At 42.5% G+C, this 144,179-nt stretch overlaps 1 protein-coding gene across 1 annotated transcript; it reads left to right on the forward strand.

Annotated features, from left to right (window-relative positions):
- Positions 1-15,457: 15,457 nt before the first annotated feature.
- On the forward strand, positions 15,458-85,846 carry RNF144B (ring finger protein 144B; the record flags this gene model as incomplete). The annotated part of the gene is made up of 7 exons (XM_080710760.1): positions 15,458-15,651; positions 48,314-48,418; positions 61,889-61,949; positions 77,120-77,324; positions 80,090-80,234; positions 84,432-84,521; positions 85,706-85,846. The coding sequence occupies exons 1-7, from the start codon at positions 15,487-15,489 to the stop codon at positions 85,844-85,846; spliced, it is 912 nt and encodes a 303-aa protein (XP_080566886.1). The 5' UTR covers positions 15,458-15,486.
- Positions 85,847-144,179: the final 58,333 nt, after the last annotated feature.

Below are 144,179 nucleotides of genomic sequence, written 5' to 3' on the forward strand. Positions count from 1 at the left end.
CCAAAGATTCTTGGGTCAAGAGAAGGGACCTTTGAAATGGCACCATTCAACAGATCTGGCCCCGGGGCTTGACCTGTGCTGGTGTCCTGTCCAGAGTCAGGTCTGTCATCCATGACAAACGACACACAAATGAAGCGGGCAGAGTTCTGGAGGGAGGCAGGCACGGCACGGACCCTGCGGCCTCTGAACTACCTTGTTGCGTTTCTTGTTTTTCTTTTAATTGAGGACACAACTAAGTCACCACGCGATTCTGGAGTAATTGTTGGCAAAGCACTTGAAGAGAAATCATTGTAGATGGCTCTCCATTTTACAAGGCAAACCGAGACTGCTCCTGCCTCAATTTGCCTACATTCTAATTTTCCCAGTAAACGCCAAAGGGCAAATCGGGGGCAAGCTATTTTGGGGGTGGGGTGGGGAGGTTATGTAGGGGGAGCGTTTCCCTGCAAACCGTTCTCTGGTGAGGTCGGAAGGCAGGTCTGAGCTGCTGGAGTAAAGATTCAAGGGCTGCGAAGGAGGGCGGCCTGGGAGGTTCCCCGCAGAGAAAACAGCCCAGCCGTCTGGCTGAAACAGGTCTGAGCCAGATGAAGGGCGCAGAGCTGGGTGATTGGAGCTGGGTGATTGCACACCGCACTTGGGGTCCGGATCCCTGCAGCCCTCTTGGGAGAGCTCGCGGAGTCCTCCGGTCCAGCGCAGCGCAGGGCTGCAGGAGGCCTGGGCTGCCCGCGCGCCGGCAGTCGGGTTCGGACAGGGTTAAGGCCATCACCTGCCGTTGGAGTGCGACCCAGATGGGAAGTAGGAAGTGCGGCGCCTGAGCTTCCTGTATAAATAAACGCGGCTCCCAGCGCCTCCCAGCGCTGCCGCAGCCGCCGGCCGGCTGGCCCCAGGCTCGCCCTGCAAGGCTCCGGCTCCCAGCTGCCAGTCAAGGCCAGGGGGCGGGCCCGGGCTCCTCCTCCGCCCAGCCAGCCCTCTTGCAATCCTGCAAAGTGGAGAGCTGTCACCGCAGAGCGCAGCGCCAGGCAGAGCATGAGCGAGCGCCTCCGCCTCGGCGTGCGAGCAGCCCGGGCTGGCCGTGCGCGCAGGACCCGCTAGCCACCGAGCAGCCCGGCCCGCCTGCCAGGTAGGTCCAGAGGGCTCGCTAGCAGCCGCGGGCGGTGCAAGCCGGGATGGTGTTAGTCCAAGGGACAGAAAAGGACGGCAGGACGTGAGACTGACTGGCGGTGACACCATGGATCTCGGCTTTATTTTCTGCGTCCAGTGCTTAAACCGTACAGAATTGCATGCATGCGGAATGCCTTAAGCACCTGTTAACTTAAAAGAAAAAAAATAGGTCTTTGTAAAGGTAAAGAGAAATTAGTTTCATTTCTAATAAAAGGTCTCTCTAGAATGCATCATAAAATTGAAGATTAGACCAGACCTCCCTGGATCTTTGGGGGGGGGACCAAAAGTTGGCATGATCTTGCATGTCTATCTTGTGTTCTTTGGACATGCACAGCGAGGTGTGGACGCGTGTAGCCCTGAAAAAGATGTTGTGTTTACCAGGGAATCTTGGCCACGCGTTACGATGGCTATTTTATCACATGTTGACTGATAAAATAGAATTTAATTCTCATCCTGTTCTCAAGTGTAAGTTAAAATGAAACTGACTGATTTTGGTTTCAACAAGGAAAAAAAAAAGTATCTTTTGTTTAGCCCTTACAGGACCTCTTTGGCTTTTCGTCTTAGTTTCAGGCATTCTGCTGCCAATCTGTTCTTGACGCATCTACTTCTTACGTTCAGATTTCTCAGGACAAATTCCTCTCTCTGAGTAAATGTCTTCTTTCTTCTTGTTTCCACCGGGGATGGGCAGTTGTTTCTTGTTGCTTTCTGTCCAACATATCTTATCAGAACACAGGCTGGGGTTCCTACTAAGGACTATCAGTGTTTCTTCTCGTTTGGCATTTTTGGGTGTTTATTTGAACACTGAGAGGTATGAATTAAAGGATAATGTATGTAACATTTCTGAAGCGGCAGATTAGGGGTGTCTATACCCAGAAGCAAAATATAAATGAACTTTGGGATGACTCAGTTTTTAGGGTGTGGATAAGAGGCAGAGGAACCTGGCCAGTATTGACTGAGTAGCTGGCTAATTAAAGTATCTGCAGGAGCTTTCCCTGAGCTCAGCCTCTCTGTCCCTGGTCCCTCCCACGTCTTGTCTTACTTCTCTCTGGCTCCTGCTCCCTCTTCACTCCAACTGTTCAGGATAACAGCCCCTTAGGTATTTCTAAAACTCTCTTGAGGAGAAGAGAATAAAAAGAAAGAAACCTATACAGCAGAGGTACACAGCTACTCGGAAATAATTGTACTATGAAATCTGGAGCTAGGATTTTCCCCCTGTCCCCTGCTCTGCCCTTGGTTGTGTTTGGCTGCCGTTGCTTGTAGCGGGCATGAGCTTAGAAAAATGTCTGACCCCCCCACCCCATCCCCTGTTTCAAAAGTTACTTCTAACTAACTGACTGTCTTGAATAAAAACATACAAGTGATCATGCATAGGGAATGTGAAAAGGATCTAGCAGAGTTGGGCTGCTTGGCTTTTTATTTAAAACAAACAGAAAAAAACCCCAACCCCAAACACCCCATACCAATCACCCTAGATAACTTATTCTTACACTACTGTGCTGGAAAGAAGGGTTGGATGTGGTCAAGTACCATTCATTTACCCAGAGTTTTACAAATATTTGCAGTCACGATGCCAAATATCTTTGTGCTGAGCCCCGAAGGACATTTCCAGCATTCAGAAACCCTGTTCTCATGAATGGCTTCAGTTCATTGGCAACTTAAAGGCATCCAGGTTTTCCAAACTAGGTCCGTTTAAGACGTGTCTTTTTAAAATAATCAGTCTTAGATCGTGCACCAAGTTTTTGCTGCCAAATTCGACAGCAAAGAGAAAGTATGCTCTCTCTAGAAACAGGGTTTATTTTATCTACCTAGTGAGACCATTTCGCTTCCTGGAAAACATCTTTCTCTTCATCGGGATGAGTATTTTTAACCTGAGAAAGTGTATCTAAAACTCTCGTCTTGAAAATTTGCTTCAATATTTCAGGGGTTTAGGGACTTTATGTGTATGTCAGAATCATTTCCCTGAAGTACTTCAGCCAGTCCTGGCTTCTGTGTTTCCCTCGGCCTTGACGTGGCATTACTGTCCTCTCCAGGGAGATTCTGAGTATTCACTATCTCCAGCTTGAGGTAAGGTCAGGCAGGTATCACGCTGAACCCAGATGGTGGTGGAAGAACAAAGTCTGAACAGTTTTGGAACTAAATCGACTTTGTGCAACTGATTATTTTGGATGTAGGACAAGGACCTAGCGGCCATCCCAGTCATACTTCCCGCTCTGGGGAGTGGGTATCTTCAGCTAGTGCTCCCCAGTGTGGTATTCTTTCTTCCTTTCTTCCCTCCCCCTTTGTATGAGAATTGAATCCAGGGTCATTCTACCTCTGAGCTGTACCCCTAGCCCTTTTTTTATTTTCAAAGAGGGTCTTACTAAGTTGCTGAGGCTGACCATGAACCTACAGGCCTCCCGTCTCAGCCTTCCGAGGGTTGGGGTTACAGGCATGCGTCACCTTGCCCAGCTCTGCCTTAACTTGCAGAAGGAGCTCCTTTGCTATGCCAAACTATCAGTGTTTTAGCTTTGGAATTATTGGAAATGAACGCAGAACTAAGCCTTTGGTATTTTCTCTGCTTTATGTACTCTCAGAAAAGTTACCCACTGTTGAGTAACTACTGTTTGTCAGGCACTCTGCTAGATGTTAGAGATAATAAAGATATACAAGGTGTGACCTCTGTTCTGAAGGAATTCTCCTAATCTTGGCAAAGACTTTGGACGAGGATGGTAAATCTTAATTCATGTTGTTTTACTAGAGTGGGGAAACAACTTTGACATTTTCATCTGGATCATGTGTGTGTTGTTGTTGCTTTTAGTTTGTTGTAGTAATGTTTCTCTGATATCACTTAAGTAACTCAAAGAGGTATAACAGCACCTAAGGCCATTTAGGTAATGTTTTAATTTTACCTTTAGGTATATGTGGGAGGCTTTGGATGAACATTTTATTTATATTAACATGGCATTTGCTGTTTGCTTGGTTGTTGAGTGCTTCTAAACCCAACCCACCATACTGTAGGAGTTATTAAAAAAACGGAAAGCGATGTATTTCAGAGAGTAAAAGGGACCAGTGCCTTTTGCAACATGGATTAAGAAGCTTCTCATCTGTGATAGATCATCAAGATCTTAAATTGAAAACCTGACTTAAGTGAAATACACATCTGTTCCTCGCTGGAAATGCTTCTGGTTACATGGCTTTGTATCCATTAAGACCATATTTTGAAAGCCGAACCTCGCTGGTTTCTCATTCCTATGGAGTCATGAGTTTGAGTCCTACCCTTTAGTCAACTCATTCTTTGTTTTTCTCGGGAAGACAGAATAAGATAACTCATTTCTCTCCTTGATGGACTTGTGGCTGAAACCATAAACCCACCGGTTCTTCTGTGTGATTATATGAAGTCATCTGTTGACAACCTCCTCAACTAGTTCCCCCTTTGTAAGTAGGGACTGGGTTCAATTGCCTTTATATTCCTACCGCCTAAGATAAGTGGAATTCGGTTCTTTGTGGGTTGACTTTACTTCCTGCATTCTGGGTTCCTGTTATAAGAAATGTACTTGGCAAAGATGTGCAAAAATATACACCCAGATCCTTGCTCAGCAGGAGCAGGAGGAGAACCTGCTTCCAAACTGGTTTTAAACTTGTTTCTAAGGCCGGGCGTGGTGGCACACGCTTGTAATCCCCATGCTTGGGAGGCAGAGACAGGAGGATCGTGCAGGTTCGAAACCAGCCGCGTGCGCGCTGGCTTAGGAGACCCTGTTTCCAAATAAAAATGTGAAAATAGGTCTGGGAGTGTAGCCCGGAGGTAGAAGGGCTTCCAGGAACCCCAGTACCACTAAAAAACCAAAAAAAAAAAAAACAAAAAAAAAACTAGTTTCTAATTAAAATTTCTATATGAAGCTTTTAACCTTTGCAAAAGGGGTTGGGATTTACGTATGCTTTTATTCGTTTGGAGAAAAAAAATTTTGATTTAGATATTTATGCTTTAGTGACTATGGTTTCCCGGTAATGTCCTGACTGGAGAAATCAGCCCAAGTCCTGCTCTCAGGGCTTTCTGAAATACTCGCTCTCCTTGATCTGTTAATTACATCATTGTCTGACCTGCCCGTGAGTGAGTGACATTTCTTCCTGCTTCTGGCTTTGTTGTTATGCCAGGCAGGGGGAAGAAAATTATTCATTAGGGCTGTATAAATAATTGTGGGAGACAGGGGAACCTCTGATTAAAAAAGAGTGGGCAGGGCACCGTGGTGTTGAGGAGGGAGCTACCATGATGAATGTAAAATTACAATGCCAAAAATATCAGTCTCATATTCATTCACTCCAACCTTCTTTGATAAGTTTATATTGTTAGGCAGGCTGGGGATGGATTTCTACCTGCTTGGGCTTCATCCTAAAGTATAATGAGAGCATAGAAAAAAGACAGCAACAACAAAAAAGAACTGTGCTTTTTAGAAAAAGGAAGAACATCTTACAAATGTTCACACTTGGTGTCTCAGAGGCCCTGTACTTTATTGGGTTCGGAGTTCGCTTCTCACTGTATCTTGTATTTTGTTGGCCATATTCTCATATCCTCCAATATGTATTTTTTGGGAAAAAATAGATCTCAATAAAATAATTGTCATGGACTCTATTCATGTCCTAATTTTAAACAGCCAAGAGAGTTTTTTTTTTTAGAAAAGATTCTCATTAATATTTAAGATGCTCCTCCTTTCTAATGAAGTGTCTATTAGATTTTGCACAAAAATGGTTAATAGGGACACCCAGTCACGTGCCATGTGATGATGTTTCAACCAATGGTGAACTGTGTGATGGTGGTCCCACAGACGACAATGATGCTAACAGATTTGTATCGCCTAGGCATGGTATAGCTGCTAGTGAGATGCATTCCTCCTGTGTTGGTGGTGCTGCTGGTATAAACACACTTAATGCACTGCCAGTGCTGTAAAAAGTACAGGACATACAATTACGTACAGTGGGCAGCACTTGGTAATGATAAGATGTGACTGTGTTATGGCTTATGCATTTACTGTGTTATGCTTTTTATTGTTGTTTGAGAGGATACGCCTTCTACTTATTAAAGAAAAGGAAGTCTATGATAAAACAGGATGCCATTTTACACGGGCCACAGCTTCGCGTATCACGTGTTTCCCACCTCTCCTCATCACAGCAAGAGGCCACAGGGGATGACCCTGGCCATCTAGGCTTGTGTAGCAGACTCTGCGCTGTGCACACAACTGCGAAAGTGTCTAATGAGCAGTTCTCAGGCCCTGTCTCTGTTGTTAAGCGATGCATGACCCTGTTTGCATGTCAGTTCCATTTTATGAAGATCGTGGTCTGCAGAATTCAAAGTTATGACCTTCTGGTCCTCCCTGAAACTGTTGAGATGAAGATGTTAAAACTGAGGAATTGTGGTCGTAAGTGCTTTTGCACCTCTTGATTTCCTCTGAATGAAGCTGTGGTAGTAGAGAGAACAGGAGGTCTCCATCCTACCAAACGGCACACAGGGATGAGCAGATCTTACCACGCTGCCACCCACAGAGCCTGGGAAGAGAGCGCTTACTTCCAGGACATGGAAGAACCAAATCTTCCTTGGGTTTGCTTATGTTAGAGGATATTTTCAAATCTGTTGAAATAATGACAAAGCATGCTATGTGTGATGCCATATATGTACTTGCTGGCCTTAAAAGTATTCTTCTTTTAAAAATTAAATACAAGCTGGGCGTGGTGGCGCATGCTTGTAATCCCCGCGCTTGGGAGGCTGAAACAGGAGGATCGCACAGGTTCGAAGCCAGCCTTAGCTGGCTTAAGAGACCCTGTTTCCAAATAAAATATAAAATAGGTCTGGGAGTGTAGCCCAGAGGTAGAAGGCCCCTGGGTTCCATCCCCAGTACCACCAAAAGAAAAAAAAATTCCATAAAAATTAAATACAAAGATGTAAAATATACTTGAGCTGGGTACAGTGACACGCCCACACCCAGTAGTTGGGAGACTGAGACAGGAAAATCGCAATTTCCAGGCTAACCTCGGCAACTTAGAGAGACCTTGTCTCAAAATAAAATAAAATAAATAATAAAAATAGGGCTGGGGTGAAGCTCAGATGTAGAATGTTCCATCCCCATTACCAATATCTATTACACTTCTCTGACTACTAGGGAGGCTGCCTATGTTCTATTTCATTTTCTGATTTTGCTGATCTGTACCCATTCATCTTGCCCCTGAAGACTGGAGGACCATCAGAGACGTGAGCAGCAAGCAGAGCCAGGACCCTGGCTGGCACGGAGGCTGCTGCGAGCCTTTGCCTCACTGGCCACTGCCCTCCCTGCTGTGGCTCCCACTCTTGCTCCCAGCCAGTAGGTGCGTCCTCCAGCCCATGTCCTCGAGGGAGCGGGACGTCAGCACAGGGCTAGCTGCGGATGACGCCCAGCACTGTACTAGCCTCGGCTCGTACCATTCGAGTCACCAGTAGCTTCTGTTAAGAACACAAATGAGTAGCTAAATCAACAGCGCTGTTGGGCAGAAGCACAAGGTCCACATCCTCGGGCTCCGTATCTGTGGATTCAACCAACCGTGCATCGAAGGACTTCAGAGGAAAAGTCCCCGCGTCTGTGCTGAGCACGGACAAACTTTTTCCTTGTGCCTATTTCCTAATACAGTGCAATAGCTATTTAGAGGGCATTTACATTGTATTAGATATTATAAGTAATCTAAAGATGAATTAAACCTCATGGGAGGATGTGTGTAGGTTCTGGGCAAATACTGGACTATTTTATATAATAAACTTGAGCATCTGTTTTATATATTTTATATAATGAATTATAATGAAGCATATATTTTATATAATGGATTGTGGCACCTGAAGGGAACCAACAGATATTTCCTGGCCCTTGGAAAACAAGGGACATCTGTACTGATTTTTTTTTTTTTTTTTGGCTGTACTGAGGATGGAACCCAGGGGCATTCTACCTCCTAGCTACACCCCCAGCCCTATTTTTTATTCTTTATTTTGAAACAGGGACTCGCTGAGTTGCAAAGGACCTCACTAAGTAGCTCTAGCCATGAACTGCGATCCCACTGTCTCAGCCTCCCGAATGCTGGGATTGCAAGCGTGCGCCACCACACCTGGCTCAACTGGACTGATTTTTAGACCATTGAGTGGGAATTGGTTGCCTGGGGTGCCATTCTGACCTGGAATTGGAAGAGCTTTGCTAACAAGGGAGATACGGGTCTTTTAGGCTGCTGCCTCTTTCTTTTCCATGAGAGCAGGACTTTTTGCCCTTACACAAGGGTTGCAACCCTTCAGCCTTCCCACCCGCCACCTCCCTCTGCAGGTTTCTCCCTAGTGTGCATTTGCCTCTGTTCTTCCAGCTCCTTCAGTGCAGGGCTCTGCATCTTTCAAGGGCATATACACATTTTAAGAGAACTTTTCTGTCTTACCCCTTGTTCCTGAGTAATGCAGACTTTCACAGCATAGCCTGGAACGAGGGCCTCTGCCCAGATCAACTGGAGTTTCCCTTCTATTCGGTTCCAGCAGCGATATCCAGCTGATTCATTTGGGTAGCTTTCTGCTTCTCTTAGTCTCTTTAATTGTGCTTTACCAATTTATCTAACATTTTCAGGTTTTTGCAGAATGGCACAAACATTCCTAAATATGCAACCCCAATAAAACACTTTCCTTGCCAATTATATTATCTTTTTCTGGGCAGGGGGGAGCTGTTTTGATGTGGGGTAGTCGGACAGACGTAAACTACATTAGTTAAAAATACTCTCAATGTTGGCTCTCCCGCCCTCTGGGTTTTTGGAGCAGATTGCTTTTTCAGGCCGCCAGCAGAATATGAAAATTCCCCTTACATCCTGTGCTCCTAGCACAGCTTCTGAAGTATTCCTTTCTTTGGCAATTCTAATGAAAACACAGGAGGGAAAAAAAGTGACTCTCCTGTTTCCTTCCTATCAGATAGCACTCGCTTCTCATATAATAAACAGTTTATAGCACAAAAGACACTCTTGGAGCAGAAAGAGCGGCTGGGTCTCTCTCCCTGGTAGGTGATTGCAAAATGAGGTGGTTTAGAGTGACTGTTCTTCCTTGGGGAGCCTAGACAAGGCTGTCCTGCTGTAGGGCTAAGTACATGTGAGCTGGAGAAAACCGCCACCCATCTTAGAAAGTTTAAACCTAAAGGCCACTGCCAGGTTTCTTTCCAACACATTTTTAAAAAATATTTTCTTTTTCTATTTTTTATGTTTTCTGCCCAAACTCTTACCCCAGGTGGCTCTTGACACCCAACCAGAGGCACAGTTACATCTGTTAGTAACTGTACAAGTAATTATAAGTGTTGCCTTTTAACACGGAGCAGTTGGGTGGGTGATTCAAGTACTTGCTTATCTTAAATCACAATGTGAGGCATGAGGCAGAACAAGCTGAGCAAGTCAGCAGACCAGTAAGAGTGAGTTCCATCTCTCTGAAGACCTCTTGCAACCTGGGGAGGGATGGTGGGGCATTTCCTGTGCACCTGTGGAGGTGTGGCTGGTGGGAGGGTCAGGAGGAGCTGGGAGGGTGTCCCCAGTCCTCCTAGATTCATGTCTTACTAGGTAGTTTTGTTTGTTTATTTGTTTGTTTTTGAGGGGGAGATAAGTTCTGTGGTTGTGGTTTCAAGCAATAGAGGCTAATAAATTATTTGGGGAGGGGAGTTGGAAATTGAACCCAGGAGTGCTTTACCACTGAGCTACATCCCTGGCCCTTCTTATTTTTATTTTAAGACAGAGTTTTACTAAATTCCCCCAGCTGGCATTTAATTTGTGTGTGCTTCTCCTTCCTCAGCCTCCCAAGTAGCTGGGACTACAGAAAATCGGTGAATCTTAAGACATGAATAGCTGGGTATGATGGTTCATGCCTGTCATCCCAGTGTTTGGGAGGCTGAGACATAAGACATGAGGATCACAGGTTTGAGGCCAGCCTTAGCTGCTTAGCCAGGCCCTTGGGAACTTAGTGAGACCCTGTTTCAAAATAAAAAATAAAATTGGGCTTGGGATGTAGCTCAGAGGTAGAACACCCTTGGGTTCAATCCCCAGTGCCCTCCTCACCCCCTCATAAATGAGAAACCTAGGAATCTCTGAAATTCTTCATAAGCATCCCACACATGGGGAAATCCAGGATTTTCTTGTTTGCTGCTTGAAGAACTCAGTTTCTAATGAATCAATGGTGAAGGATTTTTTGGGATATATATATATATATATATATATATTTTATGAAGTGTCTGCTATGTGTCATTCATTTTTTAAACAGTAATTGTTGATTTTGCCCAAAGTAGAAAATCCAAAGTTCCATCTGTGCACGGTGTGGACTTGGGTTCCTGTGATAGTTCCAGGGTGGTAGTAAAGGAGTGGGGTGGAGGGTAAAGAGGGACTGGCCCTGGGCCCTAGTCTATCCTAACTTCTTTAATACAGTGGTAGTTTGTAGTGGTAAATATTTAGTTTTTATAAAATTGCACTGTTTGAGCCGGCTGTGGTGGCACATACTTGTAATCCCAGTACTTCGGAGGCTGAGACAGGAGGATGATGCAGGTTCGAAGCCAGCCTCAGCTACTCAGCAAGGCTCTCAGCACAACTCAGACCCTGTTTCCAAATAAAATATGAAATAGGTCTGGGAGTGTAGCTCGGAGGAAGAAAGCCCTGAGTTCCATCCCCAGTACCGCACACACAGAAAAAAAAATTGTATTTCTTGAAAAATGTTTGGATACCATCACTTCAGGGAATTGGCATTGCTGGAGCAGGAAAATAAATCACTGCTTTTTGAACAATCATTTTGGATTATTCATATCTCAGAGTGATGACATATGTGACTTCTTTCCTGTATCTCTCTGAGTCACAAGTACCCTGTTGGAATGCTTAGAATTATTACTTTATTTTTAAAGCCCAAACAAAATGGGTCTTTGCTGCAGAAAAGGTTTTTATATCAGAAAAATATTTTTAGAGCTTGCGGGTGTAGCTCGGTGGTACGGTGTGTGCTGAGCATGCTTGAAGCCCTGAATTCCATCCTCAGCACCAAAAAGAAAAAGAAAAAGAGCCAATTAAAAAAATATATAGTTTAATATTTTTAACTACTTTCATAGCCTGTAGGCATGCAACTCACAAACTAAGTAGTAGAAATTTGTGTAGATGCCAAGAGACACAATTACATTTCAGATGGCCTTGAGGAATGCAATTGCTAGTCCTGCCTTCCAAAGAAGATCGCTTCTAAGAGGTATCCTGTTATGTCTTTGTTATTTCAAGACCATGTTAAAAGATGGGTATGTTTCCTGTCTTCTTCTAACAAATAATCTCAGGTGAGACCAGGGGAGGCAGTTGACTGTCTCATAGGACACGGGAGCAGCGGCCAGGGATTGGCTGTTGGGGACACCGTGCTCCAGAGAGCTGTTGAACCTGGGGTTCAACTGGGGTGTGCGGTGGATCTGGGCTGTGTCGTTTTCTATCTTCCCTACTCTGGAGGCATTTACTCACTCCAGTTTCTTTTTCTTGTTGTTTCACTTGGGATCTCTCTTTCTGATGGAAAGATAATTCAGAATGTGTTGTATAAGCAGTGCTGAGAAAACAGAAGACAGCAGTTGGTGGAAGTCCTGACCCTAGGAGTGTGAGCTGGGCATCTTGGAGGAACAAGTCATAAGCATAGACTGAGAAGAGGGAAGAGGTATCATCATTGATGTTTACCTCGGCACTGACCTGAACAGAAGTTAGTCTTTCAAAAAATTTGATTGGACTTTACTTAGCTCTTGTGTGATGATATCTCCTCAGTAGTTTATGGAATAAGAATGATGTATCTTGAGCCTTATTGGACCTTCACCCAGAAATATGCCTTCCATATTGGAAGCGAATCATCGCTTAGCATCCTATTTATTTCAAGGCTCTCTCTTATTTCAAGTCAAATCTTCTCTTACTTTTAAGAGGGCAGGAAAAAAAAACACCTACTAGTAATATTTTCTGTTACGAGAGTCAGTAACTGTCGACTCTAGCAAACAAGCAAGCATCCCATTTTTTTCTTTTCATCCACCCAAGCCAGTGTATTTTCCTCCCTTGTTTTAGCACTTTTTTACCCATTTGTAAGTCATGCTTCTCATCACGATGTTTGATCAACGAGGAGCCACACATATGAAGGTGGTCCCGCAAGATTATAACGGAATTGAAAAATTCTGTCGCCTAGGGATGGCACAGTTGTCATGATGGTGTAGCTCAACACAGTACTCATGTGTCTGTGCGGTACTGTAAACAAGTCAACAGCAATGACAATCACATAAAAGTATAGCACATATAATTATTTACAGTACATGATAATGATGATAAGCAACTCTGTTAATGGTTTATGCTTTTATTTCATATTGCTATTTTGGAGTGTGCTCCTTTTACCGATAAAAATTTTACTGAGTCAAAGCCGGCGTTGATAGCAGCAGCCTCATACATCTTATGTTTACTGCGTCTCTTGGTTGCATTATTTTTTCTTGTGCTTGATCTAGTCTCACACTGTTTCATTCATCATAGTCCTAGGAGCAATAGGCTCGGTGTATAGTCGACTGTACCATCTAGGTTTGTGAAGTATCGTCACGATTGCTCATACAATGAAATTACCTGCTGGCACATTTCTCAGAACATATACCTGTTGTTAATCAACACATGACCATATTGGGTTTCAAATAATAGTGGGGCTAGGTAGCAGCTGCCACACTTAAGTAATTTCTCATGCTGGAATAGAGAAAGAGAGATAGAGTCTTGTGTGGGGGGAGGTATTTGCTATTGTTTCTGCAGCAGAATCTGTTAAAATTTGCCACACTCTTTTTTTTTTTTTTTTTTTGGTGGTACTGGGGTTCCTGGAAGCCCTTCTACCTCCGGGCTATACTCCCAGACCTATTTTATACTTTTTTATTTGGAAACAGGGTCTCTTAAGCCAGCGAGACTGGCTCTGAACTAGCGAGATCCTCCTGTCTCCGCCTCCCAAGCGCGGGGATTACAAGTGTGCGCCACCTCGCCCGGCTGCCACACTCTTTTAAAATAGCAAGAACCAGCCGGGCGTGGTGGCGCACGCTTGTAATCCCCGCGCTTGGGAGGCAGAGACAGGAGGATCGCGCAGGTTCGAAGCCAGCCGCGCGCGCTGGCTTAGGAGACCTTGTTTCCAAATAAAAATATAAAAATAGGTCTGGGAGTGTAGCCCAGAGGTAGAAGGGCTTCCAGGAACCCCAGTACCAAAAAAAAAAAAAAAGAAAAAAAAATAAAATAGCAAGAACCTTAGGATTTTATTTTTATTTAATCAGTAATTTTCTAATACGATATATAACATGCATATGTAGGAAGATTATGATCATATTGATTTCATCTCTTAATGATAAAGATTCTGAATGAAAACAATCCAGTCGTATTATGTTGGTTGTAGTTTTTCAGTACAAAGGTCTCTGTTCCTGTGCTCATACCATGTGTAGAGACAAATATTTCTGTATAACTTCAGGGGCTTTTAGGACAGCTGTAGTCACAGACTTCTTCTCTCTTCCCCCACTTCATTCCTCCTTGCAATATCCACTTAAGAGGCAGTTCTGACATAAGAGATCAGGCATTAGAAGTGGCCAAAAGATGGAGATCTGTGCTATGTGTCGCCACGTACAAACCCTGTATGACTTATCTTCTCTATGCCTCAATCTGCGAAACGAAGAAATCAAGCACTGCTGTTGCAAAGGTTTAGTGAAAGAATATATGTGGAGACACAGGAAACACTATAACACTATTTCAATTAAAAATTTTTTTTTACCGAAAAATTACCATTTAAATGTATAGTTCAGTAGTGTTAAATACAACTATCACCACTGTTCATGTCCCAAATGATTTTTTATTCCAAGCAGAATCTTTGTACCCATTAAACGATTCTTCGTTTCCCCCTTCCACCAGCCCCTGGTCATCTCTCACTTACTTCCTATCTCTGTAACTTTGATAACTCTAGGTATATCAGACGAGTAGAACGATAGCATTTAACATTTTATCTCTGGTTTATTTCACTTGGCATGATATTGTTGAGGTCCATCCATGCTGTATAGTATGTCCGAGTTTTGTCTCAGCAGAGTAATATTTTCTTGTGTGTAAATACTATAGTCTGTTCCTTTTAATGTTGATGGCTGTTGGAGCTGGTTTCACCTTTTGGCTGTTGGGAATAATAGTGCTATGAACATAGATGTATAGCTATTGCTTTTAGATCCTGGTTTTATTTCTTTTGGGCATGTACCCAGAAGTGGAATTCCCTTTTAGGTAAATCTTTAACTTTTTTGAGCGACAGCCCACTTTTTATGTATTTTTTCAATCTGTTGAATTGGTCTCAGCCATGCAACTCTTAAATGATGTGTTTGTTAGTAAATATAATTTTCTCCCTTCATTCTCAGCTTTATTAGGGTAAAATTGACAAAAACTGTACACTTGCAGTATATAATATAATGTTTTAATACTATATATACATGTGAAATGAATAAATCAAATAATAAATCATCATTTTACATATTTATTTTATGGTAGATATTGAGGGCTGGGCCCCAGGGGTATTCTACCTCTGAGTTACACCCCCAGCCCTATTGTGTTTTTCTTATTTTGAAACAGGGTCTCATTAAGTTGCTGAAGGCCTCACTAAGTTGCTGAGGCTGGCCTTAAACCTGCAATCCTTTTGTCTCAGCCTCACGTGTATTGGGAATATAGATGCCACCATGCCTGGCTGCTCTCAGCAATTTTGAAGTACATGATGTATTATTTGTTTGTTTGTTTTACGGTACTGGAGATTGAACCCAGGGACATTCTACCTTCAAGTTACGCCCGCAGCCCTATTTTTTATTCCTTATTATTGAAACAGGGTCTCACTAAGTTGTGGAGGGCATCACTAAATAGCAGAGACTGGCCATGAACCTGTGATCCTTCCTGTCTCAGCCTCCCAAGTACTGGGATTACAAGCATGGGCCACCATGCCCGGCACATGAAGTGTTATTGTTAACTGTGTTGTACAGTAGACCCCCAAGCCTTAAGTATCCTGTCCAGCTAACTATGCTTTCCTCCCCACCCCTGCCACAGTGGGCTTTTAATTCCCACATGATGTGCATCAGGACAGCGAGGTGAAGTCAGGCTAAATTCCAGAGCTCCAGGAACACTGTTCCTGGCCCTCAAGCTGTCCACGCCTGTGGTGCTCAGAAAGGCATTAGCTGTACTCTTAGCGATCGGCGAGGACCAGGATTCACTCAGCTGGTCCCCAAATGTGTTGGTTAAACGATGACCGTGTCGGTGGATGTCATATTTCCTGATTTGGATCTTTCCGTAGGGATTGAAGAGACTGAGGAAAGCTGAAGATAAGTGATGGACTCCGTTGGTGAGCTCCACTATCTCACCATGACTGCCGAAAACCCCACGCCCGGAGATCTTGCCCCGGCTCCCCTCATCACTTGCAAACTCTGCTTGTGCGAACAGTCTCTGGACAAGATGACCACACTCCAGGAATGCCGGTGCATCTTTTGCACAGCTGTAAGCTTTCCTTGATGCTTTTATTATGGGAAGGTACAAAGGAAAACATTATATGGGTGCAGGATACACACCTATGGCTGGAGAAGCCCGGGGTTGCTGCAGGATGCTTGTTTGTTGGGGAGCATGCTATCCCCCACATGGGTTGTTTTGTAAATAGCATCTTGAATGGTAAATCCAATGTTTACTGGTTTTTTAGTGAGTATAATGTATATGTAAAATTTCCACACTATGCCGAATGTTTCTTCTTCCACAGGATAAAGAGGAATTTGTAGATCTCCAGGGGAAAGCTTGTCTCTTTTAGAGACACCATGTCTCAATGGCTGTGACTTTGATTATGAGTTTCCTTGGAGTCTGGTCGGTTAAGGAAAAAAGATAGGAGGCAGACAGATGATTTCATATAGGATTGAAAGACGGTAAAGAGGAACATTGTTTTTTCATCCAACACATATATATTGAGCAGTGTCTGGATCTCAAGAGCTGTTCTAGACACCAGGAAGTCAGAATATTATAGTGATACATGCATGTCCATGTTGATAGCAGCACAATTCACAACAGTCAAATTATGGAACCAGCCCAGGCATTCATCAACAGAAGGATGAATGGATTATAAAGCTATAGTATGTCACACAATGGCATTTTACTTGGCCATGAAGAAGAATAGATTTATGTCACTGCAGAAAAATGGGTGGAACTGAAGAATATTATTTTAAGCAAGATTAACCAGTCCTAGAAAGTGAAGGGCCAGATGTTTTCACTCGTATGTAGAAACTAGAGAAAAATTGGAAATCAAAAGGGACTTCAGATAAATACGGGGAGATACTAGTAAAATAGTGGAAGGGGATTTGGGGAGGGGGGTGAGACAATGAAAGGGGAGGCTAGATGAGGGAAACGATTTAAATAATGCTATGTTGATTTATGGCAGTGTCGGTACCAATTTCAAGATTATGAATGAGGAGGGGGAGGGAACCAGGCGGGATTTGGAGGGAAACACACCAAAATGCTGTGCACATTTCTATCACTCTGAACCTTTTATGATGTATAATTATAGTGCACCAGTAAAAGAGTTTATTTATTTATTTATTTATTTATTTATTTATTTATTTATTTAGTGGTATCGGGGATGGAACCGGGGGCATTTTACCTCTGAGCCATACTCCCAGCCCTATATTTTAGTCTTTTTTTTTCGGGGGGATACTGGGGATGGAACCCAGGGGCATTTTACCTCCGAGCTACACCCCTAGCCCTCTTTATTAGTCTTTTCATTTCTAAAACAGGGTCTCACTGAGTTGCAAAGGGCCTCAATAAGTAGCCGAGGCTGTCCGTGAACCGCGGTCCTCCTGGTTTCAGCCTCCCGAATGCTGGGATTATAAGCATGCACCACCATGCCCGGCTCAGAGTTAGATTATTAAAAAAAAAAAAAAAAACATAAAGAACAAAACCCAGAATAAACTTTTGCTCTTAGGAGCTTATAATCTATCAAAGAATGTTACACAACAAATGAAAAACATTTCAAATAGATTAAGTTATATAATTTTGGGTAACAAGGGCTTAGGAAAAACTTAAGGGTCTGGTAGAGAGGCCTGGAGTGTGGGCCCGAGGGGCCCTCAGGAGCCGGCTTCACCGACAGTCCTGCTCACGGTGTTTCTTCTTCCTCGTGTGTGTTGCTTTATCAGAAATGAGGAAATGACTTTGTCATCTCAGAGCAACTGCAGTTCCCTTTGGTCTTGCTTTGTTTTTGAACGCTGTCCTTCAGAAATGACTATTTCTTGTCCTCAGACCTTCCTGACCCTTCTAGTCCCAGAAGCAGATGAGTTGGAAGCAACATTTGGTGAAAACCAATTGCTGGAAGTTTGCTCTGTGGGCTACTGGTGTTTGAAAGCAGGGTAGGGGATTCAGTTTCTGCTCTGAGATTTCATAGCGCACAACTGAAGTTTGTGCGTCAACACTGGGTAAAGAATACAGAGCCAAGGTTGTATTTCTTACTCACAAGACAGCTAAGGATGACATGTTATTGTTTCAATAGACTTTAGATCCTAATTAAAAACAGCATAACTACTTCTCTTTTCTCCTTCAGCAATTTGAGGGTAGGAGTTAATACAATTAGATTATTTTGTCATCTAGATTCCTACTTCCTCATTGTTAGCAGAAATCAAATGGCTTGATATTTTTGGTATCCTTCCAATTTAGGAATCTTTGTGCTTAAGAACATTAACCACCCCTGGCTCTCATTAAATCTATTACCTATGATCTACTAAAATAGTTAGCTATACATACAGCTTTCGGTGTCTGTGTGTAAGAGTTTACATTAGTGTCTGTAAATTTACAACTAGAATCAGACTACTTTTAACATTTTTAGTTAGAGATTTATTTCTTTTTTATTACCTAAAATATGTCTAATGCCTCCAGACTTTAATTTGCATTCACATTAAAGCTATAAAATGTCCTTTGAGTTTTCAAGGCTGAAAAGAAAGTTGTAACATTTTTGATATGCTGTGCACTCCTAATTTCTGTTTTTACGTAGGCTTGAATGACATCTCCCAAGTATTGGCTGGGAAAGACTTCTCATGCATACCATACATTTTTTTTATGTTTTAGTTTTTGGTACTGGGGATGGAACTCAGAGGCTTTCTATCTCCAAGCTACACCCTCAGCCTGATTTTATTTTTTCATTTGGAAACATGGTCTCACTAGGTTTCTGAGAACCCCACTATGTTGCTGAGGCTGGTTGAACCTGCGATCCTCCTGTCTCAACCTCTTGAGAACTGTGATTATAAGCGTGTACTACCATACCTGGCTCATGCATACCATACTTTTAAGATGGTTTCCTTGGTTTTGCTAAGAATTCCTCCAGCCCCACTCTCACCCCTATTCCTACTGAACTTCCCAGTGTAATGGTCCTGCTGCTAAATTTGGTGCTACACTGGGATGGTTCAAGGATGTAAAGAAGCTCTTTAAATATTCTATATTTGTCCTGTCCTTTCTAAGAGGCATCTCTGGCCATTTTTCTGGATGCTTAAAAACATTTTTTTTTTTTTTGCATCCAAGATCACTATACTTCAGGTCTAGCTCCACCTCTGCTCACTTGTAATCGGACAATCTCTTTGGCCTGTGCTTCCTCAGTTCTAAGACTGAAGGTGCTAGGACCTTTCACAGTGCTACAACTAGGGGAATGCAGATAAGCAGATGTGGAGATCTGAATTGACTATTCAGGGCCAACCAGTGCATCCCCGATTCTCAGGACCACCAGCTCTCTGAAGCTGAGATGCCACCAGCCAAGATAACCCTCGAGCAAAGCGTTCCACAGTTGGATGAGCTGGGAAATGGCCATGTCCCCTGTTCTTCTCTTGGAGGGAGGTAACGCCGATTTTCACGTTAGGACGCTCTGTGACATCTTACAGTGAAGAGGTGAGCGGGGGGCCAGGCTGAACTCTCACGGAGCCCTTCCATCTGACGGGCCATCTTTAAAGTGGAACACCTGATGATTTGTCTGCAGTGATGCTCTGAAGAGTGCGGCCTTAAGCTGTGTCATGTAGTTAATTGTTTAGTTAAATGACATCCAGAGAAAAGAATGTGATGGGCATTGCTTCAGATAAACCATCCAGATAGCTAGTTTCTTATTAAAGGATGTTCTATTTGTGAAGATGGTTTTCGTTGGACTATCTTCTTAGCTTTGATATACAGAAGAAAGTGTAGTATAAAGTAAGAGAAGTTGAATTTAGAAGTTAAAAACTGGGCGTGACTAAAGTCAAAGAGCATAGGTGTATCTCGGAGCCAAAGAATCTGACACTCCGGGGTTACAGAGAGGGGTGGTATAATTACTTACTCCGTTCTGGGGGATGTCAGTCTACTAATATAGTATGCAAAGAGTAGCTGTCTCTCTTTTCTTGCCTATTGATTCAAATAATTAGGATATCAAAGTTTAAGCTCTCCTTTTCTGACTTTGCAGACTCAAATTTCAGAAAGTGTCACACAGTTTTAATTCAAGTGCAAGAAAAAGCAGGCGTGGTGGCGCACACTTGTAATTTCAGTACTTGGGAGGCTGAGACAGGAGGATCACAGGTTTGAGGACAGCCTCAGCAAGTAATGAGATTCATCAAACTAGTGAGACTCTATTTCCAAATTAAAAAAAAAAAATCAGGCTGGGAGTGTAGCTCAAAGGGAGAATGTCTCTGAGTTCAATTCCCAGTACCCCTCCCCCCCCCACAAAAAAAGTAAAACACAATGTTGACCAAAGTCACTTAACAGTGTAGTGAAAATTTGTGGATTCGCTCTCTTGTGGTCAATATTTGCCTCTGATTTCCTCTGGACATTATTTCTGTCAGCTGTGAATTCAGGAATAATAACAGTTGTTGCACAGTTGTTGCTTGTTTTTATAACCCAGATAATTTCACCTGAAAAGAGTTGGTATGTTGGGCACAGCCTATTTACCTTTCAGATTAAGGCAGGATGTGCTGAGCGAGAAGAAAATAAAGTCCAGCCATATTCTTGCTTTTTTTCCATTACATTTTATTGGCTCTAGGTAGTTAGAACTCCTTTTCCTATTCATTTCTCTGGGCCAAATGGATTTTCCAATGTTTAAAAAGTGAGAGGAAATATAAAACTTTTTAGACCAAGCCCTTCTTTCCTTAGGGGCCTGTTGGGTGACCTTTAAGAAAATCCCACAAAATGGCCCGGGAGAAATTTACAGCTTGGGCAGGTTTGCGCTGTGTGTGCACGTAAGGGGGCAACTCAGAAGTGAAGCAGAGCCTGCACCAGCTCTTCCCTGCGGCCTGAGGTCTGCCTTAGGGCCAAGGAAGACCGATTTTCTATTCCCATCTGCATCTTCCTGTGCGAAATAGCCTCAAGGTTAAGAGCACAGCTGTAGACCCAGACTCAAGTTCAGGCTTTGCAGTTCAGTGGTGTTTGATTTTGGATGAGTGCTATGGTTTCTCCAATCCTTAGTTTCCTCACGTGGAAGACGGGGCAGGGAGATCTGTCTTGGTGTGTTACAGCAGGCATCAAACTAGAATCCCGGTAAAACATCAGCACAGGGCTGGCCCCATCGTGGGCTGCCATCTTTGCTTTTCCTTTTCTTGCTAAGTTCTGTTGTAGACTGAGCTGTTCTTTCACAAATATTCCAGAGGAAAGAAAAGCCTATAAATGTGACTTTATTTGATGGGCTTCCTCATTAGACTTTTATGAAATGGTGTTTTATATAAGTGATTCCAACCCCACAAACTATTCTAAGACAACCCCAGACCAGCAATTAGGAGAGAGAAAGAAAGAAATACTTCTCTATGGATTTGTCCAAAGCGTGGTTTACATCTGAGCTTTTAAACTGAATTTCCAAATGAATAGGTGAGGGGGTTAAAAAAAAACCCAAAATAAAACAATACAACTTTGAAAGTGAATTAGTCTAAGGGACGTGAAACATTTATTGGAAAAGTGTCCAAGCTCCCATGTGGTTAAGACCTGTTTGCCCCCGAGAAGAACATAATAATATAATTATTTTTTCTCTTGATATGTTAGCCTAATATGATCTTAGGTATCTTTTGTTGAGAAATCTCTGGGATGCAAGAAACAATGAAGCGTTTGATTGCAGGCTAACAGCACAGGACTGTTTTCTGTCTCCTTTTGATGGTCATGTGACCTGCCCGTCTTTTCTGAATTCTCTAGCCTGTCAGATCTTCTATTACTAGTAAATGGACAGAAGCAATTTCTGCCTGTTCAAAGCACTCTATTATCCGGTAAGGGTTTGGTCTAAGATATACTAGGTTGCAAAGTTAGTTTTATGCTTTTCCTTAACCTTGTTTTGGGTAGTCACCAGTAGTTTTTTGTTTTTTTTTTTGTCTTCACAAAATGACTTCAATATATAAACAAGATGACTTTTGTATTTATCAGTTACGTCACTCTTTTAAAATGAGTCTATATTTTTGATTCTATATTTGATCCTTTATTTTGAGTCTTTATTTTTCCACAGACAACTGAGCCGCTGCCCGGCATCTGAGAAATAAGAACAAATAGTAACAGTATGAGAAATGGCTTAGAGATGAGTCAAGGAGGAACTGGCTTCCTGGACCGGTGATCTCACCAACACCCAATGTCCCCACTTACTTACTCAAGGAAAGTAAAAAACCGGCAAGAGAGGAGAGAGCAGCATGAGGAAGCCACCTGTCCAGGCCCTGATGACTCCGCCATACACCACAGCCCAAGAACTGGAAGGGAGCTTAGGTCTTCCAAACCCTCTCCCCTCGTGAAACCACATGGGGTGCCAGTATGGTTTGGCGTTCAAGAGGCTGGGTCTCAACACTGGTTGTCTGGGATGCTTTTGTTCAATAACTACTGAATCCCTGCACAGTTCTGAGGGCCAGAATAGAGCGATGAACAATCAGATGGGGATCTCATTTTTAAATAAGTTAACATGAAAGTAAGATGGAGCTATGTGTTCTCAAAACATGAAGCAGGGATGCTGGGAGTAGCATGTGGGGGACTGGGTCTCTACTAAGTTAGCTATAGTATAAGGGACGTCTCACTGAGGAGGTGTTCTTTGGGCAAGAGACCTGAAATGAGGAGCAAGTGGTTGTGGGAGAGAAGAGGACATTAGGCAGAGGGGAGCGGTTGGAGGGCGGGACTGGGAGTGTGTTTGGCGAGTTCTGATATAGCAAGGAGGACCGGGGTAGAGAAGAGCTCATGTGTGTGCACACGTTCACGTGCACACGTGCAGAGGAAGCAGTAGGAGGGACCCAGAGGCTAATTCTTAATTGTAAATGTAATGCATGCTTTTTGTTGTTCTTGTTGTTCTAGGCATTGAACCTAGGGGCACTGTACCTCTGAGCTACACCCCCAGCCCTTTTTATTTTTTTTTACTTTGAAACAGGGTCTCGCTAGGTTGCTGAGGCTGACCTCAAACCTGTGATCCTCCTTTTTGAGCCTCCTAAGTACTGGGATGATAGGCCTGTACCCATGCTAGTTTTAAAACAAAATATTATTTATTTATTTATTTATTTATTTATTTATTTATTTATTTATTTATTTATTTTTTGTGGTGCTGGGGATGGAACCCAGAGGCTTTTTACCTTCGGGCTATACTCCCAGACCTATTTTCTATTTTATTTGGAAACAGGGTCTCACTAAGTTGCTGAGAGCCTCACTAAGTAGCTGAGGTTGGCTTCGAACCTGTGCGATCCTCCTGTCTCAGCCTCCCAAGAGCTGGGATTACAAGCATGTGCCACCATGCCTGGCTTTTTAAAACAAAATTTAAAAAGAACTCTGGGAAAGTTTTGTAGGTATGAGTGATTCAGCTGACCTCACTCCTAGACTCTTTTTCTTTGTAAAAGTCAATGTGTCTAGATATGTGATTTGTACACAGCACTTAATAGAGAAATGTGGTCTCTATCTGCAGAAGCTTTTCTCTAACTTGCATTTTACAAATATAACTTTGTATACTGTGGAAATATTTCTATATATGAACATACAGACCTACCTTTCTTTTTTATTTAATATATTTTTATTGGTGCATTGTAGTCAAACATCTCAATGGAATACAAGACTTGTGAGGATATACAAGCACACATCACCCAATTAGCCTTTATCCAATCCCCATCTCATTTCTTCCCCTTCTCTCGATCCCATGTTTGACTTAGTGATTGACTTTGATATATTTGTTTAAGTACATGATGTGCTTTAAAGAGTTTCCATCTTTTCCCCTCCCATCCCCTCAGATAGGTCACCTTAATTGCTCCCCTAAAGGGCCCTTTCTTCAACTAGATTTCCTCCTATTACCCATTTCTTTCTAGTTTTTGCAAATTAGGGAAAGCATCTAATTTTTTCTTTTCTTTTTTTTTTTTTGATAGTTGGGACTGAACCCAGAGGCATTCTGCCTCCAAGCTACAACCCCAGTTCTTTTCATTTCTTTTTTTTTAAATATATTTATTTATTTATTTTAATTGGTGCACTGTATTCATACATCATAGTGGGATACATACTTTTGTAGACATACATGCACACATTGCCCTGTCAGCCCCCACCCGATCCCCACCCCATTCTCTCCCTATCCCCCCCTCCCATGCTTGGTTTAGTGATTGACATCTAGTATTATAGCAAATTATCAAAAATTAAAAATGATAGTCTCACATAACAGTTTCATTTGTCTGATACCAAGCTTTTGATGACTTAAAGATAACATTTCAATATTTCTTTTTTGCTTTCTTTCTTACCAGGGAATCTATTTTTTCTATTTTTTAGGTGAAACTATCATATATTTATATATTTATTTTTCAGAAAAAAAAATCTATCCTAATATGGAATATGGACTCTAGGTACCCACAACGATCTTGAAAAAGAACAAAGCTAGAAGATATATATTTTCTGATTTCAAACCATATAAAGCTACAATAATTGAAACAGTGTAGTACTATTCTAAAGGCAGATATATAAACCATTGGAGTTAAATAAAAGCCTAGACCTAAATTCTTCCCTATATTGTCAATTTATTTTTTACAAGGTTTCCACGAACATTTGGTGGTAGAAATAATAATCTTTTAACTAAATATTGTTGAAAAATAATAATTACATGGAAAAGAATAAAATTGGACCCTTACCTAATCCCATATACAAATATTAACTCAAAATAGATAAAAGACCTAAATATAAATCTTAAGACTATAAACTTTTAGGAGAAAATCTGGGTCATAAACCCTCACAACATTGAAATTGGCAGTGATTTCTTGGTTATGACTTCAATGGCACAGGCAACAGAAGAGTATACAAACTCCCTAAAAAATAAAAAACATATTGTATATCCAAAGACAATGTAAACAGAGTTAACAGTTACTAATAGAATGGGATAAAATATTTCCAAATGCTATATCTGAAGGTATATTAATATTCCAACTAGAAATCCTAAAAATTAACAACAATAAAGGCAAACAATACCCTTTAGATATAGGTAAAAGACTAACATAAATAATGAATCTCCACAGATAACCAATCTTAGTTGTCTGTTGGATGGAAAATCTTGTTTCTCTAGTTCTGATGTGTGCTACCTATTTCTTCTTTGTAGTTAATCTCTTTGAGTATTTTCTCTAGTGCTGGTTTTGAAGACATAAATTCCTTCAGTTTCTGTTTGTCATGGAAGCTTCTTATTTTTCCATCTAATTTGATAGAAAGTTTTGCTGGGTAGGAAATTTTTGGCTGGAAGTTGTTTTCTTTCAAAATTGGGAATATGTTACTCCAAGCCCTTCTGGCTCTCATAACTTGGTTTGGGAAGTCTGGAGTGATTCTAATTGGTTTGCCTCTGAATGTCACTTGGCCCTTTGCTTTTGTTGCCTTTAAGATTCTCTGCTTGGCTTCCACATTGGTCATTTTGAAAATTATGTGGCGTGGGGATCCTCTTCTCTGATCCTGTCTAAAGGGAGTTCTATAACTTTCCTGGACCTGCGTATCGACCTCTTGCTCTATGTCTGGAAAATTTTCTGCTATTACTTCCTTGAAGAGATTGTTGATCCTTTTGGTTTCACTTTCTTTTCCCTCCTCTATTCCAATTATTCTTAGGTTAGCTCTCTTAAAATGGGCCCATATTTCTTCAATATCAGATTCCTGCTGTCGGATATTTTTTCCTAGATTAGAAACTATGCGTTCATTTTTGGAATGATCATCTTCTAAGAGCGAGATTCTGTTCTCCATGTGTTCTAATCGGTTGTTTGTGCTTTGAATTGAGGCCTTTACTTCATTAATTGCATCCTTTATCTCTTTTTGGCTCTCTCTGAGTTCTTTTCGAAGCACCTCTATTATTTCTACAGTTATTTTCCTGATTTGATCTTCTAGAAATCTCTGATTTTCTGTTTTATCGGGTTCTGATGTTGTGGGGTTGTGAGCATTCATTGCTCCATTGTTATTCCTCTTTCCCATGATTTCAGAAGTTTGTGCCTTCTCTGGGTTCTTCCCTTGGGTCACTATGACTTCACTTAAGGTGTTCTGGATCTCGAGTCAGTAGTATCTCAGATCCCACTGCTCCTTTACTGGGTTGTATCACAGAGTCTCCGACCCAGAGAGTCGATAGAGGCTGCTTTAGACTGTGGGGGGTGCCAGGTTGCACGTTCTCCTATGGTGTGATATCACTGCCACCGCCCCTCTCCCACTGTTTCAAGTCCCAGTGAGTACAGTACTGGGATTTCTCCGCTGTGGCCCGCAATTTGACTCACTGTTCTTGAGTACGCAGATGTAGCTGTACTGAATTCGGTGAATTCGGTGCTGCTGCCGCCGGTGGCAATATGGCGCCGCTGCTACGCCCTCGGCTGTTGGGCTGGCGTTTTTTTTTCTTGGTTTTGATTTCCACTCTGAATCCCTGCAGCGTGTGCTGAGCTCAGCCACTGGGAGCTTTAGATGTCCTCTGCGCCGAGAAATCCCTCCTGGCTGTTCCGCAGCGGCTCCCCTCGGCTTGCTGTGGCCGTCCCGTGAATTTGCTGGTGCCGCCAGCAGTATGGTGCTGCTGCTGCGTCTGCCGCGTCCTCGGGCGTGAGGATCTCCTCTGTGGCTCTGTTCTCAGTCCGCTTTCTCTCTGGAGCCTGGTGATTTTTTTTGTTTCTCTGGTGATGTTGTTTTCTGGCTTTGAAAGGCGCTGATTTTGTGGTAATGGAGATTTGTTGTTAGCGGGGCTCTTAAGCCCCGCTTTTCTCGGTCGCCATCTTCCCGGAAGTCCTAATTTTTTATTTTCTGTAATATTTCTCTGTGGATGCCGCATTGCAGACTCCGATTCCCCGGCACCGGCCTTGCCGCTTGGCAGGCTCCAATCCAGCCTCGGTGGCCCCAGCACCGGCCTTGCCTCATGGCAGGCTCTGATCCCAGCCTCGCTGGCCCCAGCACTGGCCTCAACACCCGGCAGACTCTGATCCCAGCCTTGCTGGCTCTAGCACTGGCCTTGTCTCATGGCAAGACTTACTTTTCTTTTTACATGTTATGCAGTGTTCTCTGGTATGACTGAGTTAAAATTTACTTAACTGAGCCCCTTCTAGTAGTGGATTTAAAAGTGTATTGTCAGTTTTTATTATTATATAAATGAAAATTTCTGTACTGATATAATTGTGAAAATCTCTCTGTCTCTAGGATGACGTTTTAGAAGGCAATTTATCTAACCAACAGATATGTACATTTAAGTCAATACATGTTACTAAACAACTTTCCCAACTCTCTTTTCTCCTCCTCCTCCTCCTCCTCCTCCTCCTCCTCCTCCTTCTCCTCCTCCTCCTCCTCCTCCGCCTCTTTCTCCTCCTCCTCCTTCTTTTTTTGTGGTCCTTGGGATTGAACTCAGAGAAATTTTTCCTCTGAGCTACATCTTCAGCCTCATTAAAAAAAAAAAATTTTTTAAGCCGGGCATGGTGGCACACACTTGTAATCCCAGCATTCGGGAGACTGAGACCTGAGGATCGTGGTTCGCGGACAGTCTCAGCTACTAAGTGAGGCCCTCTGCAACTCAGTGAGACCTGGTTTCAAAATAAAGAATAAAAAATAAGGCAGGGGGGTGTAGCTTGGAGGTTGAATGCCCCTGGGTTCCATCCCCAGACCTCCTCAAAACCAAAAAAAAAAAAAAAAACCAAAAACAAACAAAAAAAAAAGAAAAAATTTTTTCATTTTATTTTTAAAAATTTTTTGGTGGTACTACGGGTGGAGCCCAGGGGCTTTTCTAACTCCGGGATATACTCACAGACCTATTTTATACTTTATTTGGAAATAGGATCTCACTAAGTTGCTTAGAGCCTCACTAAATAGCTGAGGCTGGCTTTGAACCTGTGCGATCCTCCTGTCTCAGCCTCCCAAGCGCTGGGATTACAAGCGTGCAACCACCACGTCTGGCTTTTTCTTCATTTTAAAACAGAGTCTTGCTAGGTTGCTGAGAGTTTCACTAAATTGCTGAGGCTGGCCTTAAACATGCAATCCTCCTGTTTCAGCCTCTCAAGTACTGGGATTGATGGTGTGTGTGCCACCATGCCTGGCAACCTTCCTACCTTATGCACCAGTTTAGCAGCCTCACTCACAGTGTAAGAAATCCTCCCCCTTTGACAGTCTGGGTATTTTCAAACTTTTTACCCTCTCTAATCTTAGATGTGAAAAGAACATAGCTATGGTTTAACTCGTGTTTCCTCTTTTAAAGAGGAACCAAGTTGAAGAGAAAATAAGCTCATTTCATGAATCTGTCTATAAGAAAATATACAGTATGTTTAGAACCAGTACAGTTTGGGCTGGTATTATACCTTGGTTTGCACAAAATTTTCAGTTTGGGGGGAAAAAAGGGCTATATTCAGAAAAATATATAGACAAGACATGAAAGAATGAAAAAATAATGTATATAACAGTGGTCCAAAGGTGCTTTATCACACACAAAAAAAACTTTGTCTCAGACAGATGTCACTAAATGGGAAAGAAAACTAAAAAAATATAGGTAAGTTAGCCAGAATAGATGTGAGTTAACTAGAAAATTCAATGAATTCTAAAATCCCATTTTCTGGGCATTTCAGTCCATCAGAGATTGGCTCGTGTTGTAGATTCCAAATCTGTAATACGCTTGTTGGAATCAGGTGAGACAAAGCCAGAGCCTCGTTTCTCTGGAAATAAATCACAGTGTTAACTGAGGCACTGAACGGTTTGGACTCATTTCCCAGATTCCAACAAGCAGGCCCTTTTGGTTTGAGTCTTCTAGAAAGCGTGTGAGTTATTTACCACGTCAACCTAGGTGTTTACTCCTTGTCTTTGAATTCCAGTTTGTCTGTAAAAATGAAATCAAGGGAAGAGGGGAGACAAGGGCACTTGAATAGAGCCACATAACCAGGGTGACGCAAGGGCACTAGTTGTGTTTTAGTTTTTTTTTTTTTTTTTACTTTTTTGGAATCTACTCCTACCATTCAGCTTATAGATAAGGAAATCAATGCAGAGTTAGGTAACCTGCCTAAGATCCATGCTCGTAACACCTGGATCATAGCATTGTCGGATAAAATGAAAACTGCTTCTCTAAAAGTACACCTGCCTGGCACATAAGTATTTTCTCTAGATTTTGTTTGTTAGCATGAACAATTAATGAAGGCCCATGTCAGGTTTTGATGACTCTATCTGTGATTTCTAGTCTGAGAATTTACTTATAAAATGCAAACTGACAACTTGTTATGTTATATTATGTTATTTATTTATTTATTTATTTAACTCAGGGTTGTTCTGTCTCTGAGCTATACCCCCCAGCACTATGCTGGTTTTCATTTTGAAACTGGGTCTTACTGAGTTGCTGAGGGCCTCGCTAATTGGTGGAGGCTGATCTCAAACCTGGGATCTTCCTGTCTCAGCCTCCCAATACAGGGATTTCAGACATGCAGCAGCATGCCTAGCTGGTTATTGATTTTATATTCATGAAAATTTATCAGTACAACTCAGAGGGAAAAGGTAGCTGATTAAAAAAGGAAAATCCAAGCTGGGCGTGGTGGTGCACACTTGTAATCCCAGCATTTGGGAGGCTGAGACAGGAATATCCCGGTTTGCAGCCAACCTCAGCAATTTAGTGAAGCCCTTTGCAACTCAGTGAGACCCTGTTTCCAAATAAAGAATAAAAAATAGGGCTGGGGGTTTAGCTCAGAGGTAGAAAGCTCCTGGGTTCCATCCCCAGTACCTCAAAAAAAAAAAAAAAAAAAAAAAAAAAAAAAAAAAAAAGAAAAGAAAAGAAAAGGAAAATCCAGCTGGCCTTGGTGATACCTGTAATTCCAGTGCCTGGGAGGCTGACACAGGATGATTACAGATTTGAGAACAGCCTCTGTAATGTAGTGAGGCTCTCAGAAACCTAGCAAGACCTTGCTTCAAAACAAAATAAAAAATAAAATAAAATAAAGAGGGCTGGTTATGTAGCCCAGATGTAGAATGCCCCTAGTAGTTCCTAACACACACACACACACACACACACACACACACACACACACACGCGCGCGCGCGCGCGCACACACACGCACACGCGCGCGTGCACGCACACACACGCACACGCGCGCGTGCACACACACGATAAAGAGCTTTCCAGAGAAAAGAAAGTATGTAATTTCAATCTGATAGTGGCCATGGACTCAGGTGAAGGGAATTGAACAGGGGGCTGTGAACTTTCAACTGTGTCACTTTGGGCATTGTTTGAGGACACCAAGCCCAAGGGATTTCAAGGTCTTGTTTACACACCCGAGCTTCCCGTGTCTTTAGCAGATTTTCAGGCGCTGAGAGTGGAGTCAAGGTCAGGCCCAGGCCACCTGTGGTCTGGTGTTCTCCATGAACACGTCCAGCCTGTGGAAGGTACTGGCGTTCTGAGGAGGACCTTGGTCCCGTGGTTTTTAAGACCGTCCTGTCTGCTGAGGAAAAGTGGTGTCTGACCCCAGAGCGCAGAGGCCGTTTCTGCAACTAGGAAAACCCAGAAAACCTGAGAGCTGTAACATCGGCTTTCCCCTGAAGTGTGTCAGTCACAGGCCATTTTAATACGGGATGGTGGCTAGTCTCTGATTGTCTTACGTTGTATGATATTGATAACCTTCCGAAAGAAAAAAAAAAAAACCTGTATTTTAAACCTGGAAAAATTCCAGCATTTACTTTTTTTTTTCCTTTTAAAATAAGTTCTAATACCATGGAACTCATCCGTCACGTCATGGGAAACCAGCAAGGGCTGGGTCTGGATTAGACCTCGGGTTACACTTCAGCGCCTGTGTGTGTTAGTCATGGGAACCGAGGGCGAGTTAAGCGGCCGTTTTATGGGACACGGGGATAGTGCCAGTCTGGGCGTTGCCCTGAAGGTCAGGTGAGATAATTCTCAGAATACAGCCTGTATCAGTCAGTTTGCCGTCACTACCGCAGACACCAAGATCATCCACCTATGAGAGAAAAGGCTTATTCTGGCTCAGGGCTTGGGAGGCTTCTCCCTGCGATTGGTAAGTCTCACTCTTGGCCTGGGCTGGCCCAGGGCGCCTTGGGTACAGTGTAGCAGAAGCAAATGGCAGAGTAAAACCACTCACCTTGTGGCCAGGGAAGCCAACAAGAGAGGAAGAGGAAAAGATGGGGACCCACAGTTCCCTTCAATTGCATTATCCTCATGACCTCAAGCCTCTGACTAGGTCCCACATCTTAAGGTTAGAACACCTCTCAGTAGAGCCATGCTGGGATCCAAGCCTTTACCAGATGGGCCTTGCAGGGACATTCAAGATCCAAACTGACACATACCATCACCACCACAGGAGTCTGAGAAGTACTCTCCTTCCCGTCCACCTCCACCTTTCCCTGCTTCTCGTATAATGACTATTTTAGTTCTAGGCCATTGGTTCACAAAGCATAGCTCCCAACCCAGCACCATCCGTGAATTTGTTAGAAATATAAATTCTAGTATGGACATGGTGGCACATGCCTGTGTTACTGGTCCTGAGACAGGAGGATCATTGGTTCAAGGCCAGCCTCAGCAACATAGCGAGATGCTGTTTCAAAATGAAAAATGAAGCAGGGTTTGGTGGCGCATACTTGTATTTCCAGTACTTGGGAGGCTAGGATAGAAGGATCTGGGTTTGCGGCCAGCTGTGGCTACTTAGTGAGGTCCTCTGCAACTTTGCAAGACCCTGTTTCAAAATAGAGAAAAAAAAAATCAGGCTGAGGGTATAGCTTGGAGGTAGAATGCCTCTGGATTCAATCTCCAGTACCACAAAAAAAAAAAAAAAAAAAAAAAAGAAAAAAGAAAAAAGAAAAAAGAAGGAAAGAAAGAAACAAAAATGAAATAGGGCTGGGAGTCTAGCTCAGAGGTAGAATGGCTCTGGGTTCAAAAAAAAGAAAGAGAGAAAAGAATATATATTAGGCCTACTGAATCAGAAGCCAGGGCCCAACGATCTCTTTCTTAGATTGTCCCCTCTCAGGTGACACTGAGGAGGTCTCTAGAGTATTTGTGAAAGAAATACTTTGTTAGTGAAGCGTATATTAATTGCTCACAATCAGGTGTTTTGAAGTACATGGGCTCCCTTTTTTTTTGTGAACACCCACGCATATTTCTGAAACATCTGGTCATATGGCTTTGACTTACGACCTTTGCCTGGATAGCCAAATTTACTTGACTAAGGCGCTAACTGAAAACATTTAATTTAACTGAAAACATTTTGAACGTGGCAGTTCAAGGACAGCAGCAAGGTTACATTTTAACAAGAGTCAAAAGTAAGTAGTCTCAGATATGTAAGTGTGTAGATTTAACTAAAAAAAAAAAGGAAAAGGAGGGCTGGCTCAAATTATGGCAATTAAAAACAAAAACAAAAACTCAGTGCAAAGCCTCACGAGTTCTAGGAACTTGCCTTTAAGAAAATGTTTTAAACATTGAAGCGTTGTAGGATAAATTCTTGGAAGTATAGTATAAGGTAAGGAATAGTTGTAGTTTTGATGTCATTCAAATTATAATTAGAAAGATATTGAGGTTTGACTATTGAGTAATGGTATAAAATTGCTTCATATTAACTTTGGGAAAAATGAGTTTCCCGATAACCAACCTTGTTGTTGGCCAACCTTTCTTCTTTTCTCAGAATTCATGTTTCTTAAATTATGTAATAGATCCTCTTTCATAGTGTCGCCAAGGAGGAAGTTTGTTTAAGGCTCTGGTCCATCCTAAACTAATCGGCTTATTATACATTATTCCATGTAGAGAAACACTCTCTTGAGGAAACTGTAATGGCATCACCCCTGGGTCACTGATGGGAGCTACTTTGCCTATTGACTTCTTAGATTATATCTAAGAAAGAGATAGAGTAGTCAGTAAAAAGAGAAAGAGAGTAGTCAGTGAGTGAGCTTCCTTCTTTCACTTGTATTATATAATATTCTACTAAAATTTCAAAATGTTTAGACACTAATAATATCATTAGCTTTAGTTAATATAATTGACTTTACGAAACTCTAATCAAACTCTGCTTTAAATATTGAAGTCGATTAGAGTTTTATTTAAAAATCTAATAGGGATGATTTCTGCTTTAAGAAACACGATGAATGCTGTCTTTTTCTTTTAGCTTTTTTTTGTTTCAAAAAATGGTACAACTTGTTTTCATAAGAAGAAGGTGAAAAAATTTTATAATGAATACAATGAATATATATATGTGTGTATATATATATATTTTTTTTTCATTAGAGAGTTTGTTAGTCTGTTTGTGCTACTATAACAAAATACCCTAGACTGGGTAATTTATGAAGAACTGAAATGTATTTCTCACAGTTCTGGAGGCTAGAAGTCCAAGATCGAGGCACTGACTAGAAGGGTTGGTATTTGGTGAGGGGGCTCTTTGCTTCTCAGATGGCACCTCCAGTTGCATCTTTTGGAGGGAGGGACACCATGTCCCTACCAGGTGGAAGGAAAAAGGGGAAGAGAGCATTCCCTTCAACCTCCAGCCTTTTGATGAGAGAGCTTAAGGCCACTCAGGAGAGAGGAGGAGGCCTCGTGACTGAATCACTCCCCTGATATCTCACTTTTAATACTGTTGCATTGGAGATTAAATATAAGCATGGTTTTGGAAGGGGGCACCCATTATTCAAACCAAAGCAGATTCTTTTTTTTTTTTTTGTGGGTTAGAATAGTAGATATTTATTTATTTAGTTTTAAAATTTATTTTTATTGGTGCATTGTAATCATACGTCACATTGGAATACAAGACTTGAGAGGATATACAAGCACACATCATCCAATCAGCCCTCATCCAGTCCCCATCCCATTCCCTCCCCCTCCCTCGATCCCGTGCTTGTTTGGTGATTAACTTTGATACATATGTTTATGTACCTCCTGCTTTTTAAAGAGGCTCCATCCTCCCCTATTCCATACCCTCTGATTGGTCACCTTAATTGCTTCTATAGGGCCCTTTCTATAGCTCGACCACTTCCTGTTACCCCTTTCCTCCTAGTTATTGCTAATTAGGGGAAGCATCTGGTTTTAATTTTCTGCGATATTTCTCTGTGCATGCTGCGTTGCAAATACCCATCCTACTCTTGACGGCCCCAGTTGTGGTCTGGCTACCCGGTGGACTGATCCAGACCTCGCTGGCTCAAGCAGCGGCCTTGTCTCATGGGAGGCCCCGGTTCTGGCCTTGCTGGCCCTGACACTGGCCTAACCCCTCAGCTGGCTCCAATACTGGCCTCAGAGGCTCCAGCACCGGCCTTCCTCATGGCAGGCTCTGATGTTAGCAGATGGCCCCGGAATCGGCCTAACCCCTCGGCAGGCTCCGATCCAGGCCTCAGAGGCCTCAGTAGTGGCCTTGCCAAAGCAGATTCTAACATTAACATTTTACTTGCTTTCTCTTTCCATCTGTCCTGTTATCCCTCGCATGCGGTACTTTTAATATTCTCTGGTAGTCTATAAAATGAGTTTTGATTAGATTGGGTTGAATGATTATAATTCATTCAAAAAACTTGCAGAACCCTACATCGCGGCTGAAGGGATTTCTTAACCCTCCACTGATTTGGGTTCTATTTCTCCCTGCGTTGGCGAAACCTTATTGAGTGTTCTTGAAGATTCAGAGGCGCTTCCTTGGAGTTCAAGTTGGGACTCTCCCAGGAGGAGGAGGAAGAAAGAGACAAATGACTTCAGTGGAACCTGCCAGTGCCGAATCTGGGCCTGCTTATTGTCGCTGCCTGTGCCGGCCTGTCTACTGGGGCTTTGGTGCCAGCCAAGGGCTTGCAGCTCAGAGGGGTAATGTTTCTCTGGAGGAAATGGGAGGATGCAGACTTGGCAGGCCTTCTGTTTTCTTTCTCTTGGAGGCGTCGGTTGCTTTTCTGGGTATACGGTGTCATAAGGTAGCACCTTGCCCAGATGGTTCTCTTGGAGACTTGTGTAAGATTTGATGCCTCTCTCTTTTCAGAGAGGCAGCCCAGGTGGGACAAAAGGAGAGACCTCTGGAAGGTCAGTGGAAGGCTGACTGGACTGATCACTTATGCAGGAAGCAGATCTCTCCACTGCGCTGATTGGAATGCTCTTCCAGTTTAGCAGATTTAAATGCTTCAGTGTGAGGGCTGGCCCAGGCCTCCGCATTTCCACTGAATTTCTTCCTCAGAACTATTTCTGTCACCGAGTTTCGTGACTTACATGTTTCATGATTACTTGAGATCAAGATAAACGTGTTTGATCACTCTTGCTTAGTGGGAACTGGAGGTACTTTTGATTGGAGCCCAGATTTAATCTCCCTTCCGTGTTGAATGACCATCCTCAGATTTACCAGGCGGAACTTTGTGCCCTTTTTCTGAAAAAGTAGCAGCGCTATTTTGGGTTAAAGTATTTAAAGACTCTCAATCAGAGTTTTAAATTGTGTATATTATAATTTTCCCTTTAAGCTTCATTTGATACTTTTTTTTTTATTTCTGGAACTAGCTGAATGCATGTGGAGATGTTGGTTAGAAAGCACCCCTCCTTCCTCCGGGGGTCATCATTATCAAAGAACTTCTAAGTGGTGATGAGAGACAAAAATGTATCTTCCCTGATTAGAATTGAAGGCATGGATGGTACTGAACTTTTGGTTCTTGGACTTAGTTGCAGTAGAATCACTTCAAGAGTTTGAAAATATTGATGCTGGTTTAGCTAGGTTGCAGAATACAAGATTGACATACAAGAATCAGCAATCTTCTTATACACTACCAATGAATGATATAATGGAATTTAGAAAGCTTCCACTTATGATAACATCAAGGGGAATAAAACAGTAATAAAAATTTCCAAAAAGTACAAAACTTATGTTTTCAAAACTATACAGTATTATTAAAAGAAAATTAAAAGGACTAGATCCACATTCATGGATTGGGAGATAAGTTAAAACTGCAGTATTCCAATGAGCAATCTTTTAATGCTAAAAATAATTATATCTGGTTCATAATTAATTTTGTGAGCATCTAAATTATTTTTGCAGCTTCCTGCTTTATTGCAATTAAAACCTTCAGGCCTTCTCATAAGGTATTTAGCCTTCAACATGCTTTTCTAGAAAACTCTATGTCTGAAGGTTTATTTCTGTCTGCTGTATTTCTCTTCAGTACCTGCCAATTCTACAGGAATCCATGCCCTTTGCCTCTATTTCTACAAAGAAGAAATTTTTGTCCTATTTTAAATAAACATGTTGTGGTATTTGTCTGAGACCTTCAAATCAGCCTAGATCCACTCACTGCCCTATACTGATATCTTTCTGAACTCATCTTGACCTTCACTGATTTTGGTGACCCTGCCTCCAGACTGAGCTTTGAATTTAGGTATACATCCTGAATTTGTTATTCATCATAATTGTTAATTTCAATAATTTTTAAAAGGATAACTGGGTGGTGTCATATCATTCTACATTATGTAAGGCAAACAATATTATTATTTATAAAGCTTTCTTCTTTGGCTTTTAATAGTTGAATAAAATTTTGCTAAAAATAAAAATGTACTACTTTTAACAAATGTATCAAAATGTAATAATAAAATAAATAGGCAGTAAAAAAAAAAAAAAAAGACTGCAGTATTCCCCAAGCGGATCTACAGATTCTACATATTCCATATAAAAACCCCACCTGTCTTTGTAGAAATTAACAAACTGATTCCAAAATGCATATGAAAATTTGAGTAACTTAGAAGAGTACAAACAATCTTGAAAAAGAAAAAGTTGGAGAACTCAATTCCTGATTTCAAGACTTATAACAGAGCTGCAGCCATCAAAACAGGGTGATACGGCCACAATGATGGGTGGATAGATCAATGGAATAGAATTGAGGGTCCAGAAAGCCTTATATTTATTGTGAGTTGGTTTTCAAGAAGGGTGCCAAGACAGTTCAAGAGAGAAAAAAGATTTTTTTTCAATAAATGGTGCTTGGTCAATTGGATATTCATTTGCTAAAAAATGAAATTAGACTACTTCCTCACAACATAGACATTAACTAGAAATGAACCTAAATATGAATGAAAGCTATAAAACTCTTAGAAGAAAATATAGGAAAATGGAAAAAATTTCATAAACTTGGATTAGACAAGACATTCTTAGACACATCACCAAAAGCATGAGTAACAAAAGAAAAAGCAGAGAAATTATATCAAAATCAAAACCTTTATCCTTCTAGGGACATTATCAAGAAAGTTCAAAGATAACCCACAAGCTGGGAAAAATATTTGCAAATCATCTCACAAAAGACACATGAAGAATATATAAAGAACCTTTATAATTCAATAAAATATCCCAAACAACAAATAACCCACTTAAAATGGCAAAGGGATAGACAAGTTTGCGTAGACTTTCTCCAAAGGAGATGCACATTGCTACTAAGCAGGTGAGAAGATGCTCACAGTCGTTAGCAAGCAGAGAAATGCCAACTCAAAGTCACAGCGAGATACCGCATCACACACATTAGGATGGTTGTTATGAAGGTAAGTTTTGGTGAGGATCTGAATAAATCATACACTGGTGGTGGGAATGTAAGATGATGCAGCCGCTGCTTTGAAAAATAGCCTGGCAGCTCCTCAAAGGTAAATAAGGTAAATAGAATCGCCACAGCTAATATCCACACCTAGGTATGTACCTGAGATGAATGAAGAGGGGTCCACACAGAACTTATTCATAGCAGCATTATTCATAACAGCCCCTGAATGGAAACAACTCCAGTGTCCAAATGATGAATGCATAAAATAGAAGGTAGCATATCCATATAATACATTGTTATTCAGCAATAAAAATCAATAGAGTACTGATACTTGCTGTCATATCTGTATATGGACCTTGAAAATATTATACTCAGTAAAGTTGTATGATTTAGAGGAAATGTCTAGATAAGGCAAATCCATAAGCTCAGAAAGTAGTTTGGTGTTTGCCTAAGGGCTAGGGCATGGCGGATTTGTATAGGAGCTGTTAGTTAGCTTTCTGCTAGTATAAAAAAAAATACCCAAGGCAATTCATTTATAAAGAGAAAAAGTTTATTTAGCTCATAGTTCTGGATTTTCTAGTCCCCAAATCAGGTGGCTCCATGTCTTTGGCCTCTGGTAAGGGCATTGGAAAGCAGTGGTGTAGAGCCTCGTAGAGAAAACTTTTTTAATGTTATGAATATCCAGGAAGCACGGAGATGAGACCAGGGTCCCACAGTGTCCTTCAAGGATACGCCCCTACTTACCTGAGTAAGTAGACCTGCACCAAGGCTCTGCTTTTCAAAAGGCCAACCACTTTTCCAATAGCATCATCCTGAGGACCAAACAACGAAGGTGGTGGGAAGCGATTGGATTTGGAACATATTTTAGATATGGAATTTGAAGAAAAACAGGCAGGGTAATTAGGGATTTTCTTTTCTTTGCTAAACAACTAAGCAGTTGGTGGTATTATTTGCTGAGGTGAGGAGAACTGGGAAGACAGGAGCAGGATGTTGGGGGAAAAGGGATCAAAAACTCTGGTAAGTCAGGTTAGTTTGTGCCAGTGATTACTCAGCAGACAGTACCCAGTGGGCATTTGTTGGGGGCAGTGGTAAGGGAGAAAGGGAGGAGTGCTGTGGGTGACTCCCAGATCTGAGGGTTCTGCAACTGGGTGGATGGAAATACCATCACAAAGGCTTAGAAAACTCCAGATGAGGACAAGAATACGGGGGAAAATCCTCAGTCTAGTTTTGTGTTTGTTGAGCTTGACATTTCCATAAGAACCTTTTAGGGTGGGTGAAATTCCATCATTTGAAAATCAAGTAGAGAAGTCAGGTGTGCATGCCTGTAATCCCAATACTCTGGAGGCTGAGACAGGAGGATCACAGGTTCTAGGACAGCCTCAGCCATGTAGCAAGACTCTCAGCAACTTAGCAAGACCCGTTTCCAAAACAAAAAAATAAAATTGGCCTTGGGGTGTAGCTCGAAGGTAGACTGCCTCTGGGTTCTGTGTTCAGGACTACAAAACAAACAAAACAAAAAAATGAGTAGAAATGGGAGAAATTGAGAAGGAATGGCTGTGTGCGCTGTGAGTTTTGGCCACGAGGTCATACTGGAGGAGGACTGAGAAAAAAGAAACCAAGAAAGAAATGCCCCCTGACCATCGCCCTGCCCTGAGATGGCCTGGCCACTAGCACACCAACCAGTGGCTCACACGGCTACTCCTGTACCCGCTGCCTTTCCTCGCCCCATAAAAAGCCCCGTTCTGACCCTCATGGGCTATCTTCCTGGTCAGATGCCTCCTTCCAGGTCTTATTCCTAAATAAAGCCTGTTCCATGTGTTTGGGCTGTGTTTTCATTGTCCCCATAATGGCTAGAGAGGAAGCTTGAATCAAGATCAGGAGGGGATGGAATGCTGAAGAGAAGCTTTCCAGAGGTTAGGGAGGTTAACTATGTTTGAAACCGCAGGGGTCAGGCAGGAAGAAAGCCCTGTACTGCATTCATTTGTCAGCCGGTTCAGAGAAGAGATAGGGAGGACTTGGGATGGGGTTGGTGAACGGGTGAGAGTGTCCAGCTGATTCAAACATGGCAAGGAGGGGAACGTAGAAGGCGGTGTGTAGCCAGGCTGAGCCTCAGAAAGGCTGTGTTATTACTGTTTTCTTTGGTTAGAATGTTTTTGAGTATGGTTAACTGCAGACGAAGGACCTAGTCTATGGGACGGAATTTTAAGACATAGGGAAGAAACTGGGGACCCAGTAGGTAAATTTCCTAAAAGGCAGGAAGGGATGGAAACTAGAAAAGAGCTGGCTCCCAACGTGTCAAGGAAGGAAGCTGGAAGGATGCACGTGAGGGCAGGTTGCTGTGCCTTCTGTGATCGAAGCTAAAGGACTTTTGCCACAAAGCTGGTAAATGGTAGGTTCAGGCTTCCAGCTCGGAGTGTCTACCACATGCCCCATCCTGTGGCAGACGCTTCGTGGAGGGGAAGATGTGGTCCAGACCTTGAAGGACCTCCTGGGATGTTAGACGATTCACCGTCACTTGCCTTACAAGGCGCCAAGCACTGCATTGTTCAGGAGTTAGCATCTGGTGTTACCTAAGGTGGTGATGGGAGGTTGGTCAACAAGGAGGAGAAGCCCAGTTCTTTGGGGTGGGAGATGGTGTAATTATAATAAACTCTGAGGATCTGATCAGCTGCTATGTCCTCAAGGGAAACAGACAGTATCTCCAGCCCCACAGCCACTGAGAATCACTGCGTTCTTCCTTGTTTTAATGAATATATGTGACTTCCTTTTGAAGGGTAAAATAACTGGAACCCCAATGCTGAACTATATATATATATTTTTTGGCGGTACTGGAAATGGAACTTAGGGGCCTTGTACCTCTGAGCTACACCCCAGCACTATTTTTTTTATTTTTTATTTTTGAAACAGTCTTTCTGAGTTGCAAAGGTCCTCGTAAGGTAGCTGATGTCCGCGAACCACGATTCTCCGGTCTCAGCCTCCCAATTACTGGGATTATGGGCATGCGCCACCACGCTCAGCTGAACTGTATTTTTTAAAATTAGTTTTATTAGAGTCTTATTAAAACATAAACATAATACAAACTATATGCATGTTTAGGTGTGTTTGTGTTTCTTCCCTGTGGTAGGGATTGAACCCAGGGACGTTCTACCTCTGATCTACACTTTCAGCCCTATTTTACTTTTTATTTTGAAGTAGGGCCTTGCTGAGTTGTTGAAGTTCTTGCTAAGTTGCTGAGGCTGGCCACAAACCTGCAATTCCCCTGTATCAGCCTCCCAAGTACTGGGATTACAGGCATGAGCTACTATGCCCATTGGTTTGTGACTCTTAAACACCAAGATACCAGAATAAACATGCAAGCTGAATACTGAGTAAAGTCACAGACCAATAAAATTGAAGCGAACGTGGACGCGATGGGCGATGTTTGGCTTCCGCTAGGCCAGTATTCATGGCTGGCTTCTGAGTTTGGAGTACGGCGGTGAGTCCTTGGTGATCGCCACCCTGCCACTCTTCTCTGATTCACTTACAACCTTGACTTATGTGACTTTCACTGGTTCTAGATACTTCTTTCCTTTTCTCATTTGCTTGTGACAATGAAGACGTTTATATCTGGCAAAGCAAGATCACTACCCCGGGTACCACAAACACAAGTGTGAGCGCTCACACTGGGTGGAAGTAGGGAGTTTCCTGACATGGTCCAGTATGTGATTTTTATTAAGGTTATTTCTTAATAACCTTATATTTCTCAATAACCTTATATTTCTCAATAACTTAATATTTCTCAATAACCTTAACAACCTATTTCTCCGTAACTTTAATAAAAGCTTATAAAATGGGAAACGCTTGCCATGAAGAACTCATGGACTCCCAAGAATGCACTCTTGCATTCAGTTGAAAGAGCGCAGCAGGAGCTGGGCTCAGGATGCTCCAGGGCAGAGGGCCTGGGTGTCCAGCTTGGAAGGGGGGCAAGGCAGAGAAGACTTCTGGAAGAAGAGGAGCTAAGAATGAGAGCTGGGGAACAGTGGCTCTTTCCAGTTGTACTTATGGCTTGCTGTTTGACTTAGGGCTTTTGCTTTTTAATTGTGCGGTGCCAGGTTTTCCTATCAGTCCTCTGATATCTTGTGTGGTTGGTAAACACCTGTGATGGGGAAATTGATCTCATCGGTGATTTCATATTGGTTAACAGCCAAGGTCTCTGAAAGGGGTCTTGAAAACTTTTCAGATCATTCTATATGAGGAAATAACTTCAGGATTACTGACTTGTTTTACTTTTTTTTTTTTTTAAAACCAGGAGGCTTTGGGTGTGTCAATAGAAGTTTGAGTTGGGAGAGATAGCATCATGAGTTGTACTAATAATTGAACTCAGCGGCATCCCACAAAGAAGGCTTTGTTCCCAGATCATGTGTGGAGACCACAGTCTAAATTGCCATAAACAGATATTGGTCTTGGCATGAGATGTTATTTAGAACACACTGGAGATATTGTGATGAGATTGTGCACCGAGGCACAGAGATGTCCCTTTGCACTTTTATAGAACATCTCCTTTAATGAGAACATCATACCTGGAAAGATAAAGAAAAAAAAAAAAGACTGACCACTCACCATCTGTGCCTGCCTGCATTATCTTCATGGCTGAACTAGCTCAGCCAGGAGGGTTCCTGTCCTGACCTCAGCATCCACACCCCTGGGTCTAGAGCAGCCAATACCCCAGAAAAGGAGCAGCTTCTGCGTCCAACTACTAGTGACGGCGCCTCCTTCTCTCCAAAAATAGCTGTTCTCACTTGCCAGGCATCTTGCTGAGGCTGACCTCTAAGGGCTACATCTGTTTGGGGACTTTAATTTCTGTGTACCTGTGTATTGATTTTTCAGAGACCTCTATTCCATTCTCCAAGTATACTGTGTGTGTGTGTGTGTGTGTGTGTGTGTGTGTGTGTGTGTGCGCGTATTACTGGGGATCGAACCCCAAAGCTTTCTACCTCCAAGCTACACTTCCCAGTGCTATTTATATTTTTATATGTTTGTTTATTTATTTATTTATTTTGTGGGTCTGGGGGTGGAACCCAGGGGCATTTGACCTCTGAGCTACACCTCCTGCCCTATTTTTTATTCTTTTTTTTGAAATTGGGTCTCACTGAGTTGCAGAGGGCCTCACTAAGTAGCTGAGGCTGTCCGCGATCCCCAGGTCTCAGCCTCCCGAATGCTGGGATTACGAGCGTGCGCCACCACGCCCGGCTTATGTTTTTATTTTGATACAGGGTCTTGCTAGATTGATGAGAGTCTCACTACTTGCTGAGGTTGTCCTCAAACCTGTGATCCTCCTGCCTCAGCCTCCAAAGTACTGGGATTACAAGCATGTGACACCATGCCTGACCTTTAATTATACTTTCTATCTGCAGGCCTCTTTCACTTTTCAGAATATTTCATGTGTTTGCCTTCATGGGGGACTCTCCATTTCCTTGAGACCAGGCAAAGCAGGTGGTGATGATAATGTAAACAAAGCACTGTAGCTAGAGAGATTGAATATTTGCTCAACATGTGAAGGCAAGCGTTGGCATCCCGTTCCACTTACTGTTCATTGTAATGCTATTTTTCCTGAAAGAAAAAAAATCTTTAAGAAAGATTTAAATTAGTGATAGAGAACAAGTAACAGTATCGTAATGAATGAGTGTGTGTGTGTGTGTGTGTGTGTGTGTGTGTGTGTATCTATTCCTATTGGGTGGGTTAGAGGACATTTGTTCTTTCCTATGACAAATTTTTTTTTTTTTTGCCTGTGTACCATAATAGATGAGAATAGCTTTGAAAAAGTGCCATGTCCTCTGAAAGACTGGAAACACCTTCAGAAGGGGTCTAGGAGCGACCCCTTCCTTGAAGAATTCCACTGGCAGCGTTCATAGGCTCTCAGGGTTGAAAGAGGCAACACAAACCATCTGGTGCCCCAGGTGTTTGGTGGCTCAGTCCTTGGTCCCAGCCCATCTGAATCCTTGTGGCTTACGGAGTGAATCTGATGAATAGTCCTTGTTAGCCCTCATGGCCTTAAAAATACTTTCATGTTCTGCCAAACTCATTAAATAAAATGTTGACTCAGTCAAAAGAAAAAGTTGTCCCTTTGTCGGGTCATCTGGGTTTTTAAAATATTCTATTTGAAACATTTCCCTTAGAGGTTACTAGCCGTTAAGAATATGGCATTGTAGGTTTCTGTGCAATGCTATTGTTTAATGAAATGTAATTCTAAAAATATACTCAATGGAAAACGTCTTCTTTCTTTTCTAGTGTTTACTTATAAGCTAGATGTCAGGTTTTTTTTCCCTGCAGAATTGCTAACCATTTACCCATGTCTGGTTTGTGTAATATTCATAGAGCTTCAGGTGAGTGTTTGCAGTTATTTTTTGCTTTATTAGCTGAAGATGTTAAAGAAGAAAGTTTGAGATTAAAATATTTAGTGAAAGCCAGAGGCATAGAATGAACCTGAGGTACTTGAAAATTCATTAAGAAGCAATAATCAGGGCTAATTGCTTTGTTTTTGAGTGGAAATGCATGGCCACAATGATAGCATGTCAAGTGCTTTAAGTTTACTTAACAACATGCACTTACAGATCTCTACCTTGAACAAGAATTTCTTTCCATAAAAACAGAGGGTAGGCCGGGCGTGGTGGCGCACGCTTGTAATCCCCGCGCTTGGGAGGCAGAGACAGGAGGATCGCGCAGGTTCGAAGCTAGCCGCGCGCGCTGGCTTAGGAGACCCTGTTTCCAAATAAAAATGTAAAAATAGGTCTGGGAGTGTAGCCCAGAGGTAGAAGGGCTTCCAGGAACCCCAGTACTACCAAAATAAATAAATAAATACATACATACATACATACATACATACATACAGAGGGCATATGTACATAAACCCTGTTGTCAGTGTATACAGCTCCAACTTTTCTCTTAACACCATAGGTCACACAATATTACTCACAACCAGGAGAGTGCTTGTGGGAAGACTCAAAGTTCATTAGGCTGATGAATCGTGGTTTGCAGTGTACCTAGGAACATTGCATTAGCAAATAGAACATCATTATAAATAAGCTCTTGGGGAGTTTTGTATTTCAGCTTTACAAATTTACAGTTTAAATGACTGTTGTCTTTGTCTATAAAGTGTCTCTAGTTCCTATTTAACACTAAGTTTTTTTTTTTTAATAGACTCAAATAGTTCTAAAAAGAGAAGCTTGCCTAGGGGCAAGTGGAAGTTTCTGTTACAAATATCTGTTCTGTCTTTGCAGCTTTTCCCTCCAAAGGGGTTTAACTGCCCCCCTGCAGGGAGCAGAGAAGGATACCCAGACGGCCAAAAGATCAGCAAAGTTTTTGATCACTTAAGTCCAACTAAAGAAACTAAAAAAAAAATGCAACTTAATTTTCTGCAATTTGTCAATTTACAAAGGAAGTCCACAGATAAAACGTCAGCTATGTGTGTGTGTTTACCTGTGTATGCGTTTTAAGCCCTGGAGGGGGCAACCATAACAGGTACTTCTGTCCCCATTTTAAAGTTAAGGGAAGCAAGTCTGGGTTATAGAGTTTTGTTTTCCATTGTCACCTGGTGGAGTGATGCTGGGCCTAGCCTTAGCCTCTCAGGAGCTGAATTTCACTCAACCATTCACTGTGGTCCTCAGAGATCTTGCCCTGGAGAACATCTGTTTATAAGATGTGCAGCCAGGGTGGGATGAGGCAGTAACCCTTGAAGCCCGACTGTGGCTGATGGCAGGCTGGGAGGTCCTCAGGTGAGCCTTCAGGTTATTGTCTTATCCTGTGGCATGACACCCTTTTATGGGAGACTCCTTCCTGTCGCTCTGGGTCTGCCTGCTAAATTTCTTTTCTTTTCTTTTCTTTTTTTTTTGGTGGCACTGGGGGAGGAACCCAGAGGCTTTCTACCTTCAGGCTATACTCCCAGACCTTTTTTTATATTTTATTTGGAAACAGGGTCTCACAAAGTTGCTGAGAGCCTCACTAAGTAGCTGAGGCTGGCTTCGAACCCGTGCAGTCCTTCTGTCTCGCCTCCCAAGCGTGGGGATTACAAGCGTGTGCCACCACGCCTGGCTCATGCCTGCTGAATTTCTTCCCCATATTACCTGACTCTTCTCCATACTACTAGAGACCGTGTTTGACACAATAAATCTCAGACCAAGGAATTGGTCTGAGAACAAGAAAGTAAAAGTTAAAATCTAGTGTCTATATTGAAGCCTGTCATAGGGGAAACGTGACCCAAGAGATTCCCTGCTCTCAGATATTGATTTTATCCCTCAGTTTATACTAAATTGTAAAGGTTTCCTCATGCCTTTAATAATCACTTGGAAATATTTCTCAAGATCTTGTAGCATCCTGTTGCCTGGATTTAACAAAACTTAGTCAAGTGTTCAAGTGTTCTATGCTGGATAGTTAGGTTATTTTCTAGTTTTTCTATGATAGAAAAAATTACTTGGAGAAGGAAAACATTAACTATTTGAAGAGCATCATATCTGGTTTAAAAGGTTGTTGGTCATTGATTCATCGGTACATGTAATAGTCATTTCAATAAAATTAAGACTTTTAAATAACTAACATTAGTATTTATTATTTATTTATTTATTTATTTATTTATTTATTTATTTATTTATTTATTTCTGGTGGTACTGGGGTTCCTGGAAGCCCTTATACCTCCAGTCTACACTCCCAGACTTATTTTATACTTTTTTATTTGGAAACAGGGTCTCTTAAGCCAGCGAGGCTGACCTTGAACCTGCGATTGTCCTGTCTCCGCCTCTCAAGCGCGGGGATTACAAGTGTGCACCACCAGGCCCGGCGTCTAATATTAGGTTTTTTTTTTTTTTTTTTTTGGTGGTACTGGGGTTCCTGGAAGGCCTTCTACCTCCGGCTACACTCCCAGACCTGTTTTTTTATATTTTAATTTGGAAACAGGGTCTCTTAAGCCAGCAAGGCTGGCTCCGAACCAGTGCGATCCTCCTGTCTCCGCCTCCGAAGCACGGGGATTACAAGCGTGCGCCACCACGCCCGGCTTAATATTAGTTTTTAAATGGGAAAATGAGTGCAAAAGGTCAATGGATTTCATAATTATGTCCTAAATATTCTTATCATAGAATTTCATATAATAATGTATGCAGGGGTGTGTGACAATATATACATTTTTTTGGTAGTACTGGGGTTCCTGGAAACCCTTCTACCTCCAGGATACACTCCCAGACCTATTTTATATATATAGTTTTGGAAACAAGGTCTCTTAAGCCAGCAAGGCTGGCTTTAAACCTGCGCGATCCTCCTGTCTGCGCCTCCCAAAGCACGGGGTTGTGTGTGCACCACCACGCCTGGCCTTGTTTTAATGTAGCAAGTAGGTACATAAATGTATAAATTTGGGAAATTTAAACAGAGTAATCATCACTCTGTGAGAGTCATCACTTCAGTGGCTAGCTAATGTATTTTTGGTGCAGTATACTCTTCAAACTTTTGAACTTTACATTTTTTGTGTCATGCATATAGAAAAGGGCTTACCAATTATGAGCAATTTAGTAGAAATTTAGGAGCTAGCTCTTGGATTGCTTAGTTTTATTTGCTGGAACTGCAGTGGTCCCTGTGTATCAGCAGAGGATTCATCCCAGGACTCACTACAAATATCAAAATCCGCAGAGACCCAAGTCCCTTTAGTGGCATGGTATTTGCATATAGCCTATCTTCCCATATACTTTAAATCCTCTCTAATTTACTTATAAAATCCAACACAATGTAAATGCTATGTAAATAATTTTTATATCCTATTGTTTAGGAAATAATGACAAGAACAAATTCTGTGTGTGTGTGTTGGCCCCTAGTACCTCCCCCTGCTTTTTTTTTTTTTTTTTGAGAGTCTCTCTAAATTGCTAAGGCTGGCTTCAAATCTGTGATCCTCTTGTCTCAGCCCCTAAAGTACTGGGATTACGGGTGTGCATCACCATGACACCTGGCTTCTGAGTATTTTTTTTTTTTTCTTTTTTGGTGGTCCTGGGGTTCCTGGAAACCCTTCTATTTCCGGGCTACACTCCTAGACCTATTTTTATACTTTTTTAAAATTTTTTTATTTGGAAACAGGCTGGCTTCGAACCTGTGCGATCCTCCTGTCTCCGCCTCCCAAGTGCGGGGATTAAAAGCGTGCACCACGCCCGGCTTCTGAGTATTTTTGATCTAAGTTTCTGACTGTGGATATGGAACCTATGGGTACAGGGGCCGTGCTGTATGACCTCCAGTTTCCTATGGGTGGCTGAGGCTGGGTTGTGAGGGAGAGAGAAGGCATTGGTGGTGTCCATTACGCTATCATTTCTACATTTTCGGTCAGGCTGTTGTCTCCACTTACTTGCCCAAGGCCTAGGCACGACAGGCATGAAGAAGACTAAGTTTGTGGTTAGTGCTGGGTTTTCCTTTAAAATTCACTTTCTAGCTGGGCGTGGTGGTGCACGCTTGTAATCCCCGCGCTTGGGAGGCTGAGACAGGAGGATCGCACGGGTTCGAAGCCAGCCTCAGCTACTTAGTGAGGCTTCCAGCAACTTAGTGAGACCCTGTTTCCAAATAAAATATAAAATAGGTCTGGGAGTATAGCCCGGAGGTAGAAAGCCTCTGGGTTTCACCCCCAGTACCACCCCCCCAAAAAAAAATTCACTTTCTTCTTTCTTCAATTGATCATTTTTTTTTTTTTTTTTTTTTTTTTTTTTTACTACTCAACCCCCTTCAACCAGGTGTCCATTGTTTTTGGAAAATTCTCATTCTCCCAAACTGTCTTTTCTGTCTTTAGTCAACAGAAAGTCACCTGACTTTCCCAAACTGGACATTTTCTTTTGTTCTTAAGCAAGTACCTAGATAAAGTCACTACCTTAATCTTACTTTGATTTGGCTTGGGGAATTTAGTCCCAGGGTCATAGAGTTCTATTCAACTCTGGGGCAAACTTGGAGGGAGATGATCCCTAGATAAAAATAGAATTGGGAAGTCACATAAGTTTAAATAACAAAATAAAACAGGAAGCCTTTGCCATGTGTGCAGAAGTTCTCTTCCCAATCCATAGTGGATGAAGTGTGTGAGCATTCGGGAGTTTGCTGGAATGAACTCTTGGGATGAAGTCATACATAACAGATTGGCCGTCTCTGCATTCTTTCCACAGTGATGACTCTTAGTATTCACACGTGTGATAACTTATGCTTCCTAAGGATGAGAAGCCCAGGGCAGCCAATTAAGGAAGAGGAGAGGTGGTTCGCTCTTGCAACCTTTGTGCTACCGTAGTGGGGTGCATAACTGTCTGTCTTTTTTATTCTTAACTTCTAGTGCCTGAAACAGTATATGCAGCTGGCCATCCGAGAGGGGTGTGGGTCGCCCATCACCTGCCCTGACATGGTGTGTCTGAACCACGGAACCCTGCAGGAGGCTGAGGTATGCACATGAGCTGTGATCGCCCCTTCTCTCCCATCGATGTGCTTTATCAGGATCTTGCCTCTGTGTACCTTCCTCCGAGAAAGTCCAGCAACAAAACACAGAGGTCAACTTTTTCAAGGCGTGCCTGCTTTATTGCTGCATACCTTTGGAGGCTTTATACAAACTGTTAAGGCTGCCCTTCATCTCCATTCTATTTATAGATGCCATCTTGCACGTGGAAGAAGCTCTAAAATAGGTGAAGGTATTTAAAATCAAAGTGACCAGATGTGAGGTTTGGAGCCTGAATTAGTGAGGGGTGTTGTGGTCTTAAGTACTTTAAAGATAAATAGACCATAGGTTAGCCACAGTTACGGAATATATAACTATTGTGATTCTTTAATGGTAAGCCGAGTTGGACCCTTTCCAAAGAGTAGAGAGAGAGGCCTTTCCATCAGTCTATATCAGGCGTCAGAAGTGTATTTTTCTTTTTAAAGTGACTTCTACTTTTTTTCAGATGGGCCTTACCTTGTTCTTTTGTTCGTTTAATCCCTGATCATTGGCTTGCCCTTATGTATAAATCTGCCTTTTAATCTCAAGTGCCTATGTACTTTAAATGGGCCCTTGTCTATTCTTAGGCCATTTATATGCCTCTGGAAGGGATCACAAGGAACAGATGAAATAAGTTATTCTTAAAGTACATAAAAATAAGTTATTCTTTCGATAAACACAGACCACTGACTTACTTTGTACCCAGCACTCTTCCTTGGCTAATATCTACCCAGTCATCTTGACAGACTGCATGAAGGTGGGTAATATTTTCAGAGGCAGAAATTGAGGTACAGGAGGGTTAAGTAACTTATGCCATAGTGTATCTGGAGAGCAGAAGAGGTAGAACTCAAATCTGTTTCTTTCTGACTTTAATAATTACAAGGCTTTAAGCGTAGATCTAGGTAGGTAGGTGATGAAGGACTTGAAAATTAGAAGCTCGAAAGCCAGGCGTGGTGGCACACGCTTGTAACCCCAGCATTCGGGAGGCTGAGACTGGAGGATCGTGGTTCACAGACAGCCTCAGCTACTTAGTGAGGCCCTCTGCACCTCAGTGAGACCCGGTTTCAACATAAAGAATAAAAAATAGGGCAGGAGGTGTAGCTTGGAGGTCAAATGCCCTGGGTTCCATCCCCAGACCCGCAAAAAAAAAAAAAAAAAAAAAAAAAAGAAAAAAGAAAGAAAGAAAATGAGAAGCTCTATAATGTGCTTGTATATGTGTGGATATAAATGTGTACATTTATATATGGACATGTGTGTATATATGTATATATACATGTTTTGTTTACAAATCTATATGCTTTTACATATATATCCTTTGCTTCCTAACCAGAGTAGTTAGATGGTATAGATGATTTTTAACTCACCCCAGGGACTAGTGTCTATTTATTCATGGACTTTCAGCTGAGTGATTAACAAGTGAGCTGGAAGTGATTTTTTTTTTTTTTTGGTGGTGGTATTGGGGTTCCTGGAGACCCCTCTACCTCCAGGCTGCACTCCAGACAACTATTTTTTATATTTTTGTTTGGAAACAGGGTCTCTTAAGCCAGCGCAGCTGGCTTTGACCCTGCGCGATTCTCCTGTCTCTGCTTCCCAAGCACGGGGATTACAAGCGTGCGCCACCACGCCCAGCTGGAGGTGATATTTTTTTTTTTTTAGGGAAACATGGAATACATAATGACTTAGAAGTTACTTATTTTAAGACAATAATGAAATAATCTAATTTTTATAAGAAGTATCAAATATGTAAATCCTGCCACGAGGACTATTGTTTACTTTTGTGTGGATAATATATGGGAAGAAATTAATGTGAAAAAATATTAGAGTAAACATTAAGAACACTGTTGCTAAGCCAGGTGTGGTGGTGCACGCTTGTAATCCCCACGCTTGGGAGGCAGAGACAGGAGGATTGTGCAGGTTCGAAGACAGCCGTGCTGGCTTAAGAGACCCTATTTCCAAATTTAAAAAAATAAATAAATTAAAAAAATATATATATATATACACATATTAGGTCTGGGAGTGTAGCCCAGAGGTAGAAGGGTTTCTAGGAACCCCAGTACCACCACAAAATAATAATAATAATAATAATAATAATAATAATAATAATAATAATAAATAAAGAACACTGTTGATCTATGTTGCTTAGAATTGTCCTTAAAAGGAGTGTCAAGTATTTGGGAGCACCTTTTCATACCTGCACAGTTGCGCCAGGACAGAAGCTTGCTTTCTGATGTGCTTCTCTGGTGGTATCTCACCAGGTCACAAGTGTTAATAGAGAGCGAGCGGTGTGTGGGCTGCGTTCCAGGCTGGGATGGAGCAGGGAATGAGACAGGCCTAGTGCCCTTCTGCTGGAGCGTCTTCTCCAGCACAGAGATCCTAAGCAGATGATGAGTCAGATAATTGTAAAAGTGAAACATGAGCGATGGAGCAGGCAGCCAGAGCTGGGCCTGACATGAAATCTTATTTAATTTCTATGTGCAAAACGTATCAAACACCCATAGTTTGGTGAAGTTTCAAAACAAGTCTAGGAGATTAATCAGAGTGTTTGGTTGTGGGCCTGCGCGGTCGAGTCTGGCAATGACGGGACACATGTGTCTGTTGAAGGTTAGATTAATTAAAATGAAACGAAAGGAAAAACTCAGTTCTTCCGTGGTGCTAGTCAATAAATGTCTTTAAGTGTCCACTTGTAGCTACTGGTTTGGACAGCACAAAATAGAACATTTCTATCATTGAAAATGTTCTCCTCGACTTCTCAGTAAATGGCAATGATTACCCTTTGCTACCTTGGATATTGGAGGCCATACCAGGGTTCTCTAGAGGAGAGCTCAACTCTGGGGATTCTCTTTCTTTTCTCCTTTGTTCTCCATATCTCTTTCCCTCTGTATACCTTCTCACTTCTCCTTTTCTGCTTATAGTTCTGTTTATTCTGAAAGCATTTTTTTTTTTTTTTACTTTCAGGCTATAGCAAACCAAAGAAACCCATAATGGCTCTTTTTTAAAAAAAAAACAACAACAGTATATTTGAAAAACAGAACAAAACCACATCCCAAAGGAAACAACTTTAAGTTCTCCAAAGTCTTTTTTTCATTAGATGAGTAATAAGATACCCCAGGGCATTGATGAACCATTTCTATTCTGTCTGGTCTTGCTGAGAGCCTGGCCAAAGATGTGTGTTAATGTACAATTGTCAAATGTTCTTACTCAACTTGTTGCTTTTGCTTTTTTTTTGGGGGGGGGGGCGCGGTAGAACAATGTGGTAGAACAATGCGGAGCCTTGTCCAACAGGTGGGGACTGTTTTCATTCTGCACTGGGAACCAAATGGATGTCTATATTGGAGGTCTGAGTGAAACTGATTTATCTGTTCATATGGGACTCTTCTTTTGAAAGCAAATACTACACGTGCATGGGAATGCCACACACAGATGAATGGCGGGGGGGGGGGACCACCTTTCTTCCTAACTTGCTTTATATCAGCTTTTCATGGTATAAGGTCATCATGATAATGAGTAGCTCATCATATCTGTATTTTTGAGTGTGTCACCATGGGGCTCATTCATATGACACTTGCCTAGATCTATCTCCAAGGTTACTCCTTAAAAAAATGTTTAATTGTACAGGTAACACATAAATGGAATTTTTTTTGTTAACAACAATCGTTCCGGTTAAATCTGGCTTTCTTCATCCTACCTCTGTCTATATTATAGTGCCTGGTTCCTCATCCTTCATTGCCTAATAAAATGCACTTTAGCATAACAATTCTTCACTTTCAATGGGCACTAGGGATTTTAAGCTCATCTCTCTGCAGGCCCTCCCGCGCAGGTCTAGCGTCTGGCTGTGCCCCCTGTTTCTGCCTCTGGATTCCTCCGAATGAGCCCAGCTATGGCTCTGCATCATCACTTAGCTCTTAGAAGCCGGGCGTGGTGGCGCACGCTTGTAATCCTAGCATTTGGGAGGCGGAGACAGGAGGATCGTGGTTTGAGGACAGCCTCAGCTACTTAGTGAGGCCCTTTGCAACTCAGTGAGACCCTGTTTCAAAATAAAGAATAAAAAGTACAGCTGGTGGTGTAGCTCAGAGGTAGAATGCCCCTGGGTTCCATCCCGAGCACCACCAAAAAAAATTTTAATTAGCTATTAGAGGTATCCTTATTAGTGAGACGTTCACCGTCCAGGTCATGCACTGTTTGCTTATGTAGGAAACAGAAGAAAACAGCAGATTCCCTTTTGGAGTTGTGGAAGCTGTGGAGAGATGGCATGCCTGGCAGGCTCCCGGCTGGAGGTGAGCCCTCTGGGAGCGGGGAAGCACAACTTTTCCTTCGTTGCATCATCCGGTATTTTCAGCTGTTGCTCTGCAGTGCATTTTCCAATGCGCTCAATCCAGGAACCTTGTCCAACATGGAATTAGGAAGGCAGGACACAGATTGTTTGTTCTGATAGCATTATTCCAAGCAGAGCCCTTGCTTGAAGTTAGGAGCCCTGTTTAAAAAAGAAAAGGCGATGTCTTAACTTGAGCAGTTTGCTTACGGCGGGGTATGAGGCAGCCTGCCCTCATTTGCCGAGGAGCCTGAGCCACTTGTCGGGGCCGTGTAAAATTAGAGTGGCAAGTTCTCAGCCTTTTATAATAGTGCCTGAGAAACTGAACTTCTTCTAACTGCCAGCTGGCAGGGAAGGGCAGGGAAGACTTCCCACCCCCCAACCTTCCCTCCATGTCTTCCCCGTCCTGGGACATCGAGACAGCCAGCCCGCTATTGCCACCACGGGCAGGCGCAAGAGCAAGGTGGATGCAGCCACCTCTGCCCAGAACGGGGGCTCAGGATTGCTATGGGAATGGATTCACAGTGTGGCCCTCTAGGAGCTGGAGGGAAGAGGAGGATTGCAGTCTATGGAATGTGAGGCTCCATTTGCAAAATGAGCACAGTTTTGTTTTCTCTTGGCTTATTATTTAGGGTGGCTTTGGGAAAGGCTTCTAGAGCTACAGGATCCAAGTATTCTCTGCAAATGACCCCCGACCAGGCACTGCCTGCACTTGCCATCTCTCCTTTTAATAATCCTCTTACCCATTATCACAGTGGGATGCTGGAGCAGAAGAGAGACAGGAGGCTCCGGCAAGCGAGAATATTCCCCTGCTTGCGAATGAAGGATCTGGATAGTGTGTCTGTAATCACCTTTTTGATGTACCACGTATGTATGTGTTGGCTGGAGGACAGCTAAACTGTGGGGGTGGTGGGAGACAAAGGAATCTGCCAAGCCACAGTTGGTAGGTGGTTTTTTTTTTTTTTTTTTTTTGAGGTGTAGATTTTTTTTTTTTAGTTGTTCTCAGCTAACTTTTTTTTTTCAAGAACATATTTAAAACTTTGTTTTGAGATGTATTTAGAACTGCGTCTAACTGCAGAATAAGGTTTCTAAGGTTCTGTTACTAGAGGCAGACACTGTCTAAGAACACGGAACAGTGATGGGTTGAGGGTATCACGGATGTACCCATGAGTGCATCCTTTTACCCCTGGGTGAGCAGCAGGAGGAAGGGCAGGGGTGATTATGGGAAGGTGGTACGTTTTGTACCGAGGATTTCGCACCGCAGTCTCCCCTGCAGGAACGTGGAGACGACTGGCCCTGGAATCCCAGCTCACTCTATCTTTCATGCTCCCAGTGGGCTCTGCATGAGACCCTCTATTTTTTTCCAGTCGAAATTTGGTATCTCATATTTAGGTTTGGGAACTTGAGCTCATTTGCTATTTTCCTACTCTGTTAGGAGGAACCATCTTTATTTTCTGGGCTGAGGCAGAAAAATGCTCTTAATTTCTGTATTAGTGTGATGATTGGACGTTGCTCCTTAATGCAAGTACGGTCTCTCTTGCCTTCAGTTTTGCAAGTCTCAGTACCTCAAATATCGCTCAGACCGTGGCAGGTGGTAATGATTTATTTGTGGTCAAGCCCGTCTTCTCATGTACTCGTTTACTACAGTCTGTCTTTGACCTGTCTCTTTTCTTTTTTACCCTGGGAGTATCGAACCCAGGCTCTCTTCCACCGTAGGCAAGCACTTTAGGCAAACACTTGACCACTGAGCTACGTCCCCGGCCCTCAACCTGTTTCTTAACTGTCGAAAAATGGTTTAAAGGGCTAAACCGAAGTGAAATGCTGGCTTCTTTTTCTTTTCTGTCCTGACTTACACACTCTGGTGGGCAGTATTAAGCCTCTGCCTCACGTCTACCGTCACCCTTTCATTTTCCTAACTGAGAATTGGTGTCTTCTCTGGGAAACAATATACATCGTGTTTATTGACGTATACGGGGTCACATATTCTGCTTTCGGTATGAATGCTTCTGTGGCTGTCTGTGTCTTATATTTTTCCTTTCCTTTTCTTCTTCCCTTTCTTCCCCTCTTCTTCTTCTCCTCCTTTTCCCTTTCCTTTCCCTCTCTCCTTCTTTCTCTTTTGTAGGGTTAGTGTTAAAATATATAGGTGGTGGCGTGTAATCAGACGCATGGCCCTCGTTAATACTGATAGGGAGGGGTGTGTCTCACTTTCCATTTCTTCTCAGTCGTGGGTGTGAGAGCTATCCAGGGTTGTGTCCACGTGTAGGTGTATGACCTTCCCCAGTTAGGGTCTTCTGTGGGTGGGGTGGATACACAAACATTTTCAGCAGATAGAGACTGAATATTTAATAAGTATCTCCAGGTTCATTTTTAACCAGAAAAAAATGTCCATTAACAACAAAGGATATAGGCAATTAGTGGATTTTGTGTGACTCTTCTGAGGTTATTCTCCTTCTTTTATAAAAAATGAATCTGAAGTTATTTTTTCTCTTTGAAATTAAACTTTTTTTTTTCTTTTTGAAAAGAACTTCTGGAATAACAATGAGGAGGAAAAGTACTCTTTTATGCCTGGATGGAGGAGAGAGAAATTTCTGTTTAATGGACAAATTAGCACCAACTTCAAAAGAGAGGAAGCACAAAAGAACTTTAAATCAAATGAAGGACTTTCTAGTAGTTGATTGAGGGAAGTGGGCTTTCAGTAGCTCAGAAGATAAGAAGATGGCTTTGCCACTACTGCTTAAATATGGATCTCATTAGTAATGGATTAAGACCCACTGAATAAGGTATCAATGGTTTTTAGGTTGATATAGTTTAAATATGAATAAGCATATAAATGGGAGATAAAGGGAAGCCTTTCCTATAGTAAATTTTATTTGTAAGTCATTTACTTTTAAATCAATTTTATTTATTTTATTTATTTGTGGTACTAGGGATAGAACCCAGGGGCATTCTAATTCTGAGCTACACCTCCAGCTCTATTTTTTTTTTTTTTTTTTTTGCGAGTCTGAATATCGAACTCAGGGGCATTCAACCTCCGAGCTATATCCCCTGCCCTATTTTTTATTCTTTATTTTGAAACAGGATCTCACTGAGTTGCAGAGGCTGTCCATGAACCGCGATCCTCCTGTTTCAGCCTCCTGAATGCTGGGATTACAAGCGTGTGCCACCACGCTCGGCTCCAGCTCTATTTTTTATCTTTTTTTTTTTTTTTTTTGGTGCTGGGGATGGAACCCAGGGGCATTCTACCTCCAAGTTGTACCCCAGCCACATTTTTTATTCTTTATTTTGAAACAGGGTCTCAAAGAGTTTCAAAGGGCTCACTAAGTAGCTGAGGCTGTCTGGGAACTACGATCCTCCTGTCTCAGCCTCCCAAATGCTGGGATTACAAGCATGTACCACCATGCCCAACTAAATTAAATTTATTTTTAATTGGTACATGAAAACATAAAAATTGTATCTATCAATGAAGTACCATATGATGTTTCAATACATCGTGTAATATTTACATCATGTTAATATAACTTCTCAAACATTTGTCATTTTTAAATGATGAAAACATTCAAAATGCTTCCTTCTAGCTCTTTCAAAAACATATGGGACATTATTATTATTATCTGTAGCCACCCTCTTGTGAAGTCGCCCGCTAGAATTTATCTAACTTTACAGTAGAAGTCTAATCACCAAACACAGAATGAAAGATGGAAACAAAAAATCATCATCAGGCCAATGCAGCAGTAATATTTGGGGGAAGAATTGTCGCTAGAAACTAAAATTAGCGGCCAAATGTATGGTAAGAAACAGGATTTGCATAGTCCTAAAATATCCCCTGTAGTAAAATATTACAAGTGGATGTTGGCATGGCATCCATTTGCATACGAGTTGGACTTTCTCATGGCAGAAACAGGGCTCGGTCACCCTCGACACAGTAGTTTCTAGTTCTCCGCCTCCTCCCAGTTCCTCAATGTGGTCAATCCAGAAGCCTGCTCTGTACAACTTCCTCCTGGCGACCGCCTCCCCAGGGGGCAGCGAGACAGAGCCCGCTGGAGCATCCTCGCCAACTTTCACCTCTCACAGGAACTTGGAGACACACCACCGTGACCACTGCTCGGTCATCGTGCGACCACTCGGATCTCGTGCCTGCTTGTTTTAACCCGACCACTTAAAAGTCCTCACTTGAAACCTGTTTGGATCATGTCCTGGGCTCAATTAAGGTTTTGGCCCATGTCTGTCTGTCTGTCTGTCTCTCTGTCGCTCTCTCTTCTCCCCCACTGTTTGTGTGTGTCTTCAAAGGTACTGTGGCGCCCCCAAGATCTATAAGTAATATTTTTATCTTGTGTCTGTCTTTATTACCTTAAAGATCCTAAGTTAAAACACTCCCTATATGACATTTGCTAACTACAAAGGATGGAGAAACCTGGTAGACAGCACCCTCGCCAAGAAGTTAACATCACCACCAATGAGATAGGTCCTTGTGCTCCTCCCAGTGGCCCCAAGACCACAGCTGATGTTCTTACCCCAAAGGCACAACTCCAGTCTCATCAGCTTCATCCAAATTGCAGAACATTGTACAAGTAACTGGTCTGGACCTTTCATTAAGGTCATGAAAGGGAATGACACAGAACTGTCACAGAAGGCCAAAGGGCAGCTGCAGCTAGGTGCCAGGTGGAACCCTGGATTGGATCCTGGGCTGAAAAAAAGACATTAATGGGATAATTCGTCCAATGTGAATGAGGCCTGGTGATTACTTAATTGTAACATATCAACATAAGTTTCACTGTGTCAATAATTAACTGTGGTTATATAAGGTGTTATCTTTAGGGGAAGTTGGGAGGGAATCGCACTTAGGAACAAATTTTGCAACTCTCTGTAAACCTAAAATCATTTCAAAACAAAAAGTTTAAAAGCAATGTTCTGGTGTGATTTGGGGTGATTTGGAATTTCTGTGTTTGCACAAGACACCTCTCTATAACTTTATTTACTTTTCTTCAGGACTGTCGTTCAGTCTAACCGCCTGATGATTTTAGAGTATTTGTGATGAAATTCAAAGACTTGGCTTGTGTTCAGCCTGATGGAGCTTTCTAATAAATCATCCTCATAGAATTCGGTGTTTTAGACACGGAGGCATGGAGCAATGCTAACTTAGCGCCCAGTGGTAATGGGACCAGGCATTTAGTTCTTTACATCGCATTTCCCACTACGTTTTTCAAACAGTTCAATCTTCTCCGATCTAACGCTAAAAGTGTGATAGAAACCGTTCAGAAAATTAGTCCTATTCTGCCAAGTGCACTGATGATAAAATGAAGGAGCAGATCCTTTCCGGATCTGGTACATGGATATTCCCTCCTGAGTAATTTCAGACCTTGCGCACAGCTTCTGTAGCTCCTTTGCACAGCCCAGGCGTCCAGCCCAGCTGTGCACACAGCAAGCTGTCAGCAAACATCTGGAGAAGACCCGACTCTGAATGGCAGAGCTGGCGAAGAGAAGGGTGTGTTCTGGGCATTATCTTTTTTTTTTTTAAAGGATGAAAGAGAGTGCACAGTGCCTGATGGCGTTAATTTTTTGTGATCACAGATTTCAACGGCAAAATTAATTGACCTTGCTAAGGCCGAATTTCACAGGAACACTTGACTTAGGAAATAATGATCAGGAGTTCCAAAATAGAATAAGAGACAAAAAAATTAGAGACCTGCGCCGTCCCTGTTGGCAGCCATGTGCTCTGATGAAATTTATCTCTCCAAATAACCATCCCTCCTGTTCGTGACTTTTTCCTGCGTTAATTTCTGTTATTTTTGTCCTTGGCATTTCATCTGCGTCTAAAACCTCTTACCTTCTATTTTCTATTTGCCTTATCTTCCACAAACTGCATTTCGCTTAGCCGTTGCATAAATTGCTCATTATTGAGAAATCAGAACTTTCAGGGGTTGACTTTGAAGGGCGTAAAGAAGGTTTTATCAGTCCACAAGCTATGTTAGCTGGGAGCGAGAGGGTTATAGGACTATCCATGCACTCCGTGGCTTTATGTAGCTTTGGAGGGTGGTTAAAAAAAATCACTGGACTATCACTCGGGCTCTTGGGCTCGAATATCATCCCCGCATCCACTTGGCACAAGTCAAAGCAACACATGGTTTTGTTTCTGGTTTTTGTTTTGTCTTCTACACAAAGATAATGTGACAAAGTTGGGAGCGTAATCTGATTCCCGATCCCCCGCCCGCATGTCTTCATCTGCCTACACCTTCTGTCTCCAATCGTGAATTTTATTTGAGACACCTTTGTCTTTCGAGAAAGATTTTCAGGTAGTATTACAAAAATTAACAGAGTTGACTTTCAACTGGGGATCGATGCCAGGGGCATTCTACCTCTGAACTCTACCCTCAGCCCTATTTTTTATTCTTTATTTTGAAACAGGGTCTCACTAAGTTGCGGAGGGCCTCACTAAGTAGCGGAAGCTGTTTGCGAACCTGCAATCCTCCCGTCTCTACCTCCCAAGTACTAGGATTACAAGCATGAGCCACCATGCCCAGCTTCCAGTCATGCTTTTTATTAAGAACTATGGCAGCCAGGCATGGTGGCTCATTCCTGTGATCCCAGTACTTTGGAGGCTGAGACAGGAGGATCATAGGTTCAAGGCCAACCTCAGCAAGTAGTGAGGCTGTCATCAACCTAGTGAGACCCTGTTTCCAAATAAGACCTAAAATTGGGTAGGTGGTGCAGCTTGAAGGTAGAATCCTCAGTAAACACACACACACACACACACACACACACACACACACACACACACTATAAAGGAATGAATGAATAAAGAAAGAAAAAGGGAAGAAAGAACTATGGCCAAGTACACAGAATATGAAATTAACCTATTTTTTTTTTACAAGGATTACTAAGGATCTTTTATTTAGAGTTTCTGATAAAAAAATATTCTTCCCATTTGGAGAAAGAAAAATTTGGAACAATGTTTGTAATTAAATTAATTTGTTATTCCATACTTGAAATAGGGAAAAAATAATCTCGCTTATTTTGTGGTGCTTCATGCATTTTAGCTGATTAGATGGATTCACTTGCAAAGTAAACAAGTTAAGATGATTTTTGTGAAGGGGATAGATTACGAGTGCATTCAAATATGCACATATCTATGTATGTACTTTTTAATTTTTATTTTTTAGTAGTGGGGTTGAGTGAGTCCAGGGGCATTCTACCTCTGAGCTCACTCCCAGCCATATTTATTTATTGATTGATTGATTGTTTTGGCTTTGAAATAGGATTTCACTAGGTTGCTGAAAATTTTGCTAATGCCAAGGCTGGTTTCAAACCTGTGATCCTCCGGTCTCAGCCTCCCAAGTACTGGGAGTACAGCCATGTGCATCACGCCCAGAAAATGTATAATGTTTTCAAAATACAATTTTATCTGCCTCATCTTCCTACTTTAGTTTTCTCAAAGCAGACTGATTTTTGGTAGGGGTGTGTGTGTGTGTGTGTGCGCGCGTGTGTGCATGTACGTGTGCATGTGCGTGTGTGTGTGCATATGTGTGTGCATGTGCGCGTGCATGTGCGTGTGCATGTGCGTGTGTGTGTAATTTAGTGGAACTGTCAAAGCTAAGGCAGCCCTATATCAACTTGCTTGATATAGTAGGGCTAATAGCAGATGCTTTTCTGGGTTATAAATCTTTTCAGCAACGTCAATAGACTTTTATCCTGACGTCAATGGAATTAATATTTTTAGAATGCCAGTTTAGGAGCAGTTAGCTTTTCCTACATCTGCCTTTGAAATACAATTTAAAATAATCAATCTGCAGTGGCACTCGGTTGGTCTGAATCATTGCCGTTTTCTAGCAGACCTTGGCTCCTTTCACCCTCCGAAGTGGAGATTTGAAATCTAGCCTTAGGACTTGTCCCCGCTGGGTCTGGGATGTCCATGTGGGAGAACCGAGGGCTGTACGAAGTGATTCTTTTTCATAACTGGGGATGGAACCCAGGGGAATTCTACCTATGAGCTAAATTCCCAGCCCTATTTTTTATTCTTTATTTTGAAACAGGGTCTCACCGAGTTGCAAGTAGCTGAGGCTGTTCGCAAACCGCGATCCTTCTCTCTCAGCCTCCCAAATGCTGGGATTATAAGCGTGCGCCACCACGCCTAGCTTATGAAGTGATTTTTGTCACAAGAAATTTTTATATTGCTTAGAAGATACTCTCCTGAGCAGACGAATGAAGCTCTTGCGATTCCTCTGGCAGCCTACTCAACCTCAGCTTGGAAGGGCCCAAAGCTAGAATTAGTCTTTTTAAAATTTCTTAAATGAGTGTAGAATAAAAAAGAGTCACTATCATAAATGTATACACATATCCAGATGTGGTAGTGTGCCCCTGTAATTCCAGTACTTGGGAGGCTGAGACAGGAGGATCACAGGTTTGAGACCAGCTGCAGCAACTTAGTGAGGCTCTTGGCAGCCTTCTGAGACCCTGTTTAAAAATAAAATACAAGCCGGGCGTGGTGGCGCACTCTTGTCATCCCAGCATTCGGGAGGCTGAGACCGGAGGATGGCGGTTCGCGGACAGGCTCAGCTTCTTAGTGAGGCCCTCTGCAACTCAGTGAGACCTGGTTTCAAAATAAAGAATAAAAAATAGGGCAGGGGGTGTAGCTCGGAGGTCGAATACCCCTGGGTTCCATCCCCAGACCTGCAATAAATAAATAAATAAATAAATAAATAAATAAATAAAATAAACAAATGAATAAAAATAAAATAAAATACAAAAATAGGGTTGAGGGTGTAGCTCAGAGGTAGAATGTTCCTGGGTTTAATCCCTAGTGCCCCTTTCCCCCACACATAATATCCAAATTTGGAAGTCCAAATAAAATTCAGTTGTCTGGTCTTAGTACCTGCTGATCAAAGAGTGGAAAATGATCAATGAATTTCTCAGTCGATGCCTTCAATAAGGATTTCTAGCCATGGTGGAAGAAAGGGAGAGGTGTTTTAGAATTGCCCCAAATGTTACTGCATGAGCAATTCAGAGAAAAGGAGGTTTACAAATGGCTGGTATCAGGAAAATATAGCAAGTAAAGCCAGAAAGAAATCCATGGAGGCTGGGAACTCAAGGCCCGTATGATAACTGGAATCTCATCTCTCTAATATCTCTGCTTTCAGATTGCCTGTTTGGTGTCTGTGGATCAGTTTCAGCTCTATCAGCGGTTAAAATTTGAACGAGGTATGCATTCTTCTTTTGATCCTGGTGGTGAATGTGTTTTTTTTTTTTTTTTTTTTTTTTTTTTTTTTTTTTTTACGGCGCGGCATCTTTCCACCGATGGGCAGGGAGGGTCAAGGCAGCTGTGGGCTGTCAGAGGGGACTCTGAAAGGGGCCTGACACGATGCTGTGAAACCTTGGCTCTCAGCCACAGTCGGGGAAAACAGAAATAAAGGCTGGCAGAAAATAGAATTTCCCTGGTGTTGGTGGTCTTATATTTTTAATTTGGCGAACGTAAGAAAGGTGTTGCCAAAGTTAAGTGACATCATCTAGCCGCAAGACCAAAGAAAGTAGCTGTCAGCTTGCATCTTAGAACCAGTTTCTCTGTTCTCAAAGTTCACTTCAGCCCAAACTTTTTTTCTTGTTCCTCATATTATACACTGTTCTTTTGATATTACTTTGAATCATAGTGATGGCTGAGAGAGTCTGGGTATGCAATTTATAATATAGCAGACTAATTTTCTTTCTGACTTTGAGCCTGGGATAAGTTATATAGCTTTTTTTTTTTAAACATATGCTACTTCATTTATCTGTAGGAATTATATTTTACTCCTTTTGGCTTCCAATAGGTCTTTTTAGGAGCCAGTTTCCTCTTGACATACCTTAAGATAGTCCTGAACTAAATGGTCTAATTTTTGGTATCTGAGAAGTTGGAGAGATATTTTTTCCCTCAGCATTCAGGACTGATATTATCTCACAGAGTATATAAAAAGCATCTTTAAGCCAGCATGAATGTAAAGTTTTCTGATTGCTTTTTTATCTGGTATAATAACATCTAGGGACGGGGTAGGGGCAAAATGAACATTTATCTATGAGGTGCAGTAAGTCTGGTAAGCACAGTTACCTTTACCTCATTTAACTTTTGAAACTACTGGGAAAGATAATATTTGTAGGAGTAAAAGAAAGAAATCTATGCAAAGTGTGAAGAGGGGTAGAGAAGGAATTCAATACAGGGGGTTTACGTGATGATAGCCTTCATTACCTGGGACCAAAGTCTGGCTTGATCTTACGAGCTAAGAACACAGAGTTGAGTTATTTTTTTCAGCAAGCCAATAAACTGACACATTAACTTATTCACACACAAAAAATGTTAGTCTAGATTGTTTGATTTTCAAATGGCAGGAACATTTTTGCTCTCAAGAAAGATCCAGATGGGAAGCCAGGAAATAGAAAGTCATTAAGCATAGACTCAGACCGAGGAGAGTCAGATAAATTGTTGGTTTAATTGTCGGTTTTAATGAGGACATTGTCTGATACATCTGTCCTGTATGGATTCTGAGCTATCTCGAGCATGCGATTACTGACCAGGGTAGTATGTATCATCCCTTTTTATCCACTCATGTGGGTTGATTAGATTGCACATTATTAAGCCCATATGCCTATTTATTGGACTTGATAGGTCCTCAAACATGTACTCTGCCTTTCTTCCCCTTTTATCCAAGTGGCTTCCATGATAAAAATCTATTGGAACCGGAAGGAGAACATTCCAGGTATTTGCTTTGTGGGTGGCTTAGGGCTCCTACCCGGAGAAAGGCTAAGAGTTGGGTTGCATTTCAGGTTGATGAGACACAACTTTCCAACCCCATTGGTCTGACTAATACCCTGGGCTCTGTTTGTTTATAATCATCGGTCTCATCCCCAAACAACCTCCCAACCCAGCCATCTGTAGCAGGCCTTATTCCTAACTTCCTACATCCTAGGGGACATGTTTATTACTAACTCAGGTGCCCTTTTTATAATTAGTTAGACAAATTCTAATAGTACCTGGAATTAAAACTTTCTGAGTGTTGGTGTGCTCAGGAAAGGATATAGAGTTGCAGTTGGTTTAAGAATACTGGCCAAGCCAGGCGTGGTGGCGCACGCTTGTAATCCCCGCGCTTGGGAGGCAGAGAAAGGAGGATTGCGCAGGTTCGAAGCCAGCCACGCGCGCTGGCTTAGGAGACCCTGTTTCCAAATAAAAATGTAAAAATAGGTCTGGGAGTGTAGCCCGGAGGTAGAAGGGCTTCCAGGAACCCCAGTACCACCAAAAATAAAAAAAAAGAATACTGGCCAAGCTAGGAGTGTAGCTCATGTGGTAGAGAGGTAGCCTAGAATACACAAGTTCCCGAGTTTGGTTCCTAGCACTGAAAATTAAAAAAAAAAAATCTAGCAAAGAGCCTCAGGTGCAACTTCTGGCTCTTCTCTTTCTCATCCGTATGATCATGGGTAAGATCCTTAAAATGATTTTTCTATGTCAATGTCTTCCTCTATAGGAAGGAGACAACAATTCAAGGATTAAGGGTAAGATAAGGACTTAAATAAACGACTAGCCATAAAACACTTCCAATGAGTGCATCCTGTGTTTCAGTGTTGAAAATATCAACAGTTGTTGGTAATAAAAATACTAACAACTTAAAAGTAGTGCCTTTACATTCAAATGTACTCGGTGTTCTTCTCCTATTCCCCTTTTCTCAGATGAGTGCATTGTAACATTCTTTAGGAAATATCTTCATATCAAACAGGTCAGATGACTGTCTTACTGTCAGCGAGAGTAGCTCATTTTTAGTTGATTGGCCATCTTTGCGTTCAAATCGCAACGACATAGCTGGTGAGGTGCCTGGGCAGAATCATTGTACAAGACCCCCGCTCTTCTGCCGAATGGCACTTTGCCTTGTGACTGGGACTTTTTGAGTTTCAATCCCACTTGTGATTGGCTTATGTCTTAGCAAGATAGAATACTGTATTTTTCTGATAACAACAGAGTCAGTCCAGGTATTTTTTTTTTTAACACGGTATTGCACATCTCTACTTTCATCCAGTAAGAGTTGATAAGGTAGTTTTATTTGTACGTGGAATCTATTTCTTATCACTTATAAATTCTAGGCAGGTGTCCCACTATGGATATCATGCATTGACAACTGGTTATATTCTTCTTATTTTATATAGAGAGTAACTGAAAATTAGGTTGAGATTCGCCTGGGATCATATAGGCTGAGTCTAAGCTTCTCATCTCTAAAAAAAAAAAAACCCCTTAAATACTTTAATTTTTATTATGTTAAAACACAACAAGTTGCCTTATTAGTCCTTTTAAAGTGTACATTAAGTGGCATTAATTAAATTCATACAGGTGTGCATCTGTCTCCGCTGTCTTCTTCCAATACCCTTTCATCACCCCCAAACAGAAACTCTTTATGCATCAGGCAATAACTCCCTATTTTACCTTCCCTCTTCCCTAGTAAACTCTGATTACTTTATTCTGCTATGAAATTGCCCACTCTAGATATTTTATATAAATTAAATCATACAATACTTATTCATTTGTATTTGTCCTTATCTCAGTATATATTTTTTCAAGATCCATCCACGTTATAGCATGCATCAAAATGGCATCCCTTTTTATGACTGAATAATATTCCATCATATATTTATGCCATATTTTGTGCATCCACTCATCCATTAATGGATGCCTGAGTTATATCCACCTTTTGGCTCTAGTGAGCCATGCTATTATGATCATTGCTGTACAAGCATCTTTTTAAGTTCTTATGTTCAGTTACTTTATATATTACATAAGAATGAAATTACTCTTTTTTATGTTTAGTATTTGAGGAACTGCCAAATTGCAAAACCCTACAATTTAAATATCAGTATAATTAGACATTACACCATTGTTAAAGTATTCAAGTATGTTAAATGTTAAATTTGGTGACCATTTGGTTCAATCACTTACTAAAAAAAGAAAAAAAAAAGGAAATTCAGACCATAAGACATTTTTCCATGTAATACAGTGTATTCTAAGAATAAGAAAAGGCACAACCCATCATAGTCTTGCTTCCTAAACCCGAGTCACACAAATTCCTGACTTCAGTGGGTCTTAACATAACTGTGGGGCTAGAAAACCTCAGAGGCTGTCTCCAAGTCTGAAAGTTCATGGCTTTTGAGCGCTATCCCTCTGAGGCTGGCCACCTCTCTTTCGCTCTATTTATAAGAGCAGATGTTAATTCTGATCAGTTTAGTTTAATTGCATTTTAACTATCTGCAGAAGACCTTTGTTCTTCTAGATAACAGACAGAAAATTACCTTTGGCATAATTAAGGATGCAGTGGGTCATGGAAGTTAAACAGTTTGATTTATTGTGATGAGTAATTAAGTTAGCTCGGGTGCATGGTGTTTTCCACAGTAATAAAAATTCATGTGATGTCTCTTTTGGCATAGATGTACAATGATGGAGGATGGCAGGAAAATCACTTTTGTTAGTTGAAAGAATATACAACAGGATAAAAGGCCAACTGCACAAATCTAATGCTGTTGGTGTCAGCGAGGGTCTTGGGTTCAGCTTTTGAAAATTGAAAATAATCATTTGACTCAGACAAGGTCCTGAGGTCTCATAGCAGTTTCAGTTTTCCAGAATGTTCTTATTCTCAATAATTGTCAGAATATGGAAGTAAAAAACATGTTATTTATTTATTTATTTGGTGGTACTGGGGTTCCTGGAAACCCTTCTACCTCCGGGCTACACTCCCAGACCTATTTTATACTTTGTATTTGGAAACAGGGTCTCTTAAGCCAGCGCGGCTGGCTTCGAACCTGTGCGATCCTCCTGTCTCTGCCTCCCAAGTGCAGAGCTGTTACTTTTTCTATGACTTTTTTTTTTTTTTGGTGGTATTTGGGGGTGGAACCTAGGGACTTTTCTACCTCCAGGCTATACTCCCAGACCTATTTTATATTTTATTTGGAAACAGGGCCTCACTAAGTTGCTGAGAGCCTCACTAAGTAGCCGAGGCTGGCTTCGAACCTGCGCGATCCTCCTGTCTCGGCCTCCCAGGCGCGGGGATTACAAGCGTGCGCTGCCACGCCCCGAGAGAATTTTTTTTTTAAGGAATCCAGGATCCCGCAGAGTGGGTTGGTCCAGGAGCAGGAGGAGAGATAAATGCAGAAGCAAAATCCTCAAGAGATTCCAGGGATTGGACTTGCTGGGGGGCAGGCTCAGCCCTGGCTGTCTATCAGAGAGAAGTGGGGAGACGGTGGGGCTGATTGATGCAGGCAGGTGAGAGGGTCCCATGTGAGTGGCTTCTCTTCTAACTGCTCCTTCTAGGTAAAATAAGGAAAGTCAGTAGCTGGGTGTGAGGAGAGAAAGGGGTCTTGCAGATTTGAAGTAAGAAGAGGAGGTTTAGCCGGGCATGGTGGCGCACGCTTGTAATCCCAGCATTCGGGAGGCTGAGACCTGGAGGAACACGGTTCGCGGACAGCCTCTGCTACTTAGTGAGGCCCTCTGCAACTCAGTGAGACCCGGTTTCAAAATAAAGAATAAAAAATAGGGCAGGGGGTGTAGCTCGGAGGTCGAATGCCCCTGGGTTCCATCCCCAGACCCGCAAAAAAAAAAAAAAAAAGAAGAGGAGGTTTATGTGCTTTGAAAGCAGAGCGGATCTAGGAATACTGAGCATGCGCTTTATAAAATATCTCCCAAGTTACATGTGTTCATAAATCACATAGCAGATGTCTATAGAGCCCTAACTTTGTGTAAGTCACTGTGTTTTCCAAAGTAGCTGTAACTCAAAAAAAGAAATGCTTTTGACGGTGGGTCTTGCTTACCCCATAGGCCCTGCAGATCCAACCAATTCCATACGGAAAATATTTTTTTCTTGAGGTACTGGGGATGGAACCCAGGGGCATCCTAGCTCCGAGCTACCCCCACCCCCAGCCCTATTATTATTCTTTATTTTGAAACAGGGTCTCACTGAGTTGCAGAGGGCCTCACTAAGTAGCTGAGGCTGTCCGCGAACCGCGGTCCTCCCGTCTCAGCCTCCCAAATGCTGGGATGACAAGCGTGCGCCACCACGCCTGGCTGAATATATTTTTTAAAATATTGCTTCTCTACTGAACACGCCCAGACCCCATTTTTTCATTTTCATTATTCCCTTAGCAAATAGTATAACAACTACTCACATAGCCATCACATCATACTGGGCACTACAAGAAATCTGGAGAAGAGTTGAAAGACACTGGAGGATGTGCGTAGGTTATGTGTAAGTTCTGCAGCGTTTTATAGAGGGACTTGAGAGGCCTGAGCATCTGGAGAGTCTGGTTCCTGGAACCAGCTCAGGATGTTGAGGGACTCACAGTACACGCACGCACGCATGCGCACACGTACGCACATGCACACACACCCTCCCCAAGATGGGACCAACAAAACTCATGAAACTAAGTATATTGTGCAAAATGTACTCTTTTTTTTCTTATTTCATTGCTTAGAAATTGCTTATACTCATTACATTGACTTCTCAATCCCTTATTTGAAAAACGCCAGGAGAAAGAATAGAGATATATGGGTCCCCTTTCGAAGCACTTAAAATCACATATTAAGGTCAAGAATTTGAAAAAAGCAATGGGACAGATTTCACTCGTTCCACGTGTGTGTGGGGGGGGTGGGTACTGGAGATTGAATCCAGGGCCATTCTACCTTAGAGCTATACCCCCGGCCCTGTTGTATTTTTTTATTTTGAAACAGGGTCTCCCTAGTTTGATGAGAATCTCACTACTTGCTGAGGCCGGGATTTCACTTGTTCTTATTGGAAAACCTGCCCTGTCTGTGTAGGCACTGTGTTCAGTATGTTAGTGTCTCTTTAGTTTTTTTTTTTTTACACAGTAAAGATATACAAATTTTATTTGATAACAAGAAATAAAAATAATAAATAGAAAGCACAAGTCTCTAGTGAATCACAGGTAACTTATTAGAGAGGTATAAACTTTACCAAGAAGAAATGAACCCATTTTGGGGAAGCCAAAGCATTTAAGGAAATTCCCCCTAGGTTTACAGATATCTTTAGTCTTAATCATAGTGTTTTCGTGTGTGTGTGTGTGTGTGTGTGTGTGTGTGTGTGTGTGTGTGTGTGTGTGTTGAAACCAGGGGCATCCTACTTCTAAGCTATACTCCCAGCCCTCTTTTATTTAAAAAACAGGGTCTTATTAAAGTGCTGAGGGCCTTGCTAAGTTGCTGAGGCTGGTCTTGAACCTGCAATCCTCCTTTGCTGAGGCTGGTCTTGAACCTGCAATCCTCCTGTCTCAGCCTCCCAAGTACTGGGATTACAAGTGTGTGCCCGGCTGACCACTGCATTTACAGGAAGCAAAGTCCAGGGTTAAGTGGCTGCTCTGGGAAGGGTGGGGCCTTATTTTCCCTTTTATTATGATCATCCGAGCTGAGTTCAGTGAAAACTAAGGCAAGCTTCCCTTCCACTCCAGATTTATTGATTTCATTTTCTAAAGCCAGTCTGCTGTATTAACATGGCTAAATCTCCACATTGTGTCCTTTGGATAAAATGCAGATATTGATCCGATCGAAACCATGGGTAGCTTGGCCGCTTGTTCCTAGTTCTCATACATAGGCTTTTATGTGATTGCTCAAAATGCTCCATTATAAATAACCCTCCAGAGCAGTCCTGTTTGCTCAGAGCCATCTGGCTCTCACAATTGAACAGCCTCGTGGGTTTATCTCTAGCACTTCTCATCAGATGAGCAATCCCCTAGTCCAAAGAGCAAAAGTGTACATCTGAACTGCGGGGTCTCCGCCACTAACCCAACACAGACGAGGCCAACAGAAAAGCAAACTAGGTAAATATTCTTTGTACCTTCAGGCCCCAAGTCCCCAATATAACTTTTCTTCTCATTCAAAAGTACCTGTCAAAAATGTCTGTAAAAACAAAAACCCAAACAAAATTGTCTGTGGCTATTTGATTGCAAGAGATGATTAGTCTCTGTATCCCAACTCTATATTCCAGTAAGAGAAATTGAATCACTTATATTTTTTGAAAAAGAAAGAAGCCCTTGTTAACCTAATTTTTAAAGATATTTTTGTATTTTTATTAAGATCGCTTTTAAACTTTTTTAAAGATTTTTTATACTTAGTATTTATACATGTAATTATACATCATAGTGAAATGCAAAGTGATACAACATACGTGCACACGGCACCTGGTGTACTTCCTTCCATATACTCCCCCGGCTTCCCTTCCTCCTTCCCCATACATGTTAGTGAGGTTGATGGTGGAACCTTACATGGACGTAACCTTACGTAACCTTTTGTCAACTGTTCCCTTCCCCAGTCCTTGTTTTTTTCCCATCCCATTGTCCCTCTCCAGCCCCCATGCACTCTTCTAGTGTTTCCTATCTTCATTTGACTGAAGTTCCTTTTGTGTCCTATTTTTGCGCCAGCTTCCTCCTATGAGAGAAGCTCACATGAGGGTCCTCATACGACCCTTGACTTTCTGAGACTGGCTGATCTCACGTAGCCTAATATTCTCTAGTTCCATCCGTATTCCTGCAAATGAGATCATTTTGTTCTTCTTATGACTGAGTACAACTCCATTGTGTGCATATACCACATTTTCGTTATCTACGAGTCACATTCCGTTATCCATCGGTCCCATCATTAGGCTTTTGTGAACTGTGCTGCTGAGCACGTATCGCTGTGTGGTCTAACTTCCATCCCTTTGGAAAGTCTCCCGGTCTTATTGTATTGGGGTCTCTCTGGGTTTTCACATTAAGTAGTGTTTGTTTTGTGTACTCCCTTAACTCGGCTCTGAATTTGAACATAGAAATAAAAGCAGAAGTGACTTTCAGGAGCTTGACTAGATTTACCTGTCTCCACCAGACTAGTTATTTGCTTTTAACTAGACATATTCAAGTACCCACGTGAAAAAAGCAAGCCTTCCACAGACGAACAAACTGTATTGCTCTCCCGGGTGCTGTCTGCCCTGCATGGAGACTTTTCAAGACTTTGATCTCTCCAGATTCAGACTAGCAGTCCTTTATTTTTCATTTATTATTTGAAAGGAGGCGGGGGGCTTGATGGTAGCAGGGGGACTCTTATGGCCACAGTTGGGTTGAATTCATGGATATCTGGTCTCTGTTTTCTCCCCTGACTCTGTAGAAGAGGAGTGATCTTGGTCTGCTGGGGGTAGGCAGGAATATACAGAGTACAGTCTGTTTCATCTAATTGGTGTGAGGGGGGCTTGAAAGCCTAATAGTGAGATAGACCTGAAGCATCTACTGTGTGTGTGTGTGTGTGTGTGTGTGTGTGTGTGTGTGTGTGTGTGTGTTCCTAGGGATTGAACACAGGGCTTTGCACATGCTTGGGTGTTGGTAGCATCACTGAGCTATACCCTCAGCCCCTTTAAAAAATTTATTGTTTATTTTGAGTCAGGGGCCTGCTAAATAATTCCAGGCTGGCCTCAAACTTGTGACGCTCCTGCCTCAGTCTCCCAAGTACTGGGATTACAGACGTGTGGCACCTAACCCAGCTGCTTTCTCCCTGTATCTCTGCCACATGCTGGCTGCCTGCAGAGTTCCTATCTTAGGGGCTTCTGAAAAGAAATTAGATTTATGTGGCGCGTTCACTCTTTCTAACTTAATCTTTTTCTGTTTCATCTTAGCGGGTGCTACCCGCTTTGTTCAGTTGATTAGGAGGGACTAGTTTTACCTTCTGATTTTAAAGTTGATCAGAAGGGGAGATTTCATTGTGGATACTTGGATGAAAAAAAACTTTTTGTAAATAAGTATTAAATATTCCTTATCTCCATCCCCAGAGCTGCTCACAGATACTGTTAATAATTTCGTTTTTTGCCATTTTGTAGGATACACTGACATTAGTTTGCATTGCTTGGATTCTTTCTTTGCTTTTGACATTGTGTTTGTTTTTACTTTTTGTTCTGTGAGATTTGTAACACAGGAAGCCTCTCTTTTCCAGTTTCATAAGCTCAGGTCTCTGACAAGTACCTGAAAGCAGCCCTGGAGAAAGGACAAGGAGAACTACTAGGCAGAAGTCCAGTCCTCGGTCCTAGCATCGATACAAATCAGACCTCAAGAAGATATTTGGAATAATCCAAATAAAGTGAGAGTCATGGCTCTTTAGGCATAGTAAGTCCTGTAAATAAGTAAAATAGAGGAGAAATCTAGGACTATGCCTTAGATTCCACCCATAGATGGAAGCAAAGGAAGCAGCCTCGATGGTAAAGGAGAGAGGAAGATTATGGGAAGAAAAAAAGAGGGAAGAAAGGGCCCTGGGATGGCATAGGAAATAAAATAGATGTATCATAGAGAGACAGACTTCTAGAAGAGGTAATTATTATTTAACATTGGAAGAAATTTTTCTTGTTGTTCTTATAAGTGACTTTTTTTTTTTCTTTGCGGGTCTGGGGATGGAACCCAGGGGCATTTGACCTCTGAGCTACAGCCCCTGCCCTATTTTTTTATTCTTTATTTTGAAACCGGGTCTCACTGAGTTGCAAAGGGCCTCACTAAGTAGCTGAGGCTGTCCACAAACCGCGATCCTCCGGTCTCAGCCTCCCGAATGCTGGGATTACAAGCGTGCGCCACCACGCCCGGCTACAAGTGACTTTTCCTAGGAGGCTTTATTTTGAAGTGCTATGTGTAAAGGTTCACATTTTTCCAAGTGGATGTCTTTGCACATTTGAGAGCCCTAGTTGAAATGGATGCAGATATATGTCCTAATATACATCACATCATACTTCTAAAACCAGGACTGATACTGGATGGTGTTGGTGTTCTATACACATCTATTAAAGGTAGCGCTAGAAGAGAAAAGAAAAGAAATTCCAACACAAGGCAATTCAAGATGGTGTCGCGAGGGTCCGTATTTTAAGTCAATTGTTTGGAGAGTACATCTGTGCTTTTAAAAACACCAGAAATTACTGCTTTAGATCACTAGGTAGCATTCCATTATTATGTCAGTAAATTGGAGCACACAAACAAAATAGGAAACAGCTCTTGCCTGTAATCTGAAAAGAGGAAGACCATTTCTAAGAAGCAAAGAACAGCAGTTAACAAGATGTTGACTCCGTGACCCCCAGATTAAGGCCGGCACCACCAAGAGAGGAGATCCTTTAGGAACAGACTAAGACTTGGTAAAAAAAAGGGGGGGTTTAGAGAAAAGGAAAAGCACAGAATGAGAATCGTCTCTATGGAGAGGAGAAACACAGAGACGTTTAAATGTATTTCAGTGTTATAAAAGGTAAATAATTTTTTCAGGGTGCAATTTAGTTTTGCAATTATTTTATCAGTTTATTGTTCATATGCCAGATATAAGGTGTTTTTTTTTTGTGTGTGTGTGTGTGTGTGTGTGTGTGTGTGTGTGTGTGTATGGTACTCCTCCAGCCCTATTTTTTTTATTCTTTATTTTGAAATGCAGTCTCACTAAGTTGCAGAGGGCCTCACTAAGTAGCTGAGGCTGGCCATGAACCTGCAATCCTCCTGTCTCAGTCTCCCAAGTACTGGCATTACAAGCGTGTGCCACCACACCTGGCTAGAGTTTTTTTTTCTTTAATTTTTAAGAATATCTACATAGTATTTACATCTTTAAAATTTCAGATTAATAATTAAATCTTTGCTTCTGCTCCCCTCTTGACCTTATGCAAGGGTAACAGTTGTTATGGTTCTTCAACATTCTTCTGGAAATGTTAAAAATATGTATATAGAGAAACATTTTATTAGTGTGTCTCAATTCTACTCTTCTGCAATTTACTTTCTTTCCCCACTTAATGTATTGTAGATTTTCAAAAAGACTTAATGTCTTTCCAGATTTTCACATTGGTTTACCTTATTTTAAAAAATCAATGTAGTGTTCACCTATATGAATCTACATGAATATTTATTATTTGTCTTCTTACCTACATAAGAACTTTAGAGATCTGGAATAGTGCATTAACTTCTTAAAAAGTCTATACATTTATACTATTGCACACAAGGTGCTCTACACAATAATGTATGTGGACGTGTATTTTGTTTCTATTTGCGTGCACATATTTCCATGAGTCTGACAGATAGAATGATAAAATCATTGGTCTGGGAATGACTTTAGAGGTCATCTTGGAACATGTCCCTTGATTAAAATGTATGCCACACGGAAGGGCAGCTCTTGTTTGAACTTCGTGCTTTCTCACTATTACAAGAAGTACCCTTATCTGTCAAAATACTTTCGGCTGCAAGAAAAAGCATGCTGGGCTAAAAATGGTTGCACAGCAGGTCACTTAATTACCTTACACAGGAAGGTGCACTGTCATTGGCTTCGTTCATTTAGCAGCTCAACCTCTCTCAGTCCCTTAGCTCTCCTTCTGAGTTCCTGGGTCTTTGTGATGGCCCAAGCATCATAACTTTGCACAGCTGTGTTTGAAAACAGAACAGTGATTCGTCCCTGACAACCAGGGAGGAGGTCTTGTCCCAGAATCCCCTTGGTGACCTCCCCTTTCCTCCCATTGGTCAGAATCGTGTCATGTGCCCTAGCCTTCACTGCAGGGAAGTCTGGGAAAGCACATCTCTGGACTCTTCAGACTGTAGTGCTAGACAGGTGTTTAGGAAGGAAGTTGAAAGGGTTTGGGAAAGATTTTGAGTGGACAGTTTACAGAGTTGGCTGCAGCAACCCAATTTTATTTTCAGATAGATAGTTAAAATCTGTCTCCTAGCATCTCCACTTTTGGTTATAGCAAGGCTCTATAATGCCATCCCTAAAGAAGACTTCTAAGGAAGGAAATACAGATATGTACCACGTGATGATATTTCATCCACTAATGGAACACATGTACAATTTCAACCACAAATGGAACACATGTCCAATATCTTATTCCTATAAGATATCACCACCTGACACCACAGCCATCTTACTTTGTGTAAGCACACTTTATCTTCACACAACAACAAAATTGCTTAGCAATGCATCTCAGAAAGTATCCCTGTCATTAAGAGATGCAAGACTGTATGAAGAAACTCATAAAGTGTCCCTTCTTTCCCCTCCTTTATACCCCTTTGCATGGTTATTCACCATCTAAATGATGGAAAATACAGAAGATCACTGTTTTCGGTGGCTCGGACTGTTCGTTCCCTTGTTTTTGTATTAGTCTGTGTGCCATACAAAGGACCTTTATAGCAGTTCATCAGAATCTGCGATTGCCCTTCATTGTTTCTGCTTCCACATTCCCATCTCAGATACCTGAAATAATAAGCTGATAAAAACAAGTCAGAACCTCTAACAAGGAATTATAATTGAAGTTACAAGGACAAGCAGTGTCCTTGTATCTTTTTAAGTGATCACTAGATCTCCTAGCATGATCACTAGATTGCCTAGCGTGCATGAGGCCCTGGGCTCCATCCTCAGTACCACAAAACAACAAACAAACTTCTGCTGGATAGTAAGTAGATGTTTGCTATGGGAATCTATATCCAATGGATGTCAGACACGAGCCTTAAGTTCGTTGGCCCTAGTATCACTGAAGCAGTTATAGAAGCATAGTTTGGAAGAGAATATTAAATGGTGTGGAGATAACATCCAAAACCTCAGAGCTTCTGTGTCGCTAGACCCTAGACTTTCCAAAGTTTTAGGGTTATAAGAAGACCCTGGTCTCTCGGAGTCTGAGTCTTTGAATATAGAATACCCCTCCACCCCTTTCTACTTGTATTTTTGTCAGGTGCCCTTCATTATCCAATCCTGTTCCCCAGAATTATTGCATAAGGCAATATATTTAAGGATGCTGTCTTACGGGAAAGCTGGTAATAAAGATAGATTCATTTATTTCACTTTCTAGGCAAGCCTAGAGAGTATTTGCTAGAACATGTCTAGCAAATGTTGACTTTATAAAATTAATTAAAAATATTTTTTATTGGTGATTGTTTGGCTTAGTGACTGACTTTGATATGTTTTTGAATGTACATCATGCATATTAGGGAATTTCCCCCCCCCCCCATATCCCTCAGTTAGGTCACCTTATTTGCCCATAGTTTCCCCTTCTTTGCTTAGAGTTCCTCCTATGACCCATTTTCTCCTCAGCTTTCACATATTAGGGAGAGCATCCAACTTCTTAAAACCTAAAGTCCTACTTAATACCTTCATTTCCTTTTTGTATCGCTCTTTGGATGTGTTTGCCTCCTGTGTGTAAATTTCTAGGAATTGCAAGCAAGCCCTAGTAGGCTTAAAATGAGAATCTCATCAGCTTTAAATCTGCAAAATTTGCCGGGCGTGGTGGTGCACACTTGTAATCCCCACGCTTGGGAGGCAGAGACAGGAGGATCACGCAGATTTGAAGCCCGCCTCACTGGCTTAAAGAGACCCTGTTTCCGCCGGGCGTGGTGGCACACGCTTGTAATCCCCGCGCTTGGGAGGCAGAGACAGGAGGATCGCGCAGGTTCGAAGCCAGCCGCGCGCGCTGGCTTAGGAGACCCTGTTTCCAAATAAAAATGTAAAAATAGGTCTGGGAGTGTAGCCCGGAGGTAGAAGGGTTTCCAGGAACCCAAGTACCACCAAACAAAACATCCCCCCCCAAAAAATATCTGCAAAATTTGTTGGTTCAGATAAAAGAAGAAAGGGACTGTTCTATGCCTCAGATAACCTCATATTCCACATGACATGTGTCCTAATAATATGAAAGGTTATATAATACAAAGACAACATGGGAGTCTGTAGAACACCTTCCCACTCTGTCTTTTTTCCTGTACGCCTTACGGATTTAGCCAGTGTCACGTGACTGGCTATCAGCTTCTGGCTTGGGAAAGTTCCTATTTCTTGTTTTTAGAGCATGTGGGTCCTTCACACATTCTCCCTCCCTAGCCCATCAGTAGGGCAGCAGAACACCAACACTGACAGAAAATTGGACTTCTTGGCTAAGCCACAGCGGATACACTGTGTAGTCCTGAAACTATCCAATTCTTTCTTGTTCGTTAATTTTCTGCTCTACAGCAGAAAAAAATCTCACTACCTACTTCTCAGTGCTTGAAAGGACAAAACCTCTTGTGAAAAATTCTTTGGCTGATTCTCCATGTCTATTTTATTTTTTCCTTGTAAAAGGGGCTTGAGAGCTTTGTCTGCTTTGAGGGCTCAAAGGGGAGAAATATTCTAGAGTTACAAATGTTGGTTACTCCTTAGCTGTTCGAAAAGGCAGTGGTAACCCAGTCCATTAGTACCCACTTTGAGAAATGTGGCAGGGCTGAGTGACTCTGTGGATGGGAGATTTGGGACCACCATGAAGACTAGTTAAATCATCACCTTGGTTCTGTACTCCCGTAAAAGTTAGTCTGTTTAGCCAAAATGAAGGGGAGGAGAGTCTCAAGCTTGACTTAGAGATAGACCATGAAATTTTTCTTTCTCTGTGTTTTAGAAGTTCATCTGGACCCCCACCGGACATGGTGTCCTGTCGCAGACTGCCACACCGTGTGCTCTGTGGCTGAGAGTGAAGCAGGGCGGCCCGTGCTGGTGGAATGCCCCTCTTGCCACCTGGAATTCTGCTCTTGTTGTAAGGATGCTTGGCACGCAGAGGTCTCCTGTACAGACAGCCAGCCCATTGTCCTGCCAACAGAACATGGGTAAGAAATGAAATCGTCTTTCATAGTTTAAATAGTCTTTTTAGAAACTCGACCTGCGCTGCTTGGGAAAAGGAGTCATCTCTTGATGGTGTTCAGAATATCATTACTTTTTTACAAAACTTCCTGAGAAGTCTGTAAGAATTGGTAAAATGTCACAGAATTGGTAAATTGGTAATGAATAATACATCCCCCCCCAAAAAAAAAATCTCTAATTAGTTGCCCCAGGAGAATCTTCCAGGCATTTTTTTTTTCTCTTTAGGTGGAGGCACGGGCTCTGCAGGTTCTCAGTAGGAAGCCAAGGATTGACCTAAGCTATTTGCTTAGTTACCATGCCTGCCTGCTATTGGTCTGTCTTGTTCTTTTGACATGCAAAATGAGCCCAAAGTTATTTTCCTACCTGATTAAATTGCCAGCTCATGAGGTTATGCCAATCAGAGCAGAGACCACACAGCAGAACAATTACCGTCCGCAATTATCAGGAAATGTACGACAAGAGATTCTCTCTTAACACTTTACCCTCAGAAAAGGTGGTACTTTTTTCGGATTTTGGTATGATGAGAAGCAAATAAATCTGTGCCTTTTTGGATGGAGTTTTCTTTTTTCATTCTCTCTCTTTTTTTTTAACGGCAGCAGTAGGGCCCAGAGTGAGAGACCTTTGTGATCCATCTCGTGTTTGCTCTGCATCAGCCAGAACAAAATACCAGTGTTTGAGTCCAGCTGGCTCAGTCACCTCGCACCCTCAGAGGGTGAGGGCCGGTTTTCAGGAATGGTAATGCCGCCTGGCTGTGCTTGAATCTCAGACCAAACAAATGGAAAACTCAGATCTACACACATGGCAGGCGTGTGCCTTCTTGGCCGGACTTAAGCCTGGTGGCTTGTGCCTTCTCACGACCATGGCGGTAGGCTCCCTGGGTGACACAGGGTGATGGAAGGAACTCGGAGAGGAGGACATCTCTGTGCTTGGTATCTGTGCGCCTCTAGGCAAGACACTCAGTCTCTGAGTCTGTTTCCTCATTGGGAGAAAGGGGGATCACCATAGAAACAGCCCCAGCACTCTGTAAGGTTACTGCTGGTACCCAACCTGATGATTGACAACACTTTGCAATTTAGATGTGCTTGAGGGTGGTTTTTTGGTACTGGGGATGGAACCTAAGGGCATTCTGCCTCTGAGCTACAACACCCAGCCTTATTTATTTATTTATTTTTATTATTCTTTATTTTGAAACAGGGTCTCACTTAATTGCAAAGGGCCTCACTAAGTAAAGCTGAGGCTGTCTGTGGACTGCAATCCTCCTGTCTCAGCCTCCCAAGTGCTGGGATTACAAGCATGTGCCACCATGCCCGGCTAGAGGGTGGTTTTGATGAACAAAAGCTAAAGTGTAACCCAGCGCTGTGGCTCCTCCAACCCCAAGTTGTACCACTTTTTTTGTGTGTGTGTGGTACTGGGGATGGAATCCAAGGGCAGGACATTCTACCTCTGAGTTACATTCCCAGCCCTATTTTATTTTATTTTTTTTATTTTGAAACAGGATCTTGCTTGCTTCCTAAGAGCATGGCTAAGTTGCTAGGGCTGGCCTTGAACCTGCGATCCTCCGGTCTCAATTTCCCAAGTACTGGGACTTCAGGTATGCACCACCATGCCTGGCTCGATTTGTACCATTTTTTTTTTTTTTAATGTGCCCCTTGAGGCTGTGAACCTGTACTAGACTACATGTTTGTTTGGAACAGGTATTTTAAATAATATTGGACATTTTTTTTATTTTATAAATGCATTGTAGTTATATATATATATATCATATTGAGGTTTAGTGTGATAGAAATATAAACGCACACAGCACTGGGTGTTTAAAGTAGCGATTGTTGGCCGGGCGTGGTGGCGCACGCTTGTAATCCCCGCGCTTGGGAGGCAGAGACAGGAGGATGGCACAGGTTCGAAGCCAGCCGCACGCGCTGGCTTAGGAGACCCTGTTTCCAAATAAAAATGTAAAAATAGGTCTGGGAGTGTGGCTCAGAGGTAGAAGGGCTTCCAGGAACCCCAGTACCACCAAAAACAAAAACAAAAACAAAAAAGTAGCGATTGTTGGCTAGGCGTGGTGGTGCATGCTTGTAATCCCTGCGCTTGGGAGGTGGAGACAGGAGGATTGTGCAGGTTTGAAGCCAGCCGCGCTGGCTTAAGAGACCCTGTTTCTAAAAAAAAAAAAAAAAAAAATATATATATATATATATATATATATATATATATATATATATAGGTGTCTGGGAGTGTAGCCCAGAGGTAGAAGGGTTTCCAGGAACCTCAGTACCACCAAAAAAAAAAAAAAAAAGTAGCGATTATTGATTGAGGGAATGTTGATCAATTGAGCGGGATTGTTGAATCCTACTTTTCTGTTGTTTAATGAACAGGGCATTAGACAGACTTCCTGTGCCACACTCGGATCCAGAGCTCGTTGTCTCTCTGTGGCATAGCTGATTCCTTAGCCTTACTCAGACAGCGTGTGCTCAGGGAGTGACACACTAACTTAACAAAGCAATGACTTAAATCAGCTATGGAAAGTATAATCATGTAAGCTCCTGAAAGCCAAAATGATAGCTATTTTTTGTTTTGAGTTATTTGAGCAACTAATAATCTGTGTCTCTGCTGTTTTTATAGCAAGTAAATTAAGCACTCATGACTGAGAATGTAGTACCTAAGAACCCCCTAGAGTGCTGGGAAATCAGCTCACGACCATCAGGTGAATTCCATGTCCCTTGTGTTTTGCTTCCAGGGCCCTCTTTGGGACAGACGCAGAAGCGCCCATTAAGCAATGCCCAGTTTGCCGGGTTTACATCGAGCGCAATGAAGGCTGTGCTCAGATGATGTGTAAGAACTGCAAGCACACCTTCTGCTGGTACTGTCTCCAGAACCTGGATGTGAGTCCCTGGGAAAAGGGCTACTGTGGTCTCTTCCATACTGTCTCTGCACTATAGCAACACCCTACGGCTTTTCCTTTTATAAGCGTGAGCCTATCTTTGTTCTGCAGAAAGAACTTACTTTACATAATGAGACTTCTTGGGGCTGCTACTTTTTCTCTGTAATTCTTTCCTTTTGGCAGTACTGGGGATCGAACCCAGATACTTGTACACATAAGGCAAGCCCTCTACCACTGAGCTGCATCCCCAGCTCACCTGCTACTCCAGATGACTCTAAAACCTCATTTTGGCTACCTTGGTTGTGTCATCTTAGCTTTAAAGACAAGCTTCTGAGCTGGATGTGGTGGTGCACACTTGTAAGGCACACTTGTAGCCTTGGAAGGCTAAGACAGGAGGGTCGCTGGTTCGAGGCCAGCCTTGGGAATTTAGCAAGACTCTGTTTCAAAAAAAAAAAGAAAAATTTAAAAGGTCTGGGATATAGTTTGGAGGTAGAATGCCCCTAGATTCAATCCTCAGTACCCCCCACACACACAAAAGAAAGAAAAAGACAAACTTCTTTTTAAGGGGAATTTCCCACATAATCTTACATTATTATGTAGAGACCTTTTAGTATATTCATAATGATGTTGTAACAGGTTATTACAACATTTCATAAAAGTGTCTTAAAATAAAACAGATGGCATTCTCTTATATTTCTGTCCCTTAGAAGTCCAATGTAGGTCTTGCTGGTCTGAAATCAAGGTGTCAACAGATCTGCATTCCTTTCTGGGGACTCCAGGGGAGAGTTTTCTAGAAACTTCCCACGTTACATGGCTGGTAACACCCTTTCTTCATCTTCAAAGCCAGCTACAGCACATCTCTCTGACCCATAGTTCTTCCATAGTTGTCCCTTTCTCTGATCAAACTGGGAAGGTTCTCTGCCTTTAAAGACCCATGTGATTAGATGGGGCCCATTGGATAATAATCTCTCCCATCTCAAAGACCTTGATTTAATCATCTGTGCAAGTCCCTCTTGCCATTTGAGGCGACACAGTCACAGATTTTGAGGATTAGGCCTTGGGTATCTTTGGGGCAATTATTCTGCCTGCTAGGATTAGATTGCCTTTCTTTTTTTTTTTAATTAAAAAAAAAGTCCAAATCAATGGTGTCTCCTAGTTAGCACCTTCATCTCATGATGGGCGTCATGCTACTGCGTTGTCCCTGCTCTCTTCCTACATCAGAGACTCACCCAGTCATTACTTCTTCTTACCACCTACACAGCGGGTCTTGTCAAGTTTATGGGCAGTTTCAGTTCACCCTGTTCCAAGGTGCATGGGAACCGCAGAGTTCAAAGGTGGTGGGAAGGATTGCTGAGAAGGTCTGACTTCAATTCTAGTCTTTTTTTTTTTTTTTTTGGTGGCACTCGGGATTGAACCCAGGGACATTCTACCTCTGAGCTACACCCAGCACCCTTTTTATGTGTGTTTTCTAACACGATCTCACTAGGTTGCTGATATGCTTTATTGCTGAAGCTAGCCTCGAACCTGTGATCCTCTTGTTTCAGCTTCCCATGTACTGGGATTACAGACATGTACCACCATGTCTGGCTAGTTCTTTTTTTTTATTTTAGTTTGTGGTGACCCGTTTTGTTTATACATATTCCCTATGGAGGCAACGCCTATGTTGCATGCACCTCTATATATTGGGCCCATTTTTTTCTCAACTTTCTGTTTTGTTTGTTTGTTTGTTTGTTTTTCTTTTATTCATCAAGCAATTTGCTCAGTGCTTTACTATGTCGCACGCTGAGCTAGTGTATAGTTAGCAGGGGATGCCTGCCGGCCACCACAAGCCTAATTTATGCAACCAAATATTAGAAAAGTCATTTAAGATGACATCTAAGAGGAAGAGTCTCAATCAGCTTGGTCTGTAAATCGAGAAGATGAAAATGGACATTTTAGACTCAGTAGAAAGCTATGATTGCCACTGTAATTTTTTGTTATTATTTATCAAAGTCCCTTAAATGAGAAGTATGTGTGATATTTAAGACCTATTTGTAATTAATTTTTTGGTTCTGGGGATCAAACCCAGCAGTGTTCTACCTCTGGGTTATACTGCCCCATCCCCAGGCCCTTTGATTTTTTATTTTGAAACAGGGTCTTGCTAAGTTGCTGAGACTGTCCTCGAATTTGTGACCCTCCTGTCTAAGCCTCCCAAGTACTGGGATTACAAGAGTGCACCACCACACCTGGCAAGACCTATCCTCATTCTAATAGAGTGTTACTGTAGATGAGGCCTTGGCTGATGGAACACTCCATCCACTTTTTTGTTTAGTTTGCAAATGAAAAATCATTTTGTTTTCCTTCTCATTCAGGCTTGGTATTAACTGGGTTTGGATCCACAAGGCAGCTGTGCCCATGAGGTTCTCTTTAGGAGTTGAGAGCGTAAGGAACTAAATATGTGCACCAGACCCCGCCTACCCCGTTTGGCTAGAATACGTTTGGGGGCTGGCGTAGCTGGGAACACTCTGTTCTGCCACTTGTACTTTGTGGGGACTTGAGATGAAATGGTACAGATGTTAAACGGCTGAATATGCAGATTTCAAATGTTGAAGCATCTTTTTCTGTGCACTATTTTTGAAGGTCTCCCCCTCCGATTTTAGCCAAAAGTTTTGGCTTATTGGTAACAGTACTGTCCCCCAAAAAAGTGTTCTATGTCACACAATGGTGTTGATCTCTGTTTATGTGGACTTTGAGAGAGCATGGGCCATTTCTTTTTTTCTTTTTCTTTTTTGGTGGTACTGGGGTTCCTGGAAACCCTTCTACCTCCGGGCTACAGTCCCAGACCTATTTTTATATTTTATATTTCATATATAAATTATAACTTATATATTCACCTATTTTATATTTTTATTTGGAAACATGTTCTCTTAAGCGTAGCCTGGAGGTAGAAGGGTTTCCAGGAACCCCAGTACCACCAAAAAAAAAAACCCAAAAAATAAAAGCTAAGGTTCAAAAGATAAAATGAATAAAATAAGTGAAAAATCACTCAATCGCCTCTAGCTGTTGACACTTTCCCTCGTCAGTGGACAGTACTTATAGGACCGTGAATTTATACCTGATTATATTCTTCTCAAGGTTTTGAGTGGTTTCTTATTGGCAAAAGCCAACGGCATGTCTGTTCTTACCTTTCCTAGATTCTCGGCTGCATTTAACATCTTGGCCGCCTTCATCCCAGTGACCATCTCTGCTGGTTTCCCTTCTGCCTTTCTGGCCGTGTCTCGAGTCCCTTTCCAGGTGCTTCTGGGATCCATTCCCGAGTGTTGTGTTTGTGTTAGCAGCCTCTTTGCTTCTCAGTCTAGGTTTCATTCCCCAGTCGCAGTTTCATCTACCCCATGTACACTGATGCCCAAGTCCTCTCTCCACCCCACATCTAGATATATGTAATGGGCTGCCTTTGAATGGGACTGCTTGGATGTCTCTACTGTCTGTCAGGTTCAACACATCCAAGCTGTAGTTATCATCTCCTCCTCCCAGTCCATCTGTAGGTTGACATCTTTCTTGACCAAGCCACTGCCTTCTTTGTACCCAACATCTTTCCTCTCATCTATGATTTTGTCTCCATTACTTCCTCCTCCTCCTTCTTTTCTTTCATTTGGTGCTAGGGATTGAACTCACGGGCATTCTGCCTCTGCACTACAACCCCAGCCCTATTATTTTATTTTGATATTATGAAACAGGGACTCATTAAGTTGCTAAGGCTGGCCTCTAACCTGCAATCCTCCTGTCTCATTCTCTTGAATCCTGGGATTACAGGTATATACTACTGTGCCCAAAAGTTAGTTCTTATTATCTCATGACCATAATCTCCTTTCTCTATCCAGTCCTCAGTATTCCTCTTGCCTGGTTCTCCGTGACAGCCTTCCCTCTTCCTTACTCACACAATATTCCCATTTCATCTCATGCCTCTGCTAGTGCTCCCAGTGGACTTTCTAAAACAGTAAATCAGGTCATTACAGTCTCTATCCAGTCAATCAAGTTTCATTTGTTTTTCTCTGCTTCTTCTTGGTGATTTATGAAACCACCAAGATAATGCTAAAAGATTGCAGGGCTGAGGATTCCTGGAGGTAGTCATTCATATCACCAGGTGATTGGTGTGGTTCATAGCTATTTCTCAACTCCAAGCTTCACATTTGCTGAAACCTCTCCCTTTGCTTTCCAGAATGACATTTTCCTCAGACATTATGACAAAGGGCCATGCAGGAATAAACTTGGCCACTCACGAGCGTCAGTGATGTGGAACCGAACACAGGTATCTGGCCTTAAAGGAAGTATGAGATAAACCATATTCAGTGATGGCCTAATGACCCCACCTCTCCATCCTGCCCACCCTGTTTCCTCTGTACTCATGCCAGCCTGGGAGATTCTGGGAAGTTCTGGGGAAAGTATAGGGTAACTGGCCCCAGTTAACTCCAGAGCAGCTTCTTTGAGAACAAGTAGAGAGACAGAGGCACTGGAAAGCCAAGAAATTCACAGCAACCTGCAGGATGGATGCAGTTGTGTCTGCCTTTTGCAAAGTGTGGAATGCCTTTCTTAAACCCTCTAAGGCATGTGAGCTATCAAAGCAACACTCTAGAATACTATGTGCCCCTGCTGGGACTTAGATTCCTCCGTACATGCCATTCTGTGTTTATGCGGCAGGTTCAAAGGGAGTCCTGGCTTGTTTTTAATAGTGGCTTATATTTATCAAAGGCTAGGTTCCTTTTGAGGGAGTCTAATATCCTAGGAATCATTAACCTCCTTATGAGGCTTGTGAGGAAGCCCAGGTGGAGAACGAGCCAACACCCACAATGGCCCTGGAGGAGCTCAAGTTGGCTTTCAATTTCTTCTCACTCTTGATTTTGTCCTTTGTTCCTTTTTGGTTTCAGTCCATTTCAGATCATGGCTGAACACTGGCCCAAAGTTCCCATAAATGTAAACATCTCACATGCCTGAGATGATGTCTTAGCTTTTGGGCTGCTATAACAAGTTATCATAGACAAGATGGCTTAAGCCACAAAGATTTATTTCTTAGAGTTCTAGAGGCTGGTTAGTCTGAAATCAGCATGCCTACATGGTCAGATCCTGGTGAAGGCCCTTTGCCAGGTTCACAGATGGCCAGATTCTTGCTCTGTCCTCACATGGCAGAGAGAAGAAACAAATTTTCTGGTATATCTAGTAGTAAAGACACCAATTCCATCATGGGGGTTCCCTCCCTCATCTCAAAGGCTCCTTACCAAATTCCCTCACACTGGGAATTAGGTTTTTATCACATGAATTGGGGCTGGGAGAGCAGGACACAAACATTCAGTTCATGTCACATGATATAGTTAGACTGCATATACATGCAGGAAGACGTATCCAGGGTTTGAGTACGTATTTATGTCTTTGTTGTTTGGGCTGCTGTAACCAATTGCCGTTGACATAAATGCTGAAATTTGCCTTCTTGCTCTCCAGGTGGTGGGGATTCTGGTGGGACTGGGCATCATTGCCCTGGTGACTTCACCCTTGCTGCTCCTGGCCTCCCCATGTATAATCTGTTGTGTCTGCAAGTCCTGTCGGGGCAAGAAGAAAAAGCATGACCCATCTACCACTTAAAGATGGGTGTGCGTTCCCGTGCCACAGCCGTCTGGGTCGTACGAGACAGCGCGGTGAGAAAGCCCCACTTAGAGACCTTGCCTTCTTCTCCTTGCCAAACTTTGGAAGTGCCTGTGCGTCCAGACTTTGAACTTGCCTGCAAGCCTTCGGCGTGGGAAAAGGCCAAGTCCCGGGTGCGAGTATTCCTGCTGTATGACAAGGACCAGCTCTGCGGTCCAGGCTGTGCCCGTGGAGCATTTTGGGAGCTTTGGGGTTGCTTGGGAGGAGCTAGCGCATCATTATCCCGTCATCCAGAGGATCCTGCTAGACTGCGCCGCTTCCGGCCAAACTCAAGGAGCCTGGGTGAACATTTTCTAATAAATGTCTTTTCATGGTTGGCAGCAAGCGTGCTAACCAAAGAGGAGTCTGCTCTGCGTTGATTTGATCACCGTGAGAAATGTGGGAGAAAGCCCTTGGAGGAGGGGGAGGCTGAGGCTGCATAGTGAGAAATTCTGGTCCCAGCTCTCAAGCAGGCTGCTGATCTTAGGAGCTGATAGGTTGTTTGTGCCTCTGTGGGTTATGGGGTGTCCTGTTCCCACAGTGACTTGGCAGAGTAACAATGGGTTTCTCCTCCTGTGATCTCAGCTTCAAGCAGGAGGAACTGCTGTGCAGAGGGAGTCAGCCCTGCCCAGGGAAAGGGTCACAGCCTGTAAAACAACCTGGTCTAACTCAATGTCTCTCCTTTGGCAAATGGTACTTTTCTAAGGTGGACGAACAGCTTACCCTTACAGCCGGTCCCTTTGGTCTACAAGATTTTTTTTTTTTTGTATGAAATAGGGAGTAGAGTGGTAGAGGTTCAAAATGCTCATCACAGATAACGGGGTTCTGCGTTCATCCGCCCAACAGATTTGGAATTAGATCTAAAAGTGTCCATCGGGGTAAATATTAAAGTCCATATGCACATCTAGAATCCATAGGACTCATAGCCTGCCTAGAATTCCCATCCCTTAGGCTTGCATGGATATACCCCATAGATGACACAAAAGAAATATGTGCCTAGAAGCCATTCTCTCTATGACTAAAATGGTTTATTATCGACCAACCCAAAGATCTTTTGCATAGGATAAATGTAAAGTTTGATCGCAAGTTCATGACTTACCCAAAGTGTAGATTCAAAAGATTAACTCTTCAAACAAGACTTAGTACAGTCTCCTACCATGCCTGTAGACACACACATTGATAAGGATATTTACATATTGCCAAACACAATTCAGAGCAGCTATCTCTTTTGTAAAATTTGGTATTGCTCTTTTCTGCATCTCTTAGGCAGTCAGAATACTTGGTGTACGTGGCACTAATGAAGATATGTAAAAAATAAAACAGAAATGTTCTATGTGTCTTAAATAGTTGAGATTCGTATCACCTCATTGTGACTTATTCTTCCCATTATACCATTAATCAAATTTGCCCAAATGATTTTTTGAAAAGATAAAACCCTTTTTCCAGTGACAGGATTATATTATCTCCATTAGCAGCGCAGCCTGGTGGTTCAGGAGGACGATACTAAATGCTCGCAGAGACCTTTCCTGGAAGCCAGGGGACTCCGGATCAGGAACCGTTCAGGACTGATTGTATTTTCTAGTTAACTGGGCAACTAGATTACTAATTTGCTGCTATTCTGGACCTATTATCAAAGAATGATGCTTTGCTGTGTAATGGGATGTATCTTAAGTGGGGGTTATGTATATTTAAGGAAATTTAATGAACACATACATATATTGATATGTGTATAGTACACTCATTGGTCATGCTATTTTGTTAGTGCATATTAATTTTGCAGAATAGCGGATTTCACTGAATCATATCTACATATACACATAACACGTTCTCAGCATTGGCCATGTACTTTTTCATCTGTAGTTTATATAAAACATAGATGAGAACTCTGGGGGAACTTTTGAATGGCAACCACCCAGAATCATTTGTAATTGTTTCTTAGAAATTTTTCTCTAAACATATCAGGAGAAAAAACAAAAACCCTCTTCCATTAGTGTATTTCTTACTAGTATAAATATAAATGTATATATTTGAATAGCTACTTTGCTTTATTTTACACATAGCCGGTGTCCTCATTACAGATAAAGGGCATTGAAAACTGCTCAGGGCCTCACAAGAACTCAACTCAATTGAATTTTTGTACTAAGAATATCAGCTGTGGCGGTGGATTCCTCCATCAGTAAATTCTCAGAGCTTGGTTTCACAAAGAGTATCTCAACAGGGGCAGGTTTTGAGTAACATAAAATGCCGTGTTCTTAGAAGGAAAGCTTGTAAATTCGGAGTAAAGGTAAAAGAAAATGTCTATGCTATTTCCTTGGCAAATTGAAAGGAATTTGTCTTCTCACAGAGATTTTATAATAAAATTAGCTACTTGTTATTATTATTTATTATTTTTATTTTAAGGGTCAGGGCTAGGGAATGGGGGGGTCATTTATCAAAATGATTTTAAGTAACTGGATTTAATTATTTTTAAATGTTGTAAAGTGCCTGAAAAAAATGGTGACTTCTTCCTTAAAAAGTGAAATATGTGTGTGAGTGGTCAGAACCAGCAGGAGCAGATTGGTAGGTTGAACCCATGCATGTCTCTGTTGCATCCAAGGACGGGGATGGAAGCCAAACCAGAGACCGTTTACAAACAAGGGGGGAACTATCAGCTTGGTCATTGAGGCTGATATTTTCATTTCTGATAATTGTCCAGTGATAGACATTGAGTTGAACTCATCTCCTACCTTTATCTGCCATCTTTGTCCTTTCCTAGTGATTCTGTCTCAGGAACAATCATGGGTCTACGTAAGAATGTTCAGCTATTGCGGTAACAGTCTTCTCGCATTGGAGTAGTACAGCGTACTCTAAATAGAATTTGGAAACCCTCCGCCAAATTTCCAGTTTGAGCGTAACAACCCACCACCTAGAAATACCATCAGACATCATGGCACAACACGACCTCTGCCCCTGGTAGAATTTTTATTTTTCTACTGTTATTAGATGGGGAAGCCAGAAGGAAAGCCACCACGGAAGCAAATGTTAGGATCTTAGGCACCCCGTTTGTTCATACCATGGGTGTTTGCTTTGGACTTGAAATCTGTACTTTGGCAGCAGCCTTTGAAAAAAAAAATCATTCACAGTGTGAATTTTCTTGTAGCCTGTATCACAACAATCGTATCTATCTGGGTTTGAAATTTTACATGTTCATTGGCATGTACACCATTTGGAACCCCAACTTTTCTCTGAAAAAAAAAGTATTCAGAATCTAAATCTGTATTTAGTCCTCCCTTCACAGCACTTCTAAGGGACTTTCTGTTCATGAATAGATAGATGCCTTTATGTGTACATAATCCTGTGCGTGTGTGTTGCTTTAAGAAGACAATTTCAGAAATGCCTTAGATGAATGACATTTTATAAAGCTGTTAGAATTGATGTCTGTAGGCTGTTACATCTCATGTTGATGTTGATTCATGATCCAAGAAGTTTCTTATGTACTTAAGAAATTGTTATTGTACTATATTTTTCCAATTCTTTGGGAGGAAAATAAGTGTTCATTTCTCTAGCCCCAATAAATGTGAGGAAAACGAGTGTGTTAACCTTTGTTGTGCTGCTGTAATTCTAGACACTTCATTTATCCTCAAAGAACCAAACACTATTAATCACTATTAACACCTGGATTCAGAATCCACAAGAAAATACCAAGATTTGCAATACCAGCTTGCTATTTTATGGAAGCAAGGGTAATGCCTTTACTTATTACAGACTATCTAATTCGGTATGGGGTATTTTTACACTGCCAGAGCACAGGAAGTGATCATTCTCCAGAGAAATAGCCAGTAATTCAGGTCTTTAGCCATTCTGATAAAAAGTGCTGCCCAGTGTCAAAGCTGTCAGTTCAGTAAAATGAGGGCTGGACTACAGACTCTCTAAGGTTAGTTCCAAGCTTCCAAGAGTCTGCTAGAAAACTGTGTTTCCTTTTTGTGAGGTTTAAAGAAGGGGTTTGCATCAGGGCGTAAGATCATATTCATTCCATCGGCATTCAAGGTAAGACTGGTTTCAAGTCCAGAGCCAGGAATTTGGTCAACAACTAGGGCTTGTGTTTCTCCAGAACGGAAAGGTCACTTACTGGTGTCCATGCCTTTTTTTTTTTTTTTTTTTTTTTTAGTACTGGCGATGGAACCCCGGGGCATTCTATTCTACCTTTGAGCTACACCCCCAGCTCTATTTTTTATTCTTTATTTTGAAATAGGGTCTCACTGAGTTGCAAAGGGCCTCGTCATGTATTAGCTGAGGCTGTCCACGAACCGTGCTCTTCCTGTCTCAGCCTCCCAAATGCTGGGATTACAAGCGTGCGCCACCACGCCCTGCTGATGCCTTTTTATTGAGAGTTTTGATCCTCCTAAAATTATATCTTAGTTCAGAGGTTTACAACTGACTCACAATTGAATTCTATCGTCTAATTATTCCGTTTTGGGGAAATCAATAAAATCGTGTAGAAACATTTTGGGGTTATGACTCCTTAATTTTTTTAATCATCTCCCAGAATGTCAACATCATTTCATTTCCAAAGCGTGCTTTACTGTTTGCTAAGCTTGAATTTGCATTCCCAAAGAAATATTGAATGAACCATTTTATTTAGCAGTGATTTTAATCAATACCCTCACCAGCAAACTCATTGCAATGTAAATTATGAATCTAGTGAAGCTGAAGGAGAATTATAATTAGGTTTTTCTGTAATTCAAGTATTTTAATTTGTTAGATGATAAATCTAGCTTTTCCTTAGATCCTGATAATTGTGTCCAGCCCTACATTATGAGAAAGAAATGCATTTCTTCAAACGATTTGTTTAATACCTATTATTTCTGTAGTTTTACACAAACTATTGAAAGAGCTTTTGGGAACAATCTTGTGAGATAAATAGAGCAGATATTAGGTCCATTTCATGCGGAAGGCGACGGTTGAGTATTCATGTCTTGCCAAGGGTTGAAAAAAAATAGAATCAGAATTCCTTGAAGAAAGCACTCACTCAAATGTCCTTTCTTAGGTCAGTAATGTCAAGCCCATCTTCCCTCACCAATCTGTGAATCCAAGAGAATGTACTTCTCTTCCAATTATCTGCAGCAATGGAGTACAGATAAGAGAGGAATTTAGGTTTCAAATGTTCATTTAGAGTCTGTGTTTTGGGGCACATGACAGTATGCGTAGGCAGATAGATACCTCCTGAGAGGAGCCCCCCCCCCCACTATCCCTTGGGCTCAGCTAGAGAAAGGCAGGAGGCAGAGGGTGACTCATTAGAGAAACAACAAGGCCATGTGCACCTGACGTGCTGCTATGGGAACCACCGTGGCCTCTGGCTCCACAGACTTCCGAGTCCAAGGTGCTGCCTCTCCCCAACTAGGTACGTTCCCACAGGTGCCTTTTGATGTTTACAATCCGGACTCCCAGCCATTGCTAACCCAGATCCAAAGCCCTTCCTGTGAACATGACCGGCTTGTACTGCAACGCGGATCTGTGGCCTATCATTAAATCAGCCAACTGGCAGTTTCAGAAGCGGAAGATGAGGTTCTAAATAACGAACTTCATGGATTTCTGATGCGTGCGAAGAAGCTATGCTTTTGAATTTCATTTTCTCTCTGCCTTCATGATTTTCAATTTTGTCAGTATTCTATTTGTTTTCAGTTTCTCTTATTTTTGCATATCAGAGCCGGAATTCAAGCTTTTGATGAGAAGGAAATGAAGAATGAAGTCTAATGTTAGACATTTTATCTTATAGTTTCTAATGACCTGGCACGATTCGAGGGTGTACATTTCCTTTTGAGGGTGACTGGATTAATATCAATACTGTGGGGCATATTCACACAAAATGCAGGTATTCTTGAGTTAATTATGAGACTTCTATCCATTAACCCAGACTTAGGTATGGAACTCAGGCCCATTCATCTAACTGACAGCAAACAAATCCACAAATCCACGCGCAACCTGCCCGTGTGTCCGGAACCCCAGCCTTCTCCTGGGACTTTGGCACCATGGGGCACGTGAACTGCTCATGGGACAAGGCTGGTAGATTCAGTGTCACCAGGGCACAGAACATGTGTCCAGTGGCATCTGGTGCCCTCTCTGCCCTCCGCCAATACAAGGGGGTGTAAGATTGGAAACATACTCCTGAATTCCAATACGTGGCTCCGGTTCCAGGTCCGGCTGAGCACTTCACTGTTGGTGTGGTCCAGAGCCAGCCATTTCACCCCGATCTCAGGACAGGTGAGGAGGAATGGACGAGATCCCGAGTGTCAAAGTATGTCAAACTGTTTGTTAGGAGGCAAGAGGAGAGGGAACCGTTGCGTTGTGTAGACTTAAAGCTATTGGTATGGACAGCCAGATGCTGTCCCAAAAGGAGACAAGGGGACAGAGTTGGGCAGTCCTGAAATATTTTGCAAGCTTATAAATGTTTGTTGGGGGGGGTCTGATTCCCCCTCCAGGAAATGTTTTATCTTTGTAGTTTAAAATTTTTTCTTCACGTCACTTTTTCACAAAGAAATATTTCACAAAATAAATCTATCTGGTTTTGTGCTCCATTAAAATGTGGCTCACATGTGGGGAGGGAGGGAAATATTACATTTTTATCAACTCGGTGATTTTTTTGGGAAAAGTTTATTGTAAAAACTCACATTTACACAATGCCTTAGGATAGACAGACAGACACTGACATGCCTATTCTGATCTAACTTACAGATGGGACTCGGGACTTCGTGACAGGGTACCAGGCTGTAAAGCAGGTTAGTGGCAAAACTAGAATTTGATCTCACGTTTTGCAGGAGGCTGCCCAGGACCTCTTAGCATTATTTTAAAAATCTAAAAGCAACCTAATGCAACACCTTAACCTCAGTTTTCATAGATCAGAAATCTGACTAGGTGGGGCTGGGTTCTCTGCCCAGAGTGTCCCCAAGCTGAAACTCAAGTGCCTGGCAGGCTGATTGTCCTCTGGGGCTCGGGTCTTCTTCCAGACTCACAGGGTGCTGTCAGAATTCAGTTTCGTGGGGAAGATGGCGACCTAGAAAAGCGGGGCTTAAGAGCCCCGCTAACAACAAATCTCCATTACCACAAAATCAGCGCCTTTCAAAGCCAGAAAACAACATCACCAGAGAAACAAAAAAAATCACCAGGCTCCAGAGAGAAAGTGGACTGAGAACAGAGCCACAGAGGAGATCCTCACGCCCGAGGACGCGGCTTCACACCCGAGGACGCGGCAGCAGCGCCATACTGCCGGCGGCACCGGCAAATTCACGGAACGGCCACAGCAAGCTGAGGGGAGCCGCTGCGGAACAGAGGGCATCTAAAGCTCCCAGTGGCTGAGCTCAGCACACGCTGCAGGGATTCAGAGTGGAAATCAAAACCAAGAAAAAAAAACGCCAGCCCCATAGCCGAGGGCGTAGCAGCGGCGCCATATTACTACCGGCGGCAGCAGCACCGAATTCACCGAATTCAGTACAGCTACATCTGCGTACTCAAGAACAGTGAGTCAAATTGCGGGCCACAGCGGAGAAATCCCAGTACTGTACTCACTGGGACTTGACCCAGGGGGAGAGGGGCGGTGGCAGTGATATCACACCATAGGAGAACGTGCAACCTGGCACCCCCCACAGTCTAAAGCAGCCTCTATCGACTCTCTGGGTCGGAGACTCTGTGATACAACCCAGTAAAGGAGTAGTGGGGTCTGAGATACTACTGACTCGAGATCCAGAACACCTTAAGTGAAGTCAGAGTGACCCAAGGGAAGAACCCAGAGAAGGCACAAACTTCCGAAATCATGGGAAGGAGGAATAATACTGGAGCAATGAAAGCTCACAACCCCACAACATCAGAACCCAATAAAACAGAAAATCAGAGATTTCTAGAAGATCAAATCAGGAAAATAACTGTAGAAATAACAGAGGTGCTTCGAAAAGAACTCAGAGAGAGCCAAAAAGAGATAAAGAATGCAATTAATGAAGTAAAGGCCTCAATTCAAAGCACAAACAACCGATTAGACCACATGGAGAACAGAATCTCGCTCTTAGAAGATGATCATTCCAAAAATGAACGCATAGTTTCTAATCTAGGAAAAAATATCTGACAGCAGGAATCTGATATTGAAGAAATATGGGCGCATTTTAAGAGAGCCAACCTAAGAATAATTGGAATAGAGGAGGGAAAAGAAAGTGAAACCAAAGGGATCAACAATCTCTTCAAGGAAGTAATAGCAGAAAATTTTCCAGACATAGATCAAGAGGTCGATACGCAGGTCCAGGAAAGTTACAGAACTCCCTTTAGACAGGATCGGAGAAGAGGATCCCCACGCCACATAATTGTCAAAATGACCAATGTGGAAGCCAAGCAGAGAATCTTAAAGGCAACAAAAGCAAAGGGCCAAGTGACATTCAGAGGCAAGCCAATTAGAATCACTCCAGACTTCCCAAACCAAGTCATGAGAGCCAGAAGGGCTTGGAGTAACATATTCCCAATTTTGAAAGAAAACAACTTCCAGCCAAAAATTTCCTACCCAGCAAAACTTTCTATCAAATTAGGTGGAGAAATAAGAAGCTTCCATGACAAACAGAAACTGAAGGAATTTATGTCTTCAAAACCAGCACTAGAGAAAATACTCAAAGAGATTAACTACAAAGAAGAAATAGGTAACACACATCAGAACTAGAGAAACAAGATTTTCCATCCAACAGACAACTAAGATTGGTTTTCTGTGGAGATTCATTATTTATGTTAGTCTTTTACCTATCTCTAAAGGGTATTGTTTGCCTTTATTGTTGTTAATTTTTAGGATTTCTAGTTGGAATATTAATATACCTTCAGATATAGCATTTGGAAATATTTTATCCTATTCTATTAGTAACTGTTAACTCTGTTTACATTGTCTTTGGATATACAATATGTTTTTTATTTTTTAGGGAGTTTGTATACTCTTCTGTTGCCTGTGCCATTGAAATCATATCCAAGAAATCACTGCCAATTTCAATGTTGTGAGGTTTTATGACCCAGATTTTCTCCTAAAAGTTTATAGTCTTAAGATTTATATTTAGGTCTTTTATCTATTTTGAGTTAATATTTGTATATGGGATTAGGTAAGGGTCCAATTTTATTCTTTTCCATGTAATTATTATTTTTCAACAATATTTAGTTAAAAGATTATTATTCCCACCACCAAATGTTCGTGGAAACCTTGTCAAAAATAACTTGACAATAGAGGGAAGAATTTAGCTCTAGGCTTTTATTTAACTCCAATGGTTTATATATCTGCCTTTAGAACAGTACTACACTGTTTCAATTATTGTAGCTTTATATGATTTGAAATCAGAAAATATATATCTTCTAGCTTTGTTCTTTTTCAAGATCATTTTGGGTATCTAGAGTCCATATTCCATATTAGGATAGATTTTTTTTCTGAAAAATAAATATATAAATATATGATAGTTTCACCTAAAAAATAGAAAAAAAATATTCTCTGGTAAGAAAGAAAGCAAAAAGAAATATTGAAATGTTATCTTTAAGTCACCAAAAGCTTGGTATCAGACAAATGAAACTGTTATGTGAGATTATCATTTTTAATTTTAGATAAATTGCCATAATACTAGATGTCAACCACTAAGCCAAGCATGGGAGGGAGGGATAGGGAGAGAATGGGGTGGGGATCGGGTGGGGGCTGACTGGGCAATGTGTGCATGTATGTCTACAAAAGTTTATATCCCACTATGATGTATGAATACAGTGCACCAATTAAAAAAATAAATAAAAAATAAAAAGTAAAAAAAAAAAAAAAAGAATTCAGTTTCGTCTCCTACCTCTAAAATGGCTTCTTCTATCTTCAAACCAACAGGGTTCTTCCCCTCCAAAAAGTCTTCCTCAGACTGTACATCTCTTTGACATGCTCCTTTGACATATCTCTATCCTTCATTATTAAACAACAAAAAAATACATATATAGTATGTATTGGAGATTGAGCCCAGAGGCAGTCTACTTCTGATCTACACCCCCGGCTCTCTTTATTTATTTTTATTTATTATTTATTTATTATTTCGAAATAGGGTCTTGTTGAGTTGCTGAGGCTGGCCTCAAACTTACAATTCTCCTGTCTCAGCCTCCCAAGTATTGAGATAACAGGTGTGCACTACCATGCCACACCATTATTTTCAATTTTAAGGTGGCTATGGGAACATGTTTACTTTGGTTATTTTCAAAAGGAAACTTTACTTTTTAAATCCCATTTCGCTGCCCTGCAAGAGCAAACACTCAGGCAATGGAATTGACCCAGCAAAGGTCACAAATGCAAGTTGTGTTAAGAGCAAATACCTAACTTCCAATCGAGGAACTTTTTTGTTGTTACTGGGGATTGAACCCAGGGACATTACCACCTCTGAGCTAGACCCCAGCCCTTTTAATTTTTTTAAAAATTAGACTCTCCCTAGGTTGCTGAGGGTCTGCTGAGTTGCCATGCCTGGCCTGGAGCCTGCAAACCTCTTTTTCTCTTAGCCTCCCAAGTACTGGGACTACAGGTGTGTGTCACCATGCCCAGCTCAAAGACATTTTTATTCAGGCTTAAAATAATAAATTTCACTTTTAACATTAGAACACAAAACAAACGAAAAAACTACTTCTGGATTTCAAAAACAGTAAGTTAAGGAATAAAAATTAAAGAAGTACTCAAAGAATGCTTTTAAAGAACATTTGGATTTTTGAACTAACATGTTTATTTTTTTGTGTATTGCTTGAAAGATATGCTAAGCTGCTCTTACCGATGATTGTCCCCACTTGGGACAAAATGTCTCCACTTGGGCTTTTAACAGAGTGTAATTTGAAGAACAGTTATACCAAAGCCCATTCCTAGCACTTACATTTATTGCCACGAATATCTGATAACCAAGGGGTAGAGCTAAGTAAGGCTCGACAGAAAACATTCACACTTAATTGGCTACCCATTTTAATGAAAAAAAAAAGAAGTGTATATTGATTGCATCTTCAAGTGGAGATGATGAAAAACCTGGAAATAATTGTGTTTTTCTCCTTTTTCTCATCCATCACCTATTCAGTATTTCTCACAAATTGCAAGATAAAGCTGGTGTGGTGGTGCACACTTGTAATCCTGGTGCTTGGGAGGCTGAGACAGGAAGATCACACAGGTTCGAAGCCAGCCTCAGCTACTTAGTGAGGCTCTCAGCAACTTAGTGAGACTCTGTTTCCAAATAAAATATAAAATAGGTCTGGGAGTATAGCCTGGACGTAGAAAGCCTCTGGGTTCCACCCCCAGTACCACCAAAAAATAAAAATAAAAAATAAAAAAAATTGCAAGATAAATATCCTCAACTAGTGTAAGAACTTGAATTGAACCCTGGCAGGGACAGAACATGACCGGGAAGCCTTGTTCCAAGTACCTGCTGAGGGCAACACACTTGTTTGATGTCTTTCTGTTTTATTTTTAAATTATATTGTTTTAAATTTTTATATGAAATTTGGAGTCTATATTACTATATTTTATTTTATTTTGTGGTACTAGGGGTGGAACCCAAGGGATTTTCTACCTCCGGGCTATATACTCGCAGACCTATTTTATATTTTATTTGGAAATAGGGTCTCATTAAGTTGCTGAGAGCCTCACTAAGTAGCTGAGGCTGGCTATAAACCTGTGCCATCCTCCTGTCTCAGCCTCCCAAGTACTGGGATTACAAGCGTGCGCCACCATGCTGGGCTCCTCCTCTTCCTCCTCTTCCTCCTCTTCCTCCTCTTCCTCCTCTTCCTCCTCCTCCTGGTACTGGGGATTGAATCCTGGGGCAGTCTACCTCGAAGCTATGCCGCCAGTCCTTTTGATATTTTTGTTTTTGAAACAGGGTATTGCTAGGTTGCTGGGAGTCTCGATACATTCCTCCTGTCTCAGCTTCCCAAGGACTGGGATTACAGGAATGTGCCACCACACCTGGTTTGCACGTTCTTTTTTTCTTTTTTCTTTTTTGGTGGTACTGGGGGTGGAACCAAGGGGCTCTTTTGCCTCCAGGCTATACTCCCAGACCTATTTTATATTTTATTTGGAAACAGGGTCTCACTAAATTGCTGAGAGCCTAAGTAGCTGAGGCTGGCTTTGAACCTGTGCGATCTTCCTGTCTCAGCCTCCCAAGCGCTGGGATTACAAGCGTGCGCCACCACGCCCGGCTCGACACCTGGTTTGCGTGTTCTTTATGTTGTATCTTCCAGTGTTGCCCGGGGACCCCTGGTTGCACATCTACCTGCTTAAGACACAGAGGCTGTAGCTGGCCCTGCTGAAGGTAAGTCTACCGGGTTCCATTCTCATTACTCAGCACATTGAGCACCTTTGTAGGAGCAAACATGTGGCAATTAGTTGTTTCGGTGCCTTAGTCTTGTTTTGGAGAAAGGACATATTGTTCTGCAGAAAGATGAATCGCCGCGTTGGGTGATGCCTGGTAAATACCAGGGAGTGGCATAGACGGGCGCTACCAGGACACAGAGGAGGATGGAAACTACTGGAACTTTTCCATTAGGGTTTTATGGAGCCGGTACTGGGTCAAGCCCATGAGTGATTATTAGGATTGTGATCAGCAGGGGCATTGGAGAGAGGGGCACAGTGAGAACAAAGATGCTTGGGGATTGATAGCAGCTGGGATAAACCCAACACAGCGCACATGTAGGGCAGAGGAGAGTGAGAAAAGACGAAGAAAGAGAGAGCCCTGAGTTGGCCCTGTATTGGTGGGCCTCTGTAGTGGGGAGCCATTTAAGGGTTCTGAGCTGGAAAGGAACATTTTAGCAGGTTAATTTTTTTCCCCCGGTACTGGGAATGGAATTCAGGGGCATTCTGCCTCCGAGCTACACCCCCATTCCTATTTTTTTATTCTTTATTTTTGAAACAGGGCCTCACTGAGTTGCAGAGGACCTCACCGAGTTGCTGAGGCTGGCCGTGAACCCGGATCCTCCTGTCTCAGCCTCCTGGATGCAGGGATTACAAGTGTGCGCCACCACACCCGGCTTCAGCAGGTTAATCTGACAGCAGTGTTTCGGCTAACGTGTAAGGGGGGAAGATTGGAAGTAGCAAGGTCAGTCCAGATATCTTTTAATAAGGGCTTGGTTCAGAGTGGTATCTACAGGGAATAGGGAAATAACAAAAATGAAAACAGAGGAGAAAATAGTAGATAAAACAAGTAAGTGAAGCTCAGAACTAGGGTTATAAAAAAAGTTTTCCATTTTCCATTGTAATGTTGTTTTGGTACGCGAACATTTGACTGTATTGAATCTTAAAAGCCCCACACAATTGCTGTCAACCTTAACCCCGAGCTGGCTTAGAACGGGTTTTGTTAATAGGAGGCTTACTCATAGAACTCGCCCTGAAATCATTCTGTAACCAAACAAGGAATAAATAAAATTCCTCATAGGGCAAGTTGAAGGAGCAGCCAGACGGAATGCATAAAAACCAACGGGGAGACGTGTTTCTACTTGGTGTATGATTCCAGTTCATTCTCAGAAAAGTAGGGGAAGAGGAGAATTTTGAATATTAATGAGTTCATTTGTGTTTCAGAAATGATTCCGACCCGACCACTTTCTCCTTTCCTGGGGAGAACCAAGGCCATTGAAATATATAACTCGCTGGACAAAGGCCGGAAAAGGAGCTGAGTTCTGAAAATGCTTTGAGGAAGCGAATTGACCAGGTTGTTTTCGTTTAGATGGAAAGGAATTCCCTTTGAAAGTACAGGAGGTGTGTCTTCCTGTTTAACTGCCACTCTGTCTGCTGATAAAATAGATTAGTGTAATCTCGTGTGTGTGTGTGGGGGCACTGGGGATTGAATTCAGAGGCATTCTACCTTCAAGTGACACCCCCAGCCCAATTTTTTATTTCTTATTTGGAAACAGGGTCTCATTGGGCTGACGAGTCTCACTACTTGCTGAGGCTGCCCTCGAACCTGCGATACTCCTGTCTCAGCCTCCCAAGTACCGGGGTTATAAGCATGTGCCACCACTCCCGGCATAATCTCATGTTCTACATCTCATTTCATATGGGAAGCGGTAAAGTGTGTGGCTATACTACCGAACTCAACAATTTCAACAATTCTGTTATAATCAATGATTAGCCCCTCATTATTAGAATACTCTTTTGTTCCATGCTCAGTGTGTGTGTGTGTGTGTGTGTGTGTGTGTGTGTGTGTGTGTGTGTGTCTGTGTGTCTGTGTGTGTGTCTGTGTGTGTGTCTGTGTGTGTTTTATTAGGGATTAAACCCAGGGGAATTCTATCAGTTTGCCTCCAGCCCTATTTGATCTATTTTTTGAAATTTTGAAACAGGGTCTTGCTAAATTAATGCACACTGGCTTCAAACCCACGATCCTCCTGTCTCAGCCTCCCAAGTACTGGGATTTGGGGCGTGCTTAATATGACCAAGAATGAGAGGGCAGGAACATCGTATCCTGGCCAAACTGGCCTTCTGCTAACCAATACCCATTACTCTAGGAGTGGGAAGCAGAATCGGGTAAGGGCAATCTGCTTATGATGCTCAGAAGCCAGCGCTGTTACACACAGAGTAGGAAAAGCTCCGGCTCCCTGCAGCTCTGACCAGGACAGGGAGGACCGCCACACTTGGAATAGTGCTTGGACATTTTTCCTGAGTCGGTCTGTAGATGTTGGTATATGCAAACACTCCTCTAGCAAGTCTACTAAATATGTGTGTTGTCTTGAGAGTTTGAAAAACTTTGAGTCATGTAGGAAAGTCTTTTATCACGAAAAACAATGCTTACATCTCAGGATGTTTTTATCTGGTTTCCTTGCAGTTTATTTCTTAATAGCCAGATATTTATCTGGTCTCTTGGCCTTTTCAAAACAATGAGCTCTTAGAATTATTCATTTTAGTTTTGTTTCCTAACTCATTACTTTGATTTTAATCTCTATTGATTTTTTCCTTCTGCTCTTTGAATCTTTGTAATGTTCATTTCTTCTTCTGGAGTTGAAGGCCTCACTTTTTTTTTCCATTCGTTCTTATTTAAATTATTAAAGAACTTAAAATGATGACATTTCCTCCCAATGTAATTTAGTAGACTTCTGTAAATATCCATAAATAATGTCATTGTTAGTATTTTCTATAAAATAGACTGCTGTCATACTGATTTCTACTTTCACTCAATAATGGTTTTGCTTAGACAAGCTTTGGTTTCTAAGCATATTTTTTTCTTAAAAGTATGACAATTTCTAATTTTGTTAATTTTTGTATTTGAGGTCACATTGCTTGTATAAGCTTTACTTTTGATAATTTACTGAGAACTTTTTTTTTGCAGTACTTGGGATTGAACTCAGGGGCATTCTACCCCCAAGCTACACCCATAGTCCTATTCTTCTCCTCCTCCTCCTCCTCCTCCTCCTCCTCCTCCTCCTCCTCCTCCTCTCCTTCTCCTCCTCCTCCTCCTCCTCCTCCTCCTCCCCCTCCTCCTCCTCCTCCTCCTCCTCCTCCTCCTCCTCCTCCTCCTCCTCCTCCTCCTCCTCCTCCTCCTCCTTCTTCTTCTTCTTCTTCTTCTTCTTCTTCTTCTTCTTCTTCTTCTTCTGGTGGTACTGGGGTTCCTGGAATCCTTTCTACCTCCGGGCTACACTCCCAGACCTATTTTTATACTTTTTAAAATTTGGAAACAGGGTCTCTTAAGCCAGCGCAATCCTCCTGTCTCCGCCTCCCAAGCGCGGGGATTACAAACGTGTGCCACCATGCCCAGCTTAGTCTTCATTTTGAAACCGGGTCTCACTGAGTTGCAGAGGGCCTAACTAAGTAGTAGCCGAGGCTGTCCGCGAACCCAGATCCCCCTGTCTCAGCCTCCCATATGCTGGGATTACAAGTGTGCACCACCACGCCCAGCTCTTCTATTCTATGATTTAATTTGTCCTCCACACTCATTGTTGGGAGAGGGAGGAGGGCAACTGGGGGGGGGGGGAAGAGGGCACCGAGCAGAGTCTAAATGTATACCATTTTTAATATGTTCCACATATAAATAAAATAAAATATGAAAAAAATCAGTTTGGTCCTCCATACTTACATTGTCAATAGATTGCTTCTAAGAGTTGAAGCCTCATAATTACTTTAATTTTTATGAACATTTAGCTATATTCATTATAGAGGCAAGCTAGGTGCTATGATTATATTTCCTTAATTATAAAGTAATATAAAAGAGAATGTGCAAGTGTATAGTTCTGTGTGTGTGTGTGTGTGTGTGTGTGTGTGTGTGTGTGTGTGTTGTGTTACTGGGGACTGAACTCAGGGACATTCTTCCTCTGAGCCCCACGCCCCTGCAGCCCTGTTTTATTTTTTACTTTTTTTTTTGGTGGTGGTACTGGGGTTCCTGGAAGCCCTTCTACCTCCGGGCTACACTCCCAGAGCTATTTTTACATTTTTATTTGGACACAGGGTCTCCTAAACCAACGCAGCTGGCTTCGAACCCGTGCGATCCTCCTGTCTCCGCCTCCCAAGTGCGGGATTACAAGCGTGCGCCACCACGCCCGGCTTCGCTAAGTTTCTGAAGCTGGCGTTGAGCCTGTGTTCTTCCCATCTCAGCCTCCCAAGTACTGGGATTACAGGTGTGTGTATAGCTCTTTTTTTAATCATTCAATAATGGTTTAAAATGCTATATTTTTAGACCAGGCCTTTGTTGAATAGTTTTTGTTTTGGGGTTTATCCTGGATTTCTGATTGCCTTTTTTTTTTTTCTAGCTGGCGGGGGTGGGGAAAAGCATCGATCATTATCATCTTCAAGATTTATAATCATTATACATTTTGCTTGAAATCTACTGTACTCTTTGCTTCAGGATCTATTGAGGTTTTATTCTAATTGGTTAATTTCCTTTATATCGGCACCATGACTTTCTTGTACAACTTTTCACCTTTCCCTGGCTCTATTGCATATCTTTTTTTAAAAAATTACATTTGTGACTCCTTTTTCCCTTCCCTTCTTCCCTTCCTTCCTTCTTTCCTTCCCTCTTCCTCCCATACTGGAAGCTGAACCCAGGAGTATTGTACCTTCCCTTTTTAATTTTTACTTTGAAAGAGGGTCTCACTAAGTTGCTGAGGCTGGCCTCTAACCTGCAATCCTCTGTCTTAGCCTCCCAAGTCCTAGGATTACAAGTGTGCACCATTACACCCAGCCGGCACTTGTGATTTCTGTGTTCTGTTCAGGTACTTCCTCGTCTCGAGTCCGGGCTACTCAGTGGTATTTTCCCACCTCCCCGTGGCTTCCTTCTGGATCCCCCTTCTTGCTGCCCCATCCTGTAGCTCCAGGTCAGCTCTTCCTTGGGTCCTTTTCTTGGTTTATCCCCTTACTTGGCTGGAGCAAATCCTCAACTCAAACGTACGTAGGAGGCATATTTTCTCAGTCTTTGCTTGTCTGAATTTTTAGTCTGTTCTCACATTTAATTGAGAGATTGGCCAAGTACTGGTTTTAGGTTGTAAATTATTTTCCTCAGGCATCTAAAAACCCTAATTGCACATCTCTCCGTATCTAGTTCATTTGCAGGGATTCGTTTTCCTCTGTTCTTACCTTTCACAGTCATAACTGACAGCCATGGGTCCTTTTCCTTCATCCTCGTTGGAAAATGTTTGGTTTGAAGACACGGCTTCTTATTAAGTCCAGGGCAGTTTCCTTCCCCTCCATTTTCTTTGTCTACATGTATTGAATATTGACTCTTCTGAGTCAATCCTCTGCGTCTCGCTTTTTCTCTCATGTTCTCTGTCTCTATCTTTCTGTTCTCTTTGTAAGAGATATCCTTTATGGCTAACTCCTAACCCTCCTATTTTGTGTATCTTAGCAATCGTATTTTTAGTCTCCAAAAGCACTTTATTTCCATATTCTCCTTTTCCACAACATCCTGTCACGAAGGCAGCCTCTATTCTAATCTCTCTAAGGATCCTGGCTAGAGTTTTATTTTTTTTTTTAAAGTTCTCCACAGTTTCTTTCTTTCATGTTGCAGGCTGCTTTCAGATCTTTGATGTCTTTCGTTGTCTGCTCATATTTAGAACGAGGGAGTTGAACAGTCAGGAGCTCTGTGTGCCCGCGTGGGTCTTAGGAAGTGGTAGGTTTCTCCTGCCACTGCTCGGCAGGGAATGGGGAGAGTCCTTACCTCTGGGTGCCTTGATAAGGGGTTTTCTCTAAGGTACCAACACTCATTCTCCCCCAGACGCGCGCGCGCGCGCGCGCACGCGCGCGCACGTGCGTGCGTGTGTGTGTGTGTGTGTGTGTGTGTGCGTGTGTGTGTTACTGGGATCTGAACCAGGGCATTCTACCTCCAAGGTACACCTTCAACCTCTTTCATTATTTTTTTTTGAAACAGAGTCTCCTTAAGTTTCTGAAGCAGGCTCCAAAACCTTCGATCCTCCTATCTCAGCCTCCCAAGTATCAGGATTATAGGTGTGCATCGCCCATGCCTGGCTTAGACAGTGTTTTCTATGCCTTTATTATATTACTATTTTTATCATTTATTATTGTACTGGGAATTGAACTCAGGGAAGCTTCACCTTGAAGCTTACCCCCAGCCCCCCTTTTTTGTGGTACTGGGAATTGAATTCAGGGATATTCTATCTCGGAGCTACACCCTGGCCCTATTTTATTTTATTTTATTTTATTTTATTTTATTTTATTTTATTTTTTATTTTGAAACAGGGTCTCACTAAGTTGCAGAAAGGCCTTACTAGGTTGCTGAAGCTGACTTTAAACCTGTGATCCTCCTATATCAGCCTCCCAAGTACTGGGATTACAAGTGTGTGCCACCAAGCCCAATTTATTTATTTTGAAACAGAGTCTTGCAAGATTGCTAAAGAGTCTCATTATATTGTTGAGATGGTCTCAAACCTGCAATCCTCATCTCAGTCTCCCAAATACCGGGATTACAGGTGTACGCCATCATACTTAGCTGGTCCACCATTTTTTATGAAGTCAAAACACTAAAAAAAAACCGTGCTCAATAGGAAAAGTTATTTAAATTCTTTTAGATAGGCATTTTCATATAATGTTGGAATTAGAAAGAAGTAATTTTAGATGATTTATGAGAAGAAAAAAATCTCCTTTTCTCTTTAAAACAATGAATTTAAATGTGTTTCCAGGTAGAGTCGACATGCCTGAGCTGAGGGCTGGGATATATCTCTGACTGAGAAGCCCAAGTCATTCATTACATCGGAACACGAAGAGAATATTAATTAATTTCCAATTTCCTTGGAGGCAGGATGAATAAGCGGCTTCTTCTCCGACCACCCAAACTGCCAGCTCCCTTGAATGCCTTTTCTTGTCCTTTCATGTTTGGCATCCAAACTAGGTAAATCGGGGTCTTTTAGAGGTTTTTCTTTCAATCAGCCAGTGAGCATTTCCCTGTGTCTAGAACAACCACCCAGACCTGCCCGTCTCATTTTGGCAATCCAAACCCCGTGGCTGCTAGCAGTTTTCTTCTGCTTTGATCCGTGCAGTGTAGGGCACTATATTTTTTGGCTGCTCTAAAGCAGACTGCCAATTAGATCCAAATGTGTCTGTCAGCCTGAGAGAAGGTGCTGGTGGCCAAGTTTCCATCCGTGGTTACTAATGGTTGGTCCTGCAACCTTCTTTTCGTTTAGAAACAGAAATCTATTCTCATCTTTAATCTTGGGGTTGGGACTCAAGGAAACGGGGAAGAGAAAGTCTCAGAACATAATTAAATCTCTTTGCATCTCAACTTTTTAGTTTTCTTTCTTGCTTTTTTTTGGTGCGTGTGTGTGCGTGTGTGCTTGCGTGTATGTGTGTGTTGTGTATTACTAGAAATTGGACCCGGGGACGTTCTACCTCTGAGCTACACCCCCAGCCCCCCATTTTTTATTCTTTATTTTGAAACCGGGTCTCACTAAGCTGCAAAGGGCCTCCCTAAATAGCTGAGGCTGGTCCTAAACCTGCGATCTTCCTGTCTCAGCCTCCCGAGTACTGGGATGACGAGCGTGCGCCCCCACGCCCGGCTGCAGAGAGTCATGCTCATGGAGGGACAGCTTCATGCCCGCAACTGTGCTGGATATTTTCAGATGTGATCTTAGGTGATTCTCAAACAACTCTAGAAAATAGGGATTCCTCTTTAGGCTACTTCTAAGGAAACTGCAGTTCCAGAAAAAAGAAAAAGAAAAAATCCAGACCTCTCTATTGTGCGCATCGTAAGGTTACACATTCAAACAGGCGTCTTTTAACATCCTGTTTCCACTGTACTGTTTAATACTGTGATCGTGTGGGTTTGTTTCTGTATCTTCTATTCTAATCCACTGGTCAGTATATCTGTTTTTGTGCCAGTACCATGCTGTTTTTACTACTATTGCTCTATAGTATAGTTTGAAGTCTGGGATTGTAATGCCTCCTGCGTGTTTCTTGTTATTGAGAATTGCTTTGGCTATTCTAGGTCTTTTCTTTCTCCATATGAAATTCATGATTGATTTTTCTAGGTCTCTGAAGAATGTCACTGGTATTTTAATGGGATTGAAGAAGAAGATACATATGTTTCCTCTAATATGCCCAAACTAGGAAACACAAAGAATACCAGAGGGACTCCAGATATTGAAGGGGAAATACTAGCTAAGTTTGGATGGTAAGATAGGAGAGGAGGAAGGCCGGTCTCGATTAATAAGGGTCTACACTTGAACATGTGTAAAATTATGAATAAGACATGGTTAACCTGGACAACCATTGGTGTGTGTGTGGGGGGAAATGTGGGCGGGGGGGGAGGGCACCAAATATAGTGTAAATGTATACTATTTATGTTCAATAAAAAAATTGTTATATAAAAAAAATAAATAAATAAAAATAAAAAAAAAAACTATAGAAAGCCAAAATAGAAAATATTAAAGAAAAAGAAATAAAAAACAAATGAGAGCCGGAAAAAAAAAAAATACTGTGATCGTGGTGTTAATTTCTCTAGGGCCACAAAAGAGATTTACACAAACCTCGAGTATACATTGGGAACGGGACTGAAATAAGCTGCAGTTTCTTCAGACTAGAAACCCACCTGTGAGCTGCCAAAGAGCAAGCAGGACCAGGGACCTCATTCCTAGATCTCAGCCTTTGCATTATTCCGCAGTGGGGTGGCATTTTAATATTTTATTCCTGGACTGTGGTTTCTTGAAACCAGAGCCATGTTCTGGGAAGTACCCAGGGAAAAGATTGAGGCAGGAAGAAAGCAAAGCAAACCTCTCTTCTCTGAAATGAGTCACAGAGTCTACATTTGGACTTTTTTTCGACACCAGCTGGGATGGTTTTTGTCCATCTCTTAAGGAGAATCCTGACAATGATTCACAGGGCCTGAAACTCATTTGCGGTACCCATTAATTCTAGAAACTCAAAATGCATTCATTTGAACTTATGTGTCTTAATTTTTTTCTTTCTCCCCTGTGCTTATTTTCTAGGAATGAAATTAGATATTTGGACTGTTTTGCCCCAAAACTTGGTGGGATATGCTGCAGAACCAGTCTTCAGGGAAGGGGGATTTGTTGTAACCAGAATTTCTAGCCATGGCAGATAGCCTAGAGCAGTGGTTGGTAAGCTTTTCTAGTAAAGTGTCAAATAATAGGTATTTTCAGCTTCATGGGCCATATGGTCTCTGTGGGAAATACTCAGTTCTATTGCTGCAGTGTGAAAGCAGACATAGGCAGTATGTAAATGAACGAGTGTAGTCATGTTCCAATAAAACTTTATTTACAAAAACACAAGGAGGGCCACATTTGGCTGAGAAGTATAGCTTGCCAAATCCTGGCCTAGGCGATGTCTCATATTTTTCTATGTATAGGATAATCACAGCTAAGCATATAGTAAGTGTTTAATAAGATTTTTCTTTTTTATGGTACTGGGGATTGAATCCAGGGGCATTCTACCTCCTAGCTACACCCCCAGCCCTTTTACATTTTTTTGCTTTGGAACAGGATTTCACTAGGCTGTTGAGAGTCTTGCTGCACTGCTGAGGTTGTCCTTGAACTTGTGGCCCTCCTGTCTTGCCTCCCCAGTGCTGGGATTACAGGTATGCACCATTGTATCTGGCTTATTTTATTTTCTTTGCAGTACTGGGGATGGAACCCAGGGGCCTTCTACCACCGAACTGTAACACTGGCCTCTTTTATTTTTTTATTTTGAAATAGGCTCTTGCTAAGCTGCAGAGGCTAGCCTTGAACTTGTAATCCTCCCATCATAGCCACCCAAATACTGGGAGTATAGGCATGCACCACCACATCTGGCCTCAGTAACTTTTTTAAATTGGGGAAGGCTAACTGAGTGATGTGTGCATGTGTGCCTCTATTATCTTGTACCCCATTAAGATGTGTGACTACAATGCACCAATAAAAAATAAAAACCCTGAATGAATGCATATATAAAGAAACAGCGGAACATTTTAAGACTATTACTATCAACTATGTTATAAATTAAGAAAGGTGTCAGGAATTGACTCAATGTTATAGACAGTGAAATAAAACATGAGAAACCAGAGCCCCAGGAAGTTGCAGGCACATTTTTTTTTTTTTTTTTTTTTTGGTGGTACTGGGGTTCCTGGAAGCCCTTCTACCTCCGGGCTACACTCCCAGATCTATTTTTACATTTTCATTTTGGAAACAGGGTCTCCTAAGCCAACGCGCGCGGCTGACTTCGAACCTGTGCGATCCTCCTGTCTCTGCCTCCCAAGCGCGGGGATTACAAGCGTGCGCCACCACGCCCGGCTGCAGGCACATTTTAATGTAGAATTCAAGCTTCCTGACTCCATTACATGCTGCATTTACTGAGCTCCCTTGGTCTATATTAATTTGTATCACTTTATTCTAGGAGAAGCTGCTTCTTTCAAAGAGAATAATATTAATTTCTGCTGCACCAGATATGGCTCTCTGGCTGAGTATAGTGGTTCATAACTATAGTCCCAGCTACTTGGATGTTTGAGAGAGGAAGATCACAAGTTCAAGGCCAACCTGGGCAACTTAGGAAAATCTCATCTCAAAATAAAATAAAATAACCCAGGCGTGGTGGTGCATACTTTTAATCCCAGTACTTGTAAGGCTGAGACAGGAGGATCGCACAGGTTGGAAGCCAGCCTCAGCTACTTAGTGAGGCTCTCAGCAACTTAGTGAGACCCTGTTTCCAAATAAAATATAAAATAGGTCTGGGAGTGTAGCTCAGAGGTAAAAAGCCCCTGGATTCAATCCCCAGTACCAAAAAAAAAAAAAAAAAAAAAAAAGTATTCTGGGAATGTAAATGAGTGGCAGAGTATTTGCTATTTGCCTTATACACATGAGGCCCAGACTCCATCCCCAGTAACACACACACACACACACACCCCAGATAACGTTCTCGGTTGCATCAGAAAACCAAGTTCAAACAGACTTAAACAATGCAGGGAGTTTGTTGGCTGATGAAAACGAAAAGTCTAGGTATAACGTGGGTAGGCTTTGACTCAGCCACTCAGAGTTCCCAGGACTCAGTCCCTCTGGGTCTGTCTGCTACCTGACCATCTCCAATTGTCAGATTCGACTTGGGGAGCACAGCCTTTGAGGTCTTCTTATAGTGGGGGACATGAACTCTCCCTCAAACGTTTGCCAGCACTGGCTGATGAAAGACGCTGAGCTCAGAGAAGAGCAAACTAGGGCTCCGTGGCAGACTGCGCGCTTAGCATGTGCAAGGGGGCCTGGGTTCCCTCCCCAGCCCCACACACCACACACATGCACACACACGTGCACACACACACACACACACACACACACACGGACTAACATCTCTCCTGGTTGAGGTGAGGGGGAAGGATGGTATCAAACCAGTAGGTTGGCAGTTTTGAGAACTGAGAGACAGAGACATAGACCCTGGGAGAGGAGCAGCTCAAAGGTGTTTGCTCAGGCCAGAGTTGTTCAAGTTCCCTGGAGAGGGAGCGTGAGCTGGACAGGCAGAGAAGGAGCAGCTCCTGAAGTCCCTTGAGGGAAGAGGCCGCATCGAGGTCCAAGATCAATGCTGTGTTGCTGAAGAACTTGGAGCGAGGAGGTGAGAGATCGATGTCAGGACAGATTCTGCTGGCAGCATGGTGGACGGGATGGTGGGCCTGGTCCAGTCAGCTGCAGGGAGAGCAATGACAGAGGCCTGGAGAAGAAGGGATGACAGGGCCGGCAGATAGAACGGACTAGCTGGCTGGGGGGAGAAGCGAAGCTACCAGGGAGACTTGTGGGCTTCAACAGCCGGTGCATGTGGGACCCCAAAACCTTGATAGGTGGACAGACGTGTTGCCATGTCTGCCTTTGAAGGTGTTTGTGTGGCAGTCTGGTGTGTCTAGTGTATTTGTCTAGAGATGTGGATGGGGAAAAGCCAAGCGGAGGGGGTGGTCCCCAGACAGTATCCTAATTGCTCAAGTTAGGGTGGAACCTACATCAAGGCCTGTAACTAGTTTACACCCTGGTCTGACTGTCTCTTGGAAGAATCCGAGCCAGATGGAATTCAGATTCACCCACAGAGCCCCAGGGCTACCCAATCTTTTCAGATCCATTGGGTGGGAAGCATCTTGGAGGGACGCTCTCTTCTCTGGCTCATCCCCTTTGGCTTCTCTGGCTAATGGAAGATATTCTAAACCATCAAAGCCACAGTCGGCCCTAGAGGGGGGAGAATGCCTTTCATTTGTTTTTGCAAGGATCCTGGCAGGGAGAGTTCCCTATGAAAATGCCTTAGGCATCCTGGCAGTGAGAGCCCAGAGCCCTGTGTCCCTCTGTGTCTCAGCCAGGTCCCATAAAGAGCATTTGCCAAGCCCGTAGGGGTGGTGGTGGTGGTGGTGGTGGTGGTGGTAAAGAGATTTGGAAGGAGCTCTGCCATTGTTCTGGTCGTGGGAATGTCTGTGTGTCAGGAATATCGTTTTAGCCTCCGCAAAAGAGCTCCCAGCTCTGCTTCCTGGAAATATCTTCCATTAAGTTCACAATAGTACGTTTCTGGGCCAGCCTGCCAGAGACCAGGGATAGGGTGGATGGGTGCTCAGAGAGAGAGCAGCGTGGTGGTTATAGCTTTGTGGGAACTGTCCCCTCTTAAGGGGTGCCTCTCAGGCCTTCAAAGTCCTGAATGGAAAGAATTGTGGGTGGGAGGTGAGTTAAAGTTGATTTAATAAAGCCTGATTCTTTATATGTATATATTAAATTATTATTTTATTCCTTTTCAGAACTAGGGATTGAACCTGGGGGCATTCTATGCCTGAGCTACATCTCCAGCCCTATTTTTTTAATTATTATTTTTTCTTCTTTTTTGCGGTACTGAGGATGGAACCCAGGGGCATTCTGCCTCCAAGCTACACCCCCAGCCCTATTTTATTTTTTATTTTGAAAAAGGGTCTCATTGAGTTGCAAAGGGCCTCGCTAAGTAGCTGAGGCTGTCCGTGAACCACGATCCTCCGGTCTCAGCCTCCCGAATGCTGGGATCACAAGCTCTGCTTATTTTTAATTTTTTATTTTGAAACAGGATCTCACTAAATTGTGGAGAGTCTCACTAAGTTGCTGAGGCTGGCTGCAAACCTATGATTCTCCTGTCTCCGCTTCCCAAGTACTGGGTTTACAAATGTGCACCACCATGCCCAGTTTAAATTATTATTTTAATTGTACATATTTAAGAGACACCATGTAATAATTTGATGCATACTCATATATATACATATACATATGCATATACATATACATATACATATACAATCTGTAATGATCAAATCAAATCCGCTTCCTTAAACACTTAAACATCTTTTAAAAGCCGGGTGGGTGACAAACACCTGTACTTCCAGCACTTGGGAGGCTGAGACATGAAGATCACAGGTTCAAAGACAAACTCAATAACTTAGTGAAACTCTCAGCAATTTAATGAGACCCTGTCTCATTAAAAGTAAAATAGGGCAGGGGGTATAGCTTGGAGGTAGAATGCCTCTGGGTTCAACTGCAGCAACACATAACACATACACACACACACTCCATCTTTTGATTGGCATATAATTATTGTACATATTTATGGGGGCTCAGTGCGATATTTCAGTGCATGTGCATGTACTGATCAAATCAGGGAAATTAGCATTTCTGTCTCCTCATTCAAAATCTACCTGCACTCCTTTCTTCTAGCCATTCATAAAATATACAGTAGGTTACTGTGAGCTGTAATCCCTGCTCTGTTTTGCAAAACATAGCATTTACTTCTTCTATTGAACTGTGTCTGGGTACCTGTCACCTCAAATGGTTCTTTAGGAGGAAAGTGCTTAGGGATCAGGGTAAAAAGGATTCTAAATTAAAACGCAGCATCATGCATTCTCAGGAGAGCTCCAGGAAGCTGTCCAAAGCTTCGGCCGGAGTGAGTTGCTTTTCAGGTAAAGCCAGTCCCTAAGCCATAGCTGAACAGGTAATGCAGCTTTAGGCAAACAGGAGATGGGTACGGAGAGATGAAGCACAGCTGTGAAGCCGCTCTCCAGTCGTCTCTGGATCTCTTTGAGTCCTTACCATCTATTAAAATGCCGTCTCCTGGTATAATGCAAAGAAAGAGATCTGCTCTTTATAGGTGAAAATGAAGCTGTTTTGGGCAAAAATGAAGCTGTAATAATTCTGTTCAACCCACATCAGCAGCCCGTGTTAAAGGTCCACCATGGGCTGGGTTTGAGTTGCTGCTGTATGACCCAGCGCGACCAGGCCATGCTCTCAAGCTGCTCCAGGTCTTTAGGGGGAAGACAGGCTCCTTCTAGTAATCCGCGCACAAGTCACAGGATGCTTGCACTCTAGGAAAGGCATCAGGAAGGGGCAAAACGGGCAGAAGTGTTCTCAATGGAGACATAGGGGAGGCGTCAGGAAGACCTGGCGTCCACAGAGGCCAAGTGAGAGAGGCCGCACAGAGGGTCACCATGAGATGACGGGGCTGGGTTTCCCAGCAGACAGCCCCTTAGGAGCAGGCTGCTTCCTCAGGGGACTGGAATGTGAGTCAGCTCCCACTAGCAGTTTAACACCTGGCTGAGGCTAAGGAAGGCTTAGCAGGTAGGGAGGTGGTGTGGGGTGGGAGGAAGTTTCCACAAGAACAGACAAAACCCAAGGGCCTCTCACCTTTCCTAGTTAAATGGCTAAGCCAGGAATGGAGAAGAACAGGGGTTTTTATTTTATTTTTTTCCCCCAGTCTGTCTCTCCTTGGTGAATATTTATTGAGTACTTTCTGGACACGGTGAAAATCCCCTCATCACAGGAATGTGCAGTCAGATGAAGGAGGTACAGGAGTTGTTTTCATTGTTCAAGATACAAAAGCATTTTTTTTTCTCTTTGTGGGACCCTGAAGGTTCTGAAAGCATTCATCTATCACAGCATTTTTCTCGGGCTGCTGTTCTGTGCAAGCCATGACAAAGAATGACCCTTCAAGTTAAGCATGGCAGCTCATGCATGTAAGTCCTTGAAAGGCTGAGACCAGGTTCGGGGCCAGGCTCAGAAACTTATTGAGACCCACAGCAACTTAGTGAGACCCTGTTTCAAAATAAAAAGGGCTGGGGGGTGTAGCTTGGATGTAGAGTGCCCCCGGTTTAAATCCTCAGTTCCAAAAAAAAAAAAAAATGAAAGGAAAGAAAAAAGAAAGAAAAAGAAAGAAAGAAAAGAAAGAAGGAAAATCTTCTTTGGGCTCTTGTTTTATATATTTTTTAAGACCTGCACTTCTGCAAATGTGAGTAAATTATACACTCATCTCATTTTGACTCATTGTCCATTTTGGGAGATGACTTAATAGGAATGAGGCATGGCAAAGCCTGAGGATTAGCAAAGCCTGTCTGAAGAACTGTAGGAGCCAGATATGGTGGTGCACACCTGTAATCCCAGTATGTGGGGAGACTGAGACAGGAGGATCCCAGGTTTAAGGGCAGCCACGGTGACTTGACTTTGGGAGAGTGTGTTTCAAAATAAAATAGGACTGAGGGAGGTAGAACACCCCTGGGTTTAGGCTCTAGTACCACCACCAGAAAGAAAAAAGAAAGGAAGGAAGGAAGAAAGTAGAACAGTAGGCAGAGGGGCTGCATGGGAGTGTGGATGGGACAGGAAATTTTACTTATTGAATAACTGTGTCCATTGGCACCATGCTAAATGTTTTGTGGGCAGTATCTTAGTAGCCTTAAATGTTCTATGTGAATTAGGTGGTATTCCTACACACTCACAAAGAAACCAAGACTCTGGAGGTGAAGTAAACCTCCCGAGACTCAGCTACTTAACAGTCCTGTAGCTCAGTTCAGAATCCAGAGCCACCTGCTCTGCACTCTTGGGCAAATGCCACTCTATCAGAAAACCAACAGTGCTGTTCGTTCTCTGTGCTGATACCAGTAGAGTGTGCAAACGGTACCACCCCACCAGCCCTTTGGCTGCTACGAGGGCAAAACTTTTAAAACATTTTTAACCACTACTATAAGAAGAAGTACATTTTACAGGAAGATCTAGTACTGAGATATTTATATATATGCATATATATAATTCCAAAAGCTTTTATAAAGCAATTCATATGTTTATTAAGTGGTAAATGCTCTAGACTTCTATTGAAGAAATTTATTTATTGATTCAATTAAAAATATAATTTTCTCATCCCAACCTTGCAAATTGGGGTAGTCTGCCCAGTGAAGAGCTCTTGGGTATAACAAAATGTAGATTTGTTTGTAGTTTTGGACAAAGGAAATTTGGCAAAATATTTCCTCTTTTGCGTGCACTCGTCTAGCTAAAAACCTAGTGTTATCCTTTTGTGACCTGTTCTCCCCATAAAGCTCATCTGGTTCTGTTGTCCAGAAAAGGGGGGAAAAGCTAGATGATTCTCCAAGAACCTTACACTCTACTTGTGTGTAGGGTTCCACTCGGACTGTATTCTGCATCTTGTATCTTTCTGCTAACAAAGGCCTCCTCCAGCCTTTCTCTAGCTCATGGAGGGCTTTGAATATAAGGAAGTTGGTCTTGTCTGCTTTGCAAAAATTTGCCCTTCATCTAGGTCAGGTCTAGAGATTTTCTTTTATGACTCCTCCCTGTAAGTAAATACAGCTTTTAATATAGCTTTTAATACAGCATTCAACCATTGACATTTCTGCTGGAGTTGATCTCTGCTACCATCCATGTGGTGTTTAATGGGCTGGGAGAGACGGAGTGTTTTTATTTTTTTTATGGTACTGGGGATAGAACCCAGGGACTTTCTATCTCCAGGCTACGTTCCCAGACCTATTTTACACTTTATTTGAAAACAAGGTCTCAGTAAGTTGCTGAGAGCCTCACTAAGTAGGTGAGGCTGGCTTCGAACCTGTGTAATTCTCCAGTCTCAGCCTCCCAAGTACTGGGATTACAAGTTTGTGCCACCACGCCCGGCTCCAGGGGTGGTGTTTGATGAGATGGGCTTATGATCTTTCTACTCTGAGAGGCTTCTCTTTGAAGGCCCTGCTTCCCAGACTTACAGAACCTGCAGCAATAGTCTTTTATTTTTATTTTTGGTACTGGGGACTGAACCCAAAGACATCCTATCTCTGAGCCCTTTTTATATTTTATTTCTAAATGGGGTTTCTTGAGGGTCTCACTAAGTTGCCGAGGCTGGCCTCGAACCTGCAATCTTCTTGTCTCAGCCTCTTACAGAATGGGATTACAGGCATGCACCACCACGCTTGGCCAGGAACAGTCTTTTTGAAGCCACTTTGTATGCTATGACGTATTAGGCAGACACGAGCAATTATTGCTATTAGTGACACTGAGTAAGAGAAAAGCTCTTTATCCTGATTATGGATGATGACAGGCCTCTCCTAGACACACATCAGAAAGTACCGGCAAATGTTACCCTTTACCTGACCACAAAAATTGTTGTTCTTCATTTGAGTCGATGAATCAAATATTTACCTATTATGTACAAGTATTATACCAGGCTTTTTTGGAGGATGAAAAAAGAGAAATATAATATGCTCTCTGCACCCTGAGTGCTTATAATTGATCTTCGAGGAGAACAAAAGTGACAATTCTACAATAACATGTAGTTTGATGCTAAATGGTGGGCTGCTAACCACAGAGGAGCCAAATGGCTGGACCTGTGACAGAAACCCGGCCTCCCCCAAGAGCCCCCATGATCTGGGAAAGAAGGAACGTGTTGAAAATTAGAGAAGAGACTGAGGAAGCAGCAGAGACCTGTTTATCTGGAAAACTCGACTCAAGAACTTGTGACCCTGGGGAGTCATTTAAACTTCTTGTGATGCTGATAAAACTCCAGACCTCCTGCGTGTTATGGCGCCCACATCAGGGGTCGGCAGAGAACTTGATAGCAGGCCTTCGCCTTCTGCGGCTCCCTGTCTCTATCTGCTCAGGCTGCCGTAGCAGAATGGTGGGAACAATAGAAATTCTGTTCCTTCCAGTTCTGGAGGTGGTGGTGCCCAAGATAGAGGGGTTGGCAGGGAAGGTTTCATCCTGGGGCCTCTTCTCTTGATGTATGGGTATCTGCTTCTCATTTTGTGCTCACACAGACTCTTTAGAAGTTTAATATACTTTTATTGGTATGTGTAGTCTCACATCATGACATCGTTCAGAGTGACAGGGACATACTTGCACAAGGACCTGGTACAGCCTCCCCCCACTTCCTCCCTGCTCCCTCCCCATCCCCACCCATGACACTAAGATGGGCACTGGCAGTTCCACATATATACACATCATCAACGGAAGCGTTCATTCTCCCTCCTTCCCATCACCCTTCTCTAGACCCCTCCATCTTTCCGCTGGGGTCTCTCCTCCACTACCTAAAATCCTTCTTGTATCCTGAGTACTTCCTGACTTCCACATAAAAGAGGAAACATATGACCCTTCACTTTCTGTGACTGGCTAATCTCACTTAACATAATGTTCTGGTCTCTCTTCCTTTCCCTATAAGGGCATTAGCTCCACCATGGTCCACCCTCATGGTGGTCACATCTGAACCTTCCAAAGGACCCTGTCTCCAAATACCATCACACTGGGCGCTTGGTAGGGAGGGGGGACACCAGCATCTGACGGTACCCCTTGATATGCCCAAGTCATTGCGATGAAAGGGAGGAGGGAGTGGGCACACGGAACACTTCCTCGTCCCTCTTTGATCTCTGCAATGGAGAGGACTCCAGGCAGCCTTCCCATCAACTGCTCCTCATGGTCCCATCGTCATCAGTTCTTCCAAGCCCACACTGACTTCAATATCTTTGTCATATTTGAAACTAAGGCTCTGAGTTTTAAATCAGAAGGCTGCTGTAGTATCATGAACCAATTTATGTGTTGCATATTGAAGCCTCGTGCGTTCCTGTATTTGAGAAACGTATGCTCTATTATGCAAATGAGACAACTTTCCTATCAGTGTCCATAACTAACATAACACATGGGCATGTTCTGCAGAGGGGCCAGTTCCTTCCCAAATGACTACTGCAATGATACTCCCCTCACCCCTTGGTTCTTTCATTGAGTATTTCCCAAGTGCTATGGTTTAGATCTTACATTTCCCCAAAAGGTCCGGATGGTAATGGCCTGGTTTACAGCTTGGTGATATTGGGAAGTGACAGAAGCTTTTAAAAAGCAGAGCCCATGGGAGGTCTTTAGGTCACTGGGGCCAGACCCTCAGGAGAGACTGTGGGACCGTTCCCCGTTCCCCTTGCTTCCTGGCCACAAGGAAAGAGGTTTTCCTCCATCATGATGAGCTGCCTGGTCACTGGCCCCAAAGCAATAACGCTAATAATGAACTAAAACCTCCAAAACTGCGAGCCAAAAGAAGCCTTTTCTTTTTAGAAGTTGATTATGTAGTATATTTGCTATCGTGACAGAAAGCTGACTAATACACCTTGCCATCTTTGTCCTATTTGACTCTTCTCTTTTCCCTTGCTCAGGAAGACAGAAAGTAGTGGCGAGTTATTTCCTTCCTTATTTTTGTGTCTCTTTGCCAGGAAGAAAGAGACTCAGTGCATTTAGGTAAGATAAGCAGGGCTGGGCTGTGGCTAAACATTTGTAGATAATGTGCCAAGGGAAACAGCATGGGGCTTGGATAGGGCAATGCCCTGTGACTCAGTCTTCTAAGAGGCCTTTGTTGTGGTCCTGGCAAAGCAGAGTTTGGGCTGTAGAAAAATAATTCTAGAACCCAACAGCCCATGACCACTGAGCCATTGAGCTCCTGAGGTTCTTTCTCCAAGTAAAGGAGGCTACTGGGGAAATTTCAACTGTAGCAGCTCTATTTTTTCAACAGTAATTTTGTTAATGACCTTGAGTTTCTCTAAGCTGTTAGCCAAGCTGATCCATGAAATTATATCTATTCTTCTAGATAAACCAACTTAATCCCACCACTCTGCATATCACCAGGGACACCCACATGATTATGTGGTGTTAGAGAGACTTGTGTCTGGCAGGAATTGAGGAATTTAGGTATTTAGTCCAAAAATTTTTTTTAATGGTACTGGTGATTGAACCCAGAGGTTTTCTACCTCCAAGCAATATTTGGAGCCTTTTCTTAAAAAAAAAAGTTGTTTTGAAACAGGGTTTCACTAGATTGCTGAGGCTGACCTTGAACCTGCACTCCCGATGTGTGATGTGTTTTGCAAGCCTGTATCAAGGCTTCCTGACCTGCACAGGCTTCATGGCTCTGTTGACTCTTCCCCAGTTTGAAAGGTCTATGCTATTGTGTGTGTGTGTGTGTGTGTGTGTGTGTGTGTGTGTGTGTGTGTGTGTTGAGAAAGGTTTCCTTTGAGGATTGCCAGGTCTATTAGCAAAATGCTGGGAATTTGATAAGCCCATGATTTAATAGGCTGGGTTGGCATTGATTTCACATTTTTTTTTTTTTTTTAGCAGAACTAGTAGCAGATCGAGAGGTGATAAATAGAGCTTAGAAACTGTGCTGGGATAAAATCTCCTGAGTCAATAAAACCAAGGCTGGGCTTTCTTCAGGGCTCTGCGTCGTGTGATGAACTCATGCGGAGGTCATACTAAACCACTGCCCTTCCCCAGACAGTATGCATGGGCAATTTTGTGAAGAGATACTCTGTCTTCAGGCGTCATGATAGATATCATGGGAGAGAAGGGTTTGGTGTTAGGGAAAAAGTGAGAAGAAGTGTGTTTTAGCCAACGTTTTCACATGGTGACCAAAATACCTGACATGCACAACCTAGCGGAGAATGATTTATGGGGGGACTCATGATTTCAGAGGTCAGCCCACTTCAGCTGGCTTCCAGGCAGGCGCAGTTGCAGCAGGGCCTCGGGCAGAATGGAAAGAACCCTGCTCAGCTTAAGGCACAGGGAGAAGAGCTGTGGACACACCAGTCCCTAAGGTCATGCCCCAGTGACCCACCTCTCACAGTCTTGTCCTGCCTCTGAACCTGATTGCACTGCTTAACACATGAGCTTTGAGGGATATTTAAAACCCAAACCCTAATAAAGTGGGCAGTGCAGCCAGAAAGGGAATGTTGTTGATGACTTTGGTCAAGAAATTAATTTCTTCTCCATCTGGGTCTTATTACTGAAGTAAGGATGTTTCACACCTTAAGCATTTTTCTGATATTAAGGACCCTAAAGGTTAGTTAGAGGTACATTTCTTGGATGGTTTCCAGTTTAGAGCAATAAAATGGGAGTTATAGTGTGGGAAGCGGGGTCCCCTGGAGAGCCACGGCTACTTTCCCAGTTCTCAAGAGAAAGTGTTACATGTAAGGTCCTCCTGTCTCCACCTCCCAAGCGCGGGGATTACAAGCGTGGGCCATCACGCCCGGCTAGACTGAGGTGTTTTAGAGGGGCTGCTCCCAGGGATGCTGTCTCAGAAGGCAGGTGTCCTTCTCAGTAACTCTGAGTCTTTTTAACCCCAGTTTACCTCCTTCCCCCATGTTGAAACTCTTGGGACAGAAGGGAGTTCTGGGATCTGGGTTTCTGTTTTGGGGCAGGTGATGTCTCCTGTGGCCTTTGGCTCTCTCTCCCCAGTGGGGAAGACGTGTTGGTTCTCACGGAGCTCTAGGAGGGGCAGACGCAGGAGGGATCTGGCTGCTGTGTTGTTGCCCCATCAAGAATCTCAGTAAGAGCAGTGTGTAGGGCTGGACGGGTGCTGGCAGGTGTGCTAAGCCGCAGGAGGGGATTTCAGCAACAACCCAGGAGGGTGTGGTAGCGCCCTTTTCTGCATGGCAAGCTGGAACGGACCTTCCTTCCAGAGCCTCGGGAAGCTCGGCGAATCTGGAAGCAAGGACCTGGTGTTGCTGCCCTGCCATTTTTGCCCCTTAGAGGTCTCCTTGCCTGTCTGATTTCAGGGTCCTTGATGTGGTCGAGGTCTCACCATCGCAAAGCCTGGGATCTGGGAACATCATTACAGATCACGTCCAGCTCAGGGAGCCACGGGTGACAAGTGTTTCAGGGAATTTGAGAGAGCTGTGCAACGGGATGGGCTCGAACTCCATCCTTCTCCTCTCCTGCCCGCAATGGCCAAGTCCCGATGCTGGCCGCAGATGTGGTTTTTGGATGGTTCTATGGGGTCTCTGGGCCTGGGGCTGAGGTATGGCCATGAGGGCCTTTCCACGGCAGTATCATTTACTCTTCATGCTCCTCTACTGCACCTTCCAGAAAGTACCAAGTGTCAGAAGAGAGCAACCCTTGAGCTGCTGGGAGTCTTTTTTGACTCTGAATCCTGTCTTCAGATAGTGCATGGACCACAGGCTATAAATGGCACATTATTTTTTCCTTCTTGCTCCTGTCCTGTTGAATGGAAAACACTCTGTCAATTATAAAGTGGCACAAATGCTTTTTAACATATTATCATAAGCTGGGTGTGGTGCCACATGTCTATAATCCCAGGGCTTGGGAGGCTGAGACAGGAGGTTTGCAGGTTCAAGGCCAGCCTTAGTAATTTAGTGAGGCTCTGTTTCAAGATAACAAGCGCTGGGAGCTTGGAGGCAGAATGTCTCTGGGTTTAATTCCTAGAAGTAAAATAGATTATTATTGTTAAGTTCATTCAGCCATCTATTCCTTTTCCTGTCAGAAATAGCCTGGGTCAGCATCATGGCTCAGGAGTGTGTGTGTGTGTGTGTGTGTGTGTGTAGAGAGAGAGAGAGAAAGAGAGAGAGAGAGAGAGAGAGAGAGAGAGAGAGAGCGCGCCAGAATAGAGGAGGGACTTTAGAGAGCCTTCTCTCTGCCCTGTTTTGCTTAGATTTCTGTTTCACTAGCTTAGTGAACAGGCAGGGCGTGGGGCCCCCAGCGTCTTCCCGTAGTAGCCAACATTCAGTTAGCAGTGACAGGTAAACCAAGGACTGGGAGGGCAAATCCCTGAGATCCAGAAACTGAATTCCACTCTGATCCTTCACTGGAGGCCACCGGGTAGCAGAGCAGCTCCACTTCTACGGTGAGCACCCTTCTACCTCCTCCACTGCACGCCCAGGGGTGCACTCTGCATCGAGTGTGTGTGTGTGTGTGTGTGTGTGTGTGTGTGTGTGCACGCGCTTGTAGTAATCACTAAACCGCCTGTCTTCATTTATACAAGCCTTCCAGGTCCAGTATGAAATTGCATTCATCCACATTCCTCTCATGGAATTAGAGGAAATTCTGACTGTAATGAGTAGGAGTTCTCCAATGAGTAGGAATTCGACTCCAATTGGCAGGAGAGGAGGATTTGCGGTTGCTTCAGGTCACCCTCTTGGGTAGAAGGAGGCCCCTGGAAGCCACACGGCGGAGTCCCTGTGCGTGAAATCACACGTCCACAGACAACGTGGTGCTCCTCTTGTTAGCATGTTGCCATTTCTCCTGCCCTCTCGGAGGACATGGATACCCTGGAGGGCAAATTTGAGGCAGAGCAGTCTCCTCTGCTGCTGAGAAGGGACTCTGAGAGGAAGGGCGCCTGCGCAGTGGTGTTTATGTGCGGGTCTGTGCTGCCATCTACTGGTCCTTTGAAGTACTGGCGGTGACTGGCTCCGGCCATGGAAGGGCGGTGGTTGTGGCCAAGGGAGTTTTTAGGGTGAGTTCTGAGTTCTTCACAAACTGGAATCTGTGGGTTGTTGTACTTATTTGGGGAGGGATTGGGAATTTGCCTTTCTTTGCAAACTATCGTCTTTGCAAACTGCAGACTCTTTGTTTGTTTTTGTAGCGCTAGATATAGAACCCAGCGGCATTCTACCTCTGAGCTATATACCCCAGTCCTATTTTATTTTATTCTATTTTTAAATTTGGAAACAAAATCTCACTAAGTTGCTGAGGCTGGCTTCGAACCTGTGGTCATCCTGACTCAGCCTCCCATGTACTGAGATTACAGGTATGCAGTACCATATCCAGCTTCCCACAGAAACTTTAAACTTGGAAAGAAAGAGCTGAGGCCGGGCGTGGTGGCGCACGCTTGTAATCCCCGCGCTTGGGAGGCAGAGACAGGAGGATCGCGCAGGTTCGAAGCCAGCCGCGCGCGCTGGTTTAGGAGACCCTGTTTCCAAAATGAAAATGTAAAAAATAGGTCTGGGAGTGTAGCCCGGAGGTAGAAGGGCTTCCAGGAACCCCAGTACCTGTACAAATTCATGGTATTGCGTGGTGTAGTATAGTAAGGTATGGATTATAACCAAGAGTAGTTGCACACAAAATGGCTATTGAGAAAGAACCATAATTGATTTTAAAAGAGGGATCCCTCCACTGGACTCTGAGCCACTCGAGGGCAGGGACCAGCCATCGCTGATGGCCCAATGTCATGCACAGTGGCATCGGAAGGAGGAACATGTGTGCCCATCCTGGCTGCAGTCTTCCAAGGTAGCAGGTGAGTCATAGGAGTCTTCTGTTATTTTCTTTTTTGGTGGTAATGGGGTTCCTGGAAGCCCTTCTACCTCTGGGCTACACTCCCAGACCTATTTTATACTTTTTATTTGGAAACAGGGTCTCTTAAGCCAGTGAGACTGGCTTGGAACCTACGCGGTCCTCCTGTCTCCGCCTCCCAAGCACGGGGATTAAAAGTGTGTGCACGGGGATTAAAAGTGTGTGCCACCACGCCCGGCCTGTTATTTTCATAGATTCAGGGAGCCCAAGCATGGGGAGATACATCTTTAAGAGCCAAATACCAATCTGGTCCTTTTCTAGAGACAAGGCTGGCTTTTGTTTTCAAATGATTGTTAAGGAACATGAAAAGATGAAAAAAAATTATAGCATGAAATGGAGAAACTGCTTTGCAGACCTCAGCCTTATTATCTAGAGTTGGGATCAGAGACGGGAGCTGAGGAGTAGGCAGAAATAGGTCCTTATTTTAGGACAGTGTCCACTTGGGAGATTCCTAAGATCCATCTCTTGCATCCAAGGGTGAGCTACAGAAGGGGATACTTGGAAACAGAGAGCTTGCGTCTCAGTTTAGCTCTTGCTCCTGGTAGCCCACGTGTAAGGCACCGCCAAACTTCCCTAGGCGGGGATCAGCTATTGCTGATGGTCCATAGGCTCCATAGGCAGGGCTTTCACCTGGCTACCTTGGCGGTGGTGAGGAAATCTGACCTTTGCTAATGTTCAGTTTAGCAGTCACAGAGAAAGGTATGTGCTTTGAAATGGGGATCAGTCTAATGAGGGAGAGTTCACAGGCCAAAATTAGGAGTGATGACGTTTTGTTTTCTCTACATTCGAATTGTATTTTAACACTTACTTTTAGCAAGATCTATGTGCATAAAGATATATGCGAATCAAAATATGCTTTTATACATGACTAAAGAAAAGTCTAGTTAATTATTTGAGAGGAAAAGTAAAATCATGTTATAGTTTCATTGATAATCTGTGAGTTAGCTAGAATGTGTTCATTAGAGGTCTCTGGCTGGTAAGCCTTTATCAATACCAAAAGCTTGTTTCTTATTTACAAAATTATAAATCATGAACAGGTTTTCACATCAACCCTCCAAAATCAATTAAATCCATGATGTACATGAAAGAATGACATTTGTAACTAAAGTAAATAAGAAAACTGATAAAAAATTCAGAATTATAAAGGAGACAAAGACATTTGATGGAAACATATTTTTAGTAATCATTAAGATGTTTGAAGAAATGCAGTGATAAATATAAAGGAATTTTTTGTAAACCTTAAAGGATTCCAAAGATTTGAGCTGTTGGTTTCACTGATTCTTAAGTCTAACTCAAATTAAAAATGGGCACTTTCTTCTGTCTGAGTAGGTCGATAGTAGCTTTTATTCACTCATTAGGCCATTTCTCCTGTCAGAGTTAAATCACACAGGAGTAAGGAGAGTTTTTCTTGAGCTTAGTGGATGCAAACTAGAGAATGAAGATAAAGGCATAGAATTGGGAAGAAAATAGATATAGGTTTGAAAAAGAGATATCCTGGCCTATAAGTGGATTATTTCCTATCAGGAAATAAACAAACAAAAATCAACTCAGAAGAGTTTGCACAATTTCTCTGATTCCCAAAGGAGAATTTACATCTTCTGGGGTTTCAGTGTTGACCGACAGTTATGTATATTAAAAAAGAGATTAGCATTTTGCATATCCAATGACCTTTGGAAAAACTATTGGCAATATGTCACAGTAGTCTCAGGAAGTTTACTTAAAATCAAAATTCGACTCTTCTGCGCATCCCCCTTGGAAGTTGCTGTTTTCGGTACTTATACAAGCTAAGGACCTCTCCTGGGCTCCTTGGGGTGACATCCCATAAAATTCTATGGCAACCTGCTTTTCATAACAGGTCCCCAGCTGGCTGCCCGTCTCTCTGTGTGTCGAGCATCAGGCAGCGGTGAGTCATGAGATGCACATGGGGGGCGTTCTGGAGATAATCTTTATAGAGATGAAAAATGCGTCCCCGTGTTTATTGGTCTCATTTCATTGTGAGCCAGGAAGGTCTACCCAGGATCACGGCGGATGCTTACAGTGAGGCCCTGGCTACTGCAGCCTCAGCATCACTGGGGAACTTGGTAGACATCAAGTTCCACTCAGACTCCTGAACTAGAAACTCTGGATTAGAGCTCAGGGCTTAGTAAGTCCTCCAGGTGACTGTGCCGTGTGCTCAAGTTTAAGTATCACTGAGTAACGCCTGGGTGTGGTTAGGAGATGCACAGAGGAGAGTAGCCAACTCAGGCTCCTTAAAACCAAGAAGTTTATTGTAAGCCCGGCACCCAAACTTACAGGTGGTAAAACACAATCAGAATTCACAGAAGGCTGCCTCTGCTCATGCAGTGTATCCCACTTAGAGCGGGATATTCATGTTTGCTTTAATAGTATTAGTATATTGGACTATGAGGTGTGGCCCCAGATTCTGGTGGAACTCTTAGTAATACACCGTATCTACAATCCTGAAAAATACTAATTTCTCAAGTAGATCTGGTTCAAGGATTTTTTTTTTGGTGGTACTGGGGTTCCTGGAAACCCTTCTACCTCGGGGCTACACTCCCAGACCTATTTTTATACTTTTTTTTTTTAAAATTTGGAAACAGGGTCTCTTAAGCCAGCACAGCATCAAACCTGCGCGATCCTCCTGTCTCCGCCTCCCAAGCACGGGGATTACAAGCGTGCACCACCATGCCTGGTTGGTTCAAGGATTTAAGGTAAGGTACCGTGGAACTGGGTATGTATCAGAGTCTCCGGTTATTCTTCTGAGCTAGCCATCTGGAGCCACCTCTTGCTCTTTCCTGTAATGACCCAAATGTCTCAAGTAGAGGATCTTCCACGCTGAACCCTTAGGCCTGAGGGTAACCCTGCTGGGAAGGTGATGGGTCTGAAAGCCACTATTGGGAGCAGAGAGTCCCACCTTCCTAGAGCAGTCTCCCCACACTGCAGATTCCTTGAATGCGTGCCCATAGTTTGATTTCTCTGAGCCTCATACAGGGCCCTGCGTGCTGATGAATGTGAGAAGGCTGGCCAATACAAGGTGGCGTTCAAACACTGCACACGAGCTCCAGTGTCTAGACTGGATGGGGTTATCTTTTGCCATCGCTGGCCCACTGAACTCGTAGAGCAAAGACTAATTAGAAGTGGATGTGGAGTCTCTCTCTCTCTCTCTCTCTCTCTCTCTCTCTCTCTCAACTCTATTCCAATTTTAGTATTTTTTTCAATAATACAATCATGTGAAGCATAGCAATGCTTTGGTGATAGACAGTAGCCCTACAAGATTGTATCTTAGTGATGCTATAGCTGTCTTTGTTTAGATACTCTGATGTCTGCAAGGAAACACCCACTGATGCATTTCTCAGAACCCTTCTTCATCCTTAAGTGATGCATGACTGTATGCTTTTCCTACCCCAACATCATGTCTCCCGTGGGGGTTATCTTTGACAGGCTGTAGGATGCTACCCTTACGGATTATTCACTATCTCATTTTCCACTTCCCTTCAGGATCCCAGTCCCTGATTCTCTAGGGTTGTGTTGACCTCCACAGTATTCAGAGTGGAGTGTCTTGGTTGTGCTGATCCACACAAATTTTGCCGGTGGTGGGAGGGGGGATTCAAACTGAAGTCAAACAAAAAAATTCTTGACATGTTACTATGAAACCTACATCACTGGTTTCAGGCATAGCAGGATCCAGGAATTCAGTCATAGTCATTAGACTTGGTCTCTCATGCATTGATTTTGTTTCTTTTGGGGTTAATTTCTTTTTAGGTTTTCTCTCTTTTTCCAAATTTTAGAAAAGAGGATTCTGTGGTACTTCAGAATCTTTATATGATCCTTAGAATGAGAGTTTTCAGGAAACAAGAGTGTGCTCTTATGAAAGCCCAGCAGAGGCTCCAGGAAAGAGTTTCATTGGCTCAGTTTAGTCTCTATGGTTACTCTAAGATCTACACCTGAGGACTCTGATTGGCCAGGCTTGAGTCACATGCCAATGCTGGAGCTGCAGACAGCCCCATCTAAACCACAGGGACTGGGGGAAAGAGAAGGGAAAGAAAGGGGGAGCAGAAAGGTGCACACACAGCACCTTCAGCAAACTCTGGGAACACATTTCTAAATAAAACAGTACTGGGTACAGGGGGTGCTCTGAAGGTAAAAAGAGGAAATTCATATCCTACCTGTAATTTGTTTGATGCCTGCTATGGTGAGCCCTGTGCATTTTGTATGGGCCAAATTCATTTAATATTTAAAGCCACCATAGGAAATAGACAGCCTGACATAATTGTAAAATCAAGGGAGACCAGGTGCAGAGATACTTGGTAACTTTCTCAAAGTCATGCTACCGGAGAAAAAAATTTGAATTTAGATGACTCTGACCCAAAATATTCGTGTGTGTGTGTGTGTGTGTGTGTGTGTGTGTGTGTGTTGCTCGAACTTGAACCCAGGAGCATTCTACCTCCGAGCTACAACCCCAGCCCCATTTTTTGTTCTTTATTTTGAAACAGCGTCTCACCAAGTTGTGGAGCCTCACTAAGTAGCTGAGGCTGTCCACAAACCTGGATCCTCCTGTCTCAGCCTCCTGAATGCTGGGATTACAAGTGTGCACCACCATGTCCGGCTCCAAGATGTTCTTTATTTTTTTGGCATATTGTAATTGTACATGGTAGTGAGATCCATAGTGATACATTCATATCATAATTTGGTCCACTTCCTTCCCTATACTCCCCCTTTTCCTCTTTTCTCCTTTCTCCCAATTCTCTCCCACTATTTTTTTCATCTCTCCTAATTTCCATGAGGTCCCATATCATTCCTGTTTTCTCTCTAGCATCCACGGATGAGGTAAAGAAAGCATGTGGCCCTCGACTTTCCAGAATGGGCTGATCTCACTCAGCATGCCGGCCTCTAGCTCTATCTAATTTCCTGCAGATGACATAATTTTGTTCTTCCTCATGGCTGAGTAAACGTCTGTTGTACTGACACCACATTTTCTTTAACCGTTCCTTGCTGATGGAAACCTCGGTTGGTTCCATAACTTGGCCATTGTGAATTGTGCTGTTATAAACATGGGTATGCCTTTGTGGCTACTGTATGTGGACTTGAATTCTTTTGGAAAGATAGTGAGGACTGGGAGAGCTGTGACCCAAGATATCCGTACCCATCTCATGATCCTGCTTACTGAGACAGCAGGGCACAGTTAGCGTGGCAGTTGCTCCCCTCGGGGCCCATGCACTCATTTGCAAAGTTGTGGTAGTGTGGGCTCTAAGAAGTTCACGTCTGAGTCCCCTGCACGGAAGGGAGCCGGCTGGCCAGCATTCACGCGGGGTTGGGTGGCATACATTCAGATGATGCTTCAGCTCAAGGGTCTGTTCCACTGGGCCCCGTAGGGTCGCTGTGGCTCCCAAGCTTCCTCTAGTACCTAAATCCTTTGTGCCCCTCTGCTCCTCTGCCTGATGTGGCTTCCCTCACTTTCTTCGGGGTGATGTTCCTGTTTACTCCTCAGTAAAACTCTTCCAAGAGCATTAATCTTTCTCTGAGTTTGTTTTCCAGGGAAACTCAACATCTTTGTGTCTTCCAGCATGATGAAATTACTGTCTAATGCACTCCAAGATAAATAAATGAAGCTGTGAAGGCATTTCTCAGGGGGATGTTAAGATGAGATATACAAGCCCTATCCCTTCTCTGAGATAAGATCCCTAAACTACATAAAATACCTACCCAGAGTCTCTGTGAAGGGCCACTCTATTAACCACACATTTCCCGACAGAAAATTCCATTCTTCTCTCTCTACTCAATCTTTCTTACTCGGCTTTATTTTCTTATCAAATATTTATTACCAAATCTTTTCCTCTTCCAATCTCTTTGTTTCTATCATCTATATCTATCTATATCATCTATCATCTATTATCTATATCTATCACTTTATATCTCCAAATCTCTATCTCCCCAAATCTCTCTTTTTTTCTCTATACCCATCTCTAAATTTTTATTCATTTACCACCTCTGTCTTTAAATCATAACCTATGTCATCTATTTTTTCCCTTGTGGTGCTGGTGATTGAACCCAGGGACCTTCTACCTCCGAGCTACATCCCCAGACGATTTTTATTTTCATTGGGAAACAGAGTCATGCAAAGTTGCTGAGACCCTCACGAAGTTGCTGAGACTGGCTTCGAACCTGCGATCCTCCTGGCTCAGCCTCCCAAGTTCTGAGAGTGCAGGTGTGCACCACTGTGCCCGGCTTCATCTATTGACCAAGATTTAGCTACGTGCCCCTTCCTGCCCTCACTAGCATTCTGGCTGTCTAAGAAGATGACTTTCTATCCTGTTCATTTTATCTTTATTGTCCACATCAGTTTCTGGCTCAGACTAGGTGCTCATTAAGTGTCTGTCAGATGAGTGGAAAACAAAACAAGCAGATTAAATAAGAGAAGGGGCAGGAGGGAAGGTCAGAAAGAATAAGTCAACAGCATGGAGAACACTGCAGCAGCCCGCTGAGCCCACCTCTGCCGCTGGGTGCTCGGGTACCAGCTGAACCTGGCATAGGGTACTCTTTTTTCTCCCTGGCCAGGGCTAGCACCCAGACCTCAGCTCCGAGAGCCCTTTCTAATTAGAAATCTTGAATTTATCAAATATAAGGTATATGTTTCTAGACAAATTTCTTACTTTTTCATCCTTATAATCTTTGAAAAAAATCTGTAAGATGAGAATTCTGTGCTTCTAACCTGACAGAGACTATATGTGTTACCTCCATGAAGCTCTTAGGAGAATCATGAACAAAGTATATGATCAGTAAGTACTATCACTTTTACTGGTTGTGGCATCTGTGACATAATACAAGATCTGTGATCTGTGGGGATGATCTGTTGGGTTAAATTTTTTTTAAATTTTTCAACCAGAGGTTGAACCCAGAGGCATTCTACCTCTGAGCTCCACCCTCATCCCTATTTTTATTTTCTATTTTGAAACAGGATCTCACTAAGCTATTGGAGGGCTTTGCTAAGTTGCAGAGTCTGGCCTTGAACCTGCAATCTTCCTGTCTCAGCCTCTCAAGTATTGGGATTACACATATGTGCCACCATGCCAGGCTGTTGGGGGTTTTATGGAAGGGATTTAAGCACGGGACTAGATATTGGATAAGATAATGACTCAGCCTCCTATTCTTTCTAAGGCTGTGGTTATGGGTAGTGATCTGAGTGGAGACTAACGTTTTTTTCTTCTGAGTCAAAGCAAAGCTTATTCTTTGTTCTGGTCTGAATAGAATATTTTTCCTTAGAATTAGAGATAGGTAATTTTGTGGAAAAGCACAGTCAGTGGCCAATAGCTTGGAGCTGGATTACTGGGTTTAGTTTCTGGCTCCACCACACACTGTCTGTGACAGCAAGCAGTTATGTAACTACTCTTTGCCTTGATTTCATCTGTAATATGGAGATAATGAACATTAAAGGGCTAAGTCTACGGTGTGCAGTTTATCTTAGACCTCAGAGGGACTCACTTGGGCAAGCACAGGGACTGGGAGTGTGACTATTGTTGTGCGATTTCCCATTTAGTTTTGTAATGTCTGTGGATAGCAAAACAAGATAGTATCAGTGGGGTTGGAAGTAAGTGCCTAAGGCCTGGACCATGGAGCCAATGGATGTAGTTAACTGACACTAGTTAGTAGTGGTGTAAAGCAATTATTCAGAGCTTCCTAAGGATAAGCCTTCCCATCACCTGGCATGATCTCTCCTGGGACAAGGCAGACTCTAATTGGCACCGGCCCGAGCTCATTCTCCATCAGAGATTGAGATTTGTGAATTCTCCCTCCTCAAGCATCTCTTTGCTTGATGTTTTCTATTAACATGTGCTGCCAATGTATTCTTTGAGTTCAGTGGTGAACTGCGGTCTTTAAGATTTATTTTCAGGATGCCCAGCGCTACCCGAGGATCATTTCAGCTCCAGTGTCGACATTTCTGGTTTGACCACCTTGAATTCACCTTCCCTAGAGGAAGACAAGTAGTTTATTGGTAAGCTAAGTCTACAGGGTCACGTACAACACAGTGGTAGTTATAATCCCACAGGAGCAGGCATGAGACAATGAGTTTTCTTTTTGCTTATAATCCAAATTCGTAAGAAAGGAGAGTCAGTATCACCTTTTGCCATGATTTAAGTGGGTCCTGCGCTGGCAGATCTGCCTTGGGGCCTGGCTTCTTTGCCTGTGTCTGGCAGACATCTCAGGGTAACCTCTATTGCAGGCTGGCTGACTGTGCTTCAAGGAAAGGAAAGAAGAAGAAATTCTAGACTTGGCTTCAGAGCTGTGCTTTTATTTTATATTTTTAAAGAAGATGAAATACCAGGCATTAACAAACTTTGTATTCTAATGGCTGCTTGGGCTGGTGAACTTTGTAAGTGTTTTGGTAAGTTAGGATTGTGAGGGATAAAAGTAAGGCAGGGCAGGATACAATCTCCTAATCTTTAACACGTGGAGGCTCATGATTTATTTTTTTATATTCTAGAAGTGGTGAGACAAACACAGTTTGGTGAAATGACTTTTTGAGTGGTGAGGCTAAATTTTAAAATGGTTGTTTCTATTTGTTTATTTTAATTAAAAATATATTTTACAGTACTGGGGATGGAACCCAGGGGCATTCTACCTAGAGCAACACCCCCGGCCCTATTTTTATTCTTTATTTTGAAACAGAGTCCTACTGAGTTGCAAAGGGCATTACTAAGTAGCTGAGACTGTCCATGAACCTCAATCCCCGTCTCAGCCTCCCAGGTACAAGCGTGTGCCACCGTGCCTGGCTATTTAAAATATTTTTAGTATTCTTATTGGTGGTGACATGTAACTGTACATCTTAGATTCCAAGTGATACAGACATACTTGCACACATATACTTGATGTATTTCCCTTTGTATACCTGTCCCCCATTCCTCCTGCTCCATACTTGCACGTTAATGAGATTGGCAGCAAAACCTTAAATGGACAGAACCAAGTTTGAACTGTTTCCTTTGTTAATCCGCACCCCCCACCCCCAAATCCTCTTCCACTCTTTTACCATTTTTCTCTTCTCGTTTGATTGAAGTCCCTTTTGCTTTTCTTGTTGTATCTATTATGCCGTGATTGTGTAAGGAATAGGTCCAGCAGCCGAAGTTCCTTCCCCTAGGTACCCTCCAAGTGTGCTGCTCTAGGCTGGGGCTTTGGCTGAACCTTTCATTTCAACAAACAGCCACCGTTCATTTAAGTTTTCTTCTTTTTCTGATCATTGTTTCAGTAAACGATGCCAGCTTTTAGAGTGTTTAATATGCTCATGTTTATTACCTCAGCAAGAATCTTGCCCTTCAATTATTTACAATGATTCCGACAGCATTACTGGGAAATGTAGACTCAACCCAGGGGTGCTCCACCTCTGAGCTACACCCTCAGTCCTATTTTATTTTTTATTTTGAAACAGGGCCTCACAAAGTTGTGGAGGCTGGCCTTGAACCCGTGAACCTCCTATCTCATTGTCCTATGTACTGGGATTACAGGCGTACACCGCCATGCGTGGCACATTCCCTTTGAACAGTACACCTTTCCTTGATGGTTATGATACAATCCTTCTTGTAGATCCACATGTCTGTGACCCAGTGAACCATGTTTTAGAAAAGGCCTATGTTGAGGACCCTCCTCTTTCCCTTGCTGTTCTTATTTTGGTAAATTGCTGGAAGAAGGAAGTTCCAGCTGGAAGGCAATTTGAACCAGTTTAGACTCCTAGAAGCAACAGGAGCGAGTACTCATGTCACTACACTGCGACGGTACACGGCACATGTCATTTTAAAGAAGTACTTGCCAAGTTAAAAAAATGAAGCGTTCTCTGTTTTTCTTGCATGTTCTTGGATTACCAGTGACTTTGAACTTTTGACATACCAACATTTTAATGGTCACTTCCGTCTGCTCTTTCACAAATCATCATTCCCCTATTCGGTCAATGCTCACCGATGGCCTGCCGTATGTGGAACACCGCGTGGAGCCTGCGACATTAGCAGCAAACAAGAGAGACGGTCTCTGCCCTAATGGAAGAAAAGCTCGCGCCTGTCTTTCTACTGATTAAAAAGAAAAAATATATATAACACTTAGCTGTTCTTGCTGACCTTAAAAGAGAGCAAGATTAAGAATTTTAACTTTAGTGCCGGGCATAGTGGTGCACGCTTGTAATCTCCGCGCTTGGGAGGCAGAGACGGGAGGATCGCGCAGGTTCGAAGCCAGCCGCTTTGGCTTAGGAGACCCTGTTTCCAAATAAAAAGTATAAAATAGGTCTGGGAGTGTAGCCCGGAGGTAGAAGGGTTTCCAGGAACCCCAGTACCACCACCAAAAAAAAAAAAAAAAAGAATTTTAACTTTATTAACTTTATTATGTATATTTCAGATTTCCTAAGCTTATCTTTTATGCCTAAGCTTTATAGTAGTTTTGATATGAGAAAGTGATACACAGTAGGGAAATTGGTCTCTCCCTCTCTCTGGTTGATTTTGTTCTGTCAGCAATTTTGATTAGGAAGGTATTCTAAATCCTCTAACATAAATTTATTTGTATTTCTTATTTCTTCTAGGTTGCGTGTGTGTTTTGCTAGAAATTGAACCCAGGAGAATTCTACCTCAGAGCTCTATTTTTTTTTTTTTAATTTTGAAACAGTTTCTCACTAAGTCGCTGAGGGGCTGAGAGCTGGTGATCCTTCTGTCTCAGCCTCCCAAGTACTGGGATTACAGGCATGAACCATTGCACCCAGATTTTTCTAGATATTTTGGACACAGCTTTTTAAACATTTAGCAATTTATCCTATCCCAAATACAGATTGTTTTGTACTGTTATGTACCAATTTATTTTCCCCCATAGTAGTTAATGTACTGTTTTTGTACCATTTATTAAATAGTATTTCCTCCTATGATGAATACATCTGCATTTATCATATACTAAGTTCTTTTCGAAGTGGTTCGTAGTAGGTTTCATTTCTAGGCTATTTGTTTCCATTATCGTTTTTTTTTTTTTTTTGGTGGTACTGGGGTTCCTGGAAGCCCTTCTATCTCCGGGCTACACTCCCAGACCTATTTTATATTTTTGAAACAGGGTCTCTTACGCCAGCGTGGCTGGCTTCGAACCTGCGCCATCCTCCTGTCTCTGCCTCCCAAGCGCGGGGATTACAAGCGTGCGCCACCACGCCCGGCTCCATTATCGATTTTTATGTACATCATATTATGTCACGATACGTCATAACATGTTTTATTATCTGGTAGTGAAAGCTCTCTTAATTACTGTGGTGAGTGTCATCAAATTATTTTTAGTAGCCACTGAAGTTTAGACTGACTCATGGGATTGTACGAGTTTGTAATGCCACATAGAGATATTTTTCCAAATGAACTCTTTTTCGCTAAGTATAATGTGTCACATGTTGTAAAAATTTTGATAATACTGAAAAGCACAAAGGAAAAAATAAAAATGTCTCAAGTTCATTGGCAAAGACAGCCATTTAAAATATTTTGGATTATATACTTCCAGCCTTTTAGGTATGTGGATGGTACATATACATTTTTTATTATTTATTTTGAAACAGGGCCTCACTAAGTAATAGCCGAGTCTGTCCATGAACCGTGATCCTCCTGTCTCAGCCTGCCCAATGCTGGGATTACAAGCACGCATCACCACGCCCGGCTTCCTATTTTATTTTTTATTTTGCAACAGGTTCTCACAAAATTGCAGAGGTCCTTGCTAACTTGCTGAGCCCGGCCGCAAGTCCTGTCTTGGAGGAACTGTGATCCTCCTGTCTCAGCCTCCCCAGTACCAAGATTACAGGTGTACACCACCACACCTGGCTTCATAATTAATCAATCCTTGAGATTATTTGTGGTTTTATCTATTTTAAATGATGTTATCATAACATATAATTTTTCCTCTCCTCATCCCCCATCCCCAGTCTTGGTGGGGAGATGTCTTTCAGTAAACTAGAGAACAGTGATAGCTTTGATAGCATAAGAGCATCAAACTTATCCCAAGAAAGTTGTTAAGAGCTATAAGAAATGATGTCATGATTAAGGGGTGAGTGTGAGACTCCAGGAGTGAGACTGGATCCTGGATTTATCTTTCTAAGTGGGTTGTCCTGCCTAGGTAAGTTATATGGTCATAAGGTTAAAATCCAGATGTACATTCTGCTAAATGGGATGTTGTACATCCTACGTGAACAAGGTCAACTTTTTTTTTTTTGGGGGGGGGGGTACTGGGGATTGAACTCAGAGACATTCTGCCTCTGAGCTACTCTTCTACCTCCAGCCCTTTTTATTTTGAAACAGGCTCTTGTTAAGTTGATGAGGCTGGCTTCGAACCTGCGATCCACCTGTCTCAGCTCCCAATTACTGGGATTATAGGCCAGCACCACTGTGCCTGGCTCAGGATCAAATTTTCTCCATCCCTGAGACAATACCCCCGCTCATTTGCCTTTGTTCTAGTTTTGGTTCTTTTTCAACAGTTCAGAGGACCACAAGGCAGATATTGGAAAGTGTTGCACTTGGAAGATGTGCTGGCTGGCTATGGACCTCTGTCCCTTAACCCATTCAGAAAGACGAGGGTTACCATCACCACTGTCACTCGCATTAGACATCCCCATTGCCCTCGGTGGTCCTCCTTGTCTGTTCTACCTTGTCAGCGAGGGAGCTTAGCTAATCAGCCCTGATTAATTAGTTGCTAATAAGTACTGTGTACTAACAACTGTCCTAAGCGGTGGCAGCTCTAATTGATGGGGCATAACGAGCCCCTCCCTAATTATAGAGAGACACCGCTTCAGACCTTCTGCAGATGATCTCTGCGAGACGAGGGGCCACCCAGGGACGGCTGGGACAGGCACAGAATGGCAGGGTCTAATTTGCTTTTAACCTGCTTTGCCGAAGTTGGTTAATTAATAAGAGGTGGTGCGTCTGAAGGTTCGAACAGGTGCAAACAAACACCTGTAACCAGCTGTGTAATTGACCTCAGCGGAGCAAGGCTCGCTAATCACCCGCTCACTCCACCCTGTGGCTGAGAAGAGGCCCACGTGCTTTAGTGCCCTGCTCCCCAAGCCTGCACGAAAGGCCATGTTGTGTCAAAATGAGTTGAGGTTTGGGTTCATGGAGCTCACCCTGGTAAGTGAGTTCATTTCCACTTACTATACTCTGGATGCATCTGCTCCCTTTATTTGGCTCATCTGTTTTTGTAACCTTCCTAAAATTTTGAGGATCCTGTGGATGCTGTCTACAGTTATGGATAGATAGGTCTCTCTCCAGGTTCAGATCTCAGAGTCAAAGAATTTCCTAGTTGTAGTTCAGGGGTTGGCAAACTGTAGGATAGCATGAGACTCATTTTTGCAAGTAAAGTTTTATGAGAACACAGTCATGATCATCTCTTTGTGGTCCATGGTGCTTTCTACTTACTTTCTGGAGACGGGAGCAGTTGTGTCAAGATTGTACAATGTGAAAAGCTGAACCACTGGCTCTCTGGTTTTATGTAAGAACAAGTTTGCTGACCCAGGAGATTGAGTCTAATCTATACTATATTTTTCAGCTTCGAAACTGTTGTAAAGTTATAGATATTGCTCTTTAAAAAAGGGACCCATCATGGAGTGGAGGAAAAGAAGACCCCAAATATGTAAATATGTGTTTTTAAGAAACCCACAATCAAGTGGAGAATACCCAACATATATAAACTCTTTACAAGCTGCAAATTTTTCTTACGTGAATCTAATTAAAAACTTTTTTTCTGGATACTTCTTATCTTCTTGCAACAGTCGCTGGAATCTGCTAAATCTAGTTCCTGTTCAGTCTTTATCACAGTACTTGGCTTTGATGTGTCATATATTTACTTTGTTGATCATCCATATCCCTTTCTACAAGCTCCACAAGAAAAACACCTTACAATTCTTCTTCGCATTTCCTCGTGGTCTAGAATAACAGCCTGGAATATACAAGATGTACAATGAATACTGCGTTTTATGGAACCTAAGAAGTCATCATTTGTAAGCTGTATCATTATTTTATATGCCATTAAGAAAGACAAAGCATTGCCAATTAACGCATAACATATGCTGAGCTATTGATGATTGAAGGTGTATCTTTGTTTCATAGTCGTTAAAATCTTAAAAGTCGGGCATGGTGGCGCATACTTGTAATCCCAGCATTTGGGAGGCTGAGACCGGAGGATCATGGTTTGTGGACAGCCTCAGCTATTTAGTGAGGCCCTTTGCAACTCAGTGAGACCCTGTTTCAAAATAAAGAATAAAAACTAGGGCTGGGATTGTAGCTCAGAGATAGAGTGCCCCTGGGTTACACACACACACACACACACACACACACACACACACACACACACACATCTTAAAAGCACCAAATAGGGGTCATGGTCAAATGGGTGGGAGAGCTATGATTTTAGGATTATTATTTTCAAGGCATAGCCAAATCATAAACATTTATCAAGTATTTGCCATGTGTAGTGTTCTGGTCTGGCAAAGTCATCTGTATTAGTCAGCTTTCATAACCGAAATGGTATACTGAAATAATAGTTACTTTATCAAGAAAAGAAGTTTGTTTTAAAGCTTGTCATACTATAATGAAGTGCCAGAGTCAGGTCAATGTATAAAGGCAAGAAGTTTGTTGGAAGTTTGCTCACAGTTTTCAGTGCTAAGCATTCAAACAGCAAGGGTGAGGGTCCCCCTTGGCTATATGACATGGCAGAGTGTGTGTCTATCTATGTGTTCTCTCTCCCTGTCCTTATAAGGCCACACAGATTTAGTCATAGGTATCCACCCTAATGATCTAATCTCATCAAATCATTTCCCACTTCTAAACATCATAGTCAGGTTAGATTTCCACCCTCTAATGTCAGAAAACTTTGGGGATTAAGCCCCTGCATGATTTCAGGGGAGGAAACCATCTGTAACCCACAGCATCACCCCTGACCATTCTCCCTTTGGCAACATCCCCCAGGCTGGAGAAATCAGGAGTCTGACGGCACAATTTGGGACTTAATTGTATACCTCTTTTATGGATCTGTTTCTAGCAGAGTGGTAGTTTTTTCTCCATAACTTAATTTTAAACCCTTTGAACTTAAGAACCAGTTTTTTAAAAAATATTTATTCTTTACAATGCCTTCCCTATTACCCAAAAAGGGCATGTGGCAATTTAAGGGCCTGCAGAGGTGAATACTAAGCATAGAACAGAACCTCAGAATGCTTTTGGGCAGATGGATAAGAGACTGGCAAAGATGAATGGACGGAAAGAATGTGTGAGAAAGGTGAATTGATAAAAGGAAAATCGCTGACACCTGGTTCCTTGGAGGCTGGAGACACTGTGCCACAAGGAGTAGGGGGCAGGCTGTCAAGACAAGGGGAAGATGCAGGTCAGGGGCGAATGGCCCGGAGCCCGGAGGCCCTCCCTCTCCTCCTCCTTCTCCTCCTCCTCCTCTTCCTCCTCCTCCTCCTCCTCCCCTTCCTCCTCCTTTTCCTCCTCCTTCTCCTCTTCCTCCTTCCCCTCCTCCTCCTCCTCCCCTTCTCCTCCTCCTCCTCCTCCCCTTCTCCTCCTCCTCCTCCTCCCCTTCTCCTCCTCCTCCTCCCCTTCCTCCTCTTCCTCCCCTTCCTCCTCTTCCTCCCCTTCTCCTCCTCCTCCCCTTCTCCTCCTCCTCCCCTTCTCCTCCTCCTCCTCCTCCCCTTCCTCCTCCTCTCCCTCCTCCTCCTCTTTCCCTTCCTCCTCCTCTTCCTCCTCCTTCTCCTCTTTCCCTTCCTCCTCCTCTTCCTCCTCCTTCTCCTCTTTCCCTTCCTCCTCCTCTCCCTCCTCCTTCTCCTCTTTCCCTTCCTCCTCCTCTTCTTCCTCCTCCCCTTCCTCCTCCTCTTCCTCTTCCTCCTCCTCCCCTTCCTCCTCCTCCTCCCCTTCCTCCTCCTCTTCCTCTTCCTTCTCCTCCTCCCCTTCCTCCTCCTCTTCCTCTTCTCCTCTTTCCCTTCCTCCTCCTCCTTCCCTACCTTCTCCTCCTCCTCCTCCTCCTCCTCCTCCTCCTCCTCCTCCTCCTCCCCTTCCTCCTCATTTGCAGGGATCTTTACACAAGATCGTTTACTTAATCATGGTCATCCTCCAATCTCAAAGGTGTCAGTTAGCAAAACTTCGTGCAAACTATAACCTATTTGGTTCTAGAACCCAGAACCCAGGCTTACTTTTTATGTCACCTTGAATTTCAATAGAGCATGCTGTCTCCCTTCTAGTTATGAGGAGTTCATGTTTATTCCTGTATTTAATACCTGGAGAGTTTTTAATACTTGGACATATTTTGCTAACATTAAATACAGTTTTATATGTCTAATCACACAAATAATACACAGAAAGAGAAAAAATAGTTGAAAAGTAGCAATAAGAAAAATAAAAGGTTATCCTACATCCTTTGTGTCATGATTTAAAAATATAACTCAGATGAAAAAGCAATCTCCCTTCAATGCAAAAAAAATATTTTTTGGTGCTGGGTATTGAATCTAGAGGCATTCTACCTCTGAGTGACACTCGCAGCCCTAAGTTTTAAAATTCTTTATTTTGAAACAGGGTCTCACTAAGTAGCTGAGGCTGTCCATGAACCACAATCCTCCTGTCTCAGCCTCCCAAATGCTGGGATTACAAGTGTGTGCCACCACGCCCGGCTTCATGTAAAATATTTTGATTAAGGAAATATGCCTAAGAACATTATAGTGAGAGGTAGATGCTTAAGAACATTATGCCCACTCAGCGATAGATGCTTAGACCTGAACTAAGAGAACAGTGACCTCGCGTTTCATCCCCGGGTCACTGTATTCATTTGAGGCCTTCTTGGGTGGGATCTGTAGTTTGTTTTATTTTCCTTCCTAATGAACAATTGGACTAACGGATCAGGTTTAATCACCATGAGAGTCCCTTTCTGTTTGTACATCACTGCAGACCTAATTGTAGGCTGGCATCCCTGCTGCGGCCTAAGTGGTCATTAGCTTGCTGATAACCCACTGTTCTTGTCAACAAGGCCCCATTAACCATTGTTTTTTTTTTTTTTTTTCAGCAAAATGGTTGTAAGGTTTGAACTTGTGATTGAGGGGACACTGGGCTTCTGGTGCTAAGGGAGACTTGTGCAGTCAGTTACGCGGCCGCATCCGAGGATTTGGACTTGGGCAGGCGGTGCTATCCAGGTCCACCCAGGGTGTCCGCTGCAGCAACAGGAGCCTGATGTTCAGGAGGAGCTGACTTGAGAATTAGCGGACTCAGATCTGAGCTCCTCGACCCTGCCCTGCAGCTCTGCAGCTGTGTGACACTGGGCTCATCGTCTCTCTTTCTGTCCTTCAATTTCCTTACCTGAAAAACCGAGAAGGTTCTCTTGAATGATTGGTGATAGAACTTATCACAAATAGAAATAATTTTTGCATGCTGCTGGTGCGATTTTATTTTTTTGAATCAGTGACTTTATTTTCTTAGGTTAAACACTAGAGGGCAGTGGTACATTAATATTCCTTAAGGACCAATGCGCTTGGTACTGCATTCAGCTGAAAGCCATAGACATTTAGATTAGGAAGTGACCTTATATATTCCTCACCCCAAATATTAGAAACTGTTCTAAAGTATCCCCAATATATATAGTCACCCTGTCCTTTTGGAACACCTTGCTAGTTTAGAAGGTAGTTTTTTCCTTTTTTTTTTTTTTAATCTTGCTAGTTGTATTCACTAGCAAGTTCTTTCTTTTCTTTTTTTTTGAGCAACTTCTTTTTTATTTTTTAATTTTTATTATTTTTAATTTTTTATTGGTGCACTGTATTCATACATCATAGTGGGATACAAAAAGAAAAACTTTTGTAGACATACATGCACACATCGCCAGTCAACCCCCACCCGATCCCCACCCCATTCCCTCCCCATCCATCCTTCCCATGCTTGGCTTAGTGGTTGACATCTAGTATTATAGCAATTTATCCAAAATTAAAAATGATAATCTCACATAAAAAAAAATCTCACATCAAAAAAAAAATCTGTTAAACTGTAACTTTGGCCCAGTGGTCCTGCGGCTCCACAGAAAACTGTATTGCCTCTTCCTCATAATGGCATTTCAAATATTTTATAGAATTAGATTACTTAATAATCGTACTTACCATTTGTTGGTAATTGGTGATGGTCAACTATGCGTCAGGCACTACACCAGGATTCTTGTTTGTATTACTTTATTTAACCTCACAATAAGCTCTAAGGGAGAGTTCATCTTCAGTTATCTGTATTTTACTGAGGCTCAGACCAAAATTACATAACTGATATGTAGTGGAGGTGAGATTTGAACCTGGGTCTGATTGATTAAAACTACCTGTTATTGTCTACAACACAGCACCTCTTCTCATATCGTGAAAACTTAAAGCCCAGGAAGGGTAAACGACCTATTTATGATCACACCACTCAGTGGAAAAAGAGATGAGTCAAGTGTGGTGGTGCAGGCCTGCAATTGCAATATTTGGGAGGCTGAGGCAAGAGGGTTACAGGTTCAAGGCTAGCCTCAGCAACTTAGTGAGACTCTGTTTCAAAACAAAAAATCAAAAGGGCTAAAGGTGTAGCATGGAGGTAGAATACCCCTGGTTTCAATCCCTAGTACCAAAAACCAGAAAAAAAAAAGAAGGAAAAGAAAAAGAGAGACACCAGATTCTCAGTGTCCAGTGGACATGTTCGAGTTTGTTTGTGGAACAGCACAGCCGCTGACTGTCCCAGTCGTCTTTTCTGCATGTCAACTGTTTCCATTTCTCTCCATTGCTGTTCCGATGGTTTCCTTGCCATCCTGTCATGTTCTCTGAGCATGCTCTTAATTTCGCAGTGTTCCTTCTAAATTGTAAAACTCAGAATTCAAAACAGCGCTGCGTCCGAACAGGACAGAAGTCATCGCGGCTGTGCTTCCTGTCATTTGGACTTAATTTCCCGCTACCAGTGTCTAAGGTTGCATTAATATTTTAATACAGCGTTGGCTCACTTCCACCCTAAGGTCAGCGATACTCCGTGTTCCTTCTAATTGCGTTTTAATTTCTATGAACTGTTAGGAACAAGACAAAGTGATCCCGTTGTATTCTGACCGATTTAGAGAACAGATCCTCTCAATCTGGAGAAGATGCCTTCAGAACGGAGAGTAACCTAGAGCGGACTCCAGAGAGATCCAAGGGGTGTGAATGTGCCGAGACTGTGGAGCTTCCACGGTGATGAGGGGATTTGTGGTGTCAGTGTCCCGTGTCCTGTGTGGTGGATATTTGTTGCTGTTTTCTTCCACCTGTTTTTTAAATTTATTTATTTATTTATTTATTTATTTATTTATTTATTTATTTATTGGTTGTACTGGGGTTCCTGGAAGCCCTTCTACCTCCAGGCTACACTCCCAGACCTATTTTTTATACTTTTTTATTTGGAAACAGGGTCTCCTAAGCCAGTACACGCGGCTGGCTTTGAACCTGCGTGATCCTCCTGTCTCTGCCTCCCAAGTGCGGGGATTACAAGCGTGCGTCACCACGCCCGGCCTCCACCTGTTTTATTTTTTCACAGCATGACATTGCCATTTCTTTAAGGAAAGCCACAGGTTGCCCTAGAGGGGCCGTTCATCCAGGGGCTGACCATTCTTTAGCCAAGAGTTGGTCACTGAAGCAATTCTCTCTGACAAGACTATGGATCTGAATTCCAGGGGCGCAGCGGGGAGACAGTGGAGGCTGGGTCATCCTGATGCAGTGATGGACTTCTGCAATCAGTCCATTGGAAGCTGATGTCTGGATCTTGTGGCCTGACTCTTCAACATTTCCCTTGATTTGTGAGCCACTTACTATGTCCCTCCAATAATAGACGCGTATATGTATATATGGCTGACCCTTGGTATCTGTAGGGAATCAGGTCCTGAACCTCTGTGGTATCTCTGGGGTACCCAAATCCTCAGGACTTTGTAGGAAATGAGGCAACATTAATATATAAGGTATACTTGTCCTTTCATACATATTCTAAGGTTGTATTAATATTTTATTAAGGTTGTATTAATATTTTAATACAATGTTGGCCTCACTTCAACCATAAGGTCATTGATACTCCTTGTTTCTTCTAATTGTGTTTTAATTTCTATGAACTGTAAGAATAAGACAAAGTGATCCAATTGTATTCCTAATGATTTCCCATAATCATCTCTAGATTACTTATAATACCTGGTACACTGCAAATGCTATGTTAATAGGGGTTGTAATATATATATATATATATATATATATATATATATATATATATATATATATTTTTTTTTTTTTTTTTTTTTGCAGGCCTGGGGATAGAACCCAGGGGCATTTGACCTTCAAGCTACACCCCCAGTCCTATTTTTTATTCTTTACTTTGAAACAGGGTCTCCCTAAGTTGCCGAGGGCCTCACTAAGTGCTGAGGCTGTCCTCGAAACACGATCCTCCTGTCTCAGCCTCCCAAATGCTGGTATTACAAGTGTGCACCACCATGCCCGGTGGGGTTGTACTATATTGATTGGGGAATAATGATAAGGAAAAAAGTCTATACATGTTCAGTACAGACAAAAACTTTTTTCTGAGTATGTTTGATCCATGGTTGGCTAAATTCATGGATGCAGATCCCACAGAAGCAGAGGGCCAATTATTAAAATTGGAACTGATTTTAAATAAAATTAGAACTGATTAAAATCAGAATTGATTTCTGATAACTGCAATCAAAACAATCCTCAATCATACACAGATCACTGGATCACATTTACTGTTTTGGAAATAGCTGTATCAGAAAGTTCTTCTGCTTCATAGCATTAACAGAATGGCTAATATATTCAACAGAGTTTGTCAGTCTAATAGCATATTTATGGTATAAGCTATTTTTGACATATTTTGGGATTAAAGTTTTTTATTTGGTGGTACTGGGGATAGAATCCTTCTACCTCCAGGCTACACTCCTAGACCTATTTTATATTTTATTTGGAAACAGGGTCTCTTAAGCCAGCGAGGTTGGCTTCAAACCTGCGCGATCCTCCTGTCTCTGCCTCCCAAGCGTGGGGATTACAAGCATGCGCCACCACGCCTGGCTGGGATTAAAGTTTTTAAAATAAGTTTACCACATCTAATGCAAGATATATATTCTGGAGTCTACTGATAAGTGAAATTTTATAAATTGATTTCACTAAGGCAATTAATAGTTAATACAAATCAATGTCGGCCTCCAGTGTTGAATTTTTAAAAATCAAATCACTCATCTGGTTAAACCTAAAAACTTGGCAAACTTAGTTTTTTTTTCTCCAAAATGACAACATTTTTATGTTTCAATTAAATACCGATTCATTTTTAGGCCTACTAATTATATCTATTAATGGCAACATTATAGGTTAATTTGCACAGTGCTCTCCATACCACAAGCATAAACCAACACAGCAACGGGACCTTTTCGATTCTATCTCGTCTACTGTTTCTTTTTTTTTTTTTTTTTGGTGGTACTGGGGGTGGAGCCCAGAGGTTTTCTACCTCCGGGCTATACTCCCAGATCCATTTTATATTTTATTTGGAAACAGGGTCTCACTAAGTAGCTGAGGCTGGCTTCGAACCTG

This window comes from Muscardinus avellanarius (genome assembly GCF_963383645.1).
Source record: "Muscardinus avellanarius genome assembly, chromosome: 14".
Taxonomy (NCBI): Eukaryota; Metazoa; Chordata; class Mammalia; order Rodentia; family Gliridae; genus Muscardinus; species Muscardinus avellanarius.